Raw genomic sequence first — 143,431 nt, 5'->3', positions numbered from 1 at the left:
CTACAACTGTCCCAAATAGCACCCTACCCCTTACTAAAATGCACTACTTTTGACCAGAGCCCCTGTGGGCAGAGAATGGTGTTCCGTTTGGGAGACAAGCCTAACACTCCGTATTTAAGGAAGAAAAGATGAGTCAGAAATGGGGTTTTAGAAGCCCAACAGAGATACGCAGCATAAATAAGGGGGACATAAAAATACAAGCTTGGAGCTTGTTTTAAGTTTCTTATTTTTTTTGTGTGAATATTAATTAAATACTAAACTTGATCTAAGAGGGCTGTGTTCTGACTCGTAATTTGAATTATTAAAAAAAATGTTTTATCTACTTTTCTCTGGTGTTGGGAGAAAATACAAATTCCACGATAACTGCCTGACGTGGGGTGAAAGTTAGTTTTGCCTGTTACTCCCAATTGCTTCAAGATTAATTCAATCGGTTAGAACTTGATAAGAGTTTAATTGATTTGTTCTGAAAGGGCGTGGGCCTTGCTTGTTTTGTCTCGAACAGAGTTTACTATCAGGCCTTCGTTCCCCCTCGCTGATTGTGATGATCTTTTTCTGATGTGGGCCGAGAAGACCTAACCAGGGAGAAGAAAGAAAGAGAGAGAGCGACGGACCTCTGCGGGGAAAGGAGGCCACTGAAATACTAGGTGACTTCAGTGGAGGAAAAACTTCCACCTAACCTATCAAATATTCCTACTCAGTGATTATTGTCATCAATCAATTGTTGTGGAACGATTTCTGTAGCTGTAGTCTATAATATACAGTACAGTGGGTGTATGTAGGCTCAATTGTACATTTACTGATAGACAAATAGCATACAAATTCATACTGTTACAGAACGATTTTAAAAAATGTGAGAAATTTAGATTTTTTTTTTTTTGTTTAACAACTAGGAGGAGGAGGGGAAAGCGGGATGGTCCTAGGTTTTGAATATTCAGTCAAAGTACGGAGAGAAGTGTCTCATAGAGAAAGGAAGAGGAGGGCAATTTTTTTTACGGGGCTTTCTACACATCTACGGCTCGGTAAACCAGAGACTGAAGATGAGAGAAAACGAGAGCAAAAGAGGGAGGGAATGGACGGGTGTGAACGAACAGAAAACATGAGTAATGGTTGAATTAAGAAAAGAAAACATTAAGTACAGTGCCTTCAGAAAGCGTTCACACCCACACGACTTTTTCGACATTTTGTTGTGTTACAGCCTGAATTTAAATGGATTAAATGTTGACTTTTAGTCACTGGCCTACAAACAATACCTCATAATGTCAAAAAAAAAAAAAATATATATATATAATATTTTAACAAATTAGTAAAAAATGAAAAGCTGAAATGTCTTGAATCAATAAGTATTGAACCCCTTTGTTATGACAAGCCTAAATAAAATCAGGAGTAAAAATGTGCTGAACACGTTGCATTCACTCATTGGTGTGCAATAATAGTGTTTGACATGATATTTGAAGGACTACTTCATCTCTGTGCCCCAGACATTCAATTATCTGTAAGGTCCCTCATTCGAGCAGTAACTTTCAAACACAGATTCAACCACAAAGACCAGGGAGGTTTTCCAATGCCTCGCAAAGATGGGCACCTATAGATAGATGGGTAACATTTTTTTTTTTTTTAATTTTTTTGAACGTGGTGAAGTTATTAAGTACACTTTGGATGGTGTATCAATGCACCCAGTCTCTTCAAAGATACAGGCTTCCTTCCTAACTCAGTTGCTGTTGACATGAAGGAAACCACTCAGGGATTTTCACCATGAGGCCAATAGTGACTTTAAAACAGTTACAGAGTTTAAGGGCTGTGAAAGGAGAAAACTGAAGATGGATAAACATTGTAGTTGCTCCACAATACTAACTTAATATTTCAAAACATGCATCATGTTTGCAACAAGGCACTAAAGTAATACTGAAATAAAAATGGAATAGCAATTAACTTTTTGTTCTGAACACAAAGTGTTATGTTTGGGGAAAATCCAATACAACACATTACTGAGTACGACTCTTCATATTTTCAAACATAGTTGTGGCTGCATCATGTTATGGGTATGCTTGTATTTGACTGGGGAGTTTTTCAGGATAAAAAAAGGAACAGAATGGAGCTAAGCACAGGCGAAATCCTAGAGGAAAACCTGGTTTGGTCTGCTTTCCACCAGACACTGGGAGATTAATTCACCTTTCAGCAGAACAATAACCTTAAACACAAGGTCAAATCTACACTGGAGTTGCTTATCAAGAAGACAGTGAATGTTCTTGAGTGACCGAGTTACAGCTTTGATTTCAAATCTACTTGAAAATCTATGGCAAGACCTGAAAATGGTTGTCTAGCAATGATCAACAACCAATTTGACAGCATGAAGAATTTTGAAAGACTCTCAGCTCTAATTGCTGCCAAAGGTGCTTTTAACAAAGTATTGATTCAGGGGTGTGGATACTTATGTAAATGAGATATTTCTGTATTTCATTTTTAATAAATTAGAAACAATTTCTAAAAACTCGTTTTCACTTGGTCCTTATCGGGTATTGTGTGTAGATGGCTGAAATAAAAAAGAAATGGTCCATTTTGAATTTCTGCTGAAACACAACAAAATGTAGAACAAGTCAAGGGGTATACATATTTCCTGAAAGCACTGTAGGATAACAAAGAACATAATAATAATATGATTATTAAATCGGATATAAAATAATATATGGTCATTTAGCAGACACTTTAATCCACAGCTAATGTATTACGCTACAGTTAAAGGGAAGGTTGTACACAACACTATCCACAAACTAACAACGGATTTATAATATCCCCTTTAAATTCTCTAAATTCCCCAACAATATAAATGATAATTAATACATAGTGAACAGGTAACTGCCAAAGTAAAAGAAACACTTGAGTAAATGAGGGATACAAAGTATATTGAACGCAGGTGCTTCCACACAATACACTTCCTGAGTATATTAAGCAGTTAGCACCCCATCATGCTTAGCATCATTTATTAAAATGCCCAGTTGCCCAAATATATTGGCTACCATGGCTAGAGGAATAGATCTCAGTGACTTTGAAAGAGGGGTCTCAAAGATGCTTAGTGTAGGGTGTTTAAAGCGTGTGTGAAATCTCAACCCAATTGAACACTTATGGGAGATTCTTGAGCGACGCCTGAGACAGCGTTTTCCACCACCATCAACAAAACACCGAATGATGGAATTTCTCGTGGAAGGATGGTGTCACGTCCCTCCAGTTCCAGACAGAATCTATGCCAGGGAGCGTTGAAGCTGTTCTGACGGCTCGTGGAGGCCCAGCTCCCTATTGACCCTTTGTGTTGGTGTTTCCTTCATTTGGGCAGTTACCTGTAGATGTGGCCTATGCAGGAATCCAACTCATAATAGGGATCTTGCTGCAAACAACTGGTGTACCTGGCATTGGTGTGTACATTGACCTATTGGAGAACACACACACACACACACACACACACACACACACACACACACACACACACACACACACACACACACACACACACACACACACACACACACACACACACACACACACACACACACACACACACACACACACACACACACACACACACACACACACACACACACACACACACACACACACACACACACACACACACACACACACACACACACACACACACACACACACACACACACACACACACACACACACACACACACACACACACACACTTCACTGTTGGAAGGCGTATGAAAATCAGGCTCATGACTGACTCAACAAAAATGTCTAAAGGTGAACAATTCTCATCTTTCTTTCTGCCTCTTGCACTTTATCCTCCACTCTTCTCCTTTTCACTTCTTTCTTTTCTTCTTCTCTCTTTCTTTTTTTTGTGCCTGTCTTTGAAGTGAGGAAGTTTGCAGAAAACCTCTCAGAAGAAAAGCAGCAAACGCCAAAGATGAAGAGAAGGCTTTATGGATAGAGAAACAGAGGGTGGGGAGAAAGGAGAGCGAGGAGTTTAGACTTCTGCACCGTTTCCTCTCTCTTCAGTCTGTCTGTCGTTTTGTTTGAAGCGCATTGTCTCTCTTCTCTTTTCTCCCCTGTTTTTCTCAAGCTGGTCATCTCCAGAATGAATAGAAGGCTTGTACTTACAGTCCTGGCCCTGAATGTTGGTAAGTCATTATTGAAATACAGTCTTGTGGTTTCCGTGAGTCCATTATGATACACAATTTTCTCGTGTTCTGATACACTACACTGACATTGACGGTTGAACTCGAAGCAGCAGAATTGTAGTCATTTGGCTGCGTCCCTATTCCCTATCAGAGATGGGCAGTATTTCTGTTACATGTATTTGATATATGTATTTCAATTACTTCAGAGTATTTTAAAACGTGTATTACACTGGGCTAAACTCCAATGTATTTTGTAACAAGATACTTTCGAGAGCTGTCATTTTTATTTTCAAAATACTTTTCTACACAATTTTTTTTATAGCGGTTCACAATTTTGCATCCCCCTTTCTCCCTGCATTGGTATCAGCATTTTGATGGCACTATGGTGTGCTAAAAGCATCTGCTAAATCAATTAAAATATCAATGTAAATGTGAAATTGTACAATTGCAAAGGATGCTGAGTATTATTCTAATGAAGTCCAGCCCGAAACAAGGCCAATAACAATATCCAGTGTGCTTTTGCAGATCATTTTGGTATGTTAATTTTTCACATATTTATTTACATTTTGGTAATTTAGCAGACACTCTTATAGAGCGTGACTTAGACTCAGTGCATTCGACTAAAGTAGAACAACAACAACATAGCAAAGAAAATAAATGTGTATTTGTCACACGCTTTGTGAACAAAAGGCTGAAGGCGAACAGTGAAATGCTGACTTACGGGTCCTTTTCCGACAATACAGAGTTAAAGATAATAGAACAAATATAAAGAGACACGAGGAATAAATACTCAGGGAAAAACAACTAACAGTAATGAGTCAAAATAACATGGCTATATACAGGGGACAACAGTTCCCGAGTCGATGTGCAGGGGTACGAGGCAGTTGAGACACAGTGCATTTGGAAAGTATACAGACCTTTTGACTTTCTCCAAATGTTGTTACGTTATATCCTTATTCTAAAAAGGATTAAATATATTTTTCCCCCCTCATCAATCTACACACAAATATCACATTTACATAAGTATTCAGACCGTTTTACTCAGTACTTTGTTGAAGCACCTTTGGCAGTGATTACAGCCTTGAGTCTTCTTGGGTATGATGCTACAAGCTTGGAGTACCTGTATTTGGGGAGTTTCTCCCATTCTTCTCTGCAGAACCTCTCAAGCTCTTTCAGGTTGGATGGGGAGCGTCGCTGCATAGCTATTTTCAGGTCTCTCGGGTTCAGGTCCGGGCTCTGGCTAGGCCACTCAAGGACATTCAGAGACTTGTCCCGAAGCCACTTCTACATTGTCTTGGCCGTGTGCTTAGGGTCGTTGTCCTGTTGTAAAGGTGAACCTTCGCCCCAGTCTGAGGTACTGAGCGCTCTGGAGCAGGTTATCACCAAGGATCTATCTGTTCTTTGCCCTGTTCATCTTTCCCTAGATCTTGACTAGTCTCCCAGTCCCTACATTTGCAAACATTTCTAAAAACCTGTTTTCATTTTTTGTCATTATGGAGAATTGTGTGATAGATTGAGGAGGATTTTGTATTTATTTCATCCATTCTAGATTAAGGCTGTAACGTAACAATGTGGGAAAAGTCAAAAGTGTCTGAATACTTTCTGGAATGTACTGTAGCTATGCACATGTAGGTCGAGTGACTAGGCAACAGGATCACAGTCACGGCACGCAAAACATTCCTGTAACTGTTGCTGAGAATGTTGACCGTTGTTCGGGGCCGGGTACCTGCAAGTGCATTTCTGTATTTTAAAATTTAAAAGTACATGTTTTTTAATACAATACATTTCCAAATACAAGTATTTGGTCGTTTATTTTGATACATTGATCTTTATGGTATTTTGTCATTGTATTTTGTCATTTATGCCCATCCCACTTCCCTATGGGCCCTGCTTAAAGGTAAGTACACTATAGGATGCTGTTTGTTGTAGTAGTAGTATTATTATTATTATTATTAGTAGTAGTAGTAGTAGTAGTAGTAGTAGCAGTAGTAGAAGTGGTAGTAGTAGAAGTATTATTATTATTAGTAGTAGTAGTAGGAGAAGAAGTAGAAGTAGTAGTAGTAGAAGTAGAAATAGTAGTAGTAGTAGTAGTAGTATTATTATTAGTAGTAGTAGTAGTAGTAGTAGTAGGAGAAGAAGTAGAAGTAGTAGTAGTAGAAGTAGTAGTAGTAGTAGTAGTAAATATCATCCATTGGTCTGATAATTACCCTTATGACCTCATCTCTCAGTAGAGGGTGAGCATTTCCGTTTCCTTAATTTGTTGTATTAATTGATAGATTAGAGAGGGTTAGGCTAATCCAGGCCAGTTTTATTCCCCGCTGCAGGTGGACAAACATTCCCCGTTGGACTTCTGCCTCTGTGATTAGTAACTACCGCATGACATGTAATATTGATTTTTAAAAATCGAATCAAAATATTTTTTGTAGATATAGATTCCAAGATACCAATTTCCTTTCTTTGCTGTTGTTTCCGTGGTACGAATAATCTCTCTCTCTCTCCCTCTCCCTCTCCCCCCCCCCTCTCTCTCTAGTAACCAATGAAATCAAGGTATCCACCTCCCAACCTCTCACACCATCAAACTCCACTCCTGCTACCTTCATTCCCCCTGCTCCCACCACTTCCTGTGTGTGTAAAGTCTCCACTTCCTGTTCCTCTCCGACCCAGCCCGAGTCTCCGCCACCTGCGCTGGGTGTTATCAAGGTCAAATGGGAAGAAGAGTCCTGTAAGGGGGACGTACACCTGTCTCTCCTCTCGTCCCATTCCTTGCCAGTCTGCTTTAACAGTCTTACCCATCGTAGCCTTCATCGCGCAGGGCTGTGTAAGAGGAAGGGCTGCGAGGGCTCCCCAAAGTGGACTAAGATCAATCCTAAAGCTTTGGGTTACCAGATCAGTACGAATGGAAGTGTTGCCAACAACCCCTGTACAACACTGGGGATCCAATGCGAAGGTGAGTCCTGTATGTTTGTGTGTCCTTTCTGCGTATATTTCTCTAAGTGTCTTGACAATGGGTTGAAATACCACACATGTGTACAAGTACATGAATATCTTTGTAAGTACACTTTTTTACATATTTTTGCCAATGTTTTATAAGGTGCTGTAAAACAATAGCCTGGTCCCATATCTATTTAGGTTGTCTTGCCAAATGACCATAGGAGTTGGTAAGACTGTACGAACAGATCTGGGGCCAGCCTAGTAAAGTCACGGTTAAATATGAATCTCATCTCCTCTCCACTCCAGTCGTCTCAGATCAGTTAGTGGGCTATAAGGTGGTGACTGGTCTGCTGTGTGTTCTGGTGCTGGTGGTGCTGATGGTGCGTTTCGGGCAGCCCTCCCTCAAGGCCCTCCGTAGGAGACGTGAGTACCAGACACCTGGGCCTGCATCCACAAAGCTTGGCGGCGTAGGAGCGCTTATCTAGGATCCGTTCATGTACTCGTCGTATTCATTACGATCCAAAAGGCCAATGCTGATCCTAGATCAACACTTCTACTCTGAGATGCTGTGCGTTAACGGGCCCAGATCTAAACACTGAACACATGAGCGTACATTTAGGATGACAACAAAGCACTTCAATTACTGCAATAAAGTTCTTAAAGAAAAAAGTCCACAGTACTTGGACCGATCCAATAGCAGTTGATCAAATCATGTGTCATAAGGTCATGGCAGAAAAGAAAAGGATGTTGATACCAGGATCGGTGTGGCATTTATTTGATTCGTATTTTGTCAGTTATGGATCAAGTGTTTCTTTTGTCATTGAGGCATGTTATCTTGGTGTGTGTTGGTAATGTGGTGTGTGTTGGTCGGGTACTTGGTGTGTGTTGGTCATGTGTGTTGACAATATAACATTATAACATGACCTGTAATCAACATGTTTTATGTCTGTGATTCAGTGTCAGACAAGAGGCAGAGTCGGTGGATCGGACCTACGCAGAGCCAAAGTGGTGAGTCAATGACTGCTAGACACACGCACACCCACCGGGCCAAGTTGCAGGCCTAAGTAGGAGAGACGTGGAATCGTTGAATAATGTGTTGAGTTGATGAGTTCACGTTACACGCACACACAGACTTCGGTTGTTCTCTCTCAAATAATGCAATATCTTGGCAAGCGATGTAATCCATAACCACCTCTTCCCCCTCCTACTGTCTGTCTCTGTCTGTCTGTCTGTCTGTCTGACAGTCTCCTACCATAGAGGGAAGGCTGGACTCCAACTTAACGACAACACAGACAAGAGACACTCCTACCCTGGTGAGGCGCACGCACGCACGCACACGCGCACACACACACACACACACACACACACACACACACACACACACACACACACACACACACACACACACACACACACACACACACACACACACACACACACACACACACACACACACACACACACACACACACACACACACACACTTCCTCACTCCACTCTTCTATTTACACAGGCGGAAGCCTAACCTGAGAATTGTGTGACTTACACAAACTTTGAATGACGCATGCAAAGGTATCTCAATTTTAGTATTAGACCCTAAAGCGTTACGTTCCCTCTCGTTCTCCCAGGATTGGAGAGGCTGACGGTGAACACCAGCCGAGAGCCTTCGTCTAACAGAAACAGTGATTACGACTCTTATAACTTGTGATCATCATCATCATCAGTCATATCCTTCATCCACAATGACAATACACTGTACATGTATTTTTTATATTTTATTATATTTTTAATATTTTTATGCTAATTGTAATATTTTTTTAAGCACATAATATCATTTTTGGGGGGTGTTTCTGTACGTAATTCAGTCATTCACTTCTTTTATTGAATAAACATAACGTTTGTTGTTGAATAAAATGTTTGGACCTCGTACTTAGAAGTGAACTGGATGCTCAAGAAGGCAATGAAAAGCAGAATGAAAGCAAGAGGGAGAGAAAAGCATGTTGTGAGAAAGAAAGGGGGATACAGAAAGATGTGGAGGTGACGAGTGAGGGGTCTCGCGCGCGCACCAACTTCTGATTTCTGCAACGGTGTGGCTTCCTGTGCCGTTGACACCAACATCCTGTTGCTGTTATTTCTGTCACACTGCTGTTCCCTCGTTCTAAATTGATGTTCACCTTTTACACCTCTGTCGCTCTGCTCCTCCTCAAATAACCTCCATCGCCCGTTTGTGTTCTTGTTCCTCCGTCCGTCATCCCTTTCTTCATTAAGCCCCCTCTTCCTCTCCATCGTCCTGCCTATTCAGTTGGCTGTCGTGTCTCCATTTTTCTCATTTATTCTCTTAAAATACGACTATTGTTGTGAGGGGAGCTTGTTCTTCCGCATCGTTTCACGCCTCCTTTGAGTTGAGTGAAAGGATGTTTTCTGTCTGGAATTGAAGTGGAGAAGATTGTGCTGACGGCATCTTATTGTAGAAAAACATTGTTTGGCGAACCGAGCCTCAGTCAATCTTCCGCGTGTGTGTGCGTGTGGGTCAAAAGGTCAAATACAGGGTGCTTATGCATGTCCTTTTTCACACGTGTACAAGAGTGCAAACCTATAGAGGTTGTGGTGAAATGGAAATCTTTTTTTTCATATCCCATTCCCCCTGAGACTCCCTTGGAGAGTGGGGTCACGGTGTGTGTGCATGCATGCATGAGTCTCTCTCTCACACACACACACACACACACACACACACACACACACACACACACACACACACACACACACACACCATTTGGCATGGAAGACAACTATACGTGTGTGTGTGTGTGTGTGTGTGTGTGTGTGTGTGTGTGTGTGTGTGTGTGTGTGTGTGTGTGTGTACATGCAGGGCAGTGTGTGACATAATATGTGTGTCTGTGAGCGAGAGTGTGTGGGTGTAGTTCTGTGTCTTCCTCTCTGTCAGGTCACGCTAGACTAGACGATTAAATCTGTCCCATCAGAGGAACAATGACAGATGACAACAGATTACACACAGAGATTATCTCAGAAAGAGGGAGAGATGTGGAGTGAGAGGGTGATGAAAGATGGGAGAGAGAAGAGAGAGAGTGGAGATGAGAGAGGAGAGAGGAGATGAGAGGAGAGAGAGAGGAGATGAGGGAGGAGAGAGAGAGGGGAGAGAGAGAGGAGATGAGAGATGAGAGAGGAGAGAGAGAGGGGAGAGAGAGAGGAGAGAGAGGAGAGAGAGAGAGGAGATGAGAGGAGAAAGAGAGCGGGGAGAGAGAGAGAGAGAGAGAGGAGATGAGAGGAGAAAGAGAGGAGAGAGAGAGGAGAGAGAGGGAGAGAGGAGAAAGAGAGGAGAGAGAGAGGAGAGAGAGGGGAGAGAGGAGATAGAGAGAGGAGAGAGAGAGAGAGAGAGGAGAGAGAGAGGAGATGAGAGGGGAGAGAGAGAGGAGAGAGAGAGGAGATGAGAGGAGAAAGAGAGGAGAGAGAGAGAGAGAGAGGGGAGAGAGGAGATAGAGAGAGAGGAGAGAGGAGATGAGAGGGGAGAGAGAGGAGATGAGAGGGGCGATGAGAGAGAGGAGAGAGAGAGGAGATGAGAGAGGAGATGAGAGAGGGGAGAGAGGAGAGAGAGAGGAGATGAGAGGAGATGAGAGGAGAAAGAGAGGAGAGAGAGGGAGAGAGAGGGGAGAGAGAGAGGAGATGAGAAAGGAGATGAGAGGGGATAGGAGAGAGAGAGAGAGGAGAGAGAGAGGAGAGGAGAGAGAGAGGAGAGAGAGAGAGATGAGAGGAGAAAGAGAGCGGGGAGAGAGAGGAGAGAGAGAGGAGAGGGAGATGAGAGGAGAAAGAGAGGGGAGAGAGAGAGGAGATGAGAGAGGAGAGAGAGGGAGAGAGGAGATAGAGAGAGGAGAGAGAGGAGAGAGAGAGGAGATGAGAGGGAGAGAGAGAGAGAGAGAGAGGAGATGAGAGGAGAAAGAGAGGAGAGAGAGAGAGGAGATGAGAGAGGAGAGAGAGGGGAGAGAGGAGATGAGAGGGGAGAGAGAGGAGATGAGAGAGGAGATGAGAGGGGATGAGAGAGAGGAGAGAGCGAGGAGATGAGAGAGGAGAGAGCGAGGAGATGAGAGAGGAGATGAGAGAGGAGAGAGGGGAGAGAGGAGATGAGAGAGAGAGAGAGAGGAGAGAGGGAGAGAGAGAGGAGATGAGAGATGAGAGGAGAAAGAGAGGAGAGAGAGAGGAGAGAGAGAGGAGATGAGAGAGGGATAGGAGAGAGAGAGAGAGGAGATGAGAGAGGAGAGAGGGGAGAGAGGAGATAGAGAGAGGAGAGAGAGGAGAGAGAGAGGGGAGAGAGAGAGGAGATGAGAGGAGAAAGAGAGGAGAGAGAGAGGAGATGAGAGAGGGGATAGGAGAGAGAGAGAGAGAGGAGATGAGAGAGGAGAGAGAGAGGAGATGAGAGGGGAGAGAAAGGTTTTACGCTAATCCGTCCGTGTCGGGGACGTGGGTCACGTCTCAAAGGTCACCCTATTTCCTATATAGTGCTCTACTTAGTGCACTGTGTAGGGAATAGGGTGCAATTTGGGGCGCAGGCATCATCCCTAAGCCCCTTCTGTTGGCCTGTTACAGGTGTATCACTGCACAGAAATGCGGGGAGAGAGGGATCAAAACTATCCAGAATTAAATTAATATTGCAACTCTCTCCGAGTCCTCTCAATCTCTCCACATTTCTCTATCTTGTTCTCCTCCTCTCTCTCCCCCTTTCGTTTTGATCCATCCTCCTCTCATCTCAACATATTTCGAGCCAAATATTCAACACCCACCTACAGTTTTGTTTGTGTGTACACTACCTGTGTTCTGTAATGGCTGCCGTCAGATGATGATGTCGCAGTTGTGATATATCACGGTGGGACACCATCAGACACCATTTGAACTGTTATGGGGGAATCAGAGGAGTAACATGAAAACATGGAGCAGTGGATGTTTATACGGTGGTGGGAAATGATGGTAATACCACAGTTAGAGAGAGAGAGTGGCAGGGGAGAGAGAGTGGCAGGGGAGAGAGAGAGAGAGAATGTTGGGGGAGAGAATGGTGGGGGAGAGAGTGGCAGGGGAGAGAGAGAGAGAGAGTGGCAGGGGAGAGAGAGAGAGAGAATGTTGGGGAGAGAATGGTGGGGGAGAGAATGGTGGGGAGAGAGTGGCAGGGGAGCGAGAGAATGGGTGGGGAGAGAGAGCGAGAGAATGGGTGGGGAGAGAATGATGGGGGAGAGAGAGAGAGAGAATGGTGGGGGAGAGAGAGAGAGAGAGAATGGTGGGGGAAAGAGAGCGAGAGAATGGGTGGGGAGAGAATGGTGGGGGAGAGAGAGAGAGAATGGTGGGGGAGAGAATGGTGGGGGAGAGAGAGAGAGAGAATGGTGGGGGAGAGAATGGTGGGGGAGAGAGAGAGAGTGGCAGGGGAGAGAGAGAGAGAATGGTGGGGGAGAGAATGGCAGGGGAGAGAGAGAGAGTGGCAGGGGAAAGAGAGCGAGAGAATGGTGGGGAAGAGAGAGAGAGAGAATGGTGGGGGAGAGAGAGCGAGAGAATGGGTGGGGAGAGAATGGTGGGGAGAGAGAGCGAGAGAATGGGTGGGGAGAGAATGGCGGGGGAAAGAGTGGCAGGGGAGAGAGAGAGAGTGGCAGGGGAAAGAGAGCGAGAGAATGGTGGGGAAGATAGAGAGAGAGAATGGTGGGGGAAAGAGAGCGAGAGAATGGTGGGGAAGAGAGAGAGAGAGAATGGTGGGGGAAAGAGAGCGAGAGAATGGGTGGGGAAGAGAGAGAGAGAGAGTGGCAGGGGGAAAGAGAGCGAGAGAATGGTGGGGAAGAGAGAGAGAGAGAATGGTGGGGGAAAGAGAGCGAGAGAATGGGTGGGGAGAGAATGGTGGGGGAGAGAGAGCAAGAGAATGGGTGGGGAGAGAATGGCGGGGGAAAGAGTGGCAGGGGGAGAGAGAGAGAGTGGTGGGGAGATAGGGATTGGGGGAAAGCAAGGAGGAGAGGAGAAGAGGTGGGGGAAAGGTTTCGCAAGTTCACTTACAGATCTGTCATTTAATCAAACCGTGATTATGAAAGGATAGACGGAGAGATGGAGGGAGAGAGAGCTCAACAGAGATGGAGAGAGTTCATATCGGATAGTGAGAGGAAAATACAGAGGGTTAACATGGGATAGGTTGGATGTGTTGATGACAGAAGGATAGAGGGAGAGAAAGAGGCATATTTGTGTTCTGTAGCAAACCACATCACAGGGTCTGCATCCGAAATAGCACCCTATTTCGGATGCAGAGAGAGAGAGAGAGAGAGAGAGAGAGAAAAAACATAAAAATGTATGAATCAATCTGGCCACTAGCTGAAAAAAAAAGCAAAGTTGAAAGAGATGTATTTACTTTAAGAGACTGACTGGGTAGAGGAGAGTGGTTTGAACCTCTGATGCGCCGCATTTAGAACTAAGCCTCAAAATGATTCTACTATTAAACATGAGCGGCTTAATGCAGCAGATACATAGACACTGACTCTGAACAGAGTTGAAATCACTCCAGAGAGGAGCAGAGAGAGCGGGGGATGGATGGAGAGATAAAGAGTGGGGGAAGGATGGAGAGATAAAGAGTGGGGGAAGGATGGAGAGATAAAGAGTGGGGAAGGATGGAGAGATAAAGAGTGGGGGATGGATGGAGAGATAAAGAGTGGGGGAAGGATGGAGAGATAAAGAGTGGGGGAAGGATGGAGAGAAAGAGTGGGGGAAGGATGGAGAGATAAAAGTGGGGGAAGGATGGAGAGATAAAGAGTGGGGGAAGGATGGAGAGATAAAGAGTGGGGGATGGATGGAGAGATAAAGAGTGGGGGATGGATGGAGAGATAAAGAGTGGGGGATGGATGGAGAGAAAAGAGTGGGGGAAGGATGGAGAGATAAAGAGTGGGGGAAGGATGGAGAGAAAGAGTGGGGGAAATGGAGAGATAAAGGGGGGGAAGGATGGAGAGATAAAGAGTGGGGGAAGGATGGAGAGATAAAGAGTGGGGGAAGGATGGAGAGAAAGAGTGGGGAAGGATGGAGAGATAAAGAGTGGGGGAAGGGTGGAGAGATAAAGAGTGGGGAAGGATGGAGAGATAAAGAGTGGGGGAAGGATGGAGAGATAAAGAGTGGGGGATGGATGGAGAGATAAAGAGTAGGGGAAGGATGGAGAGATAAAGAGTGGGGGAAGGATGGAGAGAAAGAGTGGGGGAAGGATGGAGAGATAAAGAGGGGGAAGGATGGAGAGATAAAAGTGGGGAAGGGGTGCTTAGCTAAAAACTTTAGGGCGAATGAATCTGGCAGCGAAAGGGGGGAGGACATAAGAAAGAGGGGAGAAGAAGAAAGAGGAGAAGGGAGGGGGAGGGATGCGGTAGAGGGAGAGAGGGATTATTCACTGTTTCAAATGAATAATTGCGTATTGTGTGAATCTGGCACACAGACAGAGAGAGAGAGGCAGCGAGGGAGGAAAATCACATTGAAAAAGACCTAAAGATCAAAGAGATCCACAAAAAAATAGAGGGAAAGAATTCTCAACTGCCAAGAAAAGGGGAAGAACAAGAACTGATTTTTTAAAAAGTGTTTTCATGATCTCTAAAATCTCTCTGCATTGGACTTGGAATACGCTTCTCTGCAGTGACAACCACCAGATACCAACCAACTAAAGAAGACTTTGCTTTAACATAAACTTTGGAACAGCAAAGAGGAGCTGGAGCCCTGAACATACGATAACAGAACACGAAAGAGAAACGAACGAACATGGCATTGGAATAAAGAGAAACTCAGAGTGAGCACAGGTGCAGAAGAGAAGAGAGAGAGAGAGAGAGAGAGAGAGAGAGAGAATCGAGTGAAGAGAAAAAAAGAAGAGAGAAGGAAAGCATCAGAGGGTATATTATTTCTGGGTCATCACCCCCCGATGAGAGGACAAGGTGAGTTATGTTGTTAAGCACAGTCAGGTGGGTTATGTTGTTAAGCACAGCCAGGTGAGTTATGTTGTTAAGCACAGTCAGGTGGGTTATGTTGTTAAGCACAGCCAGGTGAGTCATATTGTTAAGCACAGCCAGGTGAGTTATGTTGTTAAGCACAGCCAGGTAAGTTATGTTGTAAAGCACAGCCAGGTAAGTTATGTTGTTAAGCACAGCCTGGTGAGTTATATTGTTAAGCACAGCCTGGTGGGTTATGTTGTTAAGCACAGCCAGGTGAGTCATGTTGTTAAGCACAGCCTGGTGGGTTATGTTGTTAAGCACAGCCTGGTGGGTTATGTTGTTAAGCACAGCCAGGTGAGTCATGATGTTAAGCACAGCCTGGTGGGTTATGTTGTTAAGCACAGCCTGGTGGGTTATGTTGTTAAGCACAGCCAGGTGAGTCATGTTGTTAAGCACAGCCAGGTGAGTTACGTTGTTAAGCACAGCCAGGTAAGTTATGTTGTTAAGCACAGCCTGGTGAGTTATGTTGCTAAGCACAGCCTGGTGGGTTATGTTGTTAAGCACAGCCTGGTGGGTTATGTTGTTAAGCACAGCCAGGTGAGTCATGTTGTTAAGCACAGCCAGGAGAGTCATGTTGTTAAGCACAGCCAGGTGAGTTATGTTGTTAAGCACAGCCTGGTGAGTCATGTTGTTAAGCACAGCCTGGTGAGTTATGTTGTTAAGCACAGCCAGGTGAGTCATGTTGTTAAGCACAGCCTGGTGAGTTATGTTGCCAGGCTGGGACAGTTTTGCAAATAACTACATAACAGAATGATGTAAAATATGATTTGTCACATTTTAGTTCTGATAGTTGTAACTATATGAGGGCGCAACACGTAGCAATACCTCTCAACACCTAGCAACACCTCTCAACACCTAGCAACACCTCTCAACACCTCTCAACACCTCGCAACACCTCTCAACACCTAGCAACACGTAGCAACACCTCTCAACACCTCGCAACACCTCTCAACACCTCTCAACACCTCGCAACACCTCTCAACACCTCTCAACACCTCTCAACACCTCGCAACACCTCGCAACACCTCTCAACACCTCTCAACACCTCGCAACACCTCGCAACACCTCTCAACACCTCTCAACACCTCGCAACACCTCGCAACACCTCGCAACACCTCAGAGCTGTAAGGATGTTACGACACTTTTGGGGTTGTGTGGTGTTTCTGGATCCTTCAGGTGTGCAGTGATGGGTGAGCTCAGCTGCCCCAGTGCATCGTGGGGGGGAGAGGGTGTGAAGGCTCTCGTGCTCTATTCGCTCCTAGTAGTCGGTGAGTGAAGTTATTTTTCTTTAAAAAATCTAATTGTATTGATATATATGTTTTTTATGTGTATATATACCAACAATTTATCTGCTACCCTTTTCACGTGTTTAAAATAGCTGATATTTGTGATTTACAGTAGAGGTGTAGGCCTAACAATTCATGTGAAATTGATGTGAAATATACCAAAGAGAAAGAGACACAAACCAGTCAATATTTCCCTCCTCTCCTGTCGATCTCTTTATCTCATCCACCAGTACACACATCCCATGCCAAGCCTCCCCTCCCTCTCTCCCTCCTGGCCAAAATCATTGTCCCCCCTCCCTGGCACGCTCTGCCCCTGTCGCAGGCTGATCTTGGCCCACTGTTCTCCAACTCCAGCCCCTTCGCCTTCACCCAGTCCCTGCTCATGGTGCCTCCGGCTGGGACAGCCTCCAAAGCGGGGGTTCGAGCTTCATTCGGGCCTTACTCTGTCAGCCAGGTAAATCAATTGGGATAGGGATCCTTGACAATCAGCAGAATGCTGTAGATCTCGACTTAAACGTTTGGAGAATTAGTTCCATAGATGTCATATTATTCCTGCGTGTCCTAAGAAGTTGCAAGATCATATGTAACGCAGAGCTCTTCCTCTAGCCCTCTCTCTAACAGTGTAACCCTCTCTCTAACAGTGTAACCCTCTCTCTAACAGTGTAACCCTCTCTCTCTCTCTCCTCAGCTGGTCTCTGGGCCCATCCTCCCCCTCTCCCCTCCTCTGACTGCGTCTCTCCTCTCTAAACACGTGGCGAGAGAGGGGGATGAAGGAGGAAAGGAGAGGTACAGGGTGCGTGTGTTGTTCCACGTACGAGGGGACACCAGCAGGGGGAGCTGTATCACCCTCCACGCCTTCAAAGAGACTGAGGAGCAGAAGGCTTCGTGTGTCACACAGGTGTGTTCGTGCCACACACTATATTCAGCCACCATCACCTGTGACCATTCAAAAGACTGAAGCCGGTCTAAACGTCTTCTTTGGGACTCTGAATGATGGATATGTCGTGTCGTGTGTTTGTTACACTGGCCAATACACTGAAATGTTCTGTTCTATATAAAGTACGACACTTCTTCTATATAAAGTATGATACTTGTTCTATATAAAGTATGACACTTCTTCTATATAAAGTATGATACTTGTTCGATATAAAGTACGAAACTTCTTCTATATAAAGTATGATACTTGTTCTATATAAAGTATGACACTTCTTCTATATAAAGTATGATAATTGTTCTATATGAAGTATGACACTTCTTCTATATAAAGTATGATACTTGTTCTATATAAAGTATGATACTTGTTCTATATAAAGTATGACACCAAATGCTCACCAATCACTCTCTTCATCCATTCCTCCTCTCCCCTTCCCAGCCTCCACTGGGTCTGTGTGTGGTGACCCTGGCCCTACCTAAGGACTGGTTTGAGGCGGGCCATACCAGCCAGCCCTACCTCAGCCCCAAACAGCGTGCCAGGCACACACACCGACACCGCACCCGTAATCGGGGACGACGGCACGAGGGTGTTGTCGTCGGTGGAGCCGGTGGCATCCCCTTCCCAGTGGCTCTCCGATACAGCCCCGCCCACGCCGGCGACCGCATCCAGCTGTATTACTCATTGTTCGGCACGGCGTCCAACCTCAAACTAGCGCCCCCTAGGTGTGTGCAAGACAAATTACCACAGTCTCAGAGAGAGTTGTTTTATATAGCAGCTGTGACTCTGAGGGAGGACAATAAGCGGAATGAGGCCAACAGAACCAAAGAGGAAATAGGCTGTTGCAATGGACAGGAAGAGGAGGAGCTACGGTTGGATTCCAACGTGCTGATTCGCTATCGCAGGGGACCAGTCCGAGCGGGACAGCCAATTGGGGTTTCTGTGAACCTGAGGGCCAATTTCAGTGCAGAGTTTGTTGTTATCCGGTACGTCTTTGTTACGTGATGCTCTGTGATGTAAGTGATAATCCAGCAAATTGAAAAGGGAGACCTGATGACGACCTAAACACATATAGGAACACAGCAGTGTGCAGGTCCTTCTCTTTTACTGATAATACTGTGTTCATATTTCGATATCAAACCATGTCTCTCATTGCCAGTGTATCTGTCTAGTATGAACAGTATGTATACAGTATGTAGTACATGTACGTTGGGGACGGCAGGTCGCCCAGCGGTTAGAGAGGAGATCCAGCAACCGGAGGGTTGCCACTTCCATTCCTGGGTCCGACGGGAAAAAACAGCCAGGAAGTGAGCTGGCAACCGGAGGGTTGCTGGTACCAAATCCTAGATGCCATTGTCTGCCGCTGTGCCCTTGAGCAAGGCACGTAACTCCCCCCACAACAACAGCTCAACGGGCGCCTAGTGTGACAGCCCCCAGCTCCTCTCCAGAACCTGTGTATGTGTCTTTCAGAGGGGTTTGGGTTCAAAGTGGAAGTCAAATGTCATTTTAGAATAAAGTGGTCTTAATTTCCATTTTTAGTCATTCCCAGACGCTCTTATTCAGGGCGACAAACAGTAAGTCACACTATATCTGTATGTCTCTATTCCAGGCTGAAGGTGAAGAAAGGCCTTTTGTCTCTGGTGGCCCAGCGCTCTCTGAACTCTGACCTCTGGGTTGTGAACCTGGAGAGAACCCAGGGCTCCAAACATGATGTCATCTCCATCATCTGCCACAAACTGGCCAGACACATGGACAGCGACGGGTATTACTTCATCATATATATTACTGTACAATATTACTCAGGCACAATATTACCTCAGTGAAGGAACGTATTCAATTTAACCGGTTTGTGACACGTCGGTTACATTTTTGACTATATACATTATTCATATTGCGTGCAAGTGATACCACATATGTGAGAGAATATCACTCTGTTAAATATTCCAACATATGTGATTTATTTCCATCAAATGGCTTTTTTCTTACTCTCCCCACCTATTCTCCTGACTCTCTCTCTCTCTCCTCCCCACTCCTTGTCCCTCCCTCTTTCGTTCTGTCGCCGCCTCCTCTCCCTCAGTCCCGCTGCTCTGCAGCAGGTTGCCTGTCTGTCAGTGGACGGCTTGCGCAGGAGTTTCGGGGTTGCCATGACGGTCTCGGCCAGCTGGCGGGTAGAGTACTCAGGCCGTAAAAACCCTCCGCCACCACACGGCGGAGTCGTGAGCAGCTTCTCCTTCACTGACAGAGAGATCGTGGGCATCTCTCCCATAACTGAAGTAGGTGGAACTTTACTCAATCAGCAGGGTCAGTTTCCCGGGACACAGATTCTCCTAGTCCAAAACTCTTAGTCCGGGAAATTGGTTTCTTCTTGTTACATGGTCTGTATGTATGTACTATGCAGTAGACTAATGGATAATGTGATAGCTACAGCACATATCCATACATCTATGGATCTCTTAGTGTTGCAGTGGACTGGTTCTGCCTTAAAAAAAGCTCATTCCTAAATAAGGCCAATAAGCTAAACTTGTTGTCATCAACACACAGAGTGGCATGATCATCAACACGGCCATCTTGACCAGCGAGCCCGTGTCACTTCCTGTCATTGTGCTGGCAGTGGGGCATGACGGGAAGGTGTCGGATATCACCGCGGCGGTGAAGTGCCAGTCGTCCAACGATGATATCGTCAAGGTAAGCAGGTCTACATACTGTACACACACAGGCACAGGGCTCCTGTCCAATGCCGTTGTTTTCTGTGTTTTTTTTTACGCCGATATTAACTTTTTTAGTACATAATGTCTCCGCCATCATTTCCTATGACCGAAATCAGCTTCTGTACATCAGAACAGCAATGACTAACCTCGATTTGGATGACAATTTCTACGTCAACGAGTTGGCACCTCTGGACGTCAGCACCTCTGGACGTCGGCACCTCTGGACGTCGCCACCTCTGGACGTCGCCACCTCTGGACGTCGGCACCTCTGGACGTCGACACCTCTGGACGTCGGCACCTCTGGACGTCGCCACCTCTGGACGTCGGCACCTCTGGCGTCGGCACCTCTGGACGTCGGCACCTCTGGACGTCGGCACCTCTGGACGTCGCCACCTCTGGACGTCGCCACCTCTGGACGTCAGCACCTCTGGACGTCAGCACCTCTGGACGTCAGCACCTCTGGACGTCGCCACCTCTGGACGTCAGCACCTCTGGACTAGCCCTAATCCCTGGGACGCGAAAGAGGAAGCGACGGCGCAAGAGAGGCAAACGAGTACACAACTGGGGCCGAGCTCCCGGCCATCCAGAACCTCTATGCCAGGCGGTGTCAGGGGAAGGCCCAAAAAATAGTCAAAGGCTCCGGCCACCCAAGTCATAGACTGCCGTGCGGTAGCAGAGAGAACAGGTGGTACCGATGCACCAAGTCTGGAACCAACAGGACCCGTAACAGCTTCTACCCCCAAGCCATAAGATTTCTAAATAGTTAACCAAATATCTATCGGGACTATCTGCATTGACCCCCCATTTGACGCATCACATATGCTGCTGCTACTGTTTATTATCTATCCTGTTACCTAGTCACTTTAACCCTACCTACATGTACACATCTACCTCAACTACCACACACCCCTGCACATCGACTGGGGCATGACGGGTGCCCTTAGTATTTAGCCAAGTTATCATTACTAATTGTGTATTTATTCCTCTTGTTGTTATTTGTATATTTTTCTCTCTGCACTGTTGGGAAGGGCCCGTAAATAAGCACTTCATTGTTAGTGTACACCTGTTGTTTTACTAAGCATGTGACAAATACAAGTTGATTGGTTTAGATTGATTTGACCCACAATCCTCCACTCCCTTTTATCACCCTCTTGACTTTATTCAACAGGTGTCAAGCGATTGCTCCACCCTCTTCGTGGACGGAAGTGAATCAGGGGTGGGCAGCACCTGTGTAGGGGTGGAGTTTCTCCTGGGCACGCTCAGTGGGTCCCTGTGTCTGTCCGTGTGGGCTCCTGTCGTCCCGCTGCGCGTCTCCCTGTCCGACAACGAGCTGAGCGCCATCGAGGGCTGGAACCACCACGCGGAGAACGGGTGAGTCCCTGTGCGCGTGTGTGTGTTTGGAGAAAGATGAAGACACACTGAGCAGGAATGACATAAAGCAGGATTAGACATGGCCATGTCATTAACATCAAGAGTCCTAAAACAGTTGATAGAACGATTGGAACAGTTGCAACTCCAATTTGTATGTATTTTTATTTAACCTTTATCTAGGCAAGTCAGTTAAGAACAAATTCTTATTTACAATGATGGCCTGGCAATATGGTCTCCTTTTGGCATAATCTCCTTTCCTAATCCCTTTTTTTTCTGTCTCAAGACAGAGCAGGAGGTTCAAACACCGAAACCAGGAATGTCCATTGGTGGAAAATGTACTCGATTGTCATACTTGGGGAAAAGTAAAGATACCTTAATAGAAAATGACTCATTTAAAAGTGAAAGTCACCCAGTAAAATACTAGAGTAAGAGTCTAGAAGTATTTATATTTAAATGTACTAAGTATCAAAAGTTAAAGTACAAATAATAAATTTTAAAAATCCTTATATTAAGAAAACCAGACAGCACAATAAAAAATAAAAAATGTTTACACATAGCCAGGGTCACACTCCAACACTGGGGTGGCAGGGTAGCCTAGTGGTTAGAGAGTTCAAACCCCCGAGCTGACAAGGTACAAATCTGTCGTTCTGCCCCTGAACCCACTGTTCCTAGGCCGTCATTGAAAATAAGAATTTGTTCTTAACTAGTTAAGTTAAGGTCATTTAAAAAACAAGGCATTTGGGATGTTCTCTTGATAAGTGTGTGAATTGTCAAATGTTCTGTCCTGCTAAGCATTCAAAGTGTAACGAGTACTTTTGGGTGTCTGGGATAATGTATTGAGTAAAAAGTACATAATTTTCTTTTGGAATGTAGTGAAGTAAAACTGGTCAAAAATATAAATAGTAAAGTAATGTATAGATACCCCAGAAAACGACATAAGTAGTACTGGCAATGTCTGGTAGAACAGTGAAGGGCTGTGTTCCACTTGGCACACTATTCCCTATATAGTGCACTACTTTTTACCTTAGCCATATGAACTCTTGTCAAAAGTAGTGCACAATATAGGGAATAAGGTGTGATTTGGTCTACTGCCAAAAAGCTTCATTCACCATACAAACACTTCAGGCAAACAGCTGGTAGAAGAGACAACTAATTCCCTAACCCAGAGCTTTAAAATAGGCTCTCTGCTTTATCCACCTCTGATTCCTAGATGGCACCTGCTCAACAATTCAAACACTAACATTATGACTTGCTGTCACATCTCAACCAGGGGTCAAATGAGGTCAATTCAGTCAATTCAGAAAGTGCACCAAAATTCCAATTGTCTTCATGCTTTTCATGAGGAAAAATTGGAATTTGATTGGAGTTTGGTTGACTTTTTGAATTGACTGGAATTTAAATGGAATTTACCCCAACCCTCAACATATTTAAGCTTATGATGTCTCCATTTTTGGTTTTGCCCAGCTTCTATGCCACATCCAGATTTGTGTAATATCTCTCTCTCCTCCTCATCCATCCATCCTTCTCTCTACCCCCACCCCCTCTCTCTCCCTCCCTCCCTTTCTTTCCCTGCTCCCCAGCTGTTCTCCGGTGTATCAGAGGTCCACGGTTCAGGTTCTGACCCAGTTCAGTGCTCAGGGGGGCCAGGGTCAGCTGACCTACCTGCTGGGCTCCTCTGATTGGTTTGTGGATGCCACGGAGATGGTCCATAATTGGCTGAGGGTAGAGAATCCTCGCGTGGCGGTCCTCGACAAGCAGAGCAATCTGATTGGTCTACACCCGGGGAAAACTTCAGTTCATGTGAGTAATATGTAATATGATGTTGTATTTTGAATAGCATGGTGCATTTTAGTTGAGGGATGGTCATTACAAATGATGAAATCTCCATTTGGTCAGATCTCAAATATATTTATAACCTATGGAAAGTAAACTTGAACAAGACACTACCTTTATTGGCACCCCTCTCTCTCAGGTCATATCAAGCCAATGGGACGGTGTTCTGGGTAGCTGTGATGTCATCGTGACCTCTGAACCCGTGACCCCAGGTGACCTCTCAGTGCAGGTTGTGGGAGGACTCAGTATGTCAATCAATGCAAGCCCTGCCCATCCGGCTGTTGTCACGGCAACAGTGACAGCTTACAACATCCTCTACCACCATGGGCAGGTGAGTTGTGTTTTTCTTGACCCACTTACTTCACTAAAACGTTTTAGTTTTACATAACAGTAACTTCTGTGGGACATTTTTGCTTCAATGGAAGGACCTTTGTGCTTCAGTATGGTATGATACTGACCATTTCTCTCTTTCTCCCTCCCTCCCCCTTATCTCCATTGTCCTTCTCTCTCTCTCCACCAGGAAGCGTCAATCAGTGTCTGGCTCCAGTTCAGTGATGATAGCGCCACGTTGCTCTCCACCTTCAGCCGTGGTACCTTCGCCCTTCGCCTCTCCTCATTGGCAGAGACTGTGGTTGCCGTGATGCCCGGCCCGTTGCTGCGCGTCGTCGCCCAGGGCGAAGGGGGCGGGCCTTTACTGAAAGCAGAACTCCTGGTCACCCCCTGCAAGCCAATGGCGAACTCCGTTGATGGGGACCTGGCCAATTCGAAAGAAGGAAGCGGGACCAGGAGGCTGGCTAAAGGATCAGGTTGGATCAGGGTGAACCTGGACACAGACCTTCGTCCAATGGGAAGCGAGGAGGCGGACTTTGAGCTGCTCGACATGTTGGACATGCTGGTTGAGTCATCGGACAGGGACGTTAAGTACAGCAACTTCCTGGACAATGACATCATCATAGGGAACGTCACCACCGTCAAAGGTGACGACTACTATGACAAGGCCGGCGATGGGATGATCGCCAGGAACGACCTGGAGAGAGCGGTGTTGACCCCAAATCACGAAGAGAGCGCTGTGTACTTCTCTCCCGGGGTGGAGAGAGAGAGGGAGGGGAAACTGGAGGATACAGAGCTGGGGGTGGGTGTCGGGGCAGTTCTCTCCCTTCTCTGCCTCTCCGTACTTCTCTTCCTGGTGAATTGTCTGCCCTGCGCTTTGAGGGAGCGGAGGATGAGGAGGAAGGGCGTGAACACGGAGGGGGTGGAGGGAGTGGTGAAGGAAGAGGGGGAGGAAGGAAAAGAGGAGGCGGCAAAGGGTGTTGCAGAAAAGAACGACATAATGACATCGTGCCCCGGGGTAATATCGCTCCATGAGACTTTTCCAGAAGAGAAAGAGGGGCAGTCAGATCAAAGCATTGACCATTAAGGCTGCATCCGAATAGGCACCTTAATCCTTTTAAAGAGTTAAGAGCCCTGTGGTCAAAAGTAGTGCACTATGTAGGGGATAAGGTGCCATTTTATTCAGGCGAGAAAGGTTGTTGATAAAAATCATCGTTCTTAGGAAAATTGACTACGTATTCCTGTCACCGTGTCACCAACAATGTATCTTAATGTCTTACAAGGTCATCTTCGTATAGGCTAGTTTTTTTTCTTGGGTATTTATGTATGTCTGAATGTTTGTCTAGCTACCATCGTAACTATCCAACATAAAAACAATAGACCTACTGAACTATAGGACCAACCATTTAGGTGTTGGGTAACAAAAATAGTTGGAACAATTGTAATGTTATCTCAGAAATGTCAAATCTTGATAGTCCTAAGTTAAATATGTGTGCAGAAACATTGCACGTACACGACTGTACATATCTGTCATATTTATTTTATTGGTATTCACATTCATCCATATACAATTGGTTGTCATTCCTTTTTCGATTTAGGACTCAATGCAATCCGTATCGCTGAAGTTCACCGCTATATTGCAATTGAGTTTTAAAGGCAGCGTTCCCGCGTTCCAGCGTTCCCGCGTTCCAGCGTTCCAGCATTCCAGCGTTCCAGCGTTCCCGCGTTCCCGGAGACTGAATTCACCATAAATACGGCACATTTCAGCTCAATCGGAAACGACCTTTACATTTCAATGAATCAAGCCCTTTTAGACCTTTTGACAAAATAGTATAGGGTTGCAAAATCCTGGTAATTTTCCCAAAAAATCCCGCCGGGATGACTCCCAGATGACTCCCAGTTGTAGGATGCCAACATGCTTATTCCCGCCTGATTCCAGAGATTCTCCAACTGGGATTTCCGTAAGAACTGGGAATTTGGAGCAAATGACCAGAATGTGCAACGTTATTCCTGCACATACTTATGATTGCTTTATGCCTCGCTTTATGTCTCTCTCAAATGTCAATATGCCTTGTATACTGTTGTTTAGGTTAGTTATCATTGTTTTAGTTTACAATGGAGCCCCTAGTTCCACTCATCATACCTCTGAAACATTTTCCATCAAGATAGAACTGCCAAAAGGGGGAGGAGTTAGCCTGCAAAGGTCGGTCATACTTTCCAGGTCTATACCCAAACAGTTCGAACTTCTAATGTTAAAAATGAATCTCTCCAGAAATAAGTCTCTCAGTGTTGCCACCTGTTATCGACCCCCCTCCGCTCCCAGCTGTGCCCTGGACACCATATGTGAACAGAGTTCGTTCTGTTAGGTGACCTAAACTGGGATATGCTTAACTGTATCCGCTATGGGTCAGCGGTCAAACGACCACCCCTCATCACTGTCAAACGCTCCCTGAAACACTTCTGCCAGCAGGCCTTTCTAATCGACCTGGCCCGTGTATCCTGGAAGGATATTGACCTCATCCCGTCAGTCGAGGATGCCTGGTCGTTCTTTAAAAGTAATTTCCTCACCATCTTAGATAAGCATGCCCCTTTCAAAAAATGTAGAACTAAGAACAGATATAGCCCTTGGTTCACTCCAGACCTGACTGCCCTTGACCAGCACAAAAACATCCTGTGGCGGACTGCAATAGCATTGAATAGTCCCCACGATATGCAAATGTTCAGGGAAGTCAGGAACCAATACACGCAGTCAGTCAGGAAAGCAAAGGCTAGCCTCTTTTGGGACACTGTAACGTCCATGGAGAATAAGAGCACCTCCTCCCCGCTGCCCACTGCACTGAGGCTAGGTAACACGGTCACCACTGATAAATCCATGATAATCGAACATTTCAATAAGCATTTCTCTACCGCTGGCCATGCTTTCCTCCTGGCTACTCCAACCCAGGCCAACAGCTCCGCCCCTCCCTCCCCCCGCAGCTACTTGCCCGAGCCTCCCCAGCTTTTCCTTCACCCAAATCCAGATGGCAGATGTTCTGAAAGAGCTGCAAAAGCTGGACCCGTACAAATCAGCTGGGCTAGACAATCTGGACCCTCTCTTTCTAAAACTATACGCCGCCATTGTTGCAACCCCCATTACCAGCCTGTTCAACCTCTCTTTCATATCGTCCGAGATCCCTAAAGATTGGAAAGCTGCCACGGTCATCCCCCTCTTCAAAGGGGTGACACTCTAGACCCAAACTGCTATATACTGATATCTATCCTGCCCTGCATCTCTAAAGTCTTCGAAAGCCAAGTTAATAAACAGATCACTGACCATTTCGAATCCCACCGTACCTTCTCTGCTGTGCAATCCGGTTTCCGAGCCGGTCACGGGTGCACCTCAGCCACGCTCAAGGTACAAAACGATATCATAACTGCCATTGATAAAAGACAGTACTCTGCAGCCGTCTTCATCGACCTGGCCAAGGCTTTCTTATCGGCAGACTCAATAGCCTTGGTTTCTCTAATGACCGCCTCGCCTGGTTCACCAACTACTTTGCAGACAGAGTTCAGTGTGTCAAATCGGAGGGCCTGTTGTCGGGACCTCTGGCAGTCTCTATGGGGGTACGACAGGGTTCAATTCCCGGGCTGACTCTTTTCTCTGTATATATCAATGATGTTGCTCTTCCTGCGGGTGATTCCCTGATCCACCTCTACGCAGACGACACCATTCTGTATACTTCTGGCCCCTCTCTGGACACTGTGTTAACTAACCTCCAAACGAGCGTAGATGCCATACAACACTCCTTCCATGGCCTCCAACTGCTCTTAAACGCTAGTAAAACCAAATGCATGCTTTTCAACCGTTTGCTGCCCGCACACGCCCGCCCGCCCGCCCGACTAGCATCACCACTCTGGACAGTTCTGACCTAGAATATGTGGACAACTATAAATACCTAGGTGTCTGGCTAGACTGTAAACTCTCCTTCCAGACTCATATTAAACATCTCCAATCCAAAATCAAATCTAGAAATCGACTTCTTATTTCACAAAAAGGGGCCTCCTTCACTCACACCACCAAACATACCCTAATAAAACTGACTATCCTACCGATCCTCGACTTCGGCGATGTCATCTCCAAAATAGCTTCCAATACTCTACTCAGCAAACTGGATGCAGTCTATCACAGTGCCATCCGTTTTGTTACCAAATCACCTTATACCACCCACCACTGCGACCTGTATGCTCTAGTCTGCTGGCCCTCACTACATATTCGTCGCCAGACCCACTGGCCCCAGGTCATCTATAAGTCTATGCTAGGTAAAGCTCCGCATTATTTCAATTCACTGGTCACGATAACACCCACCCGTAGCACATGTTCCAGCAGGTATATCTCACTGATCATCCCCAAAGCCAACACCTCATTTGGCCACCTTTCCTCCCAGTTCTCTGCAGCCAGTGACTGGAACAAATTGCAAAAATCGCTGAAGTTGGAGACTTATATTTCCCTCACCAACTTTAAACATCAGCTATCTGAGCAGCTAACCGATCGCTGCAGTTGTACATAGTTCATCTGTAAATAGCCCACCCAATCTACCTACCTCATCCCCATACTGTTTTTATTTACTTTTCTACTATTCTGCACACCAGTATCTCCACTTGCACATCATCATCTGCTCATTTATCACTCCAGTGTTATTCTGCTAAATTGTAATTCTTCACTACTACAGCCTATTTATTGCCTACCTCCTCATGCCTTTTGCACACACATATAGACTTTCTTTTTTCTACTGTGTCATTGACCTGTTTATTGTGTTATTGGCTTGTTTATTGTTTATTCCATGTTATTCCATGTGTAACTGTGTTGTTGTGTGTCACACTGCTTTGCTTTATCTTGGCCAGGTCGCAGTTGTAAATGAAAACTTGTTCTCAACTAGCCGACCCGGTTAAATAAAGGTGAAAAAAATATATATATATGTTCTGGTTGATCTCATCAACCAAAAGAAAAACCCACTAAATATACATTCTATAATAACTCATGTGAAACTCATTATTCTCCTGCTTGCCCCACTTTTCCCAGGGGGCAAGAGCCCCCATTCTGAACCCACACTGCAGGCATACTATCAGTGGTGTAAAAAGTACTCAATTGTCATACTTGAGTAAAAGTATAGATACCTTAATAGAAATTGACTCAAGTAAAAGTGAAAGTCACCCAGTAAAATACTACTTGAGTAAAAGTCTAAAAGTTTTTGGTTTTAAATATACTTAAGTATCAAAAGTAAATGTAATTGCTAAAATATTCTTACGTTTCAAAAGTAAAAGTATAAATCATTTCAAATTCCTTATATTAAGCTGTGTAAATTCAACACAGGGACACCCAAAGTCAATACTAAATTAATCACTCCATTGTCAGCAAGCTGGAGAGGTCCTAGTCAAACTTAGATTTATGACTAGCCAGGGGCACACTCCAACACTCATATGCCATTTACAAATAAAGCATTTGTGTCTAGTGAATCCACCAGATCAAAGGCAGTAGAGATGACCAGGGATGTTCTCATGATAAGTGCTTCAATTTGACAATTTTCCTGTCCTGCTAAGCATTCAAAATGTAACGAGTACTTTTGGGTGTCAGGGAAAATGTATCGAGTAAAAAGTACATAATTTTCCTTAGGAAGGTATTGAAGTAAACGTTGTCTAAAAATATAAATAGTAAAAGTACAGATACTCCAAAAAAAATACTTAAGTAAAACTACTTAAATACTTTACACCACTGCAGACTACTTCATTGGTTGCTTGGTGAAAGGCATCAGTATTACTCTTTGAGCCACTCCAGAGTGTTTGACTATCACACTTGCCAGTATTAACTTTGCATGAGTAAGGCTTTGAACCCCCCGATTGTCGGTTTGTATTAAATTGTCTAGGCATATTGCACTAGTGTTTATGATGTGAATGCAATAGTTTAAACCTTACATTCACGTAGCCCCTAAGAAATATAATGTTCAATTAGCTATGGGCTTGATGTGACTGCTTGGGGATATAGTTAAAAATTATCTTTTCACCACACCAGTACATTATCAATATCATAGATCAGGGTTATATTTTTCTTATAAAACTCACCGAAAAGGTTGGAGCTTGCAGATTGTAATTCTGGACAGGACATTCTTTGAAACAATTCAGTACCCACTATAGCCTGTACCCACATTTTAGGTATGCTATAGGTCTACAGTAGCCTTTATGCCAGGGTCCCGCCTACTGGCGGCCTGAACTTTGCCCACGCATGGTTTTATTTGGCTCCCCAAGTTCTCTGTGCAAAGACTGATTTTAATTTTGGAAATCTGTTCCCAAGTATTCCCACGTATAATAGAGATTTGATTGTATACTAAATGTAAGCAAATTTGGAAACGATTATGTTTTAGTCAAATATACCCGTTTGGGCTTCTTGCGGTCAATTTGCAGTCTACAAAATTATTTGGGGAAAAAAATTGGCCCGCGACTGAACTTAGTTGACGATCCCTGCTTTCGACCCGTTCCCCCCTTAAAAAGTCAACCACGAAGCGCTGCATTTAAATTGATATAGCGCGACATGCTGAGTCACATCCAACAGCTACTGCATAGCAGCTTTCGTTTGCATAAAAGAAAGACACGACGATACGTATTGTTGGACAAAATAATACCATTCAAATTAAAAAGGGGGAGTCATATTGTACCGCCTGGACTTCACTCAGTCCTTCACTCATTAGATGAACTACGTGCGGGTGGTTATAACTAGAGGTTCCTTCAGAAGCCTGGGTCGGCGCACAAATATTCAAGTACGTGCACGGACTGGAGCAGGCGACCAAAATCAAACGACGCAGATCATAAAAACGACACATTACTTACAGCGTGATTCTGCAACAGAAAGCAATGGGGGAAAAAGAAAGTCGACTACCATTTTCAATGAATGTTATGCAAATTAAATCAATTTCTTGATTGTGGATTAATACAATAATTATCTATCAATCTATCTATCTTAACCAAGGTGGGAAAAAACGGCACATTCATTTCAGAGATTGTCTACAGATCTAAAACAAGTCAAGTATGGACGCAAAACAAAGTGATCACATTATGGAAAAATATATGTATTTTGCACATGCAGATCCTTCTACACAATTACATCTTAGAAGTGACAGATACAAAATGGAAGTTAACATGCTAAACAATTGATAACATAACATTGCAGCCATCGCCAGCTTCTGAGCAGTACGTTTCTATGTAAATAATGTGTTGATGTATTAATGCTCTCTTGCCGGTGGCTTTGTGGTATGGCATGTGCTGAGACAAATTCAGGTAGGCCTCCTTGCTTCAGCTTCAAGACATGTGAGAAGTATGATGTATCACTCATTTGAATCTCAGTTTTACATGTCTGGTGTATTACCAGAGACCCACAAAAAAAATCAAAAATAACTCCCCCTGTGAGCCTCCGATTTAAAAGACTCAAGGCTACATCTCATAGGTCAGTTTGTGTTCACAGGTGTTTACAGGCCTTCCTGTAGAGATCCTCCTCTTCATCCACTAGTTCCTCAGGGCCGTGCCGGTGAGCACTGGTGTCCTTTGTCCACACGCTGGTCCTCACTGCACGACAACAGCTCTGTTCACAACAGAGAAACAAACTATCCCATCAATAACAGGCGTGTAGGAATTATTCAATTAAATGACTTAAAAATACAAGTCTGCACACTGTTTGCCAGTATCGCTTGTGTTTACAGCCTTCAGTAAACACAAATAGAATGGCAAGCACAGCGTGTGGCTTTTTTCATTTAAGTCAATGACAAAGAAATACAACTGAATGACGCGTTTTCTACAATCCACTGGGGGGTGCTAGTGTTCTCTCTGTCACTATGGCTCAGATAGTTTTGGAATGAGAAAAGGTGACAAATGGGGAAATTTAAGATGACTAAAGTTCATATTCAGTTTAGAGTGGTTAAAACACTGTTTAGCTAAAATATATTTCCCCTTTTCTGTAATACACATGATTTCCAGTGTTCCGTTTGTGACACTCAAGTTGCAGGTTGATGGTCACTAGACTTGATAGTGAATGTTATGGATTATTCTCATATCTGTTGATAGTGGTTGACGCCAGACTGGATGTACAAGGACACACTGATTATTCACTGTTGTATTGTACTGATGACATCCTGTGAACACTGTGATTCTGTATCAGCTGACAGTCGCTGCCTTTTTGTTTTGTCTTCCTTACAAGCCTCTCTGGTGTTGGTGTTTACTGAACATGTGGTGCTGTCTGATTAGGATAGAAAGGCCCCGTCTCCAAGAGGTCAGTTAGACGTTTTCTCTGCTTCTGGGCTGGGTGGTGTCGCTCTGTCGCAACTCCATTTTTTAAAATTGACTTTACCAACAATTAGTCTTCTTTTTGTTAATCTGGGAATTCCTATTACAATGACTTATCTGTTGAAGTGACATTGTGTCTGAGTGGGAATCAGAAAACAGTGTTACTGACCTTTTTGTTGATGCGCTTCTGCACCTCCCGGTTCTCCTCTCTGGACTCATTGGCCTCCTCGGAGCCCCACACCTCTAAGGAGCACGGAAACCTGGAAACACACAGCACAATATCATGTCTACTTAGATAACCTAAATGCATATTTAACATTAAATACACATCCATCATTAAGTATGCAACATTATGAAACTGAACACAGTCAGTTTTCTTCCGTTTGGTGCCTAATGAACTAAACCCTGGAACACACCGAGGTAGGGGTAAACAAACCATAGTAGGGAAAACTGGTTCAGTGGCAGTAAGTTCAGGACAAGGTGAGGGAAAGCTAGCCTGGCATTCAAACTGATTGAAACAATATTGGTGAGAGCAGCGTGTACAGTCTGGTTTTACCAGGCTAAGAGAAAGCAGCCGGTTAGAACCAGCGATGGTTGGTATCGGTTAGCTCGTCCTACCTGCAGCTCGAGGTAGATTTTGATGTCTCCCCGGTGAGGGTTGTGCGGGGTTCTTCTTCAGGACAAACCTCAGCACTGGCTCCCTCTGGTCCAGGTCACAGTCCTTCAGTAGGTAGAGCTGCTTAGCCTCCGTACGGGATAACAGCTTGTGTTTCACCTCGTCGTCTCTGATCGCGGGGACATTAACAGAGGAAAGACAAGACAGAATACCTGTTCAGATGCATTTTTGCATCCTCTTACCATTGAAGCACAACGCAATGTAATTCTGCAGTGCACTCCGTTTATAGTGAATATGTGGTTCTAGCAATCAACCGGTCATACTGATCAACTTGTCCTGCACACATGTGAACACTATTATGAGAAGCACACTGTACAACAACAACAATATAAATATATATATATAGTTATTTGTGTTGGTTGTCATTGACACGAGAAGTATGACTTTACCTGCAGTTGTCACAGACTGCCAGATCGAAGCCGTTTGCTGAGGTAGGAATCCATCAAACGGCGTGTCACAGTCATCACACAGCAGACAGTCAGCCTCCATCACCGGGGGCTAGGGGGAGGACGGAGTCAGAGAGAGCAGCAGAGCGCAACACTAAGCCTGAACGCCAGTTAGCCTCTGCTCTCCTGAAAACTACTTACGGAACTGTCAGTAGACTGGCACCCAGGCTCAACACTAACAATACACTACTAGTACATTTAAAATGATTACATTCTAGTCATTTTAGCGCACACACACTTATCCCAAATCACAGGCAGTGCAGAGTGCTAGGAGGGAGAGGTCAGCCAAGGTGTCTTGTCAGTAAAAACTGATCTACAGTCATTCAGATAGTGGTTGGACAGTTGTCAATGTGCCATAAATAATGTATTATGAACTTCCTTTACGTCTGTAATACCTGAAACTGACTCCACTCAGCAACTGGCATGTGGAATGAAATGAATCCACAAAGGGCCGCACATGAACCAACAATGCAACTTTCTCTGTTACACCGGACATGCAGAGGATCTGCAGATAAGATTCATTATATTTACATCATGCAACAAATGTCAATTTACTTCCCCCTGCCATATTTGACTGACTATTAATGCACATGCCTGGTTGATGCACAACTTTCTTTGTCCTTTGCTCCTCCTGTCGCTCTCCGTCAATGGAGAACCATTCTCCAGAGTCGACTGTCTTGGCGACTTTAGCCGAGGTTCCACCCCCTTCTCCTGCCGATTGTCTGCTGGCCAGTCGGGCTTGCCTCAGCATCAGAGCCCGCTGGTTGTTTCGTTCGATATGGGCTCTCGTCGCATGACACAGATCGCAGTTCTTGGCTTTGGATTCCGAATGAGAAGAAGCATTATCCTTCACCGGCGTTGGAGGCTCCAACAGATCAATCGCAAAAAAAGCATGCGCTAACTAACTTAGCGGTAGGCTAAACTCTCCAGCGTCTTGGAAATTGCAATTAAGTAAAGTTGTTTACCAGCAAGACAGCGGGCAGAGGGGTACAATTGTTTGTGTTTTTACTTTTAACCCGCGGGCACAGCGGTGTGCTCGAGTTGCTGGCGGCTGCCATTTGTTGGTTGCACAACCAACGTCCGGGTTTTTATCATGTCAAAATAAAAGCCCTGTTATGAAACTGCTGCTGCTTCTATGTGACCGTGAGGTGTCGCCGGAGAGCGGACATATACCACCTCCACTCAACACTAGTAGTTCTTCACAGCTTTATCCTGTTCTTTATTAACTATGTCCTCACTGCTGGGCCATATGCTGAAAGACCCAGTGGCAATGTGCCATATTTGATGTAATGGGCTTTCTGTAGCAATATCTCCACTTGGTAAAGCGCCAAACATATGGCTCTGACTCTATCTGCAGTGTGACCTGGCTGTTGTCTTGTTCATTAAAACATGTTTATTCACTGTTTGTAACTCGATACTCATGAATGCGAGACAAATGATTGAAAATATCAAGTTAAATTAACGGAATGTGTCATCGAGTAGACATGACGTTGTGTGTGATGTGACGTTTTTTAAATAATGATTGTAGGTATAATAAATACAAATAAAACAAAGTTAAAATTGTATTCTATTCTACCGTGACCAACCATGTTCCCTTTCCTTCCAGAGACTCTTATCAGGTAGTCCACACATAGATAGGCTAATCTGGTAATGGTTCCAACCTACCAACATAAAGTCATTCTCAACAAAAAAAAAAAAAATTAATTACATTTTAATGAGTAAATGTATTTAATTTGGATAACAGATGAAAATGTAATAAATTGACGGTTATTTGTTGATGTAAAATCTAGATTTGACCGATTTTAGGTTGTGTCATGAGATTTGGTGGCGGAAAAAAAATAGAGTCCCTGCTGAAAAAGTTTGAATATTCACTGCAGTAAAGGGTGTCCATACACTATGCTTAGCGTCTATTTAAAGCAGTGCGGGACAGGAGCTTTAGTCATTACCGATCTTAATCTCATTTTAACAGAGTTGCATTCATCTATTGCTCTTTTTAGGGTACCACGGAGAGTGCTGCCAATACACTGAAATAGAGACTATATTCCCCCGCGTATTAGAATAACAACACAGTCTTAATATGGGATCCCGAATAGAAGACAGTTCAAATCCGTTAAATGGAGACTTACTGTAGGCTATATCGGTATTCCATATGCTTGTGGTCCCAATGTCAATAATATCAATGCTTCACGCAGTAACTTTTGAACCCTTGGGATTGACAAATTGGCATTGACCTTTACATGCCTCTAGAAACAAAATGATTTAAAAAATAAGAAAAATTATTTCACATTTAAAGGAAAATAACAATCATGTTTTTTTTTACAACACCTCAGTTTGAGCATTATAAGAGTTCTACCTTACGTGACAATTTAGCCGTTATGTAATATATTTAGCCTGCCTCGGTTCTTCTTAAAATAGCCGTGACAGACGGTTACATGGGTTACTTTGAAGCTGACCTTGGTTAGGCCTAACCTGTAAAGTAGTTTATCTGCCTTCCCACACTACCTCATGTCATCTAGGGCCAAAGGGCAAGGACACTTATGCTGTATACTAGTACCACAGGTGGCTGGTGGCACATTAATTGGGGAGGATGGGCTCATAATAACGTCTGGAATGGAATGAATGGTATCGAACACATCAAACTCTTGGTTTCCATGTGTTTGATACCATTCCATTCATTCAAGACGTTATTATGAGTCTCCCTCCCCTCACCAGCCTCCTGTAACTAGTGCCCATCTGTACTACACTTCTATCCTGTACTTCTGCCATACAGTACCTACTTACACTTATAAAAGTCAGGAGCATATGATTTTATCTCGGCATGGCAATAGCATTTGATGATGCTCAGTACTTTGGCGCAGGTTTGAAAACCATGTCATGTATTCATTCTGTAAAGATTTCTGTGTCAAAAGGCTCACGGATCCTGTACTGAAATCCATATGCATGCAATTGTACAGCCAACAGGTTCACAGCCAAAGAACAGGCACCCAGCAGAGCAAACATGCATGTCTCTTCTTCTTTATCACATTCTACCTTTCTAACAGGCGATGGCTGACTGCTGCCCCATGGTTCTACCCATGTAAGGGGTAGGCTGGGGGGGAGGGGGGAGAAGAGAGCCAGTACAGGTCAGATAAGTCGAGCTCACCTTCAGCAGAGAGGCTGCAAAGCATTACAGCCCTAATGGCTCACGTGTTTAGCCTGACCTCACCACCACCAGCTTTAGTCTCCAGAAGAAGAAGAAGAAGAAAAAGCTGTTGGGAGGATTCTAATACAACCCCCCCTCTCACCCCCTCCTGCCCTCTGTCCATCCCTGCGTGTGCTTACTTACAGCTCCATATGACGATGAGCCTCCGTAATGGACAGGTCTTTGACAGACGCCCAATTCTACACATGGACTGGTACTGTAGGCCTATAGCGAACACAACGTGGCTTTTGAGCCTTGGTGACATTGTACTATAAACAGGCTACCTGGGGAGGCAGGTAGCCTAGTGGTTAGAGTGTTGGGCCCGTAACCAAAAGGATGCTAGATTGAATCCCTGAGCTGACAAGGTCAAAATCTGTCATTCTGCCCCCGAACAAGGCAGTTAACCCACTGTGCCTAAGCCATCATTGTAAATAAGAATTTGTTCTTAACTGCCTTGCCTAGTTAAATAAACTAGATATTATTTTCTTTTCGTTTATAAAACTAAAACTAATGTTACCACAGTAAACATCATAAACAGCTATGTCTTTGAAAATGGGCAACAAGTGTAGTACATTTACATTTTGGTCATTTTGCAGACACTCTTATCCAAAGCGACTTAACCCAGCTCGAGGAAGAGTCTCGGTGGTTCCAAACTTCTTCCATTTAAGAATGATGGAGGCCACGGTGTTCTCTGGGACCTTCAAAGTTTCAGACATTTTTTTTGGTACCCTTCCCCAGATCTGTGCCTCAACACAATCCTGTTTCGGAGCTCAATTTCAAGTCTCATAGCAAAGGGTCTGAATACTTATGTAAATATGGTATTTCTGGTTTTTATTTTTAATGCATTTGCAAAAAAATTGAAAACCCGCTTTTGCTTTGTCATTATGGTGTATTGTGTGATGAGGTGAAAAAAGTATGTGGACACCCATTCAAATGTGTGGATTTGGCTATTTCAGCCACACTAGCTGCTGACAGGTGTATAAAATTGAGCACACAGCCATGCAATCTCCATAGACAAGTCAGTTCATAAAATGTATACCCTGCTAGACCTTCCCTGGTCAACTGTAAAAGTTGTTATCGTGAAGTGGAATTGTCTAGGAGCAACAAGGGCTCAGCTGCGAAGTGGTAGGCCACACAAGCTTACAGAACAAGAGTGCCGAGCCCTGAAGTGAGTAAAAAATATCTGCCCTCAGTGCAACGCTCACAACCAAGTTCCAAACTTCTTTATTTAACGGTTATTTTACCAGGTAAGTTGACTGAGAACACATTCTCATTTACAGTAACAACCTGGGGGATATTCACAGGAGGGTGAAGTAACCAATTGTAAGCTGGGGATGATTAGGTGACGGCATGAGGGCCAGATTGGGAATTTAGCCAGGACACAGGGGTTAACACCCCTACTCTTACTATAAGTGCCATGGGATCTTTAGTGACCACAGAGAGTCAGGACACACGTTTAACATCCCATCTGAATGAGAGCAACCTACACAAGGCAATATCCCCAATCACTGTCTTAGGGCATTTGGATATTATTTTAGACCAGAGGAAATAGTGCCTCATACTGGCCCTCTAACATCACTTCCAGGAGCATCTGGTCTCCCATCTAGGGAGTGACCAGGAACAACCCTGCAAAGCAAGCCAGCAGTGGGATGGAAGGTGGTATGCTGCTGGCTCTGGAAGCAACGTCAGCACAAGAACTGTTCGTCGGGAGCTTCATGAAATGGGTTTCCATGGCCGAGCAGCCGCACACAAGCCTACGATCACCATACGCAATAGCAAGCGTCGGCTGGAGTTGTGTAAACTCATTGCCATTGGACTCTAGAGCAGTGGAAACGCGTTCTCTGGAGTGATGAATCACGCTTCACCATCTGGCAGTCCGATGGACAAATCTGCGTTTGGCGGATTCCAGTAGAACGCAACCTGCCCTAATGCATAGTGCCAACTGTAAAGTTTGGTGGGGGAGGAATAATGGTCTGGGGCGGTTTTTCATGGTTCGGGCTAGGCCCCTTAGGTCCAGTGAAGGGAAATCTTAATGCTACAGCATACAATGACATTCTAGACGATTCTGTGCTTCCAACTTTGTGGCAACAGTTTGGGGAAGGCCATTTCCTGGTTCAGCATGCACAAAGCGAGATCCATTCAGAAATGGTTTGTCGAGATCAGTGTGGAAGAACTTGACTGGCCTGTACAGAGCCCTGACCTCAACCTCATTGAACACCTTCGGGATGAATTGTATCGCAGACTGTGAGCCAGGCCTAATCGTCCAACATCTGTGCCGACCTCCCTAATGCTCTTGTCGCTGAATGGAAGCAAGTCCCTGTCACAATGTTCCAACATGTAGTGGAAAGCCTTCTCAGAAGAGTGGAGGCTGTTATAGTAGCAAAGGGGGGACCAACTCCATATTAATTCCCATGATTTTGGAATGAGATGTTTGACGAGCAGGTGTGCACATACAGTGGGGCAAGAAAGTATTTAGTCAGTCACCAATTGTGCAAGTTCTCCCACTTAAAAATATGAGAGAGGCCTGTAATTTTCATCATAGGTACACTTCAACTATGACAGACAAAATGAGAGAAAAAAATCCAGAAAATCACATTGTAAGGTTTTTAATGAATTTATTTGCAAATTATGGTGGAAAATAAGTATTTGGTTACCTACAAACAAGCAAGATTTCTGGCTCTCACAGACCTGTAACTTCTTCTTTAAGAGGCTCCTCTGTCCTCCACTCATTACCTGTATTAATGGCACCTGTTTGAACTTGTTATAAGTATAAAAGACACCTGTCCACAACCTCAAACAGTCACACTCCAAACTCCACTACGGCCAAGACCAAAGAGCTGTCAAAGGACACCAGAAACAAAATTGTAGACCTGCACCAGGCTGGGAAGACTGAATCTGCAATAGGTAAGCAGCTTGGTTTGAAGAAATCAACTGTGGGAGCAATTATTAGGAAATGGAAGACATACAAGACCACTGATAATCTCCCTCAAACTGGGGCTCCACGCAAGATCTCACCCCGTGGGGTCAAAATGATCACAAGAACGGTGAGCAAAAATCCCAGAACCACACGGGGGGACCTAGTGAATGACCTGCAGAGTGCTGGGACCAAAGTAACAAACGCCTATGATCAGTAACACACTATGCCGCCAGGGACTCAAATCCTGCAGTGCCAGACGTGTCCCCCTGCTTAAGCCAGTACATGTCCAGGCATGTTTGAAGTTTGCTAGAGAGCATTTGGATGATCCAGAAGAAGATTGGGAGAATGTCATATGGTCAGATGAAACCAAAATATTACTCTTTGGTAAAAACTCAACTCGTCGTGTTTGGAGGACAAAGAATGCTGAGTTGCATCCAAAGAACACCATACCTACTGTGAAGCATGGGGGTGGAAACATCATGCTTTGGGGCTGTTTTTCTGCAAAGGGACCAGGACGACTGATCCGTGTAAAGGAAAGAATGAATGGGGCCATGTATCGTGAGATTTTGAGTGAAACCTCCTTCCATCCGCAAGGGCATTGGAGATGAAACGTGGCTGGGTCTTTCAGCATGACAATGATCCCAAACACACCGCCCGGGCAATGAAGTAGTGGCTTCGTAAGAAACATTTCAAGGTCCTGGAGTGGCCTAGCCAGTCTCCAGATCTCAACCCCATAGAAAATCTTTGGAGGGAGTTGAAAGTCCGTGTTGCCCAGCAACAGCCCCAAAACATCACTGCTCTAGAGGAGATCTGCATGGAGGAATGGGCCAAAATACCAGCAACAGTGTGTGAAAACCTTGTGAAGACTTACAGAAAACATTTGACCTCTGTCATTGCCAACAAGGGGTATATAACAAAGTATTGAGATAAACTTTTGTTATTGACCAAATACTTATTTTCCACCATAATTTTTAAATAAATTCATTAAAAATCCTACAATGTGATTTTCTGGATTTTTTTTCCTCATTTTGTCTGTCATAGTTGAAGTGTACCTATGATGAAAATTACAGACCTCTCTCCTTTTTAAGTGGGAGAACTTGCACAATTGGTGGCCGACTAAATACTTTTTTGCCCCACTGTACATGTAATTTAATATGTGTATCAACCTACTGGTAGAGCTCTTTTGGTTAGTACACTACACAAACTGTGTTATGTAACCATTCCACACGTAACATGTCACACTAATTTGAGAGTCGTAGATTCATGTTGACTATGTTGCGTCTAGTCTGAGGCCAGGCTACAATACGACGGACTGGTAGGATAAGGCCTATCAATAGGTTTGGGTTCTGGTCTTTCAAGCAACATGATCTCACGTTTTCCCCTCAAGTCAAATAAAGACAGAAGAAGACCTTAGGTAAGGTTGATTCCTGTCACGTGGCTGGTAGGCAGGTACACAAGGTAGAGGGGGAGGAGTCACCTCACCATAGGATTGACTGTTAGTTTCTGTAATCTCCACCCCTTCGGTGCTAAGGAAATTTTAGAGCAGATTTACATGAGCTACTCAGTCTACAGTTGGAGCCTAAAGGAACTCAGGATTGGCTTTACTGGCAAATTCTTCGCCACCTACCTTATTTTCTTCTGTACAGCGTCCAACAGGAGACTGCAAGTGTGGTAAATTAGTACTTCTATTTAAATTGTTACGCACTGTTTTGTGTTTGATATTGCATTGGTTTGGATGGTGGTTTGGCAAGGTGGACTAGGTGATTAGTTGATTGGCTCTGGCCTGTGTTCTTGCAACTATGCAAGAGAACAGGGCTCATTGTTGATCTAATGATATATTTTCTATTTACAATGTTTTACATTCCTTTTGAGTCTTAGCGTTGGAGGAAATTGCCAGTAAAGAAATGTGAACTGTAATCTTGGAGGTTTTAAATTAGCCTAATTGGTTTATCAATTCTAAGCATCTATCACCTATCACCTCACCTGACACACGGCTTCTGCTTATAGATGCCTGCTCTGTCATAACCACACGAATAGACGCACGTTTTAAAGATATTGGACAGGTTTTCGAGATACCTTTCCAGGGTTTTGATAATCATAATAGCCTAGGCTAAGCTTGGTTGATGCAGGTACATGGAGAAATCAAATTATAATCAAGTCAACTGAATGTATAGTATTCGTGCAAAGTATTCATCTTTCAAAATCAATCTCGAAAACATATCTATTATGTTTAATTAAGCAATGATATGGATTTATGTGAGATTGCCATTCAGCAATTGAGCTGCTGAGATTTGATTTTCAACAGGACTGGACAGGACTTTGAAAGTCAGCGGTTTTACAAGTACTAGAGATAGCGGGGTAGGATTCATCTATAAGTTAACACAGCTGTATTTAATTTATGGTTATGCCAATGTACAAACACACCAAATAGAGGATATACATTAGATTGGACAGAAAATAGTCATCTATCGCAGTTTTCTTCAAGCCCTGGTCTGTGAGCGGCTTGAGAAAAGTTTTATTTAAGCAGCCCTCAAAGAAAGAAGGCCTATAGCTTATTGGTTCCTGGTAGGCGTACAGTAAATGTTGGTACACAGGGCTTGTACACTGAGTGTACAAAACATTAAGAGCACCTTCCCAATATTGCATTGCACCCCCATACCCCTTTGGCCCTCAGAACAGACTAAATTAGTCATGGGCATGGACTCTACAAGGTGTCGAAAGCATCCCATAGGGCTGGTCAATGTTGACTCCAATGCTTCCCACAAGTTGTGTCAAGTTGGCTGGATGTCCTTTGGGTGGTGGACCATTCTTGATACACAAGAAACTGTTGAGTGTTGCAGTTGTTGACACCGACTACCATACCTCTCAATTGTCTCAAGGCTTAAAAATCCTTCTTTAACCTGTCTCCACGCCTTCATCTACACTGATTGAAGTGGATTTAACAAGTTACATCAACAAGGGATCACAGATTTCACCTGGTCAGTCATGGAAACAGCAGCTGTTCAAAATGTTTTGTACACTCAGTGTATATAAATCTCGGCCTATAACTTAGTGAACTAAGGTTCACATTGGGCCTATTGATTGGGCCTATTGATATTTCTACAGATGTGATGTGATGATTGACCTTGTAATAATCCTCTCGCTTCCCCGTTTGTGTTTTCCAGACACTAATATGAGGAAGCCTTTACATGCCCCAGACCCTGGAGAACATCAGGAGCCAGTCGGTTGTTGTGTTTAGAGGACTATGCTCTCCTCGACACCGTAAGGCAAGTGCTCGTGCTAAACCAGCCAGAGCAGCCTCACAGCCAGCCTCAGCCTCCACCTATGCAACAGCGATGGAATTGATGCTCCCAGGTGCTGACATGGGGCCCCAGAAGGACTCCTTCCCCCTGAGCAGAAGGCATCACTACCTCCACGTCCGGAGAAAACTGAGGCCCATAAGGATTCTAGCTTTCGTCCTCAGCATTGTGACTCTCAGCACAGTCTTCTCATTGGGTGCCTTCCAGTGGACTACTTCTTCTACTGGGCGTGATGGAAATGGAGGGGATCTACTTTCCTCCTCCCCCGCTGCTATGTCCGGGGGAGACCTACTGCAGTCGGCCCCCCGCAGAACACTGCTCACCACCAAGCACCAGGGAGGCCACAACGTCTCTATGATGGAGGACATGCCCGTGGCCATGAAGTCTTCCATGGATGAGATGAACCAGGGGGACTACCCCACGGATCTCTTCAACCTGGAGGAGAGAAGGCAGGGGGCTGTGGGTCTGCACATGTTTGGGATGTTGTACATGTTCATCGCCTTAGCCATTGTGTGCGACGAGTTCTTTGTCCCGGCCCTAACTGTGATCACAGAGAAACTTCAAATCTCAGACGACGTTGCCGGGGCAACCTTCATGGCGGCCGGGGGTTCTGCCCCGGAGCTTTTCACTTCCGTCATCGGGGTGTTCGTCTCCCACAGCAACGTGGGCATAGGAACCATTGTGGGTTCGGCCGTGTTCAACATCCTGTTTGTCATCGGGATGTGCGCGTTGTTCTCCAAGGAGGTTCTCCAGCTGACCTGGTGGCCCCTCTTTAGAGACGTCTCCTTCTACATCATTGGTCTGTTGATGCTCATCCTGTTTTTTTTGGATAACCAGATCTTTCTGTGGGAAAGTATCGCCTTGCTGATGTGCTACTTGAGTTATGTGACATTTATGAAGTTCAACGCAAATGTAGAGACCTTCATAAAGAGTAAATTGGGCCAGAATCAAGTAGATGAGGTGGAGGCCGCTCCTAAGGTGAGTTTTGCCGCCACCTTTTCCTCCCCAGATGTATTCTTAACTCACGTTCCTTTTGCTTTTGGCAGGAGGCTGCACGCGTGCAGCGTAAGGAAAGGGTATTTAAAAGTCGTCCTGAGGGCCAGGTAAACGGACAGACGCCAAACCTCTGCCTGCCCAGGGATTAACATTGGGTTTAGCTGCATGTCACCTGTGCATGGCCTCACAGAGATGGCCCTCCCTATTCGTGCTGACTAAGTCAAACCACCAAGCAGGTCGCTCCATGGAGTCTTCCATCCACTCCCATATTAAATAACAGGCCTCTGAGCCCTTTGCAAAGCTGGCTCACCATACATACAGCCCTCGCAGTAGTCAGTCAACCAACTTTACGCAAATCTAGTTTTCCCTTAAACATTTTAAACATACACAAGACATATTTACACAGACAATGTTTAGGAAATGTATATGCCATTTAAGTAATAAATATGTAGACTTTTTAATCTTCTTGATGATGGATACTGTAATTACACACCATTTATTAACTTTGTCATTAACATCGACCTATAGGAAATCAGTTACACATTAACTGGTTTACTGAATTCAGTGGTCTGTGGTTATCTGAGGGAGTCTTAAACATTGGAACCAACCAGCTGTCGACTTATACCAGGAATTGTCAATCTCTGTAATGGGCTGCAAATGGGGGAGGTTGGTTGCTCTGACGAGGTCTCAATGTTTGGAGATTCCAATTCCTATTATCAACATGGCCCCAGAGGGTAGCTTTGTGTGGCCACATTTCTTCAAAGGATCGACACGTTTGAGTGGATAGGCCCGACAATGTGCACTGCACAGTGTGTCCCCTTGAACCGACTTCTCAACAGCTGTATTCAATCAACATCTCTTCATGACCAGAGTTGAGAAAAAGACAGTAGGCTAAAGTAGCTTGAGCACTCACTGTTTTCTCAAAACTCCCACGTGTACTTTATTATCAAGATCGGCTAGCTAGTATTTTTCCAGAAATGCTGGTCCTTATGTAAGAAAACAACAGATTTGAGGATTGAGACTTTAAAAGGAGGCTGTACATACATTTCCATGGGATAAAACATTTAGGGTCCGACCCCAAAAAGACACAGCGAATAAATTGATGTGCGTAGATATAGATCAAATACATTTTTTTAAAATACAAAAATAAACTGCATCATTATCATTCAAAACTCTACTGTTGTGACATATCTCCTACATGTGTCCGACCTGCTGTGTTCTTGTCTTTGTCTTCAGTTGGAGTCTGATTCATTGCTCTCAGATGTTATATACTCAGAGTCACACTCTTACGGAGCCCAGGTGAACCCTAGCTGGATGTTGGCTGTGATTGTTAGGGCTTACCTGTAGCTTTTTTTTTTTTACCTGTATTGCATCCCAATTCAGGTCTTCAGGGGTTTATACTTTAATACTACTGTGCAATTTGGACTAGATTATAGGCCTGTATTTGGCATTTAGAAGACAATGATATCCATATGTACTAATTATTATCATCGTCACACCACATTGAGACACTAGATATTGTAAAGAAATATCTAGCAATGAGGTTTGATATAATGATTCCAGCAAGCAGTACTTTAAAAATACCTAGTTAAATTCATTAATGGTAACTAAGTTACGAGCCATTTTTTTCTCTCCTAAAAATACGGACCAATGTTGTAGTGACAGCAACATTTAGTGGGTGGCAGCAAACCTTGCTCTTACATCTTTACATAACATGCAAGTATCTGATCAGTGGTTATTTGATGTGTGGTATGTTCAGTTTACACCTCGGATCTTAACGTTGAGATGAAAGTGCCATTATTAAACCCGACTTGAAGAGGTGGTTACTATTTCTATCATCAAGGGGATATAAAAACTCTTGTTTGTATTCCGTCCTTCGGGGAAAACTGCCCTGGTCACAGGAAGTCTCTCATCCTTGTACTGGTCTGACTCCTCAGGGATTTCTTTTAACCAGCCAGCACATGATGTACGACTTGCTTGCCCTCATATGTCTGTAGTTCTTAAGTAATCCCTCTGCAAATCCTCCAATCCATTTACCACAGCTAATTTTAGCCAGGTGCTACTGCTGGTGTGGAGATCAAAACTCACTCAACACTAGGAAAAGTTTTATTTAAAAATGTTAACCAATTGTGTTTGTTTTGTCATTCAGAGTAAAGTCTGTGCTTTTAACCCAAGCCAAATATATGTAGAGAGATATGTAGAAATATGTAAGACGGTGGAAGTCAGGAAGAACTCAACCTACTTGATTATTCTAAGACTCCAATCCTTCTTAAACCCTTAACTGATTACCATTTGTGACGACAGCAAATATAAAGCAACAGACTCCTGGGCCCCGTTTCCCAAAAGCATCTCAAGACTAAGTTCATTGTTAGAACCCTCGAAGGAGCATCGTTAAAGCTCCGAGCTGTTTTCCAAAACCATCGTTAGTAAAGTTGCACTTGAAAACGTTCGTTATTTACCAACTGCCTCCGGACCACTCGTACAACAGCCAAGTGTGTCGTTAGATGCTTAATTGCCCTTCTGCGTTACTTTATAGTTACTTTATACACAGAAGATCTCCACTAAACATAGGCGCCAACATCTTGATGCTATCTGAATCTTCTGTGACCAGCCGGTAACTTCACAGATAACTTCTGTGACCAGCCGATAACGAAGCTACACATTTGCCAATGTTTTTGCAATTGTTACAAGCAAGGGATACAAATATTCTTAAATTAAAAACAAGATGACTGCATTAAAATATAAGTACAATATAGACCGATATATTTAAACCATACTGAAATCAATTTCATGTTCAATCAGAATTTTTTTGTTGTTGCTAATTCTAAGCTACTGTATGTAATTGCCTCAATACATTTAATGTTGTGTCACATGTGCCCAATACCTAATTTGTGATAGTGTATTATTATAGGGTTAGCATTAAAATAATGTGCCCAAATATTTGCAGCCATAAGTGATAATGTGTGTATATATATATATATATATATATATATATATATATATATATATATATATATATATATATAGGAGCTGAACCGTCGTCAGTATTGTGGAATAATTCTACTGTTAAAGTAAGACTTGGAAGGCAAAAGCTGAGATGACAGCGGTGCTGCATTTCGTTCGATCCTATCAGTATCGATACATGAACCAACAACACTAAACGTTTTGTGAAACGCATATGATATTCAGCTGCTATAGGCAAGATGCACGGTTAAAACACTCCTAAGCTTAATGCTGCTTAAGCTTAATGCTGCATTTTTTTTTTAAAACAATCTATTAACATGGTTTTGGAACACTATAATTTGTTTATAAGCATGATATCTGTAGTTATAGTTTATGGTTGACGTAGCTTGTTGGCCATTAGCCAATCAACGTTTCTTGACAAAGTTCAAAGCTCGTGAATGCATGATGCATCCAACTGCATTTATGACTTCACAACTTGAAATGACGTCCTTCCCACTTGGTTAGGGAACGCAGCATTAGTTCCATCGCTATCGGGAATCGGGCCCTGGGCATGATGTGACCAACCTGCTGCAGCTGACTGACTAAAGCTGACTAACTAAAAACACAGAAGCCTACAGTGACTCAAAGAATGAACAATGAACAGCAGAGGATCTTTTCCACATTACGTTTCTCTACATCCTCTATATATATACACACTGAACAAAAATGTAAACGCAATATGTAAAGTTGGTCTCATGTTTCATGAGCTGAAATAAAATATCCCCAAAATGTTCCATATGCACAAAAAGCTTATTTCTCAAAAATGTTGTGCACATCCCTGTTAGTGAGCATTTCTCTTTTGCCAAGCTAATCCATTCACCTGACAGGTAGGGCATATCAAGAAGCTGATTAATAAACAGCATGATCATTACACAGGTGCACCTTGTGCTCTGGACAATAAAAGACCAGTACAATGTGTAGCTTTTTGGAATGTTCGAACAGAGCTGTTGCCGGAAAACGTAATGTTAATTTCTCTACCAAAAACTGCATCCAATGTTGTTCTAAAGAATTTGGCAGTACATCCAACTGGCATCACAACCGGAGACTACGTGTATGGTGCTGTGTGGGCGAGTGGTTTGCTGATGTCAATGTTGTGAACAAAGTGGAGTTATGGTATGGGCAGGCATAAGCTATGGACAATGAATACAATTGCATTTTATCGATGGCAATTGAATGCACAGAGATACCGTGACGAGATCCTGAGGCCCATTGTCGTGCCATTCATCCGCGGCCATCAACACGTTTCAGCTACAAATGGCCTAGTTCTTCCATGGCCTGCATACTCACCAGACATGTCACCCATTGAGCATGTTTGGGATGCTTTGGATCGACGTGTATGACAGCGTGTTTCAAAGTTCACGCCAATATCCAGCAACTTCACACAGCCATTGAAGAGAAGTGGGACAACATTCTACAGACCACAATCAACAGGGGAAGCAGGTAGCCTAGTGGTTAGAGCATTGGGCCAGTAACCAAAAGGTTACTAGATCGAATTCTTGAGCTGACAAGGTAAAAATCTGTCATTCTGCCCCTGAACAAGGCAGTTAACCCACTGTTCCTAGGCCGTCTTTGTAAATAAGAATTTGTTCTTAACTGACTTGCCTAGTTAAATAAAAACAGCCTGATCAACTCCATGCGAAGGAGATGTGTTACACTGCATGAGGTAAATGGTGGTCACACCCGATACTGACTGGTTTTCTGATCCACACCCCTACTTATTTTAAAAGGTATCGGTGACCAACAGATGCATATCTGTATTCCCAGTCATGTGAAATCCATAGATTAGGGCCTAATGAATTTATTTCAATTGACTGATTTCCTTATATGAACTGTAAAATTGTTGAAATTGTGGCATGTTCCGTTTATATTTTTTGTTCAGTATAATACACTAGCGTATAGTACTTAGAATGAAGCAACGTATTGGGAATGCATTCTAAATAGTATGCTAGTATGGACATTGGAACTCATGTGTAAGAGCTTTTGACGAGCATGATCTGACTGCACTAGGAAGTGTTTGCCGGCAATTTTTTGTTGTTGCAAGAGACAAGAAGACCGCATGCTTATTTTGCAGGGCAAAATTCTCACTGATGTTTTAGATAGAAAGCAACGACCAGTGTTCACGTATTTCCATCAACATTTTTCCTTTCAATCATGCCTCTCAATGACATGTAAATGATTGTGGACCATTTTTGTAAATGTCCATGCTTCCATAATCATTAGTACAGGGCCCTCCAACCCTGTTCCTGGAGAGCTACCGTCTTGTAGACTTTCACTTTAAACCTAATCAAGCGCACCTGATTCTAATAATTACCTGGTTGATAAGCTGAATCAGGTTAGTTACAACTGGGGTTGGAACGAAAACCTACAGCTTTCCAGGAGAAGGGTTGGAGAGCCCTGCGTTATTGTAATGTTTCCCTTAATTTGTGAGGGTTCACATCCTGCGCTAAACCCCAGGGCCACAACTGACCAATCAGCTACACTGCGTTTCATTGTCTCGGAAATAGGGTTATGCTCCAGTCTTTATTATTAATTGTAACTAAAAGTGTACTTGTATTGTTATTGAGTTAACTTCTTTCCCATGAAGAAAGGGTACCGGTAACACACTTAACATTGTATTCTATATCCAATATCTTCTATATTCAATGGACACCGGGGTCTTTAAGGGTTGTAACACCACCCAAGTCACAACCATTATTCAACCCAATACAGAATAAGTGTAATAAAAGTGTGAGGTTCGAATCAAACGTCACATCGTGACATGTGAAGGTTGTTATGAGAGTTAACATGAAGGGGTTGAAATGACTGTTCTAAATACGGTTATCTCTGTGGATTAGTCCTCTCTAAGTCTGGGAGCTTGGCGGGTCAAGTGGACACAATTGACTTCTGCCTTGCAAGGATACTTGCAGAAACTCCCGGCTTCGCAGAAAGCCTCTTGGCTGGCTGGCTGTCAGCCTTATGGCATTTACGGCTACAGTATACTGTGAATAATTGTTATTTCGGAAAGCGTCACGTGTTCCTTATAAAGATCTTAAAGATCATTTTGTTTGGCAGTTTGAATGAATTACACTTTAATTAATCGCATTACACAACAAGGCAGTTAACCCACTGTTCCCCGGGTGCCCGAAGACGTGGATGTCGATTAAGGCAGCCGCCCGCACCTCTCTGACTCAGAGATGTGGAAGACACATTTCAGTCGAATGCGTTCAGTTGTTCAACTGACTAGGTATCCCCCTTTCCCTTTCCTTCCCTAACATGCACTTTCCAATGGAGCAGTTACCTTCTGCGGTGCAAGTTTGATTGAATTCCAGGCATTGCTATTTCCTGTTATTGAGGCACTGAAAGAAGTATAAAAAAAAAATATGCCTTTGATATATGTTGATTTTCTCTTCCAGATATTTGTTTTAGTACAGTGTGTGCATGTATGCATGTCCAGTTGGTGTGTTTGCTTGTATGTTTATGTATGGAGAGTATGAAAACCCTGCAAATTCCCTCTCCAAGCCATTTCCCAGCATTTTTGGTAAATATTCTTTTAGCTATGAGGACATGTCTAGTGTTTGATTGCGCTTCTACAGCAAAAACACTTTGTGGAAAATAGTACTTAAAGTAACTTTAAAAAAAAAAAAGTATATTTCCAGCGTTATTGTAGAGGTTTAAAGGGAGTTAGGGCGCCCAAGCTACTTGATATAAAAACAATGGCAGTGAATGTAAGAGATCCCTATTAATCAATTAACTTTAATTAACTTCAATTACCCTGTTTGTGGATCAAATGGATCACCCATTAGTGCATTGTTTACTCAATCCCAGATTCTGTACCCAGAGACATCTATGCCTCTATCATTTTGGCAAGAGTTAATAACTATCAATTTGATGATGTTCTATTATAATGATAGGAATCACAGTTCCTCCTGTGCTCCGGTGTTATTTTTGGTATTTGTTTTTATATGTAGAGTCATACATAATTCACCTCAAAATGAATTTCTCGATAGGCCTACAGAATTTGTCAAATCATTATTTGACCTTTAATAAATCCCTTTCCTGCAGTCAAATGACCAAATCGCCCTCCAGTGGCCTAGTTGGAATGTTAAAATGTTTCATAATTTCGTAATTAATCAACATTCAAAAATTCAACACAGAAAATCCAGTGTTTGTATGTCAAATGGTTTTGTTATAGTTAAGTCTTCTGTGATGCATATAAAGTGTAATGTTGGGGATGCAAACCCAAAACGGAATACATTTCAACTCTATATCTGACATAGTACAGGGTCTTCTTTTTTAAAGTCCATAACCATGTGTGTGAGTTGTATACATTTGTTTCAAAGTAGATTGGTTTAAGACTACCAAGAAACACATTGTGACCCTAATTTAGCCCACTGCAGTAAAGGGTTCATGCTATAAGCTATAGCCAGTATAAGGCCAATTACTTTTCAGTTGAACAAAGATGGATTTGTAAAGTATTATTGCTACATTTGTATCGTGTCGACCCCATTTGTTTCTACCCCATTTGTTTCTTTGTTTCTACCCCATTTGTTTCTACCCCATTTGTGGCTACGCCAAAAACCTCGAGTATTCTCCAAACCCACTCCCTTCCTGACCTAGGATTCTATTTCTACACGGTCCGTGTTTATGTCCTGTCGACGTCAAATCCCCAAAATCAAACGCATTCATCGCGTACACATTTTACAGCAGGTATAAAAGGTGCAGTGAAATGTTTGTGTGCTAGGGACGATAATGGCGCCCATTTCAGACCACATTACACACAGCAGACCAACTGTTAAGCAAACTGGTCAGTGTGGAGAGAACGGGACAGGTTAGAAATGCGACCGTGTGGCGGTGTTTTGGCGGTGGTTTCCGAGGGGATAAAAGGTACCATGTCTGTACATTTGACATTTTAGTCATTTAGCAGGCGCCCTTATCCAGAGCGACTTACAGGGGGAACAAGTTAATTGCCTTGCTCAAGGGCACACCGGCAGATTTTTCACCTCGTCGGCTCGGTGATCCGAACCAGGGGCCTTTCGGTTACTGGCCCAGTGTTCTTAAACTGCTAGACTAAATGCCTCCCACAGTAAGCCAGGCCACAATGCAAACCTCCAGCAGTTCTCCATCTTGCCAATCCATCCATTCCTAACCCTAAGCTCTGGCAGCAGATGCTCTGCAGGTTATTAGGCTCAATGCCTAATAAATAACCTGTATGACCCGTTAGGGCCATGTGAGCATTAGGCAACAGCCAACCGCCAGGAATCAAACACAGCACAGGGCCTTAGCCTGCCTTATTGGAAAGGCCTAAGTCTGTGTGCTCACATGGCTAACGCTCATCCGCTAACACTTTGAGAGACAGCTACTAGTGGCTCTGGATGGATCCTCCTAACCCCAATGAAATCCTTAACTAGACGACATGACTCGGTCTACATTGATACAAACTGGTTGTGTAATTGGTTGTCCCATTTTGTCCCAAATAGCAGGGCTGTTCAGGGTTTTCAACTCTGCTAATTAAAGAAAATAGCTGAAATTCTGTATTTTTTTTTATTGGTAATCATAGTCTATAATTATTTTATTGAATCATACAATAGTTAACTACAGTATGGCTAACGCTTGGCCTATGTCTGCTTAGTCAAATTGCTCCTGTAACTCAAGACTTTTAGCTCCTATAATTCAAGATGTTCCTTCTTCCATTTTTAAAGGAAATAAATATTAGGATTGTCATGTATTCCCATTCGCTTGTTTTGTGGTGTGAAGATACACAGTTCGCTATAGTATAACACTGTGTCTGACCACAGCAAGCTGCTGAGGTGTTGCATAGTTTTGTCGTCTTTGCGCAGGGTTTCAGTGAAGTTATTCACTCATTTCATATCATTGATTTACAGTGCCGTCATAAAGTATTCAAACCCCTTGACTTTTCCCCACATTTTGTTGTGTTACAGCCTGAATTTAAAATGGATTACATTTAAAAAGAAAATGATGTCACTGGCCTACATGCAACACCACATGATGGCAATGTTTTTCACATTTTTCTCTCCAAATGAATTAAAAAGGGAGACCTACTGCTTGCTTTGGTATCATACTGTACCTTACATTCCAAACAAAAAAAGCAGTATGCTTTCTCAATTTAATTTCTCTCTCAAACGGTTGTGTAAAACGGGATTCTGTCTCCACAACTGTAATGTATATGTCCTCTGAAGAACTGTTGGCTTTAGATTAGAGGAGCTGCATCTGTAGGTTTTAAAAGCTTTTTGTCTTCCCAACTGCCAAGTATTCCCAGCTGCATTACAACCTGTACATTCTCCATGGGTCATTTTGCAACCGGCTTAGCTATTGACCGTTTGATATCCTGATAATTTATCATGACGGCTGCTTCTATTTCATTCATTAGGCAACACCGTCTTGTCAATAACTAGCACTTCCTGGCAGATGATGTTTTCTGTTTAAGCGCGATTTCGTGTGACTTCATACATGCACGTCTTTCTCTTTACCTCTTCCCTTTGAAGGCAACCACGGGTGACGACGAAAACAAGTTGACGGTACGTTTATATTCTGTCGTGGCATCTTCATCTGTATTTATATGTGTCATGTTGACAGTACTGAATATCCAGTGTTCTTATTCAGCAAGCACACAAAGCACGTTGCCATAGACAGCAATGCTGCAAGAATACAATTCACTGTGCATACCACTTTGTTCAACTGCGGACCACTCCAAATATCCATGTATTTAGAGTGTTGGCCCAATGCCGTTTCTGCATTATGACACATTTACATGACACTTCAACATTCAACATGGCAGCCATGTTAGCTCCCCACTAACGAATGATTTACTTGGGGAATATTTCCCCCAAAATATTATAAAACTGAATGTCTAGGAGCATTATGATGCATTTACATGACACAGCAACATTCTATAACAGCCATGTTAGCTCCCCATTAACATTACATGGGCAATATTTAAACAATGCTATGTAACTGAACGCCCAGAATTAGAACAAAAGTTGACCTAACTCTCTAAATATATGAACTCTCTAAATATATGCCGCTGGTTTGCACTACAAGGCACTGCATTATTGACACTCACGCACTTGACACGTCGCACTGTGTATTCACTGTGCATACCACTTTGTTCAACTGCCTCATTGTTACACCACTGTGTATTCACTGTGCATACCACTTTGTTCAACTGCCTCATTGTTACACCACTGTGTACCAAATACACATATGCATTGTGAGCTCACGGTTGGGGTCAATCCAGGAAAGTAAAATTGAAACTCAATTCATACATTGAATTTCAGTTCACTTGACTGAATTGAAAACCACATTGACTCCACCCCTGCAGTTTTAGATTAGAGCTATGTAATGAAGCTGTAGATTAAAGCTTTGTATAGAAGCTATAGAAGATCTAGTATTGAAGCTATAGATGATCTAGTATTGAAGCTGTAGATTAGAGCTATGCATTAAAGCTATAGATGATCTAGTATTGAAGCTATAGATTAGAGCTATGCATTAAAGGATCTAGTATTGAAGCTATAGATTAGAGCGATGCATTACAGCTATAGATGATCTAGTATTGAAGCTGTAGATTAGAGCGATGCATTAAAGGATCTAGTATTGAAGCTATAGATTAGAGTGATGCATTAAAGCTATAGATGATCTAGTATTGAAGCTATAGATTAGAGCGATGCATTAAAGCTATAGATTATCTAGTATTGAAGCTATAGATTAGAGCTATGTATTAAAGCTATAGATTATCTAGTATTGAAGCTATAGATTAGAGCGATGCATTAAAGCTATAGATGATCTAGTATTGAAGCTATAGATTAGAGCTATGTATTAAAGCAATAGATTATCTAGTATTGAAGCTATAGATTAGAGCGATGCATTAAAGCTATAGATGATCTAGTATTGAAGCTATAGATTAGAGCTATGCATTAAAGCTATAGATGATCTAGTATTGAAGCTATAGATTAGAGCTATGCATTAAAGGATCTAGTATTGAAGCTATAGATTAGAGCGATGCATTAAAGCTATAGATGATCTAGTATTGAAGCTATAGATTAGAGCTATGCATTAAAGCTATAGATTATCTAGTATTGAAGCTATAGATTAGAGCGATGCATTAAAGCTATAGATTATCTAGTATTGAAGCTATAGATTAGAGCTATGTATTAAAGCTATAGATTATCTAGTATTGAAGCTATAGATTAGAGCGATGCATTAAAGCTATAGATTATCTAGTATTGAAGCTATAGATTAGAGCTATGCATTAAAGCTATAGATTATCTAGTATAGAAGCTATAGATTAGAGCTATGCATTAAAGGATCTAGTATTGAAGCTATAGATTAGAGCGATGCATTAAAGCTATAGATGATCTAGTATTGAAGCTATAGATTAGAGCTATGCATTAAAGCTATAGATTATCTAGTATTGAAGCTATAGATTAGAGCGATGCATTAAAGCTATAGATTATCTAGTATTGAAGCTATAGATTAGAGCTATGTATTAAAGCAATAGATTATCTAGTATTGAAGCTATAGATTAGAGCGATGCATTAAAGCTATAGATGATCTAGTATTGAAGCTATAGATTAGAGCTATGCATTAAAGCTATAGATGATCTAGTATTGAAGCTATAGATTAGAGCTATGCATTAAAGGATCTAGTATTGAAGCTATAGATTAGAGCGATGCATTAAAGCTATAGATGATCTAGTATTGAAGCTATAGATTAGAGCTATGCATTAAAGCTATAGATTATCTAGTATTGAAGCTATAGATTAGAGCGATGCATTAAAGCTATAGATTATCTAGTATTGAAGCTATAGATTAGAGCTATGTATTAAAGCTATAGATTATCTAGTATTGAAGCTATAGATTAGAGCGATGCATTAAAGCTATAGATTATCTAGTATTGAAGCTATAGATTAGAGCTATGCATTAAAGCTATAGATTATCTAGTATAGAAGCTATAGATTAGAGCTATGCATTAAAGGATCTAGTATTGAAGCTATAGATTAGAGCGATGCATTAAAGCTATAGATGATCTAGTATTGAAGCTATAGATTAGAGCTATGCATTAAAGCTATAGATTATCTAGTATTGAAGCTATAGATTAGAGCGATGCATTAAAGCTATAGATTATCTAGTATTGAAGCTATAGATTAGAGCTATGTATTAAAGCTATAGATTATCTAGTATTGAAGCTATAGATTAGAGCGATGCATTAAAGCTATAGATTATCTAGTATTGAAGCTATAGATTAGAGCTATGCATTAAAGCTATAGATTATCTAGTATTGAAGCTATAGATTAGAGCTATGCATTAAAGCTATAGATTATCTAGTATTGAAGCTATAGATTAGAGCGATGCATTAAAGCTATAGATTATCTAGTATTGAAGCTATAGATTATCTAGTATTGAAGCTATAGATTAGAGCTATGCATTAAAGCTATAGATTATCTAGTATTGAAGCTATAGATTAGAGCGATGCATTAAAGGATCTAGTATTGAAGCTATAGATTAGAGCGATGCATTAAAGCTATAGATGATCTAGTATTGAAGCTGTAGATTAGAGCGATGCATTAAAGCTATAGATGATCTAGTATTGAATCTATAGACTATCATCTGGTATAGAGACGTTAAAGCAGCCTATGCTCTTGGTCTCTACTGCAGGCCAAGCCCCGTCTCCAGAGAGGAGGCTCATCAGCCTCCCTCCACAACACCCTGATGAGGAATAGCATTTTCCAGCTCATGATCCACACCCTGGACCCTCTCAGTGAGGGGGAGGGACTGGGGGGTAAAACAACAGGTTTTTTTTGTCACACCTTCAATATAGACACACTTCCAATATCTATATTTGATGTATTTGATTCAATATGTTTCTGTATTAGACATGTTTTCATAATTTCTCATTAATGGAAACCAAGTCAAATATTTGTAATGTTTTGTTTTATGTTTCCATCAGTGGGGAATCCGTAGCTAGGTTTCATATCGTTAGGGTTTATCACTGACTCTATGCAGCAACGATTGTGTTTCAGGGCGATTCAAAGAGAAGGCCTCCATTCTCCACAAGATGGCCAAACAGAAATGTCAAGATGGTGGGGATGGGGAGAAACCCAACGGTGTCGCAGGTGAGCTTTACATTTCAAATGTACGTAAATGTTAAATATGCTAAAATACTTTATACGTGTTATATACTATATTAAAAACTGGGTGGTTCCAGCCCTGAATGGTGATTGCCTGAAAGCCATGGTATACGAGACCGTATACCATGGGTATGACAAAACATATATTTTTACTGTTCTAACTACATTTGTAACCAGTTTATAATATCAATAAGGCACATCTGGGGTTTGTGGTATATGGTCAATATACCATGGCTAAGGGCTGTGTCCAGGCACTCCGTGTTGCGTCTTGCTTAAGAACAGCCCTTAGCCGTGGTATATTGGCCATATATCACACTCCCTCAGGCCTTATTGCTTAAATATACTGTATATACATAATATATATTATATTACATCCTCCAGTGACTCTAACTCCTGGCCTCTTTCTCTCTCTGTCTGTCTGTCTGAGCAGACAAAAACATCCCCAACAGTTCCAACGTCACAGTGGAAGTCACTTCGCCTGCAAATGGCGACGTAGGACCGGTAGGCTTTGTCTACCAAATACCTCCAAAATCAGTGACATGATGTTTAAGAGAGTAACTGACACACACACATGTTTAAGAGAGTAACCCCCCCCCCTCCCCTCTGTCTGGTAGGCGGAGGAGGAGGAAGATGAGGATGCTCCTCTGAGTTTGGAGTGGCCGGAGACGAACCGCAAACGAATAACGTATCTCCTTATCCTCCCCATCGTCTTCCCCCTGTGGCTCTCTCTGCCGGATGTCAGGAGAGAGGCAAGTGGAGCTGCTCCTCAGACTACATTAACATTTGGGGTGTAGCTACGGTTGGTTGATTGATTTGTGAAAGTCTATGACACTTTAAAAAAGGACAACCTTTCTTTATTTTTCTTTTTTGCAGACTTCCACAAAATTCTTCCCCATAACTTTCATTGGTTCCATCTGTTGGATTGCTGCCTTCTCCTACCTCATGGTGTGGTGGGCTCATCAGGTAAGCCCCTCCCTGACACATGTCACTTTCATTCTGAGCCAATCAAAGCATAGGGTTTGGTGTCAATCATTACCTCACCTCACCTATGGCCTTTTGATTATGGTGGAAGCGTATCAGTCTGTGTGTGACCACGACACATAATCAAGAGCCAACCAATCCAAACAAGATCCAGTCAATCGATTGAGTTCCAGCCGTGCCTGACGTCATAACGCCAAATCTGATTCTTTGTCTTTGTTTGAACAATGTAGTTAACCCATTTTTACTCTCAGGTTGGAGAGACCTTCTGGATTACAGAGGAGATCATGGGATTGACCATATTAGCAGCTGGTACATCAATTCCTGATCTAATCACCAGTGTCATTGTAGCCCGGAAAGGCCTTGGTGACATGGCTGTGTCCAGCTCTGTGGGCTCCAACATATTTGACATTACCGTGGGGTAAGTCGGTCCAAAAGCACATTTAAAATGCTGTTTGCATGAATGAGTCATTTAAAAAAATGTTTTCTCAGGCAAGCTCTATCGCTGCACATTTGCAGTGTGACAGTAGTTTTGCACAGATCTATGATCTTTTGCATGACAAAAATGTCAACCTAGAAGTCAAGGCTCAACTGCAACTATGTTTTCACTTTACCACCATATAGTCAACTCTAGACAGTAACGGTACATGTGATTCCTCTGTTTCTCCGGCTACCCTTCCAGCCTGCCGTTCCCTTGGCTCATCTACGGCCTGGTCAATGACTTCAAGGCGGTGCAGGTGAGCAGCAACGGCCTGTTCTGCGCCATCGTGCTCCTCTTCCTCATGTTGCTCTTCGTCATCATCTCCATCGCCTCCTGCAAGTGGAAGATGAGCAAGGTGCTGGGAGGCCTCATGTTTTTACTGTACATCTTCTTCCTGGTAACCAGTGTCATGCTGGAAGACAAGATCATCATGTGTCCCATCTCCATCTGAAGGCCCCTCTTCAACCCCAACCTCCTGGAAACACAAACACACCTCTCTCTCACACACACATACAGTACACATGATCAATTGATCCTCCCATTGTCAATGGGGGCTTCCATTGGGAGGAGCAGTAGAAAACTAGCATGACTTGATTGATTGATTCCAAATGCCTGAGCACAACCTGCAAATGATAATTTGTGAACTTTGAGCAGGGCAGACGGACCTGTCGATGAGGGATTGATTCACGATGCTACTGCCCAATGGGATGGGTTTCTCCCCACATCACATGACCACATCTGAGAGCTTCCATTGGTTTAAATCTGTCGTTAACTGACAAACAGGCGATTGTAATCACGCCCATGTCGGAGAGTAGGGGACCACGTCTGGTTACTCTAATCCAGAGGACGATGTGATATGATTAGAGAATAGATTTGAATATGTCAGGTATCAACTGTCCGTCAAATCCGTCAAAAACTTTGATGGCTGTATGAAGTGGAGCTCTGGAAAAGGTCCTGCAGGTCCTAACCAGAAAGTGGAACCTGGCAGAGAAATGGAAGAGAGGTTCATCAGATGCAAGAAATATCAAGGCATGAGGAACATGGTTGGATCCACCAACAGGTAGATTAAAGAGCAGCGCCTCAGCTTTCACAGAGTTTACCGAACTCCAGTAAATCGCGATCAATTTGCACAGGTCCTTGCTATAAGAGTGTCTGAGGATTGCGTGGATCAAGCGGAAGTGTTTTTCTTGATTTTTGTAAATTAGTTTTCAGTTGTATTTATATTACAATTGCTTAATTTGCAAAACCCAAAAGGTTTTTGTTCTCAAATCAAAATCTAGAATTTGTACAGTTCTGATTGGGCTTATAACTGTTACATGTTTGTATGGACTTGCAAAGTTTGGAAAGGTAAAGGTGTAAATGAAGAGAAAATGGTAGTAATATGACGAGGGTGGTTTTGTTTGGGACAATTTTGTGAAGTAAATATAATGTAGTATTTCTAATTTATCTTCTGTTTCTTAAACCCAACCCATATTTTCAAACTTGTTTGACATATAATATTAAGGTGAATCCAGTTGAGCAAATATATTGTACCTAATGCTACAACAATTTTATGGTTGAAAATGTAACAATACCATTTTTTTCCGGTAAAAGATATATACACTGTGCTCCACTTATTCTATACGCAAATCAGCTGAGGAACATGACAAGTGTAAATAGTTCAAACGGTCGACAGGTGTGATGTAGGGACACACTTTTTCAACCCCTTTTAATCAAATGTATTTATAAAGCCCATTTTACATCAGCAGATGTCAGCAGTCCTATACAGCAGTCCTATACAGCAGTCCTATACAGCAGTCCTATACAGCAGTCCTATACAGCAGTCCTATACAGCAGTCCTATACAGCAGTCCTATACAGCAATCCTATACAGCAGTCCTATACAGCAGTCCTATACAGCAGTCCTATACAGAAAGACTAAAACCCCAAACAATGCAGACGTAGAAGCAGATGTGAAGTGAAAATATATATAAAGGGGTTGTGAACTCTGTACAAATGATCAGTTTTCCATGTTTGATACAGTTTGTATGCTTCAGAATCATATCGGGATATAAATATCTATTTTTGATACGTAATTTGTTTGCTTGTTTTCTCTGTATAATAGAGCAAACAGTAACATGTATATCTGAATAACATCCTGTTTTTTTCTCTCACATGTGATCAACTGAACAGAATAAGGGGTTTAAGATTTTATATGGACCAAAAGCAAAATAGCATGTGAATGATATTCTCAGAATAATCGATAGTTATACACTGTAAAAAAAAAAATCTATATGTTTCTTCTCCACTATAAGATCGATCATAAAAAATGTCAAACTATTTAGTTGCTTCAGAATTGTTACCTTACCGTTGCTGTATGGGGCTTGCCCTTTGACTGGCAATGGCAAACCCTATCCCTATCACAGGATTCTCCAACCATGTTCCTGGCGCGCTACCTAGGTTTCCAATCCAACCACAGATGTAACTAACCTGAGTCAGTTGATCAACCAACTAATTATTAGAATCAGGTGCGCTAGATTAGGGTTTGAGCGAAAATGCATAAGACGTTAGCTCTCTAGGAACAGGTTTGGAGAGCCCTGCTCTAGCACATGAAGCATACAGTATGGGCATCACCACAATTAAGTTGTTTTCTTATAAATAATTGTTAAGATAACAAGCCCAATTTTGCAATACTTGTACCATAATAGTGACTTGTTATATTATCACATCCTAGTGGGCAAAAGTGGTGTAAAATATGTCTTTTGGAAAGAGATGTGCAGAGGAAACAACGTATTTTGAACCATATTTGCTCACTGGGATATGCTATATGTGATTTTTAACAATAATAATTGAACCATCTGAGACTGAATAGGCAACAACAACAAAAAGATCCACTATATTGACAACTAAAATAATGGATTATCTTTGCTAAAAGATTTTCCATGTACTACTGTAACCCCTTTCACTTTTTGTTAATTTCTCTAAGCCAATTTCATCATTGTCAATTTTGTTTTCTCTCGCGAATGCAATGTGTATGCATACAAACAGTTTGTAAACTGTAATGTAAACTGATAATGATAATTCCATATTCTGTTTAGACCAATATCACTTCCACTGCTTTAGGGTTTAATGTTATTGAGATGTATAGAACATGTTTAAAATACAGATAGCGTTCATGACTTTAGACATCCACGTTGCATTAATAAAGAAACACTTTCATATAGCGGGTTATTTCTTGATCTTTTTTTCAATGGATCTTATGCGTGTGTAACATTTAATGCATGGATGAGTAGGAAGGAAAGACGGTCAATATACAGAACTACATGGACCGCGTGGAAGTCTATCATAATAACACAGAACAAAGAATGAACGGCAATGCTTTTATATTTCTGTTACATACCATATATTTAAGTATGAATCGTGTATTTGAATCATAATCATGTATACTTGAATCATGTAAAATATTGTTTTAAAAAAATCACATCAGTCATTCTGTATAAAATGTCATATGATAATAAATGAAACTGTTTGAAATGTAGGTGTAAATTGCTTGGTTTCAGAATCAAATCACCCAAAACGAACATATCAAAATTATCCAATACATGTTGTCCTCTACCATATAATATATAGTATAGAAATATTAATTATAGGGTGCAATGGTGCATACATTATTAATTTGGTTACCCAAGAATACAAATTTGATATGCACAAGTACATAAGCCAGTAGCGCCACCTAATGGTTAAAAAGAAACACTGCAACCAGGGCCATATTCAGATGGAAAATATTGAAATATAAATGTCATGAATAGAGCTGTTAGGATTCCTTTTCTACTTGTCAGAGGCATCTTCGTTCTTCATAAAAATGTTATATCTGAACGTTCCACAAAGTTTCTCCCTGCTGAACGCCCTCTGGGTGTTGGTGGTAGTGGTGGTATTTGTAACATAATTTCGAAAGGGTTTTCTAATGATCAAATAACTTTTTTAAATGATAAACTTGGATTAGCTAACACAACGTGCCATTGGAACACAGGAGTGATGGTTGCTGATAATGGGCCTCTGTACGCCTATGTAGATCCGGAATATCTACACAGTCAGAGCAGACGAATTCAATAGACATGTATCATGGAATAACCTCTTACCTCGTCCATCCCAGAAGCGGCGAAGAAGATTCCAACCTCCTTTGCATATTTCTGGAGATCTCTATATTGTTCATGACTGAACTCTAGATGGCGTTTGTGTTCACCGTATGTCTTTCCCCAGGAATGTTTGGAGGTGTAGGGACGCTCCAGAGCACGCTTGTTGAACTTGTACTACTAGTTCACTCTTCTGGAATTTGGCGCAGTCTGCCCCACAGTCCTGTGAATTGATGCCAACATGAGTAAAAGCACCACACACACACACACACACACACACACACACAATTTCCGTTTATGCAAATCCATGCACAGCAGCAATACAGTATCAGGATCACAGCAGAAAATACCTTTCCCCTCAGTCCTGCCATTTCTACATGAGCTTTTGATTTGAGGTTATTAAAGGGAGATTTACATGGGAGGGATGCAAGATGATTTAGTTGCTCCACACTCAGACATGGATATGTGTGCCTTTCCAATGTCACCCACATTAAGGGGCAGTTTCCCTGACAGAGTCCAAAAATCATTGAGCATGCTTTTAGTCCAAAACTAGGCTTAATTTGTCCAGGCAAAATGTAAGAATGTCTCTTCATGTAGCTTCCATTACCTTGGCCATCTTGAATATTTTCTTTGGGATTTCAATATCTCACTGATGGTTCTGTCCAATTTCTGCAATAATGAAACAGGGGTTAGAACCCCGAATCATCCTGCCAGGACCAAGTTCGAATTTCAGAGGCATTTTCAAAATAAAGTGATACATTTAGTTGGTAAATGACTAAAAGTCTATGGCAAATAAAGCAAACTATTTTTTTAAGGGTGAGATTGTCAGAGGCAATCTTGCACGGTGGAGAAAGGAAGAGATTGCTTATCACCTGCCCTTTTATCCAGTTCCTTTTAGTCGGCCCATCCAATGATATGCCAATATCCTCATCCGTCAAACCGAAAGAGACAGGTAGGATTTTTTTTTGGTAGAGTCGTTTCTGTTTACTTTATGGAACTGTCAGTTGGCAAGAGCACAAGAAAATCTAGTAACAGGCAAAAAAAAGTGTGCCTTCAGACAGTATTCACACCCCTTGACTTTAAAAATATATATATTGTGTTAAAGCCTGAAAAAAATGTGGCAATCAAAAAGTGTGCAACTTTGAGCATGTGTCCATTAGGCCTATGGATTTTGTTTTTCAGCATGAATTAGATTGAGCAATATAAACTCCACTTTTATTCCGTAGGCTGGGATCCGCACTAAGCCGTTTTTACAAGAGCGCGTTTTTCACTGGCTGTCCACTGGTTTCAAAAACAATGATTGATAAGCAGCTTAAACTTCTAGAATTCAACCGTTATTGGGTTCAAATGCACATTTAGATTTGTGAACAGCCATTCACAACAACCACAATCCGTAAACGCAAATAATCGCAATGAGAGAGCAGCAGTGTGATTCACATCAATGCGCTGCGTAGATATCAATACTAAGTGATCTCCGTATCGCCGTAGACTACGCCACTACTGTCATCTTTACCTCCAAGCGTTTATTCAAATTGGATCATCTTTGGATGCCGACAGCAGTCGCATAATTGGAAGACATATATTGGATTGTGGCCTACAAAAACCTATTCCTGCTCTTTTCCCGCGATCCATCAAACACATTTGGTGTGTCGTCATAGTGGTCTCTGATTTTTGGTCAGACTCGCTCAGGTGGAACAAATTTAAATATTTTTTTCTGAATTTAAAACTAATCCTCGAAGTAATCATCTAGATTATCAGAAGTATCGGTAATCTGATTACAATACTTTTGCTGGTAATGAAACGATTACAGTTCCCGTTTTTAGTAATCCCTTCCACGTAATCCGTTACTCCCCAACCCTGTAAAATAGTAAAATAATGAAAAACCCTTGAATGAGTAGGCGTGTTCAAACTTTTGACTGGTACTGTATATCAAGGAAGTATTTCTATATTCCACAGAGTATTATCATATTAACTGTTCTGTACAGATGATGATCAGACTCACGTTACAAATGCTGGTTAACAATCCAATACATTTAGTTTAGATTGTTTCACAAAAGTAGTGCGCTAGTCTTTTACTAGTCCCGTATTAGCAGACCAATATTGACGTCATCAGCACAGGCAAATGGCTGCTGCAAGAAAACGTACGCTATCTGGATTTGAAGATGTGATTGATGGAAAAACAACGATTTTCAAAGACAGCGGCGAGAAGATACACGTTGCAGCCCTGATCCTAGCTAGGGGAGGCAGTAAGGGGATCCCCCTGAAGAATATAAAAGTTCTGGCCGGTGTCCCGCTCATCGGATGGGTTCTGAGAGCTGCGGTGGATTCCAAACAGTTTGACAGGTGATTCCGTTCAATCTACAATTGACTTTCCAATGTAGCTACAGTATATGGATTTGCTCTGAGGCTGTTAATAATAACTAGCTGCAACAAATGCATGTGACATTCTTGTTTTGCGTGCACGGATAATATTGTTCATCCTAGTGATAAAGTATATGTTGTCTATGATGATTGATGCATTTCGTCATATCTGTACATTATCAATTGTTTGTGTGTGAATATAAACCCATGTCAGATTCTTATTGAAATAGTTTGTCAAGAGGATGTTTGAAAATGAGCTGTCTCTGACTGTCTTGGCCACGCAAGACCGGATTGCATTGATGTAGTGGTGTACTTTAAAAAAAAATGTTTTACCTTTATTTAACCAGGCAAGTCAGTTAAGAACAAATTCCTATTTTCAATGACGCCTATGAACAGTGGGTTAACTGCCTGTTCAGGGGCAGAGCGACAGATTTGTACCTTGTCAGCTCTGGGGTTTAAACTTGCAACTTTCCGGTTATTAGTCCAACGCTCTAACCACTAGGCTACCCTGCCGCCCCACTTAAGTAAACGGTACTTAAGTAAAAATACTTTGCAGTATTTGCAATAATTATGTCGTTTTGTTGGGTATCTGTACTTTACTTTACTATTTATATGTTTGAGTACTTTTACTCCACTACATTCCTAAGGAAAATAATTTACTTTTTACTCCATCAATTTTCCCTGACACCCAAAAGTACTCGTTACATGTTGAAAATGGTCCAATTCACACACTTATAAAGAGAACATCCTTGGTCATCCCAACTGCCTCAGATCTTGCAGACTCACTAAACACAAATGCTTAATTTCTAAGTCATGTCTGAGTGTCTGAGTGCCCCTGCCTATCCATTAAAAAAAAAAAAAAAATAAAAAAACATGCCATCTGCCGTTTGCTTAAATACAAGGAATTTGAAATGATTTATACTTTTGATACTTAAGTATATTTAAAACCAAATACTTTTTAGTCTTTTACTCAAGTAGTATTTTATCGGGTCACTTTCACTTTTACTTTTACTTGAGTCATTTTCTATAAAGGTATCTTTCCTTTTACTCAAGGATGACAATTGGGTACTTTTTCCACCACAGCCTACTTGTTACAAAGTCAACTTCTTCATTTCAACTTCTTCATTTCTTTCTCCCACCAGTGTGTGGGTATCAACTGATCATGATAACATTGAGAAGGTGGCCAAGGCATGGGGAGCTCAGGTTCACCGCAGGAGCCCAGAGGTGTCCAAAGACTCCTCCAGCTCTCTTGACACTATCCAGGAATTTGCCCGATTAAACCCAGGTAAGGGGTGAATCTCAATTGTAATTTCCTTGATTCCTCATGTCCTCACTCCTTGCCTCCTTCTCAAAATGCATTCGAGGAGGAGATCTGAGAGGAGGAACTGCAAATCTTCTGCTCCAATGTGCCGTGAGAAGGAGACAAGGAGGGAAGTGTGAGGAATCAAGATAATACAATTGTGATTTACTCAATGGCATAGCAACAGGGAAGTATCAACGTTTGTTATAATTTATTGTGACAAAACCACACCCTCTTTGATGCTTCACTGTCTTTGTTAGGACTCTTAGGCAGTGCTTTGTTATAGATGCCAGCCGTTAATGGAAAATATGCAGAAGAACATATTAGCTAGACTACGGCTCTGGGGTGATATGTATCAAGCATCTCAGAGCAAGAATACCGATCTAGGATCAGATCCCCCCCAGCCCATGTAGTCTTATTCATTGTGTTCTTTGAGGCAAAGCTGATTGTAAATGTCACGTCTTCCGCCGAAGTCGGTCCCTCTCCTTGTTCGGGCGGCGTCACTGGCCTTCTAGCCATCGCCTATCCACTTTTCATTTTCCATTTGTTTTGTCCTTTGTCCTTACACACCTGGTTTCAATCCCCCAATTACTTGTTCATTACTTAACCCTCTGTTCCACCATGTTTGTTTGTGAGTGATTGTTTATTGTATTGCGGTCCGTTATTTGTGGCCTTGGATTTATTGACGTGTATTGTGATTATAGTTGAATAAAATTGCATACATTACTCATATCTGCTGTCCTGCGCCTGACTCATCTACACCTGCTACACACAGACGCATTACAGTAAATCTGTAGTCCTCCTTTGCTTCACTTGATACGTACAACCTCCAGGGCCGTAGTGCCTGCTGCAGGTTTTCATTCCTGCCTTTTAATCAGATCCTGAGAACCACTTGCTGGGAAACCAGATGTACGGTCTGACTCTCCACTCTCCAGCCAATCAGTGACCGTTCTTGTCTAGCTAGGTAGAAACAAAACCAGCACGACTGCCATCAATGAAAATGCTCACGTTTTGTTGTCTTTTAATTCCATTTCTAATCTAAGCATAATCCCAATCCGAGTAAATTTTTGCATATCAAGTATAAACAGAGTTTCAGTTGCTATCTTATTGATAGTGTGAGAGTGACTAGACAACCCACGAATAGGAGTTTATCCAAATAATGTGGGACTCACTCCGTAGCTACAAATGTCAACAGTGACCATATAGGTTTATTCATATCTCATATCATATGACTATCTGGTTAAATAATGGATAAATCAAACATCTGCTGTGTTGTGTTGACTTCCTCCAGAGGTGAATGTGATCTGTCACATCCAGGCTACGTCTCCCTGCTTGCACCCCTTCCACCTGAAGGAGGCCCTGGAGTTGATCACCAATCAGGGCTTCACGTCTGTCTTCGCCGTGGCCCGGCAACACCACTTCCGCTGGCAGGAGGTCAAGAAAGGAGGTATGGGATAGCCATGTGTTATGTTTAGGGCTTTCCGGGGTAGCCTTGTGTTATGTTTAGTGCTTTCCGGGGTAGCCTTGTGTTATGTTTAGGGCTTTCCGGGGTAGCCATGTGTTATGTTTAGGGCTTTCCGGGGTAGCCATGTGTTATGTTTAGGGCTTTCCGGGGTAGCCTTGTGTTATGTTTAGGGCTTTCCGGGTAGCCTTGTGTTATGTTTAGGGCTTTCCGGGGTAGCCATGTGCTATGTTTAGGGCTTTCCGGGGTAGCCTTGTGTTATGTTTAGGGCTTTCCAGGGTAGACTTGTGTTATGTTTAGGGCTTTCCGGGGTAGACTTGTGTTATGTTTAGGGCTTTCCGGGGTAGACTTGTGTTATGTTTAGGGCTTTCCGGGGTAGACTTGTGTTATGTTTAGGGCTTTCCGGGGTAGACTTGTGTTATGTTTAGGACTTTCCGGGGTAGACTTGTGTTATGTTTAGGGCTTTCCGGGATAGCCTTGTGTTATGTTTAGGGCCTTACATGTAGGTTTGTTTTCCCGGACACAGATTAACCCTATTCCTGGATTTTAAAAAAGGTAAATGGAGAATCTTAGTCTAGGATTAGGCTTGATCTGTGCCTGAGGAAAAACTGTCCCTTACTTAATAAATTGTGTCAGGAGTTTGCCCTGGCCACATCAACATGGCCAGGAAAAACTTGAGTAGCCTAGATATGTTGTATTTGAAAACACCTACCCAATATAGCTTGTTGTAAGATGCTAATGCTCAATGATAATGAATTGTTTATATAGGGCCTTTGACAAGCACAATACATGGAAGTCATCCCATCCACCAACAATCACTGTATCACAATAGAGAGATGAGGGGTGTTTAGACAAGTACGTATTTTTTTTCTCTGGACAAGGAAAATCTAATCAAATCAAATGTTATTGGTCACACACATATTTAGTAGACGTTAAACCTTTTAGGGCAAGGCGTCCCGCTAGCGGGACAACTTCCGGTGAAACTGGAGGGTGCGCAATTCAAATAAATAATCATAAAAATTATGGATATTAAACATTTAGGCACATATAAGTGTCCTATATTGGTTGGTAATTTACATTCTTGTTAATCTAACTGCGCTGTCCGATTTACAGTAGCTATTACAGCGAAAACATGCCATGTGATTGTTTGTGGACGGCGCCCCACATCAAAATATTTTTCCACCGGCACAGGTTTCATGAATTCACAAATAGCGATTAAATATTCACTTACTTTTTGAAAATCTTCCTCTGATTTGTCATCAAAAGGGTCCCAGCTATAACATGTAGTGTCGTTTTGTTAGATAAAATCCTTCTTTATATCCCAAAAAGTCAGTTTAGTTGGCGCCATCGATTTGAGTAATCCACTCGTTGAACATGTAGAGAAAGGAATCCGAAAATCTACCCCTAAACTTTGTTTCAACAAGTCAAAATACGTATCTATTTTCTCCTCAGATACCCTAAAATGTAATCAAACTAAAATATTTCTTACGGAAAGAAGTATGTTCAATAGGAAACTGATTTTAGCAGGTGCGTCCTGCCTTCATGGCGCACAAACACGAATTTCCAAGACTGTGTCCCTGTACTAAAACTGATACTTCTTCATCGTTTTTGAAGTTACTCGTCTGAAACCTTGAACATAGACTGCTGACACCCTGTGGAAACCATAGGAATTATGACCTAATATTGCCATTCAAAGGGTTAGGGTTAGGGATAGCGTTAGGGTTAGATTCTGTTTGGTTTTTCTTTGGATTTTCTCCTACCATATCTATTGTGTTATATTCTTCTACATTATTTTAACATTTCTACAAACTTCAAAGTGTTTTCTTTCCAATGGTACCAATTATATGCATATCCTGGCTTCAGGGCCTGAGCCACAGGCAGTTTACTTTGGGCACGTCATTCAGGAGGAAATTGAGAAAAAAGGGGCCTAGCCCCAAAATGCAGGTGTAGCAAAATGCATGTGTTCCAAACTCCAAAAGTGAAGTAGTATCTAACAATTCACAATAATACACACAAATCTTAAAGAAAAAGAATGGAATTCAGAAATATATAAATATTAGGGCGAGCAATGGCTGAGTGGCATTCACTAAAATACAGTAGAGTACAGTATATACAGTGAGGGAAAATGTATTTGATCCCCTGCTGATTTTGTATGTTTGCCCACTGATAAAGAAATGATCGATCTATAATTTTAATGGTAGGTTTATTTGAACAGTGAGAGACAGAATAACAACAACAAAAATCCAGAAAAACGCAAGCCAAAAATGTTATAAATAATTTCCATTTTAATGAGGGAAATAAGCGTTTGACCCCTCTGCAAAACATGACTTAGTACTTGGTGGCAAAACCCTTGTTGGCCACCAGGTTTGCACACATCTCAGGAGGGATTTTGTCCCACTCCTCTTTGCAGATCTTCTCCGTCATTAAGGTTGCGAGGCTGACGTTTGGCAACTCGAACCTTCAGCTCCCTCCACAAATTTTCTATGGGATTAAGTTCTGGAGACTGACTAGGCCACTCCAGGACCTTAATGTGCTTCTTCTTGAGCCACGCCTTTGTTGCCTTGGCTGTGTGTTTTGGGTCATTGTCATGCTGGAATACCCATCCATGACCCATTTTCAATGCCCTGGCTGAGGGAAGGAGGTTCTCACCCAGGATTTGACTGTACATGGCCCCATCCATCATCCCTTTGATGTGGTGAAGTTGTCCTGTCCCCTTAGCATAAAAACACCCCCAAAGCATAATGTTTCCACCTCCATGTTTGACGGTGGGGATGGTGTTCTGGGGTCATAGACAGCATTCCTCCTCCTCCAAACACGGCGAGTTGGGTTGATGCCAAAGAGCTCCATTTTGGTCTCATCTGACCACAACACTTTCACTCAGTTGTCCTCTGAATCATTCAGATGTTCATTGGCAAACTTCAGATGACCATGTATATGTGCTTTCTTGAGCAGGGGGACCTTGCAGGTGCTGCAGGATTTCAGTCCTTCACGGCATAGTGTGTTACCAATTGTTTTCTTGGTGACTATGGTCCCAGCTGCCTTGAGATCATTGACAAGATCCTCCCGTGTAGTTCTGGGCTGATTCCTCACCGTTCTCATGATCATTGCAACTCCACGAGGTGAGATCTTGCATGGAGCCCCAGGCCGAGGGAGATTCTTTTGTGTTTCGCACCAACTGTTAACACCTTCTCACCAAGCTGCTTGGTGATGGTGTTGTAGCCCATTCCAGCATTGTGTAGGTCTACAATCTTGTCCCTGACATCCTTGGAGAGCTCTTTGGTCTTTGCCATGGTGGAGAGTTTGGAATCTGATTGATTGCTTCTGTGGACAGGTGTCTTTTATACAGGTAACAAACTGAGATTAGGAGCACTCCCTTTAAGATTGTGCTCCTAATCTCAGCTCGTTACCTGTATAAAAGACACCTGGGAGCCTTAAATCTTTCTGATTGAGAGGGGGTCAAATACTTAATTCCCTCATTAAAATTCAAATACATTTATAACATTTTTGACATGCATTTTTCTGGATTTTTGTTGTTGTTATTCTGTCTCTCACTGTTCAAATACACCCACCATTAAAATTATAGACTGATAATTTCTTTGTCAGTGGGCAAACATACAAAATCAGCAGGGGATCAAATACTTTTTTCCCTCACTGTACATGTGAAATGAGTAAAACAGTATGTAAACATTATTAAAGTAACTAGTGGTCCATTTAAAGTGACCAGTGATTTCATGTCTATGTATATAGGGCAGCAGCATCTAAGGTGCAGGGTTGAGTAACCGGGTGTTAGACGGCTAGTGATGGCTATTTAACAGTCTGATGGCCTTGAGATAGAAGCTGTTTTTCAGTCTCTCGGTCCCTGCTTTGATGCACCTGTACTGACTTCGCCTTCTTGGATGATAGCGGGGTGAACAGGCAGTGGCTCGGGTGGTTGTTCTTCTTGATGATCTTTTTGGCCTTCCTGTGACATCGGGTGCTGTAGGTGTCCTAGAGGGCAGGCAGTGTGCCCCCTGTGATGTGTTGGGCAGACCGCACCACCCTCTGGAGAGCCTTACGGTTGTGGGCGGAGCAGTTGCCGTACCAGGCGGTGATACAGCCCGACAGGATGCTCTCAATTATACATCTGTAAAAGTTTGTGAGGGTCTTAAGGGCCAAGCCAATTTCTTCGAGGCGCGGTTGCGCCTTCTTCATACTGTCTGTGTGGGTCGACCACTTCAGATTGTCAGTGATGTGTACGCCGAGAAACTTGAAGCTTTTCACCTTCTCCACTGCGGTCCCGTCAATGTGAACAGGGGCGCGCTCTCTCTGTTGTCTCCTGAAGTCCACGATCAGCTTCTTCGTTTTGTTGACGTTGAGGGAGAGGTTATTTTCCTGGCACCACTCCACCAGGGCCCTCACTTTCTCCCTGTAGGCTGTTTCGTCATTGTTGGTAATCAGGCCTACGACTGTTGTGTCGTCTGCAAACGTGGTGATTGAGTTGGAGGCTTGGCCACGCAGTCATGGGTGAACAGGAGTAAATACGGGGGCTGAGCACGCACCCTTGTGGGGCCCCTGTGTTGAGGATCAGGGAAGTGGAGGTGTTGTTTCCTACCTTCAACACCTGGGGAAGGCCAGTCAGGAAGTCCAGGACCCAGTTGCACAGGGCGGGATTCAGACCCAGGGCCTCAAGCTTAATCATAGTATTAACCCTAGTTAGAACCTATTAACTGATATTGATTATTTTGCTCTCTCCTCTTCAGGTAGTGTAGCCACCAAGCCACTGAACCTTGACCCGTCTAACAGGCCCCGGAGACAGGACTGGGATGGAGAGCTGTGTGAGAACGGATCTTTCTACATTCATACCAGAACGACAATAGAGAAAGGCCTGCAGGTAACTGGCACTATACCCCATCGGGGCCCATAGTCACAAAGTGTTTCAGGATAGGATTGCTGATCTAGGATCAGTTTTCCCTTTTCTATCATTATTAATGAGATTGTATGGGCAGGGAGGACCTGATTCTAGATCAGCACTCCTATCCTGAGACGCTTTATGAACAGTGGTCCTGATGTGCATGTCTGCTGCTGGAGGTGAACCCTATTTTCCTCAGGTGATCAATAATGTTTGGTCATTCAGTGGATGTGAGCTTGACCAGAGACAAAAGACACACTGAGAAATCGACTTACTGATCTATAATTCTAGATATTCTATTGTCAACTGCCATTGTTTCAAATGATAATTGAAATCCCCTTTCTCTTGCATTGTCTTTCTCAGGGGGGAAAGTTGGCTTACTATGAGATGCTGCCAGAGTACAGTGTGGATATTGATGTGGATATCGATTGGCCCGTGGCAGAACAGAGAGTACTGAGGTAGTCTGAAGAGATTCACATTCTCTCTCTCTCTCTCTCTCTCTCTCTCTCTCTCTGTGTTTACTTGAACAAACTTAATCGGTGTCCCTTCCACAGGACGGTTGAGCTAACGTAGGCTAATGGAATTAGCATAAGGTTGTAGACATATCTGATATTGTCAGAAAGCTTCAATTCTTGTTAATCTAACTACACTGTCCAATTCACAGTAGCTATTACAGTGAAAGAATACCATGTTATTGTTTGAGGAGAGTGCACAATTTTGAACATGAAAAGTTATTAATAAACAAATTAGGCACATTTGGGCAGTCATGATACAACAGTTTGAACAGAAATGCAATGGTTCATTTGGATCAGTCTAAAACTTTGCACATACACTGCTGCCATCTAGTGGCCAAAACCTAAATTTCACCTTGGCTGGAATAATACATTATGGCCTTTCTATTGCATTTCAAAGATGATGGTACAAGAGGCAACACAATAAACATTGATGTAACACAGAGGAGTCATTATACAAATGCATTTCCCTGTGTGTTCTGGTACGACAACTGCTTGGCATTCGACCGCAAGTCGCTACGAAGGGTAGTGCGAATGACCCAGTACATCACTAGGTCCGAGCTCCCTGCCATCAAGGAAGTTTATACCAGTCGGGGTCAGAGGAAGGCCCTAAAAATTGTCAAAGACTCCAGCCACCTAAATCATTCTCTCTGCTACTGCACTGCAAGTGGTACCGATGCACCAAGTCTGGAAACAACAGGAACCCCAAGATATAAGACTGCTAAATAGTTAGTTAAATAGTTAACCAATAGCTACTTGGAATATCTGCAATGACCATTTTTGTAATAATCTCTTTTGACTCATCACATGATGTTTATCTCGCCCGTTGTCCTAGTCACTTTATCCTTACCTATATGTACATATCTACCTCAACTACCTTGTATCCCTGCACATTGACTCGGTACTGGTAGCCAAGTTATCATTACTCATTGTGTATGTATTACTTGAGTTCATTTTTACTTTTTTTCTCTCTCTCTCTCTCTGCATTGTTGGGAATGGCCTGTAAAAGTGAGCATTTCACCTTTAGTCAACGCCAGTTGTCTACGAAGCATGTGACCAATAAGATTTTTTGATACAATTGTATTTGATTTGTTCCTCTCCAGGTTTGGTTACTTTGGCCTGGACAAGCCTGAGGCGGTGCGTCTGCTGCTGTGTAACGTCTCCGGCTGTCTGACTGACGGCCGCGTCCTCATCTCTGTCTCTGGCGAGGAGATGGTCTCTGTCAACACCAGAGATACCACGGGTATCCGCATGCTGCAGGGAGAGGGCGTGGAGGTACGTCAACTGTAGATATAGAACATATAGAACATATAGGACATACACCAGAGAGGGAAAGGAGATACGGTGCAAAGATAACGTGATGAATACGGATGATGGAAGATCGACGTCGATTCGTCGTTGGAATTTGAAAGATCACATGTGGTAACAGCAAATAGTGACAGACAGGCTTTACTTTATTTTATTTTTTATTTTTTTTACAGTTGAAAGAGAATCCCAATCATGCGATTACTGCTCCCACAAATACATGTGTTGTCTATGTTGTAATAGGAATTTCCAGGTGAACAAAAAGGAGAGCGTTGGTAAAGTCAATCAAAAATATATCGGTTTTATTACAAGTTGCAACAGAGCGACACCATCCAGCCCAGAAGCAGAGAAAACGTCTAACTGACCTCTTGGAGACGGGGCCTTTCTATCCTAATCAGACAGCACCACATGTTCAGTAAACACCAACACCAGAGAGGCTTGTAGGAAGACAAAACAAAAAGGCAGCGACTGTCAGCTGATACAGAATCAGTGTTCACAGGATGTCATCAGTACAATACAACAGTGAATAATCAGTGTGTCCTTGTACATCCAGTCTGGCGTCAACCACTATCAACAGATATGAGAATAATCCATAACATTCACTATCAAGTCTAGTGACCATCAACCTGCACCTTGAGTGTCACAAACAGAACACTGGAAATCATGTGTATTACAGGAACTCAAAATATGCTAAACATTGTGTTGATCACTCTAAACTAAAGATGAACTTTAGTCATCTTAAATTTCCCAATTACATACGAAGAAGAGGAGACAATTCATTGTTTTGATAGTGAAGTTACAGGTCATCCATACTCAACAGGGGCGGCAGGGAGCCTAGTGGTTAACCGAAAGGTTGCTGGATCGAATCCCCGAGCTGACAAGGTAAAAATGTGGTGCTCTGTCCCTGAACAAGGCAGTTAACCCACTGTTCCCCGGTAGGCCGTCATTGTAAATAAGAATTTGTTCTTAACTGACTTGCCTAGTTAAATAGATACAAAATAGGCGGACTGTGATCTGGACCCAGAACGGGGTCAGTACAGACTGCGGATTCTGACCGAGTTTTTAAAATAATAATTATATGAATATAAATACAGTTTGGGGGGAGGGGGACATTTTGTCAGGATTTGACTCATGCTATGATCTGAACACACATAAGACATGGAACATGTGTAGAATTGCAGGCAAAGAGTTTTAAAACGGCACATTTTTCTCTCTGCCAACAGGAGGGGTGCGAACAGTTTGGGGTTGCGAGGTAGAGGTTTGTTAATATGCTGATAAATGACAATATCCATCCGAACCTTTGCCATCTTGGAAATTTGTGTGACCGGACCTTCTGAAATAGTATTAGAGTATAATGACTCTATTTTTCCAGAAGACACTTCAGTTGTGGCAAGTCAGATAAGATAAAGATATATAGTAAACAAAAAATGGCAACATTCACACGACAGATACAAATGCTTACAATATAGATATACACTTTGTGTACAAAACATGAAGAATACCTGCTCTTTCCATGACAAACTCACTGGGTGAAATATGATCCCTTAATGATGTCACTTGTTAAATCCACTTCATTCAGTGTAGATGAAGGGGAGGAGACAGGTTAAAGAAGGATTTTTAAGCCTTGAGACAACTGAGACATGGATTGCGGATGTGTGCCATTCAGAGGGTGAATGTGTGCCATTCAGAGATTGAAGTGCCTTTGCATGGGGTATGGTAGTAGGTGCCAGGTACACCGGTTTGTGCCAAGAACTGCAACGCTGCTGGGTTTTTCACACTCAACAGTTTCCCGTGTGTATCAGGAATGGTCCACCACCCAAAGGACATCCAGCCAACTTGACACAACTGTGGGAGTCAACATGGGCCAGCATCCCTGTGGAACGCTTTCGACACCTTATAGGGTCCATGCCCAATGAATTGATATTAGCAACTCAATATTAGGAAGTGTGTTCTTAATGTTTTGTGCACTGTGTATATATTAGATAAATATAAGTCACAAACATATAATTTCCTTTAAAAGCCATGCTATAGAAAAAAAAGAAACCCCTGTTAGATACCCGAGTCCAGCACAGTAGCCAAGTTACTGTCTGCCCCTGGTACGTCTAGATAAGCCACAGCTCCTCACTGAAAGCACCACCCATTAAACACACACAGGCTACTATTTACTCTAGCTGTCATGTGTATCATGTTTCAGGAGGAGACCCAGATGCAGACAGTGTCGAAGTAACACCGTTTATTAGTAGAACAGGGGGCAGGCAAAACGACAGGTCAAGGGCAGGCAGAGGTCAGTAATCCAGATCAGAGTCTAAAAAGGTACAGAACGACAGGCAGTCTCGGGGTCAGGCAGAGGTCAATAATACATTTTTTCAGTTTTACAGCAAATTTCCTTCAATTCTACACATTTTGCAATAGGGTGGAGGCAAATGTTTGCTGTTTTTAATGATAACTGATGAGCCATCGGCCCACCCCGGTCGGTAGTTGGACCATGCTCACCACAAGTTTAGAAAGCTGGCTGCTAAACTAACTTAACGATCTTTAACATTAAAATAAATGACTGACTTGGGCTAATTGAGTGACTGCTGATGCCCAACCAAATTTTGAAATTGTACCTTGTGTATTCTATTATTCTAACTCTCAACAGGAAGTTGAGACCCCGAGACCCCCCCCCCCCCTAAAAAAAAAGCACAAATCAGAGCTTGCATAGAACACTTAGACAATAAATCAAGTGTTTTATGCTGTCTCCTCCAGGTGATCCTGATCTCGTCCAATGAGGACCTGACCAAGGCCTTGGCTGACAAGCTGTCCCAGAGAACGGGCTGCGAGGTCAGACAGCTGGGCAAGGACATCCAGGGCGAGGCCAAAGCCATGATGGACGACAGGGATCTGGGCTGGAAGGAAGTCGCCTATATGGGTATACTCACTATTCTTTTCACTTAACTGACTACTACTACTAATATTACTATTACATTTACTTGTTTAGTGATCATTTGTAAAGTGGCTCTCTATTTTCCTTCTGCGTGTAGGTTAGGCTACCACTGCAGAAAACTAATGGCATTGTTCTGAGTTCATGTCACTGTCAGTCAATTGATATTTATGGGCAATGTGAGAAGGGTGATGTCAGCTGTCAAGTCCTGGAGAAATTGAGATTCAATTTAAAATGAATCAATTTCTATACTGAACAGAAATATAAACCTAACATGTAAAGTGTTGGTCCCATGAAACATGAGCTGAAATAAAAGATCCCAGATATTTTCCATATGTACAAAATGTTTATTTCTCTAAAATGTTGTGCATAAATTTGTTTACATCCCTGTTAGTGAGCATTTCTCCTTTGCCAATATAGTCCATCCACCTGACATGTGTGGTATATCAAGAACCTGATTTAAACAGCATGATTGTTACACAGGTGCACCTTGTCTTGGGGATAATAAAAGGCCACTCTATGTGCCGTTTTGTAACAAGTTTTCTCAGGTTTTGTGGGAGCGTGCAATTGGCATGCTGACTGCAGGAATGTCCACCAGAGATGTTGCCAGAGAATTGAATGTTCATTTCTCTACCATAAGCCGCCTCATCTAGCACATCCAACCGTCCTCACAAACGCAGACCACGTGTCACCACGCCAGCCCAAGACCTCCACATCCAGCTTCTTCACCTTCGGGATCATCTAAGAACAGCCTCCCGGACAGCTGATGAAACTGTGGGTTTGCACAACCAAAATTATTTTTGCACAAATTGTCAGAAACCGTCTCAGGGAAGCTTATCTGCTTGCTCGTCATCCTCACCAGGGTCTTTACCTGACTGCGGTTTGGCGCCGAAACCTACTTCAGTGGGCAAATGCTCACCTTCAATGTCCACTGGAACGCTGGAGAAGCATGCTCTTCACGGACAAATCTCTGTCTTTATTTCAATTGACTGATTGCCTTATATGAACAGTAGCCTCAATTGTTGCATTTATTTTTTGTTCAGTGTATGATTTCACTAATTCATTTTTAAGATTTCCCTAAACCCAAAATTGGAAACTATTCATAACAAAAATCTATTTCTATGATTTCCTTAAATCATGTAATGTTTTTGCATATTTTATCCATGTTGTGTTTTTGCAACATACTAATCATCCTACGAATACTTCCAGAACCACCTTATGGACACTTTAATAGATAAACAAACTCATCTCACCCCTCCATTCCATCCCTCCTACAGGTAACGATGCACCAGATGTTGACTGTCTGAACCTGGCTGGGCTGAGTGCAGTACCCCGGGATGCCCCAGTGGTGGCAATCAATGCTGCTAAATACTCCTGCCACAATGTTGCAGGCCTTGGGGCTGTGAGGGAGTTTTCGGAACTCATCCTGCTGCTCAAGAAGAAGGCCAAGTCTCAGATGGAACAAGACCGCATCCACAGAGATACATTCTAAACTCTAGAATGTGTTCTAAAGTCACAGAGATACATTCTGAACTCCAGAATGTGTTCTAAAGTCACAGAGATACATTCTAAACTCTAGAATGTGCTCAAACTCTAATCTGGCTCAGATCTGTTCTAAACAAAGAGTTGCATTCTTGAAGCCTGAGTGCCAGTCTGTTTTTACTCGTTTGCCAGCTCCTTGTCATTCCAAACATATTTGGCATTACAATTCCAAAAAGAGTTAACTAGAGAGCAGAAACAGACGGGCACTCAGGCTATTTTATTCTAGACTATCAGACAAACCTAAACCTGTGCCAAAGATTAGGCTAAATGACCTTGAAGCTTATTGACAATCCTCAATACTTTCTCTGGAGTATTTACTCACTTTCAGGCACGTAGCTCAAGTTGAGGTGTTTTTTTACAGGTTGTCAGATCGAGGTAGTTTTAGTTTTACAGGTAGTGTTGACAAATACAGTCAGTGTGTGTATAGATATATATTAGTATATACACTGCATGCACAATTTAGGCAAGTGAGTATTCTGATATTATTTCAATGCACATTTTCCAACTCCCAAACTATATAAACTTGAATGCTTATTGGATTGAATTATATTTGTGTAATGAGGGAGGATGTGGCGAAAGTGAATAACACCTTATAAACTCAGCAAAAAAAAGGCAGTCCTCACTGTCAACTGCGTTTATTTTCAGCAAACTTAACATGTGTATGAACATAACAAGATTCAACAACTGAGACAAACTGAACATGTTCCACAGACATGACTAACAGAAATTGAATAATGTGTGTGTGTGGGGGGGATCTGGTGTGGCCACCAGCTGCATTAAGTACTGCAGTGCATCCCCTCCTCATGGACTGCACCAGATTTGCCAGTTCTTGCTGTGAGATGTTACCCAACTCTTCCACGAAGGCACCTGCAAGTTCAGTCTGAGCACTGAAGGAGGGATTGTGGGTTCCTGGTGTAACTCAGGCAGTTGTTGTTGCCATCCTGTACCTGTCCCGCAGGTGTGATGCTCAGATGAACCGATCCTGTGCAGGTGTTGTTACACGTGGTCTGCCACTGCGAGGACGATCAGCTGTCTGTCCTGTCTCCCTGTAACGCTGTCTTAAGCGTCTCACAGTACGGACTTTGTAATTTATTGCCCTGGCCACATCTGCAGTCCCCGTGCCTCCTTGCAGCATGCCTAAGGCACCCTTTACAATGTTTAAACCCTTACAATGAAGATATGTGAAGTTATTTTGATTGTTACGAATTATCTTTGACAGACAGGGTCCTGAAAAAAGGGACATTTCTTTTTTTGCTGTGTTTATCAAAAGGTGTGCATAATTATTAGGCAGCTTCATTACCTCAGGTAAAATGGGCCAAAAAAAAAGAGATGTAACTGACACTGAAAAGTCCAAAATTGTAAAATGCCATTCAGACAGATGCAACATTCTTGAAATAGCTAAACTATTGAAGGAATGACCACCGGACAATCAAACGGTTCGTTTGCGAATAGTCAACTGGGGCGCAAAAAAACGCATGGAGGAGAAAAGGTGCAAATTAACTGAAAAAGACTTGAGAATAATTAAACGTCAAGCTAACACGAACCCACTCTCCTCCAGTTGCCACCATATTCCAGAACTGCAACCTACCTGGAGTGTCCAGAAGTACAAGGTGTCAAGTGCTCAGAGACATGGCCACGGTCAAGAAGGCTGAAACACCACCACCACTGAATAAGATTCACAAGTTGAAGCGTCAAGATTGGGCAAAGAAATACCTGAAGACAGGTTTTAGGGTCAGATTAAATGAGTGACTGTTGATGGACCAGGTGGATGGGCACGTGGCTGGACCAGTAATGGACACAGGGTGCCACTTCGAGTCAGGCACCAACAAGGTGGAGGAGGGGTACTGGTATGGGCTGCCATCATTAAGGATGAGGTAGTTGGACCTTTTTGGGTTGAAGATGGACTGAAACTCAACTCCCAAACCTGCTGCCGGTTTCTGGAAGATTCTTTCTTCAAGCAGTGGTACAGGAAGAAGTCCTCAGCATTCAAGAAGGCCATGATCTTTATGCAGGACAATGCTCCATCACCTGCATCCAAGTACTCAACTGCTTGGCTAGCCAGCAAGGGCCTCAAAGATGCCAGAATAATGACCTGGCCCCCTTCCTCACCTGACTTAAATCCTATTGAGAACTTGTGGGGCCTTCTCAAATGTGAGATTTACAGTGAGGGAAGAGAATACACCTCTTTGAACAGCATTTGGGAGGCTGTGGTTTCTGCTTCAGTGAAGTTGATCGTGAACAGATCAAGAAACTGACAGACTCCATGGATGGAAGGCTCATGACAGTTATTGAAAAGAAGGCTAGTTATATTGGTCACTGAAAGGCCAAAAATGTTATTTGTCGTTGTGTGTTATGTTACCCTTACTCTAAAAACAGAGAATTAACAAGTTGGGAGAAATTATTTTTGTAATTTAATAATTCTGCACACTTATATATTCCCCTGAGAAAGACAACTCACTTTTCCTTTGTTAAACATTCAGGTTTGAGGTTCAATAACATTTGATTGACTGAGAGCGTGGCGTTTGTTCAACAATAAAATGAATCCTGAGGAATACAATTAGTCTAATAATTGTGCACGCAATATATATATATATATGACATTAATTTGTAGGCGATTTTGATTGTTTTTCTCACAACTTTTTAATTTTGTCTTAATGTTTTTTGAACGTAGTATGACATTGATTTGAGTTGCTTTGAGATTCTTGTTGGGTTGGTTGTTAACTTCCGTAGTGTATTTTGCTTGCAATTTGTTTGTGAAATGCTGTATGATGTACTCATAAATGAAAAGAAAACAAAATAATTGTAATTTGGCATGGTGTCATATGCATTCATTTTTATAAAGCTGCACCATTTTCTCTCCACCCCATTGCAAAATGTATAGAACTGTAGGAAATGTAAATTCTCTCTCAACCGTCAAGAGGGGGGGGACCACTAAAATGTTTTGCCACCACCAACAAAATCTCGTCTAGGACCCCCAAAAGGCTAGAGCCGGCCCTGCATGGATTACAGTTAGTGGTAAACCAGAGACTGGTACCCAGATTATATTGAGATTTTAAATCAGTTGCCTACCCACAATATACCATAATGTCAAATTGTAATTATGTTTTAAGAAATACTTACAAATTCATTACAAACAAAAAGCTCGTTTTTTGGGTGGGCTATTAATAACATGTGCTGAAAACAAAGCGTTATGTTCGGCCAAATCCAAAACATCCCTGAGTACCACTCTTCATATTTCCAAGCACGATGGTGACTGCATCATGTTATGTGTATGCTTGTCATCGGCAAGGACTAGAGAGTTTTTTGGGGGATAAAATGAAAAAAATAATAGAGATAAAAACAGGCAAAATCCTAGAAGAAAACCTGGTTCTCTGCTTTTCAACAGACACTGGGAGACAAATTCACCTTTCAGCAGAATACACTAGTTGATTACCAAGATGACATTGAATGTTCCTGAGTAGCCTAGTTAAAGTTAGCTTAAATAATTAAAAAAATATATGGCAAGACGTGAAAATGGCTATCTAGCAATGATCAACAATCAAGTTGACAGAGCATGAAGAATTTTCTTAGAGAATAAAAGTGCAAATATTGTACAATTCAGGTCTGCAATGCTTTTAAGGTGACTTACCTAGAAAGAATCACAGCTGTAATCACTGCCAAATGTAACTTGACTCAGGGGGTTGAATACTTACGCAATCAAGATGTGTTCTTATCTTTTTTTAATTTTTTGTAATTTTTTTTTTTTTATAAACGTTGAGAATTTTTCTTCCACTTTGACATGAGATTATTTTGTGTAATTTTTTGACAAAAAATGACAATCAATTTTAATCCCACCTTGTAACACAACAAAAGGCGGAAAAAGTCCAGCGGTGTGAATATTTTCTGACGGCAGTATATATTATATTACATCCTACAGTGACTCACAGTCTCTCCTTCAAGTCTAACTCCTGGCTTCTCGCTCTGTCTTTCTAAGCAAACTTCACTATAACACCATATAGTCAACTCTAGACAGTACATGTGATTCCTCTGTTTCTCCGTCTATCCTTCCAGCCTGCCGTTCCCTTGGCTCATCTACGGCCTGGTCAATGACTTCCAAGGCGGTGCAGGTGAGCAGCAACGGCCTGTTCTGCGCCATCGTGCTCCTCTTCCTCATGTTGCTCTTCGTCATCATCTCCATCGCCTCCTGCAAGTGGAAGATGAGCAAGGTGCTGGGAGGCCTCATGTTTTTACTGTACATCTTCTTCCTGGTAACCAGCGTCATGCTGGAAGACAAGATCATCATGTGTCCCATCTCCATCTGAAGGCCCCTCTTCAACCCCAACCTCCTGGAAACACAAACACACCTTCTCTCTCACACACACACACATACAGTACACACGATCAATTGATCCTCCCGTTGTCAATGGGGGCTTCCATTGGGAGGAGCAGTAGAAAACTAGCCTGACTTGATTGATTTCAAATGCCCGAGCACAATCAATAGATTATAAATCGTTAATTTTGAGCAGGGCAGACGGACCTGTCGATGATTGTTTGATTGATGACGCTACTGCCCAATGGGATAGGTTTCTCTCCACATCACATGACCATATCCATGAGCTTCATTGGTTTAAATCCATTGTTGACTGAAAGACCTGTAGGTTTTCAATCCAACCCCAGTTGTAACTAACCTGATTCAGTTAATCAGCCAACTAATTATTAGAATCAGCTGTGCTTGACTATAGTTGGAGCGAAAACCTACAGGACAGTAGCTCACTTGGAAAAGTTTGGAGAATCCTGAGTATAGTAGTCTAATTGCATCACAACAATCAAGTCATTTTCTTATAAAACTTTATAACATGCCCAATATTGCCATACTTGTACCATAATAGTGATTTGTTATATCACATCCTAGTGGGCATAACTGGTTAAAAATGTATTTTCTAACAGTTTTGCGGTGTTAATGTCTTTTGAACCAGTTTTGCTCACTGGGATATACAGCGCCTATGGAAAGTATTCAGACCCCTTGACTTTTTCCACTGTTAGGTTACAGCCTTACTCTAAAATTGATTGATGAGGAAAAGAAAACAAAATCCACACACATTATCTCATAATGACAAAGCAAACACAAGTTTTTAGAAATTTGAATATTTAGTCAAAATAAAACATTTACACAAGTATTCAGAGCCTTTACTCAGTACTTTGTTGAAGCACCTTTTGCAGCTATTACATCAGAGTCGTCTTGGGCATGACGTGTCAAGCTTGGCACACCTGTATTTGGAGAGTTTCTCCCATTCTGCTCTGCAGATCCTCTCAATCTCTGTCAGGTTGCTGCACAGCTATTTTCAGGTCTCTCCAGAGATGTTCGATCGTGTTCAGTCCAGGCTCTGGCTGGGCCACTCAAGGACATTCAGAAACTTGTTTCCGAAGCCACTCCTGCATTGTCTGGGCTGTGTGCTTTGGGTTGTTGTCCCCAGTCTGAGGTCCTGAGATCTCTGGAGCAGGTTATCATCTAGGTTCTCTCTGTACTTCGCTCCGTTCAACTTTCCTGACTAGTCTCCCAGTCCCTGCCGCTTAAAAACATGCCCACAGCATAATGCTGCCACTACCATACTTTACCGGTGGTGCCGGGTTTCCATTGGATGTGGCACTTGGCATTCAGGCCAAATAGTTCAATCTTGGTTTCATCAGACCAGAGAATCTTGTTTCTCATGGTCGGTAAGTCTTTAGGTGCCTTTTGGCAAACTCCTAGCAGGCTGTCATGTGACTTTTACTGAGGAGTGGCTTGGTCACTCTACCACAAAGGCCTGATTTGTGGAGTGCTGCAGAGATGGTTGTCCTTCTGGAAGGTTCTCCCATCTCCACAGAGGAACTCTGGAGCTCTGTCAGAGTGACCATCGGGTTCTTGGTCATCTCCCTGACCAAGACCCTTCTCCCCCGATTGCCCAGTTTGGCAGGGCGGCCAGCTCTCTGAAGGGTCTTGGTGGTTCTAAACTTCTTCCATTTAGGAATGAGGCTACTGTGTTCTTGGGGACATTCAATGCCACAATTTTTTTCATTCTCTTCCCCAGATCTGTGCCTCGACATCATCCTGTCTCGGAACTCTACAGACAATTCCTTCGACCTCATGGCTTGCTCTGACATGCACTGTCAACTGTGGGACCTTATATAGACAGTTGTGTGCCTTTCCAAATCATGTAAAATCAATTGAATTTACAACAGGTGGACTCCAAGTTGTAGAAACATCAAGGATAATCAATGGAAACAGGATGCACCTGAGCTCAATTTCCAGTCTCATAGCAAAGGTCTAAATACTTATATAAATACGGTATGTTTTTAATTAATACATTTGCAAAAATGTATAGAAACCTGTTTTTGCTTAGTCATTGTTGGGTATTGTGTGTAGATTTCTGAGGACACTTTTAGATGATCGATAGCATCTTTACTTTAGACAACCACATTAAAGTAAAGCACTTTCATATCTAGAGTATAATTTATTGATCGTTCTCAAATGGATTCCTGGTAAATCTGGTTGAGAGAATGTCAAGAGTGTACAAAGCTGTCATTAAGGCAAAGGGTAGCCGCTTTAAAGAATCTCAAATATATTTAGATTTGTTTAACACTTTTTGTTAGTACATTATTTCATAGTTTTGATGTCTTCACTATTATTCTAAAATGTAGAAAACAGTAAAAATAAAGAAAAACCCTGGAATGAGTAGGAGTGTCAAACTTGACTGGTACTGTACATACGGTATGTTTTCACTTTTGACACTCATTTGTACCAGAATTGTATCACAAAACAATATAATTGCAATCAAGGAGTGTGATTTCAGATGCAAAAGGTAAAGATGACAATCATTAGTGTTTAGCATTTTGTATTTGACATTTTTGCAGTGCAATCAATTGTGCAATTTAACAAAAAAAATAGCCATTTCATTTATACATGAACAGTTAAACATTGAATTAGAATGCAATCATTTCAGCCACTACTGAACATAGTTTGTATTTTCTCTTCTTAACTAGTCAAGTCTGAATCATTGAAGGTTTGTTTCCATCAAGTAAAAAAACAACATGAAACCAGAAAAATAAAACATGTCCCCGAAACTGAGACTTCTAGGCCTCTAAATAATATCTATATTATCGATGTTCCCACAACCACCTTTTCACTTTTCTCAGCCTGTAAAAGTGCATTGTCTTGTTTGGCATTGTGGTTAAGGTATTACAATGGTTACAGTAGGCTATTACCAGGGTGATTACTCAACTCAGCACTTTATCTTCTTGCCGTAGCTTTCGACCACATCTGGGGTGATACTCTCGTCCTCCTCCACGTCCTCTGTGACGGACTTGCCCACCAGCTGGTAGATGTCTTCGGGAGGAACGCCCTTCGGCTCGCCCACCTTCACCCCCAGCATGTCTATACTCAGCACCGTGCCTTTGGGGATCGCCACCTTGGCCACCACTGATTTCCCCAGCTGGAAGAGGACACAATGAATATCTTAAAAGAAGTTCTGACACCCTTTCCTGTTTGAAGCAACATTATTGGGCCCAGTACTTGGGTATAACAACAAACCAAGAAACCCTAAAAATCAAAGATCCTATAGCCTATAGGGTACAGAGTTCTTCCAGGTCAGATGACAAGATTAGGGAAAAAAAACTCCTAGCCCTAACACACACCCACCCACCCACCCCGGAATTGGAATAAATGCTAAATAATGTTTGTAAAAATAAATACCCCATTCAGCTATGTGGTAAGAATAACATAATGAAACGTGGAATACAATGAAAAGTGCCCATCCAGGAAGTACCTTATCGTGGCATGGCTTCTCACAGGGCAGCATCTGCTTGATGCTCGTCCCCAGAGACCTCTCCACCAATCGGATGGCTTTCACCAGCTCTGTCAGCTCAGAGGGCTCCAGAGAAGCTTCATGGTCACTTCCCTTCCAGCTCTTGTCCAGGGTCACATGACGCTCAATGACCTTTGCCCCCAGCGCCACTGCTGCCACGGAGATGTGGACCCCAGACTCGTGACCGGAATATCCAATGGGAATATCAGGGAATTCCTTCTGGTATTCCTATGAACAAGATTATGGGTCATTTTCCTGCCTCGAAACATGTATTTTCTCTGGATTTAGCCTTAACCACAGACTAGCACTAATGGTCCATTGATTTATAACATAAATAAGATGCACTGTGTGTTTAGGGGTGACAAGGTTGACAGCCAACTTTCTGATCTTGCCTGAAACATCTCCTTCGTTCAAACCAATGAAAAACTCTTACTGCGATGACACGCAGGTTGACATCTTCAGCCTCCAATGGGTAGGCACTGGTGCACTGCAGGATGCAGAAGTTCTGATTGTGTTTCTTGACCGTCTGATAGACCCGTCTCATTGTCTCCATCGACTGCATCCCACTGGATATCACCATGGGGCGACCTAGCATTAAACCAAAGAGATTTGAGATTCATTTCACCAACAAAAAAAACGCTTTGCTTTATCCTCGATATTCAACAGTTTTACTACACTTTCAGGGGTATAAAGTAGACCAAATAAACTACCTCAGAAGCTAAAATGTTCATTTTTACATTTAGCAGCCAAAGACAAATATCTATCATACTGTAAACTTTAAATCACTGACCTTTTTTAGCAGTCTTTTCCAGATAGGGAAAGTTGTTGGTGTCCCCTGAACCGACTTTAAAGAAAGGCACATCAAGCTCATGTAGAAACTCCACAGCCATCTAACAAGAGATACAACAAATAATGAACAAATAACTAATACAGTTTTGATATGCATTATACAGGCCCATTCAATATAGTACCACAGGAGTCAATAGACCCCCAAAAAGCCTAGCAGTCAAACAGGGAAATGGTTCCAATTGTTTTTCCCCCATTCATTTTTCCCCATAGGGGATTTCAGTAACACTTAAAATAAGGGCTGAGTTTCATGTAGGATTAACCTGGTGTGCCATTTTGATAACTGTGTAAATCTCTCTAGGAACAAGGTGACTTATCAATATATTTGCCTGTATTTACCCCCCAAAAAATTAAATGCTAATTAGCAGCTAATGTGGCTATCATAAAGAACTACAAATGCAATGATGACATGAGTCGAGGCAAAGATAAGAATCTCTGGATTAATTTACTAATGTTAGCTAAATGTACCAGTGAATAAATTGGCTACATTTCTTTAAAAAAATATACAATCCTGTGAACTGTCTTGTGCAAGTTTTAAATTGACAATATCTGTCAGCAAAGGTGTCAGTTGGAGACGAAGTTCAGGAGTGCAGGGATTTGTCGTTTTGCATGATGTCTACTTTGATGCTAATTAGCATTTTCGAAATCTGAGCGTAAATAGAGCTGAATATGTTAATAAAAGTCTACCTGTCAGATTGAGATTTACATGGTTATCAAAACATCATGCCGGGGTAAAGATACAGGAAACACAGCCCTTATTTTCAGTGTTTCTAAAATTCCCTATGGGAAAAATGTATTGTGAAACAATTGGAACCATTTCCCTATTTGACTGCTAGATTTTATGGGTATTATGACACCTCCACAATGTGGACATCCTTCTTACCTCATCCATTCCTGAAGCAGTAAAGAAAATCCCAACCTCCTTTGCATAATTCTGCAGCTCTACGTATTGTGTATGACTGAACTCAAGGTGGCGCTTGTGCTCTCCGTACGTCTTGCCCCAGGATTGTTTGGAGGTGTAGGGACGCTCCAGAGCACGTTTGTTGAACTTGTACTCAAGTTCACTCTTCTGAAACTTGGCGCAGTCTGCCCCACAGTCCTGTGAATTGATTTCCAATATGAGTAGAGTCACATAGTTGTAAAATGTGTTACCAATGACGACGACAAGGGAACTTTGTTTCAAATCTTCTCTCGTTGATTGAGACAGGTGGGTCCACACCCCAAAGTGCCACATGCCATGATGACACTCACCTGTCTCGAACAATGAGAGAAGATTTGAAATAGACAAGATGGCGACAAAGACATTGTTGGATTACTCATGGAGCAAAACATTAATACATTTAAATGCATCACCTGCAACTGGACACTGACATTTTAGAAGATAGATGTTTGGCTGAATCAAAAACAAAGATAGTATTGCCAAGTTAAGGTTGGTTGAAATGTCACTGTGCTACACCAAACAGTACCTAACCTGTAACTCAGGCAAGAAAGGCAATTCACTGTACTTGTGCACGTGAAATTAAAAAGCTTAAACTGGACTTGAATGGATACCAAAAAATCTTTGGTTAGATCACATTATAACATAAATCTGTAGCTTACACAACCACTGCCTTTTCATTAAACAGTCAAATGGTGGGATAATTGTGTGTATATGAGGTTGGGTATCTGTTGTGCCACATCTCTGGCTCTGGTAGGAAATCCGTATCCACCAATATCAATCCTTACTAAATTGACCAATATATGCCCATGGTCTCAATGTCACAAATTCACTATTTTAAATACAGCCCCCAGCAAGCAACAGAGCAGTTAGTAGCAGAGCTACTGTCATTTTACAGTCCTGTGGGCACTGGAATCGATCATTTCCTCATTGGCACAGTAGCAGGGCAGTTGTTAGACAAGAAGCAGCGTCATTCAAAAGAGACTGGACTGTCAATTGAAACTGCCAAATTGGTCAAATGCATTTATACTAAAGTAGCTGCTAGTTTACTAGCAAGTAAGTCAGTACCATGGTCCCCAATACAGCAGCTGGGCTAAGAAAACTGATTAAAACATGCTACTAACATTACCTTGGCCATTTTGATCATTTTCTTGGCAATTTCGATATCTCCCTGGTGGTTCTGTCCAATTTCTGCAATAATGAAACAGGGGTTAGAACCCCCAATCATCCTGCCAGGACAAAGCTCGAATTTCAGAGGCATTTTGGAAATGTGATAAATCCGGTTTCATAAAAATTTTGTGGCGATAAAATGTTCGCTTGCTCTGAGCCAGTGGTACAGAGATGGTCAGGTGCGGGTTCTCGCGGAAAAAGTCGAGCTAATTTCCACGTTGCACATCCGGAATTCACGTGGTTTCCTCTCCACTCATGTTTCAAAATAAAGGTTCTCCCATTCACTCACAGGTCATTTCAGGATTCTCAAGAGTCAAAATGTGAGACACTGTAATGAGTAATATTTTTATTATTATTATTATTATTATTATAGGAGCAGTCAATCATTATCTGTATACATTGTATTTTACTTTTTAACACCAAATTCTATTTCACATCCTCTGATATAGAAAAGTAAACATCCACCACATGTATATAAATACATGTACCTTATATAGACAGTCAAGTCGACTATATTCGGATCTAATCTGTTTGTTTCTACCTATAAAAAAACGTTAAAAATTTGCTTCTGACTATACATCGCCCAGTGCCATGTTCAGTAGCCAAACGTTGCAGATAGAAATGCAATGAATAGAGCCGACGTGATTCCTAACATGCAAACCAGGCATTAAAACGTAAAGTGATGGGCCAGGTTATATGTTTGGCTAGCTCAATCTTGATGTGACTTGGATTTAAAATAATAATATCTTAGACTGGTGCAATAAATATGGTGGAAGGAAACTCTCTTGCCCATGTTTACACCAATCCAAAGCTTTAAAAAAAACTTTAGTAGTACATGTAAGAAGAATCAAGTAGACTACCTTTACTTAAGTGAAAGACAGAGAGGGGGGTGGGAAGGGACAAATGAAGTCAAGGCACATGTTATGCTTATGCAATATTGTAGAATTTTGAAACTGAAAAAACAATTTTTGAATGACAGCCAGGTGTATTTTGTTACACCGAAATTAACATCTGTTTTTAGAGGAATGAGGATGAACAGTCCGCCACACAAACCTTTTTAAAATTGTCCACAATGAACGCTTGTGATGCAGTGTAAATATTATGTAACTAATAACATTTTCAGCCAGAGTTTATTAAGGTTAAATGTAAGATTCACTAACACCTTCAAATAAGGTTAATAAAAAACAGCTGCAACAAAAAAAATCCACACTTAACATGTTATGTTTATGTAATATTGTAGAATTTTGCATCTGAAAAACATATTGAGTGACAGCCAGCAGTAATTTGATTGTTGGCAGAAATGAACATCCGTTTTTTTTAATGATGCAGGTCAACAATCCACCACACAGTAAAATCAAATCAAATCAAATCAAATTTATTCATATAGCCCTTCGTACATCAGCTGATATCTCAAAGTGCTGTACAGAAACCCAGCCTAAAACCCCAAACAGCAAAAAAAAAAATTGCCAACAATTAACACTTGTTAGGTAGTGTTGAATACTCCTGGCTCCTCGCATAGTCTTTAGACGTGACAGACTCGATTAATAAATTAAACAGTGCTTCTTCTCTCTTTTTAAACTAATTTGAATGAGGTTACCAAGTTTCTGCTACTGGTTGACGTTGAGCTAGTAATAGCTGGAGGCTGTCTCACCTTGACTTCATCTTGATTTTATTTTATCTCTGTTCCACACTGGCTGCCATCTTCTGACACTACAATAGATTTCCTTTTGTCCTTTCCAGTAATATACTCTAAATAATCTCATATGGGGTTTTGCCTTTCTTCACTGATAACTAGTGATGCACAAGCTAGACCTATTTGAAACATCACCATCTACTAGAAGCATTTAAACCGACGGAAGCTTGAAAACCAATGACGTATATATACCCTCGATTGCTATTGGTACTCCCTTGTTGGAGAAGTCCTCCATAGGAATGAATGTAATTCTACAGTATTTCAATTAAATATTTAAAGGAAAAAATGACATGTATTTAAGTATGTTTTGTTGTTGTAGTGGGCACAGTAAAAGTAGTACTCTCTCTCTAAAAAAAGACTAAGAAATGTTTTATATATCTTTTCATTTTTTATGTTTAGCTCACATAATATAATTTCAAAGTATGTTTTAAGGTGTCTAATATAATACACATGTCAAAAACTAATGTAGACATTTAAAAAATGCATTTCTATAGCTTCCAAATGAGGAGTGCCAAGATGACTATGCGGTGGCTTCAATACAGCGCCCCCTGTCAGTAATCCAGGGTTTACACACATCAGTGTCGAAAACCCCAGTAGTAAAAAAACAAATGAAAAGGTCTTAAATTGTAGTTTCAGTATAGTTTTAGTTTTTCAAATATTTTTCTTAATTATTTTATTACAGGTTACAGAATAGTTTTTCAAATTTTAGTTTTTACTTTAGTTTAAGTTTTTGTTACACTTACATGTTATTCAATCATTTCCCCCACATCTCTCCCGTGCTTCTGCGTAGCCAAGAGCTACAGTAGAACTTGGTTCTATTTGAGATGCACTGTGTGTTGACTGTCGCCTCCTTATTGGGTCTCAGGAAAAAGATACAAACACACGTTGATTCTTGAAATACACGAGGAGAGATTCATTAAAGATAATTAACTAGGTTTATCTTTTCATCTGTGGTGGGGATTTATCGTTGGAGTAGACTCCGGGTCAAAATTGTACAAAGAACCAGCTAAATTCAGGAAAATATGCATGTCAGGCAAAATAACAACTCAATGTTCATCTCCCAGGACAAACTATCTAGCAACAGATAGCGACCTAAATGTCCATGATTGTTTCGAACTGTCCACAAATGAATATAGTTTGTTCACAGTTGCCTTTGATATTTTCACCTGAGTGTCATGATCGCATCTGATGTGGATGGACAAAATCAACATGCGAATGCATGCGTGTGGCCGCTTCACCAAAACAGCCCCCTGAAATTTTGATTTCGACTATCCCCATGAGACACGTTCATGACAAGCAGGTTAAATTAGAAAAACAAACTACAGTATATTAATTTGGGGACAGGTTGAAACACACGACTCATTCACGGATATTTAACTATTGCTAGCTAATTTGCCCTGGGACATAAACATTGGTTTGTTAGTTTAAATATGGGGTCCCTTTTTTTGCTGAATCTTTGCAGAATTGTTGTTGTCATACAAAATCATTGTTCTCTACTCCGACAATTAATCCACAGATGAAAGGGGAAACCTAGTTTGTTTTTAGACAGCGTTCTTTGATTAATCTCTTCTCGTTCATCTTTCAATCACCCACGTGGGCTAGTATGCTCGTGCAAACCAATGAGTAGATGGGAGAGGCGGGACTTGCAGGCATTAAGGGTCTTGAAATGGAACCAAGTTCTATTTATCGTCTGGCTATGCCCATTGATGCGCATGAGCAGTTAAATTATTGAATAATGGGTACATTCATTTTGCGACACCCCAGCACGCAACGTGGCCGTCTGGTGATACTGATCATATTTCGGATTGATGGTCTGTTTACATAGCGCGTTGCGGTAATTAAAGTGGCAGGTTTGGTGAATTAACGTGGCTGATTAGGGGAACCAACACATTAGGTTTGGTGAAATAACAGCAGGTTATGAGACTGAGGTTAAAGTGAGGAAAATAATTGGGGTTAGGCATTGCTACAATACTGACATGACCACTAGAAGAAGATGTATGCCTACTCAATCTAGCCAAAATGGTGGGAATGTAAACATACCATCAGTATCATAACACTAGTCTAGTCAGCATGTTAACGTGTTTGTCAGCCCTTGTTGTTGTAGACGTCCACCATACGTGGCGTGATGCTCCCATCCTCCTCCACGTCCTCTGTGACGGCCTTGCCCACCAGCTGACCCATGTCTTCAGGAGAGACGCCCCTCGGCTCGCCCACCTTCACCCCCAGCATATCCATACTCAGCACCGTGCCTTTGGGTATCGCCACCTTAGCCACCACTGACTTCCCCAGCTGGAAGAGAAAATAATACGGAGATTTCCTCCTACAGTATGTGCTGTTGTAGGTTATACAGTACAAAGAGAATACTTGACGTAAGGGAGGTTTATGACAAACATAATGGGCCTACCTTTTAAATGAAAGTGAATATAACATCCTTTTTGGAGAAAGTTATTATTACAAATGTCAATGGGAAAAATATTTATTTAGTATATTATTGATATATGTTGTATATTTTGTATATGTAGTGCCTTCGCAAACTATTCAGAGCCAAGCACTTTTTCCAGATTTTGTTATTTTGTTGTTGCTTAACTCCAAAATGTATTAAATAAATCATTTTCCTTATCAATCTACACACAATACCCCATAATGACAAAGCAAAATCAGGTTTTTAGAAATGTTTGCAAACATAAATACATTAGTTATTTATTTACATTAGTATTTAGACCCTTTGCTATGAAACTCGAAATTTGTCTTTTGTATTTATTATGAAACCCCAGCTACTCTTCCTGGGTTCCAGCAAAATGAAGGCAGTTTATACAATTTTAAAAACATTACAATACATTCACAGATTTCAAAACACACTGTGTTCCCTCAGGCCCCTTCTCCACCACTACCGCATATCTACAGTACTAAATCCATGTGTATGTCTTGTGTGTATGTTATCATGTGTGTGTTTGTATGTATGTGCCTGTGCCAATGTTTGTGTTGTTTCACAGTCCCCACTGTTCCATAAGGTGTTTAAAAATAAATAAAAATCATTTTTAAAAATCAAATTGTACTGCTTTAGTCAGTTACTTGATGTGGAATAGAGTTCCATGTATTCATGGCTCTATGTAGTACTGTGTGCCTCCCATAGTCTGTTCTGGACTTGGGGACTGTGAAGAGACCTCTTGTGGCATGTCTTGTGGGGTATGCATGGATGTCTGAGCTGTGTGCCAGTAGTTTAAACAGACAGCTCGATGCATTCAACATGTCAATACCTCTCACAAATACAAGTAGTGATGAAGTCAATCTCTCCTCCACTTTCAGCCAGGAGAGATTGACATGCATATTATTAATATTATCTCTCTGTGTACATCCAAGGGCCAGCCGTGCTGCCCTGTTCTGAGCCAATTGTAATTTTCCTAAGTCCTTTTTTGTGGCACCTGACCACACGACTGAACAGTAGTCAAGGTGCAATAAAACTAGGGCCTGTAGGACCTGCCTTGTTGATAGTGATGTTAAGGTAGAGCAGCGCTTTATTATGCACATACTTCTCCCCATCTTAGCTACTACTGCATCAATATGTTTTGACCATGACAGTTTACAATCTAGGGTTACTCCAAGCAGTTTAGTCATCTCAACTTGCTCAATTTCCACATGATTTATTGCAATATTTAGTTGAGCTTTAGGATTTAGTGAGTGTTTTGTTCCAAATATAATGCTTATAGTTTTAGAAATATTTAGGGCTAACTTATTCCTTGCCACCCACTCTGAAACTAACTGCAGCTCTTTGTTGAGTGTCGCATTCATTACAGCCACTGTAGTAGCTGACGTGTATAGTGTTGAGTTATCCGCATACATAGACACTGACTTTACTCAAAGTCAGTGACCCTCAGCACACAGAAATTGAGCTCAGGTGCGTCCTGTTTCCATTGATCGTCCTTGAGATGTTGCCGCAACTTGGAGTCCAACTGTGGTAAACTAAATTGATTCAACATGATTTGGAAAGGCACACACCTGTCTGTATAAGGTCACACAGTTGACAGTGCATGTCAAAGCAAAAACCAAGCCATGTGGTTGAAGGAATTGTCTGTAGCTCCAAGACAAGATTATGTCGAGGGACAGATCTAGGGAAGGGTACCAAAACATTTCTGCAGCATTAAAGGTCCCCAAGAACACAGTGGCCTCCATCATTCTTAAATAGAAGAGGTTTGGAACCACCAAGACTCCTCCTAGAACTGGCCAAACTGAGCAATCGGGGGAGAAGGGCCTTAGTCAGGGATGTGACCAAGAACCCGATGGTCACTCTGACAGAGCTCCAGAGTTCCTCTGTGGAGATGGAGGACCTTCCAGAAGAACAACCATCTCTGCAGCACTCCAGCTATCAGGCCTTTATGGTAGAGTGACCAGACAGAAGCCACACCTCAGTAAAAGGTACATGACGTCCCGCTTGGAGTTTGCCAAAAGGCACCTAAAGGACTCTCAGACTATGAGAAACAAGATTCTCTGGTCTGATGAAACCAAGATTGAACTATTTGGCTTGAATTCCAAGCGTCACGTCTGGAGGAAATCAAGCACCACTCATCACCTGGCCAATACCATACCTACTGTGAAGCATGGTGGTGGCAGCATCATCCTGTGGGGATGTTTTCAGAAATAGGGACTTGGAGACTAGACAAGATCGAGGGAAAGATGAACTGAGCAATGTACAGAGAGATCCTTGATGAAAACCTTCTCCAGAGCGCTCAGGACCTCAGACCGGGGCTAAGTTCACCTTCCCACAAGACAACGACCCTAAGCACACAGCCAAGACAACGCAGGAGGGGCTTCGAGCAAGTCTGAATGTCTTTGAGTGGCACAGCCACAGCCCGGACTTGAACCTGAACAAACATCTCTGGAGAGACCTGAAAATAGCTGTCTAGTTGTCCTCATCCATCCTGACAGAGCTTGAGAGGGTCTGCAGAGAAGAATGGGTGGAATACGCCAAATAAAGGTGTGCCAAACTTGTAGCGTCATACCCAAGAAGACTTGAGACTGTAATTGCTCCCACACTTTTGGCATTATCTCAACCAGTTTCACCTGGGATGTTTTTCCAACAGTCTTGAAGGAGTTCTTACATATGCTGAGCACTTGTTGGTTGCTTTTCCTTCACTCTGCGGTCCAACTCATCCCAAACCATCTCATTTGGGTTGAGGTCAGGTGATTGTGGAGGCCAAGTCAAGTCATCTGATGCAGCACTGTATCACTCTCCTTATTGGTCAAATAGCCCTTACACAGCCTGGAGGTGTGTTGGGTCATTGTCCTGTTGAAAAACAAATGATAGTCCCACTAAGCACAAACCAGATGGGATGGTGTATGGCTGCAGAATGCTGTGGTAGCCATGCTGGTTAAGTGGGCCTTGAATTCTAAATAAATCAGATGGTGTCACCAGCAAAGCACTGTTACACCTCCTCCTCCATGCTTCATGGTGGGAACCCCACATGCAGAGATCATCTGTTCACCTACTCTGTGTCTAAAAAAGACACAGCGGTTGGAACCAAAAATCTAAAATTTGGACTCATCAGACCAAAGGACAGATTTTCACCGGTCTAATGTCCAATGCTCGTGTTCTTGGCCCAAGCAAGTCTCTTCTTATTGTTGGTGTCCTTTACTAGTGGTTTCTTTGCAACAATTTGACCATAATAGGCCTGATTCATGCAGTCTTCTCTGAACAGTTGATGTTGAGATGTGTCTCAACATCAAGTTAACTTTAATGAACTTATCCTCTGCAGCAGAGGTAACTCTGGGTCTTCCTTTCCTGTGGCGGTCCTCATGAGAGCCAGTTTCATCATAGTGCTTGATGGTTTTTGCGACTGCACTTGAAGAAACGTTTGACTGACCTTCATGTCTTAAAGTAATGATGCTTATTCGAGCTGTTCTTGCCATAATAAGGACATGGTCTTTTACCAAATATGGCTATCTTCTGTATACCACCCCTACCTTCTCACAACACAACTGATTGGCTCAAATGCATTATGAAGGAAATAAATTCCACAAATGAACCTTTACAAGGCACACCTGTTAATTGAAATGCATTCCAGGTGACTACTTCATGAAGGTGGTTGAGAGAATGTCAAGAGTGTGCACAGCTGTCATCAAGGCAAGGATGGCTACTTTGAAGAATCTCAAATATAAATATGTTTTGATTTGTTTAACACTTTTTTGGTTACTACATGATTCCATATGTGTTATTTCATAGTTTTGTTGAAAATAGTAAAAATAAATAAAAACCCTTTAATGAGTAGGTGTGTCCAAACTTTTGACTGATACTGTATGTACATGTATTATTTCAGTTTTACATTTTTTATTAACTAGCAAAAATGTCTAAAACCCTTTTTTTGTCTTTGTCATTATGGGGTATTGTGTGTAGCTTGATGAGAGGGAAAAAAACAATTTAATACATTTTAGAATAAGACTGTAACATAACAAAATGTGGAAAAAGGGAAGGGGTCTGAATACTCTCTGAATGCACTGTGTGTCAAAAATATACTAAATAAATATTTTCCCTTTACCATTCAAAAATGATGTCGTATTTATTTTCAGTTAAACCTTCTGAGGCTAACTCACCTTGACATGGCAGGCTTTCTCACAGGGTAGCATCTGTTTGATGCCCGTGCCTTGGGCCCGCTCCACCAAGCGGATGGCTCTGACTAGCTCTGTCAGCTCAGAAGGCTCCAGTGACGCCTCGTGGTCGTTGCCCTTCCAGCTCTTGTCCAGGGTCACGTGACGCTCCACGACTTTTGCCCCCATTGCCACTGCTGCCACAGTGATGCTGATTCCCCTCTCATGGCCAGAATATCCGATGGGAATATCAGGGAATTCCTTCTGGTATTCCTACAGTATGTCAGGAAAAGGGAGAGTAAAATTCCATGGGTCAATTCATTTCCTTTAGTGGTGGCCTGAACAGAAATATGTTAAATGCTTGTTCTCTCCTCTCCTCTCCTCTCCTCTCCTCTCCTCTCCTCTCCTCTCCTCTCTCCTCTCCTCTCCTCTCCTCTCCTCTCCTCTCCTCTCCTCTCCTGCACTTGACTCAACCTATGTTTCCCTATGATGTTACTCTGGGGTGACAACAGATATCTTGCTGATCCTGCCTGACAACCCTTTCCTTGTACTAAACCAGTCTTACTGCTATGACACGTAGGTTGACATCCTCAGGGTCCAATGGGTAGGCACTGGTGCACTGTAGGATGGTGAAGTTCTGATTGTGTTCCTTGACCGTCTGATAGACCCGTCTCATTGTCGCCATTGACTGCATCCCACTGGATATCACCATGGGCCGTCCTGAGGTTCAACAAAGTTGTCATTTCAACAGTAACTGTCTTTACTGATATGCCGCATATTACCCATGTGGACTGCACATTCAGAGTATAACGTTTCACTTTTACCACAGTAACAGGTGATAAAGGTGTAGTACATATATAACACAGTGTTAACTTAAATCACTTCACCTTTTCTTGCAGTCAGTTCCAGATAGGGGAAATTGTTGGCATCACATGAGGCAACTTTGAAGAAGGGCACATCGAGCTCATCCAGGAACTCCACAGCCATCTGACAAGCGAAGCGAAGCAGTTGGGGTGGTCATGCATGTTTTGCTTGAAATCCGGAATATCTACACAGTCAGCAGCAGACGAATTCAATAGACATGTATTAATGGAATGACCTCTTACCTCGTCCATCCCAGAAGCGGTGAAGAAGATTCCAACCTCCTTTGCATATTTCTGGAGATCTCTATATTGTTCATGACTGAACTCTAGATGGCGTTTGTGTTCACCGTATGTCTTTCCCCAGGAATGTTTGGAGGTGTAGGGACGCTCCAGAGCACGCTTGTTGAACTTGTACTCAAGTTCACTCTTCTGAAATTTGGCGCAGTCTGCCCCACAGTCCTGTGAATTGATGCCAACATGAGTAAAAGCACCAAACACACACACACACACAATTTCCGTTTATGCAAATCCATGCACAGCAGCAATACAGTATCAGGATCACAGCAGAAAATACATTTCCCCTCAGTCCTGCCATTTCTACATGAGCTTTTGATTTGAGGTTATTAAAGGAAGATTTACATGGGAGAGATGCAGGATCAATAAGTTGCTCCACACTCATACATGTATACGTGTGCCTTTCTATCCGATTCTCCCAGAGAATCTTGTCACCCAACCTATTATATTTAACTGAAGCTTGAAAATACTTTCAATGAAGACCATGTTCTGTATTCAGCATGCTTTTTGTCCATAACTGTGTCCAGGAAACCAGTCCTTAAAGTCTTACAATGTCTCTTCATTTAGCTTCCATTACCTTGGCCATCTTGATCATTTTCTTTGCGATTTCAATATCTCCTTGGTGGTTCTGTCCAATTTCTGCAATAATGAAACAGGGGTTAGAACCACCGATCATCCTGCCAGGACCAAGTTCGAATTTCAGAGTCATTTTCAAATAAAAGTGTTAAATTAAGTTGGTAAATGCTTTAAAGTCTATGGCAAATATTTTTTTAAGGATGAGATTGTCAGAGGCAATCTTGCATGGTGGAAAAAGGAAGAAATTGCTTATCGTCTGCCCTTTTATCCAAATCCTTGAAGTCAGCCCATCCAATGATATGCCAGTATCCTGACCAGTTATGCAAAACGTGACAGGTAGGGCTTATTGTTTTTTTTATAGCCTGGATGCCAGTCTGTTTCTTTTCACCTTATGGAATTGTTCTCACGTTATTGTCATTTGACAAGAGCCCAAACAAATCTGGAACCAGGCAACAACAACAAAAACGCAAATAAGATGTAAATAAGGATATTTGCAAATACATTCAATAAGGAAATGGGTACAGTGATAGATACCAAGTTCTCTCTCTCGTGCACAGTTCAGACAATTAGTGAAGGAGATGTTGTTTTTTACTGGAAGAAAGACCCATGTTGAGCGCAGCTTTATAAAAAACATTGAGTGTAAAAATACTGTTTTATATTACTGCTTTATATCTTTACCTGTTCATAGAATTATATCCTCTTTGATTGTTTTTATATTTCCTTAGAGATAGGGTAGGGTAGGGTTAGGTTTAAAGCTCTTTGTGTATGACAGTAGGAATGCGCACTCCCAATAACTCAAGGCCTCTCCTGACTGATTAGAAGTCCTGTGATATGCACAGAGAAATCCTGGGTGATGGAAAAGTACCGAAGTACATCTTTGTGGAAGGGAGAGGGTGAGAGCTGAGGGTGTAAGTGGACACGGCACTGTCTGGAATGCACTGTATTCGGCTGGACATCTTTGTTGACGTCACTTTGAGTTTGGGCTCTTTTGTGTGATAAATATGTTTATGGTTTTTTGAGATATGGGTCTTCTTATCAATCGGCATTGTCGCCAGGATATCACGCTTAAGGAACAGAGAGTTTTCTTTGGAGAGTGAAGCCTCAAATGTATAAACAAATCTTAGATATAGCCATTTAGGAAACATCCTGTGCGTGTGCGTGTGCTTGCGCGTGCGCGTGTGCTTGCGTGTGTGACAGTTGGATGTATCCCGTCTGTAACAGGTGGACAGTGCAACCGTTACTAAATCCGAGGGGATAGAGATAGTATTTAGAACTCAACAGCGTATGGTTCTGGGGTGGGAATTGTATCTAGTACAGATTCCCACAGGAGAAGGATATATTGTACATGTACAAAATATTCCTAAATAAATGAATGAATCTAGAAATTTAGACTGGAAAATGAACACAATTAGTGAGATACGATTGGTCCCCGAAAGGATACATTATAAAAACGCCACAATATAACCCACAACTTGGAATTAAAGTCGTTTTAGAAGAAGGAGTCACTGCTTATTGGGAATAAACTTGGGTTCCAATATAGGAATATCATGGGAATGAGAGACATTGTCCGTTCGTTGAACCTGTACAGGAGAGGGAGAGGCAAGGACTGAGAGCTTTGTGGTGATATGGCTCTTCATGCCTGCCAATCCACCGACCGGTGGGCACAAACAGTGAAGCAAACAGAAGAGAAGTTTAAAAGTGTGTATATAAAGGTTGTCACGGTAAGTTTCCAGAGACAGGAAAGGACGTCTCAGGGGATGTGTTAAAAGAAGTGATCATGGTATGTTATCACTGAGCTATAACTTGAACTACAGACAGCCTCCAAGATGGCTGAAAACCGATTTGTGGGGGGCTGACATCTTGCTAGTTCCTGTTTCAGGAGCTCATTAGTACATGACCACTGGCCCAGCCAAGACGTGGATTCCAGGGCAAGCCAGACCAGGCCGAAGATTAGTGGTGGAGGGGAAATCTGCAGGCATGAAGAACCACCACACAACCCTGACACAGCCACTGAAAACAGGACTAAGAGGACAGTGCTTCAGCTTGCTCAATATGTACACCTCAGGAGACAGTTGGATGCTATTTTCTGTTTAAGACAACAAAATAACAACTTGTTTCAAACTTATTGAATGTCCTTGAGTGGCCCAGCCAGAGCATAGACTTGAACCCGATCAAACATCTCTGGGGAGACCTGAATATAGCTGTGCAGCGACGCTCCGCACCGAACCTGACAGAGCTTGAGAGGATCTGCAGAGAAGAATGGGAAAAACTCCCCAAACACAGGTGTGCCACGCTTGTAGCGTCATGAAGACTTGAGGCTGTTATCGCTGCCATAGGTGCTTCAACAAAGTACTGAGGAAAGGGTCTGAATAGTTACGTAAATGTAATATTTCCGTTTTTTATTTTTTAATACATAGGCAAAAAAAAAATTAAACAGTTTTTGCTTTGTCATTATGGGGTATTGTGTGTAGATTGATGAGGAAAAAAACAATTTAATATATTTTAGAACAAGGCTGTAACGGTACAAAATGTGGAAAAAGTCAAGGGGTCTGAATACTTTCCGAATGCACTGTGTGTGTGTGTGATATATATATATATTTTTTTGTTATACAAGGTGACTGTACTGATTGATAAACTTCTTTTTTTCCCCTCATCAATCTACACACAATACCCCATAATGGCAAAGCAAAAACTGTCACTATGCTCACAACAACATTATGTATAGCCAAGGACATTATGAGTGACGTCAAACCACTAATAGGAGCGATGTCTGATGTACCGTTTTCTGTGACTACATGGAGCTCTTCAAACTTTCTTTTCATGATGTCACGATCGTCATATGGAGGAGACCAAGGCTCAGCTTGGTAAGTGTACATACTTCTTTATTAAAGAAAGACCACTGAACAAAACGAACCATACCGCAAATATGGCTAGTGCAGACAGACAACTAAACATAGAATAAGAACCCACAAACTACCCAAGGAATATGGCTACCTAAATACGGTCCCCAATCAGAGACAACGATAAACAGCTGCCTCTGATTGAGAACCAATCTAGGCAACCATAGACATATAAACACCTAGACTTACAAAAAACCCTAGACAATACAAAAACGAAACAAACCACCCTCGTCACACCCTGACCTAACCAAAATAATAAAGAAAACAAAGATAACAAAGGTCAGGGCGTGACACAAGATGAGTACAGCTCGAGGAACTTTATGTCCTGCTATCCAAAACAATCAACAATTGCTTAATCAGAGTAAGAACGTTTCAAATAATATTTATTTATTTAAAAAGGAATATTTTAACTAAGAACAACTATGTAAGAAATGATTAAATCAAATAAATTAATTGAAGAAGAAAAAACCATACAGCCCTTGTCTATGATGTTCTTCTCTCTTTATAATAACTATTTAAGGCTGTGATGGATGGCGTTTAAACATATCTAATTACCCAAAGGGGTGAAATGAACTCTGTCACGCAGAAATAGGTGGGGTTATTATGTTTCATGTGAGGATGGCTAACCCAGTGCCTTTCCAAAACCTGAACAAATTTGATAAGCGCATTGTTTACACATTTCCTTGCTCTGTCTATTTTGCACCAGTGAGGGGGGCATCCTTCCTCTCCTTTACAGCCTTGGCTGGACGCAATGTGCAACATATCCTAAAATGTCATAAAATCCGAAAATGGTGATAGAAAATGGAGTTTCATAAAGAAAGTATGCATATTTTCCCCATTCCCCCCGGCTTTCTCGCAATTGAAGCTAGTTAAGAAAGAAAATGATGCCTTTGCAGCCTGAATGGAGGCCAGGAATGGACATCAAGCCTAGACGATAGTGCAGATTAGCTGCCTAGGCCAGGTTTAATTGAGGTTCTCTGACAAAATGCAATAAGTTCGATTGGAAAAGAGAGGGAGGTACATAGGCCTAGTATCGAATGTTGACATTTTTAGGACTGATTAAGATTTATTATAGTGAAAACTAACTAAATGTTTTATTTTTCTCTTCCAGGAGTGTATGGAATGTCCACTACCAAGTATTTTGATGAGTTGAACAATTACTCTTTATCTCTCCCTTTGAAATGATTCCTGAGGCCTGATGCGTTGTGACAGCAGTTATTGAAATTCTGCAAGTATAAAAAGGTACCCAAAATCCGGCCGTTAACGGAGCTCCCAAATTAAGAAAGGCCTGGCCCTTTGTTTATTTTGCTTCTACTTTTTACCCCCAGACATTGCATACACAACCCACCCATTTATACTTGTGAATATTTGCTAGTGGTCTTAATACCATGTCTGATTTATTGTGTGTGGTCATTTTATTAGGTTTTAGTAGGTTCTTCACAGGTGAGAAAGGATATACCTTAAAGGACACGCAAAATAAAATTTTCTGAAGTATCTAGTGTCCGAATTTTGGCTGCACACATGTAAGTTCTCCTGATGAGAAACGTACTGAACAACTACACAAACCTGGTACAGAGAACGTTTCAAACAAGGAGTCTGTACAGGGAAGGAACAGACTCACAAGGGTTGGGCGTATCCAGATTTTCATATCGTTTCTGTACCATACCGGGGTACATGATATTATCCGAAATGCACACAAGGGGCACAATTTCTAAAAAACGAAATAAAAAAAACGATTTTTTTTTTTTAGACACAAAACTATTTAGGCAAAAGGGATTTTGATCCAGGAGGGGAATGAATGTCTCAGCTCTAACCAAAAGGCTTGATCTTGACATCTAGCCACTTAGCTTGCAATTTAGCAAACCAAATGCATTGCTGGAGCACTGAGCTGGAGAAAATGTATTTGACACATTTTATATTTCTTATAGATATACTCAGCTTAATTATAAGTAGTGGGGTAGCACGCTCCCCCGCAGCCCCTCAGGGGTTTATATTTTCAATTGATTGAAAATCATACCTTCGGTATTTCGATACCCCGGTATACGGTATAAACGGTCTATTGCCCAACGCTAGTGTTGACCTCTATTCTGACTTTCTGGTGAGGCCTGATCACCCAAAAAGATCAGCGAAAATTGATGGAAATTGTTATATAATATGTAAATAAGATAATTATGAAGATGTGTATTGCTGTTGTTGTTTTGTTTGTTTTTGTTTTTGCCTTTGCTTCAACACAAACTCACCAGATTGGGTCTGCTGTATTATCTATATTTCTTGCCAAGGGTTGGCCCTCCAACTCCCTGGCCCTGCAACCTTGTTGTGAGATCGCCAAATATGACAGGAAATATAAGTCAACTTGCAAAATGGTTTCAAAAGTGTATATTTATTATATTTATTATAGACATTTGTAAGACATTAAGAATTTTGGAAAATTGTATAATTAGTCATACAATGAATAGACAATCTTGAATTCCTGAATCAGAAATGCCATAATCTGTTGTTCTGGTCTGTCTTCTCTCGAGGTTTATGGTGATAGTGACCCCGAATGGTATCTAGATGTATGGAAGGGATCATTTGACCAAGATCAGTCCGAGCCCCACCCCCTCTAACCGGCTAAAGTAATGGCGTCCACTACAGCCCTGTCCACTACAGCCCACTACAGCCCACCACTTCTATCTGAGACCTGAATCCAAGCCAGCAACATATATGCAGCATTCAGTCGAAGCTATCAACTGCCTTTTCTCTCAGGAGTGCTGCATGAGTTGTCCCGAGATTGAGTGCGTGGGGTGAGCATGGAGATCACTTCTAAAGTCCACTTCTAGAATGTACATTTAAGGAAGTTTGCGGCAGCTCAGGTGAGAGATCATCTAGTTTGGAAAATCCAACTATCCCTTAGATATTGACATCGAGACCCACTCTGACAGGCATGAGTTACATCAAATCAAATCAAATTGTATTTGTCACATGCTCTGAATACAACAGGGATTGTAGTGAAATGCGTACTTACAAGCCCTTAACCCAACAATGCAGTTTTAAGAAAAATACCACAAAAAAAAAAGAAATAAAGTAACAAATAATTAAAAAGCAGCAGTAAAATAATAACAGCGAGGCTATATACAGGGGGTACTGGTACAGAGTCAATGTGCAGGGGCACCGGTTAGTGGAGGTAATTGAGGCACTATATACATGTGGGTAGAGTTATTAAAGTGACTTGTGCATAGATAATAACAGAGAGAAGCAGCAGCGTAAAATAGCAAGTAGTCTGGGTAGCCATTTGATTAGATGTTCAGTGGCCTTATGGCTTGGGGGTAGAAGCTGTCTAGAAGCCTCTTGGACCTAGACTTGACGCTCCGTTACCGCTTGTCGTGCAGTAGCAGAGAGAACAGTCTATGACTAGGGTGGCTGGAGTCTCTGTCCATTTTTAGGGCCGTCCTCTGACACTGCCTGGTATCGAGGTCCTGGATGGCAGGAAGCTTGGCCCCAGTGATGTACTGGGCAGTACGCACTACCCTCTGTAGTGCCTTGCGGTCGGGGGCCTAGCAGTTGCCATACCAGGCAGTGATGCTCTCGATGGTGCAGCTGTAGAACCTTTTGAGGATCTGAGGACCCATGCCAAATCTTTTCAGTCTTCTGAGGGGGAATAGGTTTTTTTGTGCCCTCTTCACGACTGTCTTGGTGTGCTTGGACCATGTTAGTTTGTTGGTGATGTGGACACCAAGGAACTTGAAGCTCTCAACCTGCTCCACTACAGCCCCGTCGATGAGAAAGGAGCCGTGCTTGGTCCTCCTTTCCCTGTATTCTTGATCACGTTGAGGGAGAGGTTGTTGTCCTGGCACCACACGGCCAGGTCTCTGACCTCCTCCCTATATGCTGTCTCGTCCTTGTTGGTGATCAAGCCTACCAATGTTGTGTCATGGCAAACTTAATGATGGTGTTGGAGTCGTACCTGGCCGTGCAGTCATGAGTGAACATGGAGTACAGGAAGACACTGAACACGCACCCCTGAGGGGCCCCGTGTTAAGGATCAGCGTGGTGGATACGTTGTTACCTACACTTACCACCTGGGGGCGGTCTGTCAGGAAGTCCAGGATCCAGTTGTAGAGGGAGGTGTTTAGTCCCAGGGTCCTTAGCTTAGTGATGAGCTTTGAGGGCACTATGGTGTTGAATGCTAAGCTGTAGCCAATGAATAGCATTCTCACATAGGTGTTCATTTTATCCAGGTGTGAAAGGGCAGTGTGGAGAGCAATAGAGATTGTATCATCTGTGGATCTGTTGGGGCGGTATGCGAATTGGAGTGAGTGTAGGGTTTCTCGGATCATGGTGATGATGTGAGCCATGACCAGCCTTTCAAAGCACTTCATGGCTACAGACGTGAGTGCTACGGGTCAGTAGTAATTTAGACAGGTTACCTTAGTGTTCTTGAGCACAGGGACTATGGTGGTCTGCTTGAAACATGTTGGTATTACAGACTCAGACAGGGAGAGGTTGGCCATAATTGATTGGGTATTGCCCTCCCCTCCAAAAATTGTGGTCTTCACACTGGGAAAGTATAATAACCGAGACTTTAAAATACAGTAAGATACCGATCTGTCATTAAAATGACACATGCGACGGTATGAGAGAAGGCAAAACGGGGACCGTACTGACAAAAGTTAACGCTAGAAATGTAAGATTAATAAAGTGTATGTTGACGTTAGTAGGATACTGTTTAAACACTCTGTGCCCAGTTTATTATGTCCACCACCCCATTCACAAAAATTGATCACTCCTACCAACTGTTAGTAACGTGGCCGAGGCATACTATATAAAGCAGGCAGACAGGCATCGAGGCATTCAGTTACAGTTCGATTGAACGTTAGAATGGGCAAAACAAGTGACTTTAGCGACTTTGAGCGCGGTATGATCGTTGGTGCCAGGCGCACCGGATCCTGTATCTCAGAAACGGCTGCCCTCCTGGGCTTTTCACCCACGCCAGTGTCTAGGGTTTACAGAGAATGTTGCGTCAAACAAAAAACATCCAGTCAACGAAAGTCCTGTGGGCGAAAAAACAGCTTCTTGATGAGAGAGGTTGAAGGAGAATGGCAAGAATCGTGCAAACTAACAGGCGGGCCACAAACAAATAGCAGTCCAGTATAACAATGGTGTGCAGAACGGCATCTCGGGACGCCCAACTCATCGATCCTTGTCATGGATAGGCTATTGCAGCAGACAAACACACCAGGTTTCCCTCCTATCAGCTAAAAACAAGAAGGAGCTGTTCCACGGGGCACGCAATCTTCCAACACTTGACAATTGAGGAGTGGAAAAACATTTCCTGGTCCGACGAATCCCTGTTCCTGTTGTGTTATGCTAGTGGCAGTGGCAGAATTTGGTGTAAGCAGAACGAACCCGTGGACTCATCCTGCCTGGTGTCAACGGTACAGGCTGGTGGCGGTGGTGTAATGGTGTTGGGAATGTTTTCCTGGCACACGTTAGGTCCCTTGGTACCAGTTGAGCAACGTTAGAACGCCAAAGCGTCTCTGAACATTGTTGCTGACCAAACCCAATATCTTTTGGATGAGATGGAACGGGTTGTTGACAGCATGAATGTACCGCCATCCGATCTGCAGCAAATGCATGATGCCATCGCATCAGCATGGACCAACATCCCTGTGGAACGTTTACGGCACATTGTAGAATCCATGCCCAAAGAATTTAGGCTGTTCTGGAGGCAAAGGGGGGGGGGGTCCGACCCAATACTAAACGGGTGTACCTAATAAACTGGCCACTGAGTGTGTACATATATGTCTCCCTTTCTGGAAATGTATGTTCTGCCAGTGTCTGTTTGGGCTAAATTGAGGGTCGAATTATAGACTCAATTTTGAATCACCCTTTCATGGGGTTTCGGGGTGTCACAAAGTGCATGAGTCACTGTCCCAGTAGTATGTGTGGCAGTGACAGCTAAATTAATAACTATGTCTATTTGGCTATGTCCATAGTTTTATTCCGTCATTCTCATCAATGGCTTCGCCGTTGAATAATTTGACAGAATTGGGGAAGCAGGGACAAGACCCAGTAGACTGGACACTAGTGTCAAGAAGAGTTTGAGAAGTTAAAACAAGCACTGTGCTAATTCCTCGCTCCGGGAATACCAGATAGGGAGTTTGAGATGTTTGTGCACGAAGATAAGGGGCTGTCATTCTAAATTTGGGTTGTATCATTTATCAATAGTTCCAATTCGGGATTCGGACAGGCGAGAGACACAGAGCGCTGTCCCTGAACTGTGATATGGGGTCATCCTGCGAGTGGTTTCTGAAACAAATTACATCTTTGTACAAACAAATCTAGCTTCTCGACCTTAGAAGAAAACCCTCCCTAATTTAGACTCACTAAGTTACGGAGGGTTTCCTCCCAAGGTTGAGATAGAAGGCCCTACTGTAGACTCCAGCCGCTAACAAGCTACTCTGTATCAGTGGTTATACCAACAACACTGATGTAATGGTTAAGCTAGTCACCTAGAAGCTTAGACAAATATTTTCTATTGGTTTATTGAAACTCTACAATCAAGCTGTTGTGATATGTTGAATTTGATTACTGTAACCAATTATTGCAATTTCAATGCCCAGTGGCATAGAATGAAGTGAGGAGGACATGGCATGGGAACACATTTTGTAGTCCTGGGGGGGGGGGGGGACTGAGTGGGAGCTTGGGGAGGTGTATAGATCCTCTATTTTTGTCAATCTCAGCAGAAAAGCAGCCCAGGTCAGTCAAGAGGTGGGAAGCGCCGAGTTTCTTACTTCTTTCTTCAAATATATCCACGTATTAGTATGTGAGTCTATTGTAATGCGTTTCTATGTTTTTCTCTCCATCAAGTGTCTGTTAGTACACTCTTGGATCTCCAGCAGAAGGAGGAGAAAAAAGGTCAAAAGCTCCAGTTGGAATGTTCGTGCCTATTGTATAAAACGTTTAAAAGGGGGACTGATAGAATGTAAATGACTGTTTTACAGCATTATCATTTTAGTATGAAAATATTGTTTTTATATATCCTTTTGAAAGTAGTGCTAGGTTTAAGCTCTGTGGGTATGAGAAGTGTAATTATTTAGTGGACTGCAGTGGACTGTAGGAATGTGCACTCCCAATAACTCAAGGCCTCTCCTGACTGATTAGAAGTCCTGTGATATGCACAGAGAAATCCTGGGTGATGGAAAAGTATTGAAGTACATCTTTGTGGAAGGGAGAGGGTGAGAGCTGTATTGAATGTATGTATTCAGCTGGACATCTTTGTTTGAGTACACGTTTGAAACGTTACTTTGAGTTTGGGCTCTTATGATATATAAGCTTCTGGTATATTGAGATATTGGCGTGTTTTGTCATTGCAAGCAAGAAGGAATCTCCATTGGAATGTGCATATCAGTTAACCATCCACTACATTCAAAAGAGTCAGATATCTCTGGAAATTAGTCACAAGCAATGGACCTCAGTTGAGTTCAGGAATTTTGTGGCCAAGTTAAGTTTTGTGGGTGAACCACAGGGAATGCAAATAAGGATATTTACAAAGGAAATAGGAAGGCTATAGCGAGACAATTATTTCATTAAATGTATGATGTATCAATTAATTATATGACAGGTCAGGGCAGGCAGAGGTCAGTAATCCAGAGTGCCCTGACCCTGAGCCTGCCAGCTGTTTTGTGGCAGAATGGTAAAAAAACAGGAAAGCTAGATAACAAGAACGAGAGAAAGACAGGAGCATGGGAAAACCATTTGATGAAAAACAACTGGCAACAGACAAACAGAGAACACAGGTACAAGTACACTGGGGATAAGGCTCTTTTCCAGATACGACAACAGCGGCAGACAAACATCTGGGCCGAGGGTATGCCAACCTCTTCCTCTTGCTCCGGGAAGAGCAGGGGCTGATAACCCAGGGAACACTCAAAAAGAAAGAGCCCAGTGGCAGAGCAGGTCAGGGTGTTGTGGGCATATTCAACCCACACAAGATGTTGGCTCCAGGTGGTGGAGTTGGCGGAGACAAGGCAGCGAAGAGGCATCCCCAAGTCTTGACTGGCTCTCACCGACTGGCCGTTGGACCGAGGGTGGAACCCGGAGGACAGGCTGGCCGATGACCCAATGAATGTGCAGAACGCCTTCCAGAACCGGGACGAGAACTAAGGACCCCGGTCGGAGTCCATGTCCACCGGGGCTCAAAGGACCCGGAAGACGTGCTGAACCATGAGCTGAGCCATCTCTTTGGCAGAGGGTAGATGTGGGAGAAGAATGAAGTGGGTGGCTTTGGAAAACCGGTCCACTACTGTCAGGATGGAGTTGTTGCCATCAGACGGGGGGAGACCGTGATGAAGTCCATGGATATGTGAGACCAGGGACGGTGAGGGACAGGCAGTTGTTGAAGGAGACCAGCCGGAGCTTGCCAAGGAGTCTTGGTCTGCTCACAGATCGTGCAGGCGGCGACGAACGCAGAGACGTCCGGGACCAAGGTAGGCCAACAAATGCATTGCTGCACAAGGGACAGGGTCCGACGGGAGCCCGGGTGGCAGGTAAGTTTGGAGGAGTGGGCCCACTCCAGGACCGAGGGACGGGAACAAACATCAGGTTATCTGGGCCCCCCTGGGGTTCGGCTGGGAATGCTGCACCTCATGGACCTGCTTCCCTATTCCCCAGCTGAGTGCCGTCGCCAGGCACAAGGTGAAAAGGATGGTCTCGGGGTTCGAGGGTGTAGCCACGGGGCTATAGCGGGGTGAGCGCATCCGGCTTAATATTCTTGGATCCCAGTCGGTAGAAGAGGGAGAAGTTAAACTGGGTGAAAAGCAGGGCCCACCTAGCTTGCCTGGAATTGAGACGCTTGGCGGTGCGGAGATACTCTAGGTTCTTGCGATCCGTTCACATAATGAAAGAATGTTCCTCCCCCTCCAACCAGTGTCTCCACGCCATCTTCACCGTGAGAAGCTCACAATTCCCGACATTGTAATTCCTCTCCATGGCGTTGAGACGATGGGAGAAGAAGGTACAGGGATGTAGGTTGAGGTCCAGGGCAGAATGAAGGGACAGGACATCCCCCACTCTGACATCCGAAGCATCTGCCTCCACCACGAACTGACAGGATGGGTCAGGATGACACAATATGGGAGCTGTGGTGAAGCGGTGCTTGAGGTCCCGAAACGCCCGGTCCGCAGCAGGGGACCACATGAACGGAACCTAGGTAGAGGTGAGTGCAGACAGGGGGGGAAGCCAGATGCTGTAACCCTGGATAAAGCGTCGATAAAAGTTGGCAAATCCCAGGAAACATTGCAGCTGCACTTTGGACGTAGGCTGAGGCGAATCCACCACCGCTCTCACCTTCCTGGGATCCATTTGTACATTCCCTGCAGCAATGATGTAACCAAGGAAGGGGATGGTGGAGCAAATCGAGAAAGACAGGCGCACGGGGAAACCGCTGGTAGGCTTGCAGAAGCAAAAAAAACTGGCAACAGACAAACAGAGAACACAGGTATAAGTACACTGGGGTTAATGGGGAAGATGGGCAACACCTGGAGGGGGGTGGAGACAAGCACAAAGACAGGTGAAACAGATGAGGGTGTGACAAAAAAAATGCTCATTCATGTTGGTTAATTTAGGATTCAAAGATAATCTTTGAAAATATATAGTTTAGCTTAGCCCACACAAAACATAAATTACATGACAGAGCACAGAGCAGTTATAGACAAGAACAGACAATATTAGAATAAATTAAAAATAAGAGTCAGATTGTCAAGAAAACAAAAATACTTCTTACACACTATTAATATATAGGTATTCATAGTATTATACACAGTACAGTTCAATTAGATATTTTAAAAGAAAAGAGGCCCTGTGACACTGTTTAATTTGTTTCTGTTTTTTAAAACTTTTTGCCTGAGTAATCTCTGGTCCAAAATTAAATGGTTATATACATAACTAAGCGACAGATTAAATCCGTTTTTGGTTTGGGTACAGTAGGCCTAAAGAAACCCACAGTGGTGTGTCTGGTGGGGAATATATAGTGCCATGCAACTTATTATGTGACTTGTTAAGCACATTTTTACACCTGAATTTAGGCTTGCCATAACAAAGGGGTATTGACATTTCAGCTTTTCATTTTTTATTAATTTGTCAACATATGGAAAAAATATAATTACACTTTGACATTATGGGGTATTGTATGTAGGCCATGACAAAAAAATCTCAACATGGGAAAAAGGTTAAGGGGTATGAATACTTTCTGAATGCACTGTATGTCTGTTTGACTTTGTAGTATTACCCAACTAGAAGTGGGTTATTTCTATGGGTTTCTTGTCAGTAGCTGCTTTATAGTCTGGTCCCAAGATCTGCCAACTCCATTGCTATCTTTGTCAAGCCAAACAGAGTTGGCATTATAGCGCAAATAGACTGTCACTCAGGCTAGAAATGACTCCTTCATTGTTAATAATAATTTTAAAAGTAACCTTTATTTACCTGGCAAGTCAGTTAAGAACAAATTCTTATTTACAATGATGGCCAACGCTGGGCCAATTGTGCACCGCACTATGGGACTCCCAATCACAGCCAGATGTGATGCAGCCTGGATTTGAACCAGGGACTGCAGTGGCGCCTCTGCCATAATAGGCACCAATTATCAAATAGACCACTTGAGTGAAAAGAGAAGTGTATCAAATTGGTTATAGATATCCGATACATCCCATAACCCATTGATTATACATATTAAATTAACATCAGGAGAGTTGAATATTATGATCACAGGCTAGCAAAGCTGTTTGACAGTATATATCACGTGTCATCTCCCCATTTGCCCTTTAAATATATATAAAATATGATTGTTTTTCTTTGAACCAATCTTTGCTTTACATATTTTTATAGTGCATATTTTTATATTATGCACACTTGCTGTACCCTGCATATAGATTCTATTCATGAAATTACTAATATTCTAATTCAAAATTCTTTGACAACCCTGAGATGCAAGATTGCCTAACCCAACGCACGCTAGATCATGGGACCCTTACATATCAGGTGCAATCATATTCCTTGTGTGGTTGGTGCACAGCACAGTCAATAAAAATTCCTCGTTTCTGACTGGCCCTGCCAGAGTTTCCGCATTTTCATTGTCTCCTCCCTTACCTCTCGAGCTGATCCACTGCTCTACTCCCCCATTAGATACCGTAACGTTATCAATAGCTAGCCACCACCATCAAATAGCTAAATATGGACGATTTTGACATGCTCAGCGCACCACAGGCTGCGGCCGGCAATGGGACGGACGAAGACCCCGCTGCCGCATTCTTGGCCCAGCAAGAAAGCGAGATCGCGGGGATTGAGAATGACGAAGGATTCAGCATCCTGGACAGTGGAGAGGTTCCAACGTCGCTAGACAATAATCTGACAGGCGATGCAAACGGTAACTGTGTTCTAAAAACTCTTAATTTAGGAAATTACAGTAGCTAGCTCGTTCGTATTATTTGGCTGGGTCAAAGCCTAGCAAATTGGCTAAAACTGATTAGCTATGGGCTAGCCAGTTAGTGTGTACACAGTTAGCTAGCCATCTTAATTAGCTAGCTAGCCAGCAAACGAGCTACATTAGCAAGCTACATCGACTGTCTGCTGGAGACTTAAAGGAAAGAGAAAAACAAGTAACGTCATTTTAGCTGGCTGGATCCAATATTTCAGACCATCTATTTAAAATGTTCGGGAAACTAGCTCGTAATGCGCAAGGTGACGCTAGTTTCGCTAACGGCGCTAGTTAGTCTCTACATTACATGTGTATATTCTAGTTAATAACGTAACTTTACTTATTGATATCTTGATGTTTGTGAAGTGTCGTGAATAAACTAACAGAAAATATAGTGTATTTGAATGACCGGTTAGCTAGTTATTGCGTTTATTTCCTGGCTATTATTGCGTCTATTTCCTGTCATTGGTGTGTTCCCAATGATCCCACTGCACCAACAACATTACTGGCCACTTCATTACTGCAATTTGATATATGGCCCAATGACCATTGGACTTTAATACAAAACTGTCGTCTTCGGGAAGTTAGATTCTTGACCGATTAGTTAGCTACATTGGCCAGAAGCAAGTTCATGTTATGCAACTCTTTAGGGGGGTGTACATGTTCATCTGTACAAACATCTGTACATGTTCATCTGTACAAACATCTGTACATGTCCATCTGTACAAACAATAGAACGTGAGTATAAACACCATGGGACCAAGCAGCTGTCATACCGCTCAGGAAGGAGATGCGTTCTGTCTCCTAGAGATGAACATACTTTGGTGCGAAAAGTGCAGATCAATCCCAGAACAACAGCAAAGGACCTTGTGAAGATGCTGGAGGAAACCGGTACTAAAGTATCTATATCCACAGTAAAACAGGTCCTATATCGACATAACCTGAAAGGCCGCTCAGCAAGGAAGAAGCCACTGTTCCAAAACCGATAGAAAAAAGCCAGACTACGGTTTGCAACTGCACACGGGGACAAAGATCATACTTTTTGTAGAAATGTTCTCTAGTCTGATGAAACAAAAAAAATAACTGTTTGGCCATAATGACCATCGTTATGTTTGGAGGAAAAAGGGGGAGGCTTGCAAGCTGAAGAACACCATCCCAACCGTGAAGCACAGGGGTGGCAGCATCATGTTGTGGGGGTGCTTTGCTGCAGGAGGGACTGGTGCACTTCACAAAATAGAGGAAAATTATGTGGATATATTGAAGCAACATCTCAAGACCTCATTCGGGAAGTTAAAGCTTTGTCGCAAATGGGTCTTCCAAATGGACAATGACCCCATGCATACTTCCAAAGTTGTGGCAAAATGGCTTAGTGACAAAAAAGTCAAGGTATTGGAGTGGCCATCACAAAGCCCTGACCTCAATCCTATAGAACATTTGTGGGCAGAACTGAAAAGTGTGTGCGAGCAAGGAGGCCTACAAACCTGACTCAGTTACACCAGCTCTGTTAGGAGGAATGGGCCATAATTCACCCAATTTATTGTGGGAAGCTTGTGGAAGGCTACCCAAAATGTTTGATCCAAGTTAAACAATTTAAAGGCAATGCTACCAAATACTAATTGAGTGTATGTAAACTTCTAGCCCACTGGGAATGTGATGAAATAATTCTCTCTACTATTATTCTGACATTTCACATTCCTTAAAATAACGTGTGATCCAAACTGACCTAAGACAGGGAATTTTTACTAGGATTAAATGTCAGGAATTGTGAAACTGAGTTGACATGTATTTGGCTAAGGTGTATGTAAACTTCTGACTTCAATTGTAGCTAGCTAGCTAGTTCCAATGAATGAATCGTTCATCGTAAAGATATTGCCAAACCAAGCATTTATGTACTAGCGCACTAGACTAGAACAGGTGGGTATAATTTGTGGAACGTTCCAACAGGAATCTGTTCCAAACACTTTGTAAAATACAAGGTTACCAACAAACAACGCATACAAAGTAGTATGATCAATTCACCTAGCTAACCCGCTGCCGAATAGGCACCAATTTACCACGTAGCTTATTCTTAATGTTTGTCCATAGGCTACCAGTGAGGACAAATATATTTTGGAATTAACGTGTTGAGTGAATTTTTATGAAATTAGCCCACTCCTTACCTGGTATCTTATTCTGCCGCTATACAACTTTGTAGGTGTTTGTTGGCAACCTTGTTATTTACAACGTTTTTGGAACAGATTCATGTTGGAACGTTCCACGAACTATACCCACCCGACTAGAACAAACCAACGTGTAGTATTTTTGCAAGCTTACAACTACAAATCCATAATCTGAATTTGATCCTATCCGTCTTCGAGTAAGACGTGTAGTGAGGTCTGATACACACCCACTCTGTGATGTGAATTGATGATGTAGCCCATTTCATTGTCTTTGATATGGCTTTGTTCGTGATGAATGGTTAATTCTATTTGCAGATGCAGTGGACGGTGCTGTCAATGGAGACCTTAATGAGGTAATATCTTGTGTTTTCCCATTTTGTCTTACAGCCGATATTGTGAATATATTGACTCAAGGAAAACATTAGAATACTTAACCATGCATGTTTTGTTTTAACAAATACTAAATGCCATGGTTGTGTCATATTATTGACCGTGGTTGTGTTCAGTAGGCACAAAACGGAAGAAAATGCTCTGGAACGGAGTGAGAAAAGGGCGGAGTTGCTATCTACTTGTCCAATGAGACACGTTTTAACGTTGCTACAGTGTGCCCTGTTGAACACCACCCATGTGTTTGTTAGGAGAGCAATGGCCCGTCTGATGCATACTCCGCCATCTCCAGTGCCGACCGGCTGCAGGCTGAGCCAGAGAGCCTGCGTAAATGGAGGGAGGAGCAGAGGGAGAGGCTGGAGGTCCTAGGTAAGGAGAGGCCCCTGGTATATCCTGGCTAGAGGGCCATAGCAGCGTAACAATAGAAGGAACCGATGTGACTATTTACAGTTGAATCCAAAGTGCCGAGTGCCCAATTCTAACACCACAATCTTTGAAAAACGTATGGCCCTGACTTGCAGTACAAGAAAAACACTGAGCACATTTTTGCTGATGTTGAAATCACCCCTGGTTTTTAGAAGTCTTCTTTTTTTTGTGATGTCATTTTTCAAGAGAATTGCATGTACTGTGTGAATCATAAGACCTCTTCTTCTTCCTAATTTCCCCTTCCCCAGACGCTAACTCTCGTAAGCAGGAGTCTGAGTGGAAGGACAAGGCCAAGGTAGAGCTAGAGGAGTGGCACACTAGACAGGATGAGCAGCTGGAGAAGACTAAAGTGAATAACAGGTAAAAATGCATAGAAAGAGTCCAGACATTCTATTTCTATGTAGAAACGGCCCGGGTTGAGCCAGGAGGACTAAAAACCCACTGGACTCCAAGGAAACCTTTTGTCCACTGACTCACTTTTCTCTACAGGAGCCGTCGAAAGGAAACCCTGTCCATTGAGTGTAAATGACACTCTGCAGAAATCTCCTTGCAGAATAGTTGAGTTATTATGCAGCAATTGTTCCTATTGGTCCCTCTATGTTCTCTACGACCTCTTATGTGTTTTAATGTTTATATAGGCCTACATGAAAAGACGTAGGCTAGCTGTGTGCAGTCTCTGGTAGACCAGTGAAACAGATCAGTGTAGTATGTTCCGGAATGAAAAATGATCATGTATATTAATTCTCAGGGTAATTTTATTTCTGATAATGACCTGGAGCGGCAATCCAAGTCATGCATGGTGTTGCTAAGAGGTGAAACAGCTGTTGCTAAATGACGAGACCCCAGAGTTGACCCTTGAACCACAAGCCTTTTGAGCACGGCAGATTCAGAAATATCTAGTTGAGGTCAGGAATTATAATATCAATTGGTGTCTATCTATCGAAAGATAACAGGACAGCCCCATCAGCAAACAGAAATGTAGGATGTTTAAAATATATATATATATATATATATAAGTTTGATAAGACTTAGGATAAGGGTTTTGGAACGCCTTGCCTCCAAGGGCTCAGACAGTATAAAGTCTAGTTTTCACTAACTTGAGCGTCTGTAACCCAAGCCCTCCCTCTGCTCTGAACAATGTATCAGCCAATGTTCCAGTCTCTGTCGCATGTCTAGCTACTTCTAACCTGCCTCTGTTATGTTGTTTGTAGTCTCTTTTGTATATAAGTGGATCTGAAATGGCACCCTATTCCCTATGTAGTCTCATAGGTCTCTGGTTAAAAGTAGTGCTACTAGGTAGGGAATATGGTGCCGTTTTGGACGCAGATTACTGTACGAGGGGGAGCTCTGGGCTGGGTTTGTTCTGTCGTTTTTGCTCTTCTCCTTTTTACCGCTCTTTCTCTTCTCTCCTGCTTGCTGCTTTCCTCTGGGACATCCCCTGTGTCTCCCAGGGTTCTGGATGAGGATTTCTACAAACAGCCCTTCTCTGACCTGATTGGTTATGTGTATGTTGCTAAACTAACATTTGTTTCTTTTTTTTTTTTCTCCCCACGTGACGTCACTCGCGTCAATCGCACGCCGCATCTTCCATTTTAACGCTGATTTTTACGTTTTGCTTTCCCCCTTCATTTTTCAAAAAAAATTTATTTTTCAAAGAAGTAGACTTTATCTTGAGCGTGCGTGACTGTTTTTGTGACCTTTAAACCCACCAGGTGTCTCTTTTTTTATTTTTTTTTATTGTTAATTTTATTTTTTAATGCAGTGAATGTTTGTTTGTTGAATGTCATTGCATCAGCCTTAATGCTCAGTTTCCGTATTAATTGTGTTGCCATAACTGTAGTGTAGTAAATCGAGTGGCCATTTTTCTTTTACTTTGGTCTTGTTTAATTAATTACATCGTCCATGATCCATCTATATGTCCCTTCATTTTATCACGCCATCTCATCACGCCATTTGCAAATGTTTTTGTATTCTTAGATCCCTTTTTAAATCATCTATACTTGTATTATTCATATGTGCACATGGAAAACTAGTTATAGAAATTGACGCTATGTGGAAAACATTGGTTAGGTGTGTTACTTGGCGACGCACTACTTTAAATGTATTGACGGAACCGTATAGCTACTACCTCAGCTGCGTGTCGATACTGTGTGGCTAATGTCTCTAGTAGAGTTAAGACTGTAGTTTTGTTTCAAGCAACTGTGTCTCCAACTCTTAACAGTCCTATCAATATAGTAGTACCTTCATATAATATGCAGGCATATTATCTGAAGGTTAACTTTAGTCTGTTTAATACTATTTAAGAGATCTCCTGCCATTAGAAAGGCTATTTATTTATATCTGCTTTATATCTGCTTTATACCTGGTAACCTGCAGCCTTTCGGGTTCAATAAGGCTCCTGAAAAGCTGTGCAAAGGCAACCATGTTGTTGGAGGGCCGTTTCTTTCCAACATTATCTCTGCTGTTTCAGTGTCTTGTAGAATAACCACACACACCCCCCCCCCTCGCACAAATAACTGCAGAGATGGGTGTTTATTTTGTATTTTTAAAGGAGTTATTTATGCAATAGCTATTGTACTGTACTAGAATGTCTGTTGGTTGACATAATGTTGAACGGACACTCTGAATCCCTCATTTGGAGAGCGTCATTACAATTTTTAAGAATGAATACGCCAACTCGGTGGCTATGTGGTTGGAGTTTCCGCCCTGAGATTGGAAGGTTGGGAGTTCGATCCCTGGCCGAGTCATACCAAATACGGTCAAACTAAGACTCTGCATTAAAATATGTATATTTGGAGGGGGGCTGCAATAGACTAGCGTCCTGTCCAGGGTGGTGTACTTGTACAGCTGCCTCACGCGACAGGAGATGGGCTCCTGTTCCGATGAGTTGTTCTGGCTAGCACAATCCAAGGCTCGTACGAGGCGATTTATGACAAAAATCCAACAGTTGAAGTCTAATTTCAATAGCCTGATACTGTCGCAGAGCCCTGCATGTAGACAGTCAACTGTTGCGTTGATGTCGCTAGTACGTCTGTATTTCTAAACTGAAAGCTCATTGGATACACCGTTGCTTCAAACATGCGAATGTGATCTGCTTAGAATCTGTTAATAGCTACTAGCATCCCACTGTCTACCATAGAATGACATGCTACTCTTGTTGCCCAACTCGCACTCTTAGTCTTGCAGCCCTTGTATCTATCTGCCATTGAATTCATTCGATCGCTAAAGAGCAAAGGTTCCCATATAAGCAAACGTCCTTGTCTCTGCCAAAACAAAGACCCACGGCTACTGAGACCAAGGGGGCACGTATATTTGCCTCACCCAACCAACTCAATGGCACAGCAGATGAAGGCTGCAAGCTAAGCACACTTAGTGCACAGAAAAATAAAAATAATCTGCCCCCCCCCTGAAATGACTTTTTTTCTCTCTGGGAAAATGCATGCTGGCTTTTGTCATCTGCATAAAGCTCATTTACTTTTCATTTCTATATATCTGACTTGTGATCTGTTTCTCCTTGTTTCTTTTCCTATGCACCTTTAAGCACACACATTAACCATCCTTGCTACCGCCTAGACCAGTTAAGTAAAAAAACAAAAAGACAATATCCTAGTAGGGAGAAGTGTATATTAGCCTAGAAAAATGGCAAGACAATATTCAATAGTGGTGCACAATTAGACTAGACTGTAGTCGAGGCTCTCCAACCCTGTTCCTGTAGATTTTCGCTCCAACCCTTAAAAAAAAAAAAAAAAGATAATGAACTGGTTGATAAGCTGAATCGGGTTAGTTACAACTGGAGTTGGAGTTAGAAAGCTACAGGAGGGTAGCTCTCCAGGAACAGGATTGGAGAGCCCTGCTGTAGATGAATACAAAATCCACTGCCAATTGAAATGATTTTTAGAAGCTGGGTGTCCCTTCTGTGATACGTTTGGTCCACTAGTCCTGTTTGTACCTGTAGTCTCGTTGTGACAGTGAATTTTCATTGGCTTCTCATCCCCATTTTGCTCTGTGTATTGTGTTCTAGAGGGGGTCTTTCAATTTTCTTAAGTCTTTGGCAGTGGAAGTGTCCTATCTTGGGTGGGTGGGTTTGGGTTTTGCTATTCCCCCTGGCTTGCATTTCAAAATGTCTTATTGTGATTGTGGCACTATCATTTCTTATTTATTTAATTTCAGTTATGTATGCTAAGCCTTCTAGTGGAATTAGATGCCCTTTTGGGTTCGGTATCGGTGTGAAGATTGTGACATGTCAATCAAAAGTCTCTTATGGTTATTATATCAAGTGTTTGCTGCATTTCAAATGGCCTGCTTTCCACTAAGCGCACTTATCAAGCACAAGTATAAAGGACATAAAACAAAACATATTCCTAATGCTATACTTGGATCTTGAGAGAATATTTGAACGTAAACCAAAAGGCAAGTTACCCCCCCCCCCAGTTCTGTGACGAACTGCATTTTTAACCAACCAAACCGCGTTTTAACCGTTCCAAAAAAAAAACCTGCGCTTGTTTTTTCCCAAAACCCCTTGATTAGACTGACAGGGAAAAGCAGGTAACTAGCTAGCTGTATGACTGGGGTTATAGGGGGCATGCTGTATGATCTTATCCAACCCTGTTCTCTTCATCTGGTTTTGATGTGGCCACCCGGAGAATGTTTATTTTTTGGGGATGTACTGTAATGTAGTTGGGTCTCCGCTGCTGTCTACTCGACACTTCCTCCTCAAGCAAAGGTTTTTAGATTCAGACCTCACTAAAACTGTTTGACTAAAACGCTGGAAAATCCATGCTAAAATGGCACCATTTTCATATTGAATCTTTTTATTTTTACGTTATTGTCAACTACCAAATTGATTTGTGTCATGCAGGTAGTTTAGATCCATTCGGCATGTATTTCTATGGGGATTCCCCATGTCTGTCCCTGTGGTGTTGAGGAGGTGTGTAAGTGAACAGCAGTAAGGCCCTCTGTAAAACTGCTGATCTCTGGGGCCCAGACCTGCTCCCTCCCTCTCTAAAGCGCTGTCCCCCTCCCGTGTTGCTTTGCAGAGCGGCCGAGGAGGCCATGCTGTCGGACATGGACGAGAACAACCCGGGCACCGAGTGGGAGCGCGTGGCGCGCCTCTGCGACTTCAACCCAAAGTCCAGCAAGCAGGCAAAAGACGTGTCCCGCATGCGCTCTGTCCTCATCTCCCTCAAGCAGGCCCCTCTGGTCCGCTAACCCCCCCCTTCGCTCTGTTAGATGTCTCAATTCAGTCCCTACCACTCCCCTTCGCACTAACCATTCATTCAGCGTTTGCAGATCTGAAGGCTCTGGATGCGTAAATGCAGTGTCTTGGTGGAGCTTCCACGATCCACCATGTCGCATTTCACCTTAGAGATCTGTTAACGTTGAGGGGCCGAGGGGAAAGGGGGTGAATTGAGACGGCTGTATCTCTACCCTAACCCTCTCTGGACCCAGATTGCAACCAACCTCTCATAGGGCAATGTATCATTCCCCCCTACCTATCTACCTACCTGAGGTCGTCGTTGTTCATGGATTGATATTATTCCTCTCTTCCATCTCCCTTTCCATCATTAAAGAACAAAATAAGTATATACGCATTTATTTTTTGTTTCTATTCTTTTAAGGACCAAACTCTGTTTATTAAGTGTGTTGGAAACCCATTTAGAGCCGGCTTGTGGCATTTATTGTGACTATTTCAATCTATGCATTTTCCCATTTGAACCATGAATCAAGTACGGTAAATATCTGTGTGTGTGTAAGCAGCAAGGTTGGGGTCAATTCCATTTAAATTCCGGTCAATTCAGAAAGTACACAATTCCAAATCAAATTTTTGCTAATTGAAAAGCATTGAAGAGAATTTGAATTTCCGTGTACTTCCTGAATTGCAACGGAATTGCCCCCAAACATCATGTGGTGTATTATGTACTCTATATGTGTGTACCTATGTACATATACAGGCAATATATACATTTACATTGTGGTTAAGATTTACTGTAGCCCATGTGTTGCTTAATGTGTTCATTGTCCATCAATTTCAATATCAGTAAAACATGAAACTTTTGTCGTCAACGTCGTTATTGAAGTGTTGTCCGTGACATTCAAATTATTATGGTTGCACCTAATTGGAAGTAAAATTTCAGGTGAGACAAATGACATTTTATACTGCGTTTTCAATTAAATTATGTTTAGTGTTCCCTTAGGCCCTCCACCACTTTTGCTGTTTGTTGTATGGCCTTGGGTTCTCTCTGGGTTCAAAAGAATCTGGTGAAAATGAATATCTGGCATCAAATGAATCTCTGGTGAAAATGGCAGAGAGGAAGAGGTGAAGCGAGGGGTTTTCTGTTCAAATCTGTCCACGGAAGCAGACCGCCTGCCTTTTGGATGACTCCCATTGTTAGGGCAGAGACAATCATCTCAAGTATGCAGTATCTCAAATGGTCAAACCGAAGTTGCATACCTTTGATCAAAGTTGGTTGGGAGGTGGCCAGTCAGAACGTGACATCTTTGAGCTTGAATCTGTTCAACCAATAAATGGCTTTATTAGTTATGTTCATGTATATTTGGTGTAGCAATGAGCTATTGTGGATTTTTACAAATGCAACCTAATTTGGAATGTCTATCAGGAGTATTCAACTCTTAAAGCCAATTTCTGTTTGATCCGAAAATGTGGTCGGAGGCTCCGTATGTAGGGTGTGACACAATTGCAGAGGCCGAATTGAGTTCCGTACGCATTGCCGTGTGCCTCCCAAATGTTTTAACAATGCGGAGGGCTCCGCACTGACATGATTGGTTGGCGGAAGGTCCTGTTTAAACAAACTCACTTCCTTCACAACAGCTCTACTCAACTGTACTGCTCATCGAAGCACAATAAGTATTAAAGCCCCGACCTCTGCAGAGGCAAATACTGCACGGCCAATGCAGACGTGGGATTGCCAATGCGGTGCCTTTAACACTACCGAGGTCTGGAGCCTGCTGGTTTTCTGTTCTACCTGCTAATTAATTGCACCCACCTGGTGTCCCAGGTCTAAATCAGTCCCTGATTCGAGGGGAGGAATGAGGGGGAAGCAGTGGAACTACCTTCAAGGTCCAAAGTTGAGTTTGAAGGGGTTTATATGGTCATTCCATATAGGCTAGATATACACTGCTCAAAAAAATAAAGGGAACACTTAAACAACACAATGTAACTCAATCGCACTTCTGTGAAATCAAACTGTCCACTTAGGAAGCAACACTGATTGACAATAAATGTCACATGCTGTTGTGCAAATGGGATATACAACAGGTGGAAATTATAGGCAATTAGCAAGACACCCCCAATAAAGGAGTGGTTCTGCAGGTGGTGACCACAGAGCACTTCTCAGTTCCTATGCTTCCTGGCTGATGTTTTGGTCACTTTTGAATGCTGGAGGTGCTTTCACTCTAGTGGTAGCATGAGACGGAGTCTACAACCCACACAAGTGGCTCAGGTAGCGCAGCTCATCCAGGATGGAACATCAATGCGAGCTGTGGCAAGAAGGTTTGCTGTGTCTGTCAGCGTAGTGTCCAGAGCATGGAGGCGCTACCAGGAGACAGGCCAGTACATCAGGAGACGTGGAGGAGGCCGTAGGAGGGCAACAACCCAGCAGCAGGACCGCTACCTCCGCCTTTGTGCAAGGAGGAGCAAGAGAGAGCCCTGCAAAATGACCTCCAGCAGGCCACAAATGTGCATGTGTCTGCTCAAACGGTCAGAAACAGACTCCATGAGGGTGGTATGAGGGCCCGACGTCCACAGGTGGGGGTTGTGCTTACAGCCCAACACCGTGCAGGACGTTTGGCATTTGCCAGAGAACACCAAGATTGGCAAATTCGCCACTGGCACCCTGTGCTCTTCACAGATGAAAGCAGGTTCACACTGAGCACATGTGACAGACGTGAAAGAGTCTGGAGACGCCGTGGAGAATGTTCTGCTGCCTGCAACATCCTCCAGCATGACCGGTTTGGTGGTGGGTCAGTCATGGTGTGGGATAGCATTTCTTTGGGGGGCTGCACAGCCCTCCATGTGCTCGCCAGAGGTAGCCTGACTGCCATTAGGTACCGAGATGAGATCCTCAGACCCCTTGTGAGACTATATGCTGGTGCGGTTGGCCCAGGGTTCCTTCTAATGCAAGACAATGCTAGACCTCATGTGGCTGGAGTGTGTCAGCAGTTCCTGCAAGAGGAAGGCATTGATGCTATGGACTGGCCCGCCCGTTCCCCAGACCTGAATCCAATTGAGCACATCTGGGACATCATCTCTCGCTCTATCCACCAACAGACTGTCCAGGAGTTGGCGGATGCTTTAGTCCAGGTCTGGGAGGAGATCCCTCAGGAGACCATCCGCCACCTCATCAGGAGCATGCCCAAGCGTTGTAGGGAGGTCATACAGGCACACACACTACTGAGCCTCATTTTGACTTGTTTTAAGGACATTAAATCAAAGTTGGATCAGCCTGTAGTGTGGTTTTCCACTTTAATTTTGAGTGTGACTCCAAATCCAGACCTCCATGGGTTGATACATTTGATTTCCATTGATAATTTGTGTGATTTTGTTGTCAGCACATTCAACTATGTAAAGAAAAAAGTATTTAATAAGAATATTTCATTCATTCAGATCTAGGATGTATTTTTTAGTGTTCCCTTTATTTTTTTGAGCGGTGTATAAGAGCTAGGCTATGAAAACATTCCCAGAGGACTGAAAGACCTGCTGGTTTACGTTGTCATACTCTCTTGACATAGTACTTTACAGTAAACTAATTCATTGTTCAGGGAAGAGTATTTACCTAATTTTGGAAGCCAGGCCCCTCGCATCTCACTGTATTTGTACATGGAAAACAGTGTGGTGACATACCGTAACCAAGTGATACATCTATAACAGTAAATATTAGGCTGAACGCGAGAGAGGCATTGTTGATGGCCACATTCCACCCTCTATGAAAACAGAGGCTGCATTCCAGTCAGTAGCTCTACGTTTCCTTTAATCATTGGTAGGTGATGGTCTGACTGACTGTTGCTCAGGTGAATTGTCTGACTCTAGACAACTACACTGAACAAAAATATAAACACAACATGCAACGCTTTCTTCGATTTTACTGAGTTACATTTACATTTACATTTAAGTCATTTAGCAGACGCTCTTATCCAGAACGACTTACAAATTGGTGCTTTCACCTTATGACATCCAGTGGAACAGCCACTTTACAATAGTGCATCTAGGTCTTTTAAGGGGGGGGGGGGAGAAGGATTACTTTATCCTATCCTAGGTATTCCTTAAAGAGGTGGGGTTTCAGGTGTCTCCGGAAGGTGGTGATTGACTCCGCTGTCCTGGCGTCGTGAGGGAGTTTGTTCCACCATTGGGGGGCCAGAGCAGCGAACAGTTTTGACTGGGCTGAGCGGGAACTGTACTTCCTCAGTGGTAGGGAGGCGAGCAGGCCAGAGGTGGATGAACGCAGTGCCCTTGTTTGGGTGTAGGGCCTGATCAGAGCCTGGAGGTAGTGAGGTGCCGTTCCCTCACAGCTCCGTAGGCAAGCACCATGGTCTTGTAGCGGATGCGAGCTTCAACTGGAAGCCAGTGGAGAGAGCGGAGGAGCGGGGTGACGTGAGAGAACTTGGGAAGGTTGAACACCAGACGGGCTGCGGCGTTCTGGATGAGTTGTAGGGGTTTAATGGCACAGGCAGGGAGCCCAGCCAACAGCGAGTTGCAGTAATCCAGACGGGAGATGACAAGTGCCTGGATTAGGACCTGCGCCGCTTCCTGTGTGAGGCAGGGTCGTACTCTGCGGATGTTGTAGAGCATGAACCTACAGGAACGGGCCACCGCCTTGATGTTATTTGAGAACGACAGGGTGTTGTCCAGGATCACGCCAAGGTTCTTAGCGCTCTGGGACGAGGACACAATGGAGTTGTCAACCGTGATGGCGAGATCATGGAACGGGCAGTCCTTCCCGGGAGGAAGAGCAGCTCCGTCTTGCCGAGGTTCAGCTTGAGGTGATGATCCGTCATCCACACTGATATGTCTGCCAGACATGCAGAGATGCGATTCGCCACCTGGTCGTCAGAAGGGGGAAAGGAGAAGATTAATTGTGTGTCGTCTGCATAGCAATGATAGGAGAGACCATGTGAGGTTATGACAGAGCCAAGTGACTTGGTGTATAGCGAGAATAGGAGAGGGCCTAGAACAGAGCCCTGGGGGACACCAGTGGTGAGAGCACGTGGTGAGGAGACGGATTCTCGCCACGCCACCTGGTAGGAGCGACCTGTCAGGTAGGACGCAATCCAAGCGTGGGCCGCGCCGGAGATGCCCAACTCGGAGAGGGTGGAGAGGAGGATCTGATGGTTCACAGTATCGAAGGCAGCCGATAGGTCTAGAAGGATGAGAGCAGAGGAGAGAGAGTTAGCTTTAGCAGTGCGGAGCGCCTCCGTGATACAGAGAAGAGCAGTCTCAGTTGAATGACTAGTCTTGAAACCTGACTGATTTGGATCAAGAAGGTCATTCTGAGAGAGATAGCGGGAGAGCTGGCCAAGGACGGCACGTTCAAGAGTTTTGGAGAGAAAAGAAAGAAGGGATACTGGTCTGTAGTTGTTGACATCGGAGGGATCGAGTGTAGGTTTTTTCAGAAGGGGTGCAACTCTCGCTCTCTTGAAGACGGGAGGGACGTAGCCAGCGGTCAGGGATGAGTTGATGAGCGAGGTGAGGTAAGGGAGAAGGTCACCGGAGATGGTCTGGAGAAGAGAGGAGGGGATAGGGTCAAGCGGGCAGGTTGTTGGGCGGCCGGCCGTCACAAGACGCGAGATGTCATCTGGAGAGAGAGGGAGAAAGAGGTCAGAGCACAGGGTAGGGCAGTGTGAGCAGAACCAGCGGTGTCGTTTGACTTAGCAAACGAGGATCGGATGTCGTCGACCTTCTTTTCAAAATGGTTGACGAAGTCATCTGCAGAGAGGGAGGAGGGGGAGGGGGAGGAGGATTCAAGAGGGAGGAGAAGGTGGCAAAGAGCTTCCTAGGGTTAGAGGCAGATGCTTGGAATTTAGAGTGGTAGAAAGTGGCTTTAGCAGCAGAGACAGAGGAGGAAAATGTAGAGAGGAGGGAGTGAAAGGATGCCAGGTCTGCAGGGAGGCGAGTTTTCCTCCATTTCCGCTCGGCTGCCCGGAGCCCTGTTCTGTGAGCTCGCAATGAGTCGTCAAGCCACGGAGCGGGAGGGGAGGACCGAGCCGGCCTGGAGGATAGGGGACATAGAGAGTCAAAGGATGCAGAAAGGGAGGAGAGGAGGGTTGAGGAGGCAGAATCAGGAGATAGGTTGGAGAAGGTTTGAGCAGAGGGAAGAGATGATAGGATGGAAGAGGAGAGAGTAGCGGGGGAGAGAGAGCGAAGGTTGGGACGGCGCGATACCATCCGAGTAGGGGCAGTGTGGGAAGTGTTGGATGAGAGCGAGAGGGAAAAGGATACAAGGTAGTGGTCGGAGACTTGGAGGGGAGTTGCAATGAGGTTAGTGGAGGAACAGCATCTAGTAAAGATGAGGTCGAGCGTATTGCCTGCCTTGTGAGTAGGGGGGGAAGGTGAGAGGGTGAGGTCAAAAGAGGAGAGGAGTGGAAAGAAGGAGGCAGAGAGGAATGAGTCAAAGGTAGACGTGGGGAGGTTAAAGTCGCCCAGAACTGTGAGAACTTACAGTTCATATAAGGAAATCAGTCAAATTAAATAAATGCATTAGGCCCTAATCTATGGATTTCACATGACTGGGAATACAGATATGCATCTGTTGGTGTCACAGTTACCTTAAAAAAAAGGAAAACCAGTCAGTATCCGGTGTGACCACCATTTCCCTCGTGCAGCGCGGCACATGTCCTTCGCAATAGAGTTGATCAGGTTATTGATTGTGGTGAGTAGAATGTAGTCCCACTCTTCAATGGCTGTGTGAAGTTGCTGGATATTGGCAGGAACTAGAGCACCCTGTTGTACACGTTGATCCAGAGCATCCCACACATGCTCAACGGGTGACATGTTTGGTGAGAATGAAGGACATTTTCAGCTTCCAGAAAGAGTGAACAGAGGTAGGGTTGCAAAGGGTCGGAAACTTTCCGGTAAATTTCCATGGGAAGTTAAGCCTGGGAATTTGTGGAATTTTGCTTAAATTCATCAAAAAAGGTTAGCTTATAACAGTGAACCTTTTTTGTGGGAGAGACAAGGCAATTCTAGGTCTTGTGGCATATTTTGGTTAAACTATCCCCAATTCAATGGAATTGAATTGCATGTACAGCTGATTCTCAAGATCTTGCATACTAATGAGATGCTATCGAGCCCACAACTACTACACTGTCTGAGCCAAGGACTACATGCCTTTTGGTAAGTTTTGATTACAATACTGGGTGGGGTGAATATATTTAGACTTTTTGTTATCTAGTAAATAGAAGCCTACAGAAAAGTGTTTAAATAATTTCTAACTTGTTAACAATTTCTGCTAGTTAGTTTTTTTTTACTATGTGGGTTTTAGCTTGCTTGAGACTGCTGAGTGTTAATTCACCTGTTTCCATACATGTTTCATTTTAAAACATTTATACAAAGGAGTTGTTTAATCTAACTGCTTAACTATTTATCTGTACATGGAATTGTATTTTTTTTTCTACTAATTTTTTACTAATCTTTTCAAGGACAATGTCGAGCACCATCTGATGTGTGGAGACATTTCACTGCAGCTAATGTAGAAGGAAAAGCGGTGTACATTTGCAAGTACTGTGCGCAAATCATGTGAAGAATGCAACAAAGATGCAGAATCATCTGGCCACGTGCATAAAGTTCCCTGAGCGCTCACAACAAGCAACCGCTGGACAAAAATCCCTCTACTTCTATTCAAGGTGAAAATGATGAATCAGACACCTTAACGATTTCAACAGCTCATGGTCCTCCTGGAATCAGACATTTGTTTGACTCTATGGAGGAACGTAGTCAGAGAAACGCTGATGAATGTCTTGCTCGAGTACGCAACTGCTCACAGGCAATGTGTATTGGACGAGATTTCTGAATGTTCTTCGCCCAGCATACACCCCTCCAACCAGACATGCTTTATCTACTAATTTGCTGGATGCAGAGTTCAAGTGAAGGTTAAGCAAATCATAGAGAAAGCAGACTGTATTGCAATCATCTCTGATGGGTTTTCGAATGTTTGTGGGCAAGGAATAATTAACTAACTCATTCAATATTAACTTTCTTTTGTTGTTCAGTGAAATCATGCCATGTGAAGTCGACTCATTCGGATCAATTCGTAACAAAAAAAAATTATATTGAAGGATTTAATCATTTGTAATTATGTCTACTTATAAGGTAAAAGGTTTATTTGTCTCCATATGATATAGTAAATATATCCAATGCAAAAAATATCTACATTCAAATGATATTAATATTAATTCCCAAGGAACTTTTCCATCCCTGAATATTCCCAAAATGTGCAACCCTATACAGAGGCCATGCAACATCATGCTGAAACATGAGGTGATGGCATGACAATGGGCCTCAGGATCTCATCACGGTATCTCTGTGCATTCAAATTGACATCAATAAAATGCATGTGTGTTGGTTGCCCATAGCTTATGCCTGCCCATACCATAACCCCACCATGGGGCATCCACACAGCGCCGACGCCATCTGCCCGGTACAGTTGAAACCAGGATTCATCCTTGAAGAGCATACTACAATCCTGCAGTCAGGATGCCAATTGCACACTCCCCTGAGAGATCTGTGGCATTGTGTTGCCTTTTATTGTCCACAACACAAGGTGCACCTGTGTAATGATCATTCTGTTTAATCAGCTTCTTGATATGCCACACCTGTCACGTTGATGGATTATCTTCCCAAAGGAGAAATGCCCACTAACAGGGATGTAAACAAATTTGTGCACAAAACTTGAGAAATAAACATTTTGTACATATGGAAAATATCTGGGATCTTTTATTTCAGCTCATGTTTCATGGGACCAACACTTTACATGTTGCGTTCATATTTTTGTACAGTATAGACTCTAGTGTCCGTCTATGACATGGTCAAAACAGACAAAAGAACAGGGGTATTGCCACAGGACTACTTTGTATTGTCACATTTGAAACCATACTTATATATTGTAAATATGTTTTTTCTCTCCTTTACCAAGTAGATACCTGGCCATTTCTGTACAGTAAAAGTGTGCAACTGTTTTGTGAACCGGATGCGATTCTATAAAATCACACTACTACTGTGACCAAACAGCTGGAGGCGGATCATGCTTGCCAACTGGAGATGAAGGGCATGGGAAGAAATCAGCCATTCTGGTTTGCGGCGTCTCAATCGCACCACCACCTGATTGTAATCACTATGCCCCGAGTTTCTCTGCAGCTCAGTTGGATGGTAAAACCTGGAGCTTGTATCACCAGGATAGTGGATTCGATTCCAGGGATTAGTGGCCGATAATACACTAAAACGTCACTGATTGTGATGACAATGAGTGACAAGGTGTGTATGACATGGGAAAGTGCGTTGTATTATGTTAAAATATTTCATATTCAGTGTTTATTTGTATACAGCAGTACTGGATTTAAGCCTCGGATTTCCCTCAGGGACATTAAAGTTCAACCCTACGATAGCACGAAAACAAACTGGCAATCCGCCAAGCCCTGTGGTGTGTTTACGATGTAGCCTTGTTCTGCCACACCTAAAACCATGAATAGCATCTAATGAACCATATGAATCCATCCACAACGGACATGTTCTTGCGTGTGTTTAATGTGTAGAATACCCATTGCATTGAGAGGGGGGGGTCACAAAGTACCCAAGTGAAGTAAAAGAAAAAAGCTTCAGGATCCATGACATGATCAAAAACAGAAATACACAAACAGGATAATCACATGACTGATTTGTACACAGTAAACTCTTCAAATATGACAGATCAAGGCAACAACAAAAAAGTGCACATAAAACAAAGAATGATAGTGAATACAAGTGATTTGGCAGCACACCTTCAATTGAAGCACACAGTCAAGACAACTATGACATACATAGCATAGGCATTACATTTGAGGGTACATAGTAACTGTGGTCCTAGAGAGAGAGAGTGGTCCTAGAGAGAGAGAGTGGTCCTAGAGAGAGAGTGGTCCTATAGAGAGAGAGTGGTCCTATAGAGAGAGAGAGAGTGGTCCTAGAGAGAGAGAGTGGTCTATAGAGAGAGAGAGTGGTCCTATAGAGAGAGAGTGGTCCTATAGAGAGAGAGAGTGGTCCTATAGAGAGAGAGAGTGGTCCTATAGAGAGAGAGAGTGGTCCTATAGAGAGAGAGAGTGGTCTATAGAGAGAGAGAGTGGTCCTAGAGAGAGAGAGAGAGAGAGTGGTCCTAGAGAGAGAGAGAGTGGTCCTAGAGAGAGAGAGAGAGTGGTCCTAGAGAGAGAGAGAGAGTGGTCCTAGAGAGAGAAAGAGTGGTCCTAGAGAGAGAGAGAGTGGTCCTAGAGAGAGAGAGAGTGGTCCTAGAGAGAGAGAGAGAGAGTGGTCCCAGAGAGAGAGAGTGGTCCTAGAGAGAGAGAGTGGTCCTATAGAGAGTGGTCCTATAGAGAGTGGTCCTTGGGTAAGTCACCTGGTTGCAGAACTGGTTCCAGTTCCACATGCTCAACTTAAATGATTGAATGGTAATGAATCATTTGATTGATTGAAATGAAACATTTAACGTGGCGGAACCTAAAACATCTCCTGGGGGCATTTGGTTTTCCAAACCAGCAGTAACGTTTGCCGATTCCAAAATGGAGACAAAATAAGATAAAGTGGCGCAAAGTGCTTACAGCTCGGTATGACAAATACATACAGTTAAATATGTCATAGCAACATGCTGCTTTCATAGCGTGGCTTCAACAATAACATATTGTACGTTTAGAATTAAGACGTAACAAAAACATGGAATTATGAGGGTCAAAAGATGGCCAGTAAAGCATAAATGAATATGAATTTGGTCACATCTTTTGTCTGGACACACCCAACCATTTACTCATACTGTGGCTGTACTGATTTTACTGTATAGGCTGTTATATATGTATCCACACACACTACTAATTCAGTAAGGTAGTTAATAGTACTACTATTTCAGCACTGTTAGATACTTCAGCTAGCAATACAACGGTAGGGCAAAACAAAACAACCTCATTCGTCACTATGGGCGACGGAACTTTGCTTAGAACGGATCCTGTGCAAATCAGGAAGAAGCCATGCTTATTGGGTCGCTACACCGGTTCAGAAATGACACACATCGGTTAAGTCCAGAGACACACACATTACACACATACATGAGAGAGAGAGTTCTGTCCGGTTTTTAGAACGGCTGCCATGTTAGCGTCTTTATTCTCTACATTTTGGAGATGTAACACGAGAGCGCCTCCAACAAGTCCCTCTATGAAATGACCCGCTGTAAACAAGCAAAACAGAGAGGGGGGAATTTAACGGACGTTTTTATGGATTGACATGCGTTTCCACGTCTGTACCGTGTCGTTGTGTCAACAAATTGCATATCTGCTTTCACTGGACATATTCATTAGGTATTGAAAACTAGCAGAAATAAAGAGCACAGCACAGAAGCGTCAATTATCACTTAGCAACGGCTTCGGAGGAGAAAGTGGCGCTCTCGGAAAGTTCAGACAGAAACCACATTGGCCCAAATCTAGATATGACTGGTTAAGTGTAAGTAATTAAAACGGACTAATATTTGCATTTTATATGCATTAGTTAAAAATGTCCGCTTTCGGAATGTGGAACTTGACTATAGAAAATCATACTATTGTTATGTCGGATATCAAAGGACAGAGGCATGGAAAGAGTGTCACCACGCCCGGTTTGCAGACGGTAGAAATGTTTCCAACCCCGAACAATTATGCGCAGGTGTGTCTGTAAACTATGGCTTATTGATGCTTTTTTTTGGGCGTGTATAGCCTGTTGATCGAATAACCAGGTGTCGCAACGTTAAGCTTAAACTGTCATCAACCTATGATTTACACATTAGCACTGCGTTAAGAGATTACATACAAACAGGTGCGGTCATCGTTGCTATCGTTTCCAATGCCTCAGATTAAAAATGTCATTGCCCTCAGGAAAAGTTCAAGTGAATTAAAATAGGAGATCTTAATAGTATCAGTAGCATTATCAAAACATGGTTACGGCGAGGTTTTTTCCCCTTTAGTCGCTCACGTTTGTAAAATCGAAATCAAAATGATTTGCAAATGCCTCAAAGACAATCCCTCATTCAACAGAGGGTAGCCATGGAGGACTGTGCTCCAGGACACAAATCCAGGTTTTTCCATACCTTTTCAATCCACTCAAAATGGAAGAAAAAAAGTACCGACTGACATTTGATTGCCTAGTTTCGATTGCACGCCATCCACCCACACAGTCATTGTTTACTATCCATCTCATCTGGGTGTGGAATGTATTCTCAACCTTTGCAAATAATCTAACCTTTAGTTAAAAAGGTTATAATGACAGTCGTACATATTTCATAGAAACACAATGAATCAGCAGAATGAACGTTAATGCAAGAAGTGCAACGCTACAAAAATATGGCAGAATTGGCTTAATTCTCAGTCGTGTTGAAGGGCAAGTCATTTCAGCTCTGTACATCATGCCATCTTGGTATGGTAAATCGTTCCATCGATCATTTCTTTAGTACACTTCTAGGGACCTTTGGTGGTTATGGGCATTCTACACTATCAATCACCATTACAAACCTGAACTAGTTGGGTGTAGAGGGATGATGAACCCACATGGATGATTAGACAGAAATCAGAGAAGCACACGGCAGTGAGAGAATAGATGGATAGTGTAATGTACTGTATGTTTATTATGCTGATGTATGACCAGGAAGAGGATTTATGCTTTTAACCAATCCCGACTAATAATGGTAAGATGAATAATAAATCTAACACTCAGTGTACCCCCCCTCACCACTACCACGTACCCTCATGCTGACGATGGCCACGCGGAGGTTGGTCCCCCCCAGGTCGATGGCTAGGGCGCTCTGAGTCTCCAGGATGTGGTTGATGTCCTGGGAGATGTCCCACTCCCTGATGGGGGGGAAGCAGAAGGTCTTTTGCAGCGGCTCATCAAGGTCGATGGCCTGCAGGAACTTCATGATGCGAGGCACCGCATTCCCGTCGCCGTAGATCTTTGAGCTGGGGGGGTCATACGGGAGGAAGAAAAGGGGAATTCAGTTCAATGTGAAAAATGGAAATTGTGAGGGTTACTATAAAAAAATATATACACTACCATTCCAAAGTTTGGGGTCACTTAGAAATGTCCTTGTTTTTGAAAGAAAAGCACATATTTTGTCCATTAAAATAACATAAAATTGATCAATTCAGTGTAGACATCGTTAATCTTGTAAATGACTATTGTAGCTGGAAACGGCAGACTTTTTATGGAATATCTACATGGGCGTACAGAGGCCCATTATCAGCAACCATCACTCCTGTTTTCAAATGGCACGTTGTGTTAGCTAATCAAAGTTTATCATTCTAAAAGGCTAATTGATCATTAGAAAACGCTTTTGCAATTATGTTAGCACAGCTGAAAACTGTTGTTCTGATTAAAGAAGCAATACAACTGGCCTCCTTTAGACTAGTTGAGTATCTGGAGCATCAGCATTTGTGGGTTTGATTACAGGCTCAAAATGGCTAGAAACAAGGAACTTTCTTCTGAAACTCGTCAGTCTATTCTTGTTCTGAGAAATGAAGGCTATTCCATGGAGAAATTGCCAAGAAACTGAAGATCTCGCACAACGCTGTGTACTACTCCTTTCACTGAACAGCGCAATCTGATTCTAACCAGAATTGAAAGAGTGGGAGGCTCCGGTGCACAACTGAGCAAGAGGACAAGTACATCAGTGTCTAGTTTGAGAAACAGAAGTCCTCAACTTCATTAAATAGTACCCGCAAAACACCAGTTTCAACGTCAACAGTGTGAAGAGGCGACTCCGGGATGCTGGACTTCTACACATTTCTAAGTGACCCCAAACTTTTGAATGGTAGTGTGTGAATATATATATATATATCTTAGAGCTGAAACAGGAGAAGGGGGATTTGAGCTTTTAGACCTTTCTTTAACAAGCCAAGTCAGGTTTAAGAAACACTGAAAAGAGAAAATTCTGCCGCAAATAGATTACCATAGATTTTTTTAAGGTACAAGTTCTTGAAATGGGGAAATGTAAGATTACTTAAAGGGTGACTGCACTGATTTGGCCTCGTTTTGAAGATTGCTCATTAAGAATTGCTAGCGACCATGACTGAAGCCGAATGAGAGTTGTCTTGGGGGTGTGGTATGTTCATATGTTATAAACTGGGTGGTTCGAGCCCCAAATGCTGATTGGCTGACAGCCGTGGTACATCCGACCATATTCCATGGGTATGAAAAAAAACTTTTTTTCTGCTCTACTTACATTGGTAACCAGTTTATAATAGCAATAAGGCACCTAATATGGCCAATATGCCATGGCTAAGGTCTGTATCCAGGCACTCCGCGTTGCGTCGTGCATGAGAACAGCTTTTGGCTGTGGTATATTGGCCATATACCACACCCCGTCGGGCCTTATTGCTTAATTGTACCATGGCAGGTACAGTTGTTTGTTCCTCCTGAGTCACCGTCCCACTTCCTCAAAATATTAAAATGGTCAGAATTAATCCGTAATCAAGACATCTGTAATTAAATGTGGAAGTTTTTACCGAGAAGGTTTTAGTCGCGCAATTCTAAATCTAGTGAAGGTGTTTGGTGCAGTATTTCTCAAGTTAACAAAATGTCCATGAGAAACTAGTCAGTACACTGCAGACAGTCTGTCGAGTGGCTACGCGCTCAGGACTGATTTCTGGGAACAATAACATGTCTGCGAATTCATTATCTGCAAGCTGTCAAACTATCGTAAATAAAGCACTAGTTACACGCTGTTTATCAGTGCCCTTAATCACTTGCTAGCTAGCTAAGTTCCAACTCTGTGTTCGTCAATGAAGCCAGGAAACAGTAGCTATCAGGCATATTGAGCAGCCAGGCCACAATCAGCTTATCAAGTCACTGGTGCGGTGCGAAGTGTGCGCTTCGGCGCAGTTTTGCTTTTTACAACTTTCTCATCATTACCAGAGTGTATCGGTCTGACAGTGTTTAATAGGGAATGATGTTACAAAACAGTTTTTTTTGGGGGGACAATATGCTTACGAATGGGTTTAGGAATACTGACACGTTCCAGTTGAGAGACAAGTGCACTCTGATCGTCTCAACGATCATTTTGGCCAAGTAAGTGTCAGACTCGAGTGATTGACACTATCAAACACATCAGCAAGTGGCCACTCCAGGATTATTTCAGCATAACATTGGCGACAAGTCTGAGGTGCTGAGTAATGGGCAGGTCGGTCTCAGTCTGGATGCTCTGGCTGCTGTGATTGGATGGAGTGTGCGCAGCTGACAGAGGACAATCAGCACTGTCTTTTATTTTCTGTTAGTGGGCACTGGGCACGATCGTAATCCATCCCCAACTCACCAGTATGTCGTGACAAACTCCGTATTGGCCTTTGACCAAAATGATCTTATTTACAGTTTGTAGTCAATTTTGACACTAGAATGAATGTTTCTGACTCGTATTGATGCCACATGGGCCATTTAAAACCAAATAAGTTGGTTCTAAGCGGCGGTTCACCTTTAAGTTCAGTTCAGAGTGATTCGGAGTTTCTGTAACACACACTTTCCAGTGTTCCGTTTGTGACACTCAAGGTGCAGGTTGATGGTCTTGATGGACTTGATACTGAATGTTATGGATTATTCTCTTATCTGTTGATAGTGGTTGACGCCAGACTGGATGTACAAGGACACACTGATTATTCACTGTTGTATTGTACTGATGACATCCTGTGAACACTGTGATTCTGTATCAGCTGACAGTCGCTGCCTTTTTGTTTTGTCTTCCTACAAGCCTCTCTGGTGTTGGTGTTTACTGAACATGTGGTGCTGTCTGATTAGGATAGAAAGGCCCCGTCTCCAAGAGGTCAGTTAGACGTTTTCTCTGCTTCTGGGCTGGATGGTGTCTCCCTGTTGTAACTTGTAATAACGATAATGCTAACCAGGGGTATCTCTTCCCGAACTGCAGCTCCAGGGCATGGTAGATCTTATTCTGAGTGTCTGCGTCTCGGACATGGAGGACGTTTTCACCTGGAAATAAAAAAAATACAGCTCAACATCCTATAAGCATTCATAATGGGACGACTTGAAGAATGACAACAAAGCAATCACCAAAACACTCATACTGTATTGGCAAATTACAATGAAGAACTATACCAGGAAATATACAATGAAAAGTAACACTGGTAACCACAAGTAGGCCCAAATGGCACACCATTTCTCCATTTAGTGCACTACTTTTGACCAGGGCCCATATTCGAGCACTATATAGGGAATGGGGTGCCATTTTGGACTAAATGGACATTAGTAGACCCCCCCCCTACCCTGCCATTTTGGACTAAATTAACATTAGTAGACCCCCCTACCAGTCTCTCTCCCAGTCTGCCTGGACCCCAGGTTGATGACGGGGGTCCCGAAGGCCCCGGCCTCTCTGACACCACAGCTGCTGTTGCCGATCATGGCCCCAGCGTGACACACCAGCTGGATGAACTGCTCGAAGGGCACGTGCTTCACCGCCCGGAAGTTAGGGTGCTGCTCCACGCCCTTCTTCCTCATCACACGCACCATCTCCTTACTTCCTGTTGGGGGTCGTCACGGAGACGGGACAAGGGTTGCCAGGAGTTACAAGACGGAACGGAGAAGACTGTGGGCTGTCTAATTTAACCGACTCCTACACAGTCTACACTTGGACAATCAACTGCAGCCATTTCTTGTTTTGCCGTAGTGTTTTGATGGATTTTAAGTACTGTAAACTTGGTTTCTAATCCTTTCTGGGGGACATTCTACGCTCTTCAAACCAGTCCTAGCCCTAACCATGAGACCGACTGAAGGATTCAGCCCTAGACACTAAATTGCCTTAGGCATTTACTGTACATTCTGTTGGCATTAGATGAGACACTTGCTGTAGCGTGTAAGATGAAACTCAAAACACGTCATGCTTGTTCCTAGCCAATTACAGAGGAGGGAACATGTATTAGATCTAAGAAGGATCAAAGACATGCAGCTGAACTGGAAAAGCAGATCCCTTCAACAGAGCAGCCTTCTCACACTATTGACCAAGGGAGAGTTGACACTGTAGCTCCAGCTCCACGATATGCGTGTGGGGTTACGCAATAAGACGGCGCCAAGAGGAGCGAAATGAGGAAAGGGCGACAAAATATAGAGAATCCCCCACTGACCTGCGTCTATGTTGGGGAAGAGGACGAGCGTTCGCTTGTTGAAGGAGATGAGGGCGTCCAACATCAGCTCGTAGATCTTGATGGAGTTCTTGATGTCAGTGGTGACCGGGTGCTGCAGGGCCACGATGTAGTCGTGCTCCTTCACATTGTCTCCTGTGGATGTCATTTAGAACATTCTAGTACTTTCTGAACTGGGTGTAGTCAACAGTCTACCGCTGCCACTGTTGTTTCTGCCCTGAAGGGACTAGCTAAAAGCCCCAGAAATCTATGAACTGATTTAACAATATTCTTATGATAACACGTTTCCCACATCTTTCCACACCGAAGGTACTAGCTACTGTACCATATCACTATACTATATAGTGGTATATGTACTATACCACTGTCCTAAAGTTGGTAATAAAAGGCTGGCCCTTTCAACCTGATTGGCCTGCAGCCCTGTCAATCACCCTTTATTGAAGCCTCCTCATTCCAACCAATCAGGTCGCTTGGATGCACTCCAGGGCACCGCCTACTCACACACCACGTTAGGGTGCGTTACCTGTATCTCGAGAAGACAAGTTGTTGGGATGCTGACAGACTTTTCACATGCTGTTTCTGAAGTGTGGTGCGTTCATTGACAAGTGCGTGTTGGAAATGAATAGTGGGTTCATGTTGGGTGTAATACCAGCCAGGGTTAGATATAATTATATGACAAAGACACTGCGACTTTGTCACCTTGGTGATGTAAAGGCAGGCCATCAAACCTAAAACAAAAACGCCATCACTGTCCTCAGTCCAGGTAACTGTAGCTGACTAGGCCATCAAGGTCAGTACAAATTCCGACCAAGAGATCTGCTGCATATTCAAATAGGAGTTCAAAACTGGTGCTGTGCAGAAACTGTAGCCGTCTTAGTTTGGGTGCTTGACACTGACAGCAGAGGTTGTAATTTCCTGCCTGACCAGGAAAAACACTGGGCCCTGGAACCTGGCTATTAGTCTGGTATACTGCATTGAACTGCATTCCCCCACTGAAAAAATTTGAACGACACTGATTTAGGGGTTAAGGATAGTTACTCCAATACGTACCGAGCCAGTTCCTGATGATGTCCATGTAGTCGTCGCGGTGATGGGCGGCCAGCAGCTTGTCGTAGGAGGGGCAGCCCGCCAACAGGATGCGAGTGTGGTCCTCACACATGGCGATGAGGTGCTGTTCGGCGGTGCGGGTTCAGCAGGCGTGGTAGTGGGCCAGCTTGGAGATGGCGTGACGGATCGAGTCGTCGATGGTGCCACTCACCTTGGGATGGGAAAGGAGGAAGGATCAGACATCAGGATAAAAAAGTCTGTAGTCTCTGTGGCGGTTTGTTGAGTGTTTGAAGCACTGCTATTGCCCTTAGGGAACAAATAGTTTTTATTGAACCAAGACCATTGTCTCTGTTATGTTGCCTTCTTTGGTTTCCAGGACTTCTGTGTATTTTTGGTAACCTCGTTATTTTTTATGGTAATAAGCAGGTATTAACTCATTAGGTATTAATTACATAGTTAGATGGCAATTACACGGTAAATAGTAACTAAAATACACAAAACGACATTAAAAAAACATCCTATATCAAATACCAGGTGGAGGGAGCAACCAATATTTTAATCTAGTTATATTTGGCTCCCAACACTACTTCCGGAAAAAACCTTCAGATATATGACATCACTTCCTCCATCCCCTCACCTCCCCTCCCTCCAGGTGCAGGATGCGAATGTTCATCAGAGCGGCAGCAGTTGCCAGGGCGAGGGCGTCGCCGTGGACGACCAGAACGTCGGGACGGAGACGGTGGAGGACATCTGGCAGCTTGACCAGCGCCAGACCCACTGACTCCACCATGGCGGCCTCGTCCTCCCCACGCACGATGGTGTGCAGCTTGGAGCCGATGTCAAAGTCATCCTGCTCGATCATCCGGAACGTGTTGCTAAAGGAGGACAGGTGGTCAAACCAATCATTTAATGAATGAATGAATACATCCTATTAGACGATTTATAAATACATAAAGTTGATTCAACTAAGTGAAATGAACAATAAACAAAATATTGTCACGGATAAAAACACAAACTCAGACTTATTTCCAGTATGGTCCTCATTAAGGACAGGAGTTTTTCCTGGTCAGGTCAAGCAATCCGGAAAAAAAATTGACATGATTACTCAAATAACACTTTTTCATCAGAGTGCAAATAAACAATGACTGTCATTGTAAAAACATTGGCAAATAGTTGTGATTTCAGTGGATCAGGAAAAACTAGTTCCAGCACACCCACATTCAGCTCAAACTCACCCATAATCGTCAATGAGATGGGAACCCAGCACCACCACCTCCAGCTCAAACTCATCCGGGTTGGCCTTGATGCCAAACATGATGGGTGCCAGCTTGGAGTAGTCTGCCCGGTTACACGTTGCCACGCACACCCGCAGCTTCCTCATGGCTTTGCTCTTTGCTCTCTCTCGTCCTCTGCATTCTCAGATAGTACAGTTCCTGGTGAGCAGAGAGAGAGAGAGAGATGATGGTGTTTAGAGTTGAGACGCTGGAATATCAGTCAAAGGAAGCTGTGATGAAAACAGTGAGGTTTATAGGAGTGGCCTGTGGCACGATGCTCCTCATCATGTTCTGTGAAGGGAGTAGTACACAGCATTGTACGAGATCTTCAGTTTCTTGGCAATTTGTCACATGGAATAGCCTTCATTTCTCAGAACAAGAATAGACTGACGAGTTTCAGAAGAAAGTTATTTGTTTCTGGCCATTTTGAGCCTGTAATCGAACCCACCAATGCTGATGCTCCAGATACTCACCATTTTAGATAAGCATGCTCCGTTCAAAAAATGCAGAACGAAGAACAGATATAGCCCCTGGTTCACTCCAGACCTGACTGCCCTCGACCAGCACAAAAACATCCTGTGGCGGACTGCAATAACATCGAATAGTCCCCGCGATATGCAACTGTTCAGGGAAGTCAGGAACCAATACACGCAGTCAGTCAGGAAAGCTAAGGCCAACTTCTTCAGGCAGAAGTTTGCATCCTGTAGCTCCAACTCCAAAAAGTTCTGGGACACTGTGAAGTCCATGGAGAACAAGAGCACCTCCTCCCAGCTGCCCACTGCACTGAGGCTAGGTAACACGGTCACCACCGATAAATCCATGATTATCGAAAACTTCAACAAGCATTTCTCAACGGCTGGCCATGCCTTCCGCCTGGCTACTCCAACCTCGGCCAACAGCCCCCCCGCAGCTACTCGCCCAAGCCTCTCCAGGTTCTCCTGTATATTAATTCTCAGGGTAATTTTATTTCTGATAATGACCTGGAGCGGCAATCCAAGTCATGCATGGTGTTGCTAAGAGGTGAAACAGCTGTTGCTAAATGACGAGACCCCAGAGTTGACCCTTGAACCACAAGCCTTTTGAGCACGGCAGATTCAGAAATATCTAGTTGAGGTCAGGAATTATAATATCAATTGGTGTCTATCTATCGAAAGATAACAGGACAGCCCCATCAGCAAACAGAAATGTGGGATGTTTAATATATATATATATATATATATATATGTGCACATGGAAAACTAGTTATAGAAATTGACGCTATGTAGAAAAACATTGGTTAGGTGTGTTACTTGGCGACGCACTACTTTAAATGTATTGACGGAACCGTATAGCTACTACCTCAGCTGCGTGTCGATACCGTGTGGCTAATGTCTCTAGTAGAGTTAAGACTGTAGTTTTGTTTCAAGCAACTGTGTCTCCAACTCTTAACAGTCCTATCAATATAGTAGTACCTTCATATAATATGCAGGCATATTATCTGAAGGTTAACTTTAGTCTGTTTAATACTATTTAAGAGATCTCCTGCCATTAGAAAGGCTATTTATTTATATCTGCTTTATACCTGGTAACCTGCAGCCTTTCGGGTTCAATAAGGCTCCTGAAAAGCTGTGCAAAGGCAACCATGTTGTTGGAGGGCCGTTTCTTTCCAACATTATCTCTGCTGTTTCAGTGTCTTGTAGAATAACCACACACACCCCCCCCTCGCACAAATAACTGCAGAGATGGGTGTTTATTTTATATTTTTATAGGAGTTATTTATGCAATAGCTATTGTACTGTACTAGAATGTCTGTTGGTTGACATAATGTTGAACGGACACTCTGAATCCCTCATTTGGAGAGCGTCATTACAATTTTTAAGAATGAATACGCCAACTTGGTGGCTATGTGGTTGGAGTTTCCGCCCTGAGATTGGAATGTTGGGAGTTCGATCCCTGGCCGAGTCATACCAAATACGGTCAAACTAAGACTCTGCATTAAAATATGTATATTTGGAGGGGGGCTGCAATAGACTAGCGTCCTGTCCAGGGTGGTGTACTTGTACAGCTGCCTCACGCGACAGGAGATGGGCTCCTGTTCCGATGAGTTGTTCTGGCTAGCACAATCCAAGGCTCGTACGAGGCGATTTATGACAAAATCCAACAGTTGAAGTCTAATTTCAGTAGCCTGATACTGTCGCAGAGCCCTGCATGTAGACAGTCAACTGTTGCGTTGATGTCGCTAGTACGTCTGTATTTCTAAACTGAAAGCTCATTGGATACACCGTTGCTTCAAACATGCAAATGTGATCTGCTTAGAATCTGTTAATAGCTACTAGCATCCCACTGTCTACCAT

The 143,431-nt window shown here is 42.7% G+C and overlaps 8 protein-coding genes and 2 pseudogenes across 12 annotated transcripts in view; 5 read left to right on the top strand and 5 right to left on the bottom strand.

Annotated features, from left to right (window-relative positions):
• Window positions 1-3,960: 3,960 nt before the first annotated feature.
• LOC115145764 (uncharacterized) lies at window positions 3,961-8,984 on the top strand. 2 transcript variants are annotated; one of them, XM_029687268.2, is made up of 7 exons: window positions 3,961-4,139; window positions 6,464-6,522; window positions 6,670-7,086; window positions 7,377-7,493; window positions 8,028-8,078; window positions 8,315-8,383; window positions 8,699-8,984. In XM_029687268.2, exons 2-7 carry the CDS (start codon window positions 6,516-6,518, stop codon window positions 8,776-8,778), a joined length of 741 nt encoding a protein of 246 aa, XP_029543128.1. In that variant the 5' UTR covers window positions 3,961-4,139; window positions 6,464-6,515; the 3' UTR covers window positions 8,779-8,984. The 2 variants fall into 2 exon arrangements, with proteins under 2 accessions (XP_029543128.1, XP_029543127.1); XM_029687267.2 differs by lacking the exon at window positions 6,464-6,522 and having other exon boundaries at window positions 3,963-4,139.
• Window positions 8,985-14,505: 5,521 nt separating this feature from the next.
• On the top strand, window positions 14,506-28,534 carry LOC115146548 (transmembrane protein 132B-like). The gene is made up of 12 exons (XM_065004041.1): window positions 14,506-15,004; window positions 16,238-16,329; window positions 16,578-16,801; window positions 17,036-17,245; window positions 17,720-18,264; window positions 18,888-19,040; window positions 19,356-19,551; window positions 19,820-19,963; window positions 21,155-21,357; window positions 22,938-23,157; window positions 23,330-23,521; window positions 23,711-28,534. The coding sequence occupies exons 2-12, from the start codon at window positions 16,248-16,250 to the stop codon at window positions 24,605-24,607; spliced, it is 3,066 nt and encodes a 1,021-aa protein (XP_064860113.1). The 5' UTR covers window positions 14,506-15,004; window positions 16,238-16,247; the 3' UTR covers window positions 24,608-28,534.
• Window positions 28,535-31,003: 2,469 nt separating this feature from the next.
• On the bottom strand, window positions 31,004-34,025 carry LOC115146741 (DNA repair protein complementing XP-A cells homolog; annotated as a pseudogene).
• A 6,519-nt stretch (window positions 34,026-40,544) lies between these two features.
• Window positions 40,545-61,125, top strand: LOC115145763 (sodium/potassium/calcium exchanger 2-like). Of its 2 annotated transcripts, XM_029687265.2 has the most exons (11): window positions 40,545-40,715; window positions 42,209-43,321; window positions 44,576-44,638; window positions 52,825-52,857; window positions 55,993-56,116; window positions 56,358-56,450; window positions 56,896-56,966; window positions 57,080-57,214; window positions 57,339-57,428; window positions 57,698-57,864; window positions 58,126-61,125. In XM_029687265.2, the coding sequence occupies exons 2-11, from the start codon at window positions 42,233-42,235 to the stop codon at window positions 58,373-58,375; spliced, it is 2,115 nt and encodes a 704-aa protein (XP_029543125.1). In that variant the 5' UTR covers window positions 40,545-40,715; window positions 42,209-42,232; the 3' UTR covers window positions 58,376-61,125. The 2 variants fall into 2 exon arrangements, with proteins under 2 accessions (XP_029543125.1, XP_029543126.1); XM_029687266.2 differs by lacking the exon at window positions 44,576-44,638.
• A 2,898-nt stretch (window positions 61,126-64,023) lies between these two features.
• cmasa (cytidine monophosphate N-acetylneuraminic acid synthetase a) lies at window positions 64,024-81,138 on the top strand. The gene is made up of 8 exons (XM_029688634.2): window positions 64,024-64,378; window positions 65,539-65,681; window positions 66,988-67,143; window positions 71,898-72,028; window positions 72,410-72,504; window positions 73,662-73,833; window positions 76,612-76,774; window positions 78,064-81,138. Exons 1-8 carry the CDS (start codon window positions 64,158-64,160, stop codon window positions 78,276-78,278), a joined length of 1,296 nt encoding a protein of 431 aa, XP_029544494.1. The 5' UTR covers window positions 64,024-64,157; the 3' UTR covers window positions 78,279-81,138.
• Window positions 81,139-85,162: 4,024 nt separating this feature from the next.
• LOC115146546 (sialic acid synthase-like) lies at window positions 85,163-89,316 on the bottom strand. The gene is made up of 6 exons (XM_029688633.2): window positions 89,061-89,316; window positions 87,878-88,093; window positions 86,939-87,038; window positions 86,582-86,736; window positions 86,110-86,376; window positions 85,163-85,776 (listed from the first exon to the last, which is right to left on the bottom strand). Exons 1-6 carry the CDS (start codon window positions 89,190-89,192, stop codon window positions 85,567-85,569), a joined length of 1,080 nt encoding a protein of 359 aa, XP_029544493.1. The 5' UTR covers window positions 89,193-89,316; the 3' UTR covers window positions 85,163-85,566.
• Window positions 89,317-90,466: 1,150 nt separating this feature from the next.
• LOC115145762 (sialic acid synthase-like) lies at window positions 90,467-99,327 on the bottom strand. The gene is made up of 6 exons (XM_029687264.2): window positions 99,108-99,327; window positions 98,480-98,695; window positions 98,261-98,360; window positions 97,939-98,093; window positions 97,380-97,646; window positions 90,467-93,083 (listed from the first exon to the last, which is right to left on the bottom strand). Exons 1-6 carry the CDS (start codon window positions 99,237-99,239, stop codon window positions 92,880-92,882), a joined length of 1,074 nt encoding a protein of 357 aa, XP_029543124.1. The 5' UTR covers window positions 99,240-99,327; the 3' UTR covers window positions 90,467-92,879.
• A 13,775-nt stretch (window positions 99,328-113,102) lies between these two features.
• On the top strand, window positions 113,103-122,015 carry LOC115145761 (clathrin light chain A-like). Of its 3 annotated transcripts, XM_065004038.1 has the most exons (7): window positions 113,103-113,407; window positions 115,933-115,970; window positions 116,256-116,373; window positions 116,679-116,790; window positions 117,882-117,935; window positions 119,972-120,007; window positions 121,467-122,015. In XM_065004038.1, the coding sequence occupies exons 1-7, from the start codon at window positions 113,215-113,217 to the stop codon at window positions 121,636-121,638; spliced, it is 723 nt and encodes a 240-aa protein (XP_064860110.1). In that variant the 5' UTR covers window positions 113,103-113,214; the 3' UTR covers window positions 121,639-122,015. The 3 variants fall into 3 exon arrangements, with proteins under 3 accessions (XP_064860110.1, XP_064860111.1, XP_064860112.1); XM_065004039.1 differs by lacking the exon at window positions 119,972-120,007; XM_065004040.1 differs by lacking the exons at window positions 117,882-117,935; window positions 119,972-120,007 and having other exon boundaries at window positions 113,104-113,407.
• Window positions 122,016-134,213: 12,198 nt separating this feature from the next.
• LOC135561875 (bifunctional UDP-N-acetylglucosamine 2-epimerase/N-acetylmannosamine kinase-like) lies at window positions 134,214-141,251 on the bottom strand (annotated as a pseudogene).
• LOC115145760 (bifunctional UDP-N-acetylglucosamine 2-epimerase/N-acetylmannosamine kinase-like) overlaps window positions 141,172-143,431 on the bottom strand; it is a 111,943-nt gene continuing 109,683 nt past the window's right edge. The window contains exon 14 of the mRNA XM_065004035.1: window positions 141,172-141,257. The gene's annotated coding sequence lies outside the window, so the exon portion shown is untranslated. The remainder of the gene's footprint in view (window positions 141,258-143,431) is intronic.

The sequence above is a fragment of the Oncorhynchus nerka genome, linkage group LG18 (genome assembly GCF_034236695.1).
Source record: "Oncorhynchus nerka isolate Pitt River linkage group LG18, Oner_Uvic_2.0, whole genome shotgun sequence".
Classification (NCBI taxonomy): domain Eukaryota; kingdom Metazoa; phylum Chordata; class Actinopteri; order Salmoniformes; family Salmonidae; genus Oncorhynchus; species Oncorhynchus nerka.
Note: the sequence above shows the minus strand (reverse complement) of the source record. Positions and strands in the feature narration are given on the sequence as shown.

Bases quoted from the DNA above. Each gene is read 5' to 3' on its own strand.
- LOC115145764 (XM_029687267.2), top strand. From the start codon at position 4,097: ATGAATAGAAGGCTTGTACTTACAGTCCTGGCCCTGAATGTTG. The intron at 4,140-6,669 runs GTAAGTCATTAT...CTCTCTCTCTAG, and splicing joins AGTCCTGGCCCTGAATGTTG to TAACCAATGAAATCAAGGTA. The intron at 7,494-8,027 runs GTGAGTACCAGA...TCTGTGATTCAG, and splicing joins CAAGGCCCTCCGTAGGAGAC to TGTCAGACAAGAGGCAGAGT.
- LOC115146548 (XM_065004041.1), top strand. From the start codon at position 16,248: ATGGGTGAGCTCAGCTGCCCCAGTGCATCGTGGGGGGGAGAGGGTGTG. The intron at 19,964-21,154 runs GTAAGCAGGTCT...TTTATTCAACAG, and splicing joins CCAACGATGATATCGTCAAG to GTGTCAAGCGATTGCTCCAC. The intron at 21,358-22,937 runs GTGAGTCCCTGT...CCTGCTCCCCAG, and splicing joins AACCACCACGCGGAGAACGG to CTGTTCTCCGGTGTATCAGA.
- LOC115145763 (XM_029687265.2), top strand. From the start codon at position 42,233: ATGCCCCAGACCCTGGAGAACATCAGGAGCCAGTCGGTTGTTGTGTTT. The intron at 56,967-57,079 runs GTAGGCTTTGTC...TCTGTCTGGTAG, and splicing joins CAAATGGCGACGTAGGACCG to GCGGAGGAGGAGGAAGATGA. The intron at 57,215-57,338 runs GCAAGTGGAGCT...TCTTTTTTGCAG, and splicing joins TGCCGGATGTCAGGAGAGAG to ACTTCCACAAAATTCTTCCC.
- cmasa (XM_029688634.2), top strand. From the start codon at position 64,158: ATGGCTGCTGCAAGAAAACGTACGCTATCTGGATTTGAAGATGTGATT. The intron at 65,682-66,987 runs GTAAGGGGTGAA...GACTTCCTCCAG, and splicing joins ATTTGCCCGATTAAACCCAG to AGGTGAATGTGATCTGTCAC. The intron at 67,144-71,897 runs GTATGGGATAGC...TCTCCTCTTCAG, and splicing joins GCAGGAGGTCAAGAAAGGAG to GTAGTGTAGCCACCAAGCCA.
- LOC115146546 (XM_029688633.2), bottom strand. From the start codon at position 89,192: ATGCCTCTGAAATTCGAGCTTTGTCCTGGCAGGATGATTGGGGGTTCT. The intron at 86,377-86,581 runs GTAAGAGTTTTT...TCTTGTTCATAG, and splicing joins TCAACCTGCGTGTCATCGCA to GAATACCAGAAGGAATTCCC. The intron at 85,777-86,109 runs GTACTTCCTGGA...GTCCTCTTCCAG, and splicing joins AGAAGCCATGCCACGATAAG to CTGGGGAAATCAGTGGTGGC.
- LOC115145762 (XM_029687264.2), bottom strand. From the start codon at position 99,239: ATGACTCTGAAATTCGAACTTGGTCCTGGCAGGATGATCGGTGGTTCT. The intron at 98,696-99,107 runs GTAATGGAAGCT...ATCAATTCACAG, and splicing joins AAATGATCAAGATGGCCAAG to GACTGTGGGGCAGACTGCGC. The intron at 98,094-98,260 runs GTGAAGTGATTT...GTTGAACCTCAG, and splicing joins GGAACTGACTGCAAGAAAAG to GACGGCCCATGGTGATATCC.
- LOC115145761 (XM_065004038.1), top strand. From the start codon at position 113,215: ATGGACGATTTTGACATGCTCAGCGCACCACAGGCTGCGGCCGGCAAT. The intron at 113,408-115,932 runs GTAACTGTGTTC...TTCTATTTGCAG, and splicing joins TCTGACAGGCGATGCAAACG to ATGCAGTGGACGGTGCTGTC. The intron at 116,374-116,678 runs GTAAGGAGAGGC...CCCCTTCCCCAG, and splicing joins GGAGAGGCTGGAGGTCCTAG to ACGCTAACTCTCGTAAGCAG.